This window comes from Mus caroli, chromosome 10 (assembly GCF_900094665.2).
Source record: "Mus caroli chromosome 10, CAROLI_EIJ_v1.1, whole genome shotgun sequence".
NCBI lineage: Eukaryota > Metazoa > Chordata > Mammalia > Rodentia > Muridae > Mus > Mus caroli.
Window position 1 is genome coordinate 101,147,995 of NC_034579.1, and position 124,772 is coordinate 101,272,766.

The 124,772-nt window shown below is 38.8% G+C and overlaps 1 protein-coding gene across 11 annotated transcripts; it reads left to right on the forward strand.

Annotated features, from left to right (window-relative positions):
- Window positions 1-9,128: 9,128 nt before the first annotated feature.
- Ppp1r12a (protein phosphatase 1 regulatory subunit 12A) lies at window positions 9,129-120,190 on the forward strand. 11 transcript variants are annotated; one of them, XM_029482711.1, is made up of 27 exons: window positions 9,129-9,676; window positions 45,341-45,471; window positions 60,502-60,620; window positions 70,039-70,198; window positions 73,207-73,351; window positions 79,293-79,367; window positions 79,965-80,053; window positions 80,461-80,618; window positions 82,400-82,524; window positions 88,577-88,690; window positions 89,055-89,270; window positions 90,714-90,808; window positions 91,634-91,738; window positions 92,553-92,720; window positions 93,121-93,291; window positions 99,709-99,799; window positions 100,842-101,042; window positions 101,233-101,404; window positions 102,296-102,417; window positions 104,452-104,517; window positions 107,271-107,287; window positions 108,502-108,637; window positions 109,193-109,297; window positions 112,063-112,110; window positions 114,433-114,483; window positions 115,974-116,142; window positions 117,413-117,495. In XM_029482711.1, the coding sequence occupies exons 1-26, from the start codon at window positions 9,440-9,442 to the stop codon at window positions 116,106-116,108; spliced, it is 3,252 nt and encodes a 1,083-aa protein (XP_029338571.1). In that variant the 5' UTR covers window positions 9,129-9,439; the 3' UTR covers window positions 116,109-116,142; window positions 117,413-117,495. The 11 variants fall into 11 exon arrangements, with proteins under 11 accessions (XP_029338571.1, XP_029338570.1, XP_029338575.1 ...); XM_029482710.1 differs by having other exon boundaries at window positions 115,974-116,146; window positions 117,413-117,485; XM_029482715.1 differs by lacking the exon at window positions 93,121-93,291 and having other exon boundaries at window positions 115,974-116,146; window positions 117,413-117,485.
- Window positions 120,191-124,772: the final 4,582 nt, after the last annotated feature.

Here is a 124,772-nt window from a genome sequence, read left to right on the forward strand (position 1 = left end):
TTGATAAAACTTTAAGTTAATCTTACTTATTTAGATTGAGTTGTTTCTTGTTTCTTACCTAACATTTGAGGGAAATGTCCATATTTTGAGTCATTCTGAAAAGACAATACCATGTATTCCTGAAGCCAGTGTAAGATTTGACTTATGAAAAAATGTTTAGAAGTAATTTGCTATATGAATAAATAAATAAATGGCCTAAACCTATCTTAATTAACACCTAAAGAATAGAAAGAGATGGGTTTTGATGCAAAAATGCAGAGTATTTGGCTACAAACAAAGCTAAGGGGAAAAACTTTTGGGCATTTGGAGCTTACTAGATGTCTTTTGCTCCCATCATAGAACCTGTCTCTGGACACTAGCAAAACTGAACATATTGGAAGAATTAGTAACTCCCAAAACAGTGTGTGTAGGTGGAGGGAGGGTAAAAAAAAAATCAAGCAGTAGAGACCCCAAGGTAGAAACTGATTTTGATAATGGTAGAAAAGACTCACTCCAGTTGTATTAGATAGAGGTATGTAATTTGTTTGCCTTTGTAGCCTGACATTTTGGGGCAATGTCCATGATTTCAGGGGTTTCGGAAGGACAATGGCACCCATTATTGATGCTCTTCTGGGCCAGCGATTCTTTCTTCACTTGGCCTTGAACTGTTATCCAGGCTGACGACTTTAGATTGGAGAAAGGGTTGGAAAGAAAGGTAAAGCGGCTGTTGTTTGCTGTTGGTAGCCACGATGGAAGGGCTAGCAAGCTTCATCTGCTACAGTGGAAACAGCAATCTGCAGGTGACCAAGTAGTGACAACAGACAGACAGACAGACAGACAGACAGACAGACAGACAGACAAAAAGAACCATGTTTATCAGTCTGAGCTGTGATCATTTACCTGAAGGCTTAGCTGGGGGTAGGCAATCTGCTTTTGAGGAGGCCCACACACTTGGAGGCTTTAGTGTCTCACCACTGTGGGCTTCTCTATCAAGCTGCCCGAGTGCCTTCACATGAGCCAGCAGAATCCTCCCAGGGACAATGATTCACCAACGTGATAGAGATCCAAGTCTGAGGTCAGTGGTGTTTGTTTCTTCATCTTGGAAGTAACAGATTATTATAGTCATTGTACCTATTGGTCACACAGAACAACGCAGAGACAAGATGAAGGCTTTGCTTAAAGCTGAAGACTAGAACGTCAGGAAGCTTTGGGGCTCTAGCGTCGGGGCTTTTGTCGTTGCTGTTTTCTGTTTGTTGTTGTTTTCTACCTTGGGCAGCACCGACAGTGATACCAGCAATGCCACTCTGAGTTTTCACACGAGGCGATCTGTGTGATATTATCCTCCCCACATTTTCTCCTGAGTATGGTTGGCTAGTTAGCAGCGTTCCCACTAACTCGGAAGCCAGTCATTATCCTTTACATAAATACTTTTGCCTATAAAAGTACAGTAAATAGAATTCAAAGTTGATGCCTAAAGTTCTTATTTCTGGTGTATATACCACACATAATCCTCTCCACCTGACCATAGGAGGGACTGTGAATGTAAAGGGTTCACAACAAAAAAGAAAGAATTTTGGTTGATACAATTAATGTTCCAAACCTGCTGATTCTTAGTTATTAAAAAATGTTTTCTTGGACCGAGGATGTACTCAGCGGTACAGAACTTGTCAAGCACGCATGAAGCCCTGGCTCCTATCTTGAGAACTAAAAAAAAAAAAAAAAAAAAAAAAAAAAAAAAAAAAAAAAAAAAAAAAAAAAGTAAAATATTTTGAATGGTGGGAGTGTAAAATGGTTTTGAGCAGAAAATAGTATGGTGACCTTTTACAAATTAAAGCTGGAATAGTCATATGATCCAGAAATCCCACTCCTGTGTGTATTATATACCAAAGAAGTGAGATCAGAGACTCAAATAGATATTTATACTCACAAGTATTTATAACAGTGGCTTAAATGTAGAAGCAATCTAACAATTATTAGTGGGTAAAAGAATAAAGTCAAACATGGTCCCTCCATACCCATACCCATACGCATACCCATACCCATACGCATACCCATACCCATACGCATACCCATATCCATAGGCAGGAGGAAATTCTGGCACATCCTATAATATGGAGACAATTGGAGACATTAGGCTAAGGGAAATAAACTGCTCAAAAAGGGCAGCTACTATGCGATTCTATTTATCAGGTACTCAGTAGTCAATCTCAGAGACAGAGAGTTATGGTTGCTTAGTACTGGAGGGAGGGGAATAGCATTCTATTCCGTGTACTGAGTTCCCACATGGCAAGGTGAGCGATGTCTGTGACCAGACGCTGGCAATGGATGCACCAAACGTTACTGAGCTCGCTGCGCTGCAGCTCAACAAGACACTTCAAAGTGGCTCGGGCGTGACTGGGTCGAGGAGGGAACTGTGTTATCACGACTGTCTAGAATGCACGAGGTCGTGCATAGCACCTCTACTGCCGCCAATGGATAAAGTTTCAGTGTACTAAAAGGGGAAGGGAGCTCCTCTCAAACGGACGTGAATTCACGAGGAAAGGCTCTTAAAAACTGAGACTGGATCCTTCCCGAAGCATTGTCTGGGAGGATAAACGTCATTCTGTTAGCTGTCTGATGGAGAAGGCCATACAACAAGGCCTTGGGAACAGCTTGTGGCTGACAGCCAGCAAGAAAATAGGGCTGCAGTTCTACAGGAAACAGAATACCAACAGTCAGTGGGCTTGGACCAAAGCTCCAGAGAGAATGCACTGGCATTCTCAGCATCCTGATTTCAGCCTCCTCTGATGCAGAGCAGAGGATGCTGATGATGTATCCTGCGCTCCTGGCACAGGGAAACTATGAGTTTAAATTTTGTGTACTGTTAAGTCCTTACCTCTGACGACATGTTTTACATGTATTTGCAATGAGAACCCCTTTTAGCTCATGTGCACGCTGGCCAAAGAAACCCGAGGAGCATCACTGGATTCTGTGCAAGCGGACATATACGCTATTAATAGAAAGGAGAAGTGGTGCCAGACAGGTGGGATTTAGAGAAACAAAAAGCAGATGTCTACTATGCGTTGCAGTGTGTATGTGTAGTGTGTGCATGGGTGTGCATGTGTATTAGAAGTTAATTTCTATGTATCCCCAACTCTCCCCCCAACCCGTGTCATAAGATACAGGTTTTATTGTTCTTTTTTTTTTTTAACTGATGGGAGATTAAGCCCAGATCCTGACAGTCTAAGCAAGTGTTATACTGCTCAGCTACACCTTCAGCCTACAATAGTACTATTTTTTGCTGTGATTTTGTGATAGGTACTCTTCCTAGGTACAATCCATGCTGCCCTAGAATTTATGGTCTTCCTGCCTCAGCCCCCCAAGTGCTAGAATTACAGGCATACTTTGCCATGTCTCCCAGCTTACGTGACAGTCCAGAGTCCTCAAATAGTTATGAGCAAATAATTTCTAATCATAAGTCACCATCATGCCTTAGCAGGGTGTTCCGAGTTCTCAGTTATTCATTATCTTTAAATTATGATGGGATGAGAGGAATAAATGTACCCTGTAAGTTTGCAAGAACCTTTGAGTCACTGAGTCCAGGCAAAGCATTTGGCTGTAGTACAAATGAGACAATCCAACAGGACATTTCTAATGTTCTAAGATTTTATCAGAATGGAGAAAAGAGCAAAGAAGAGGACGAGGGGGAGGAGGAGGAGAAGGAGGAGGAGGAGGGAGAGGAGGAAGAGGAGGAGGAGGAAGGGGGGAGGAGACACAGCTATCATCCATTAGCTTTCTGTGGGAATGTCAGTTACCATGCCAGACTTCCAAACAGAAAAAAGCAACACCCATTCAAGTATACAAGAATAATTGATGACTTTTCAGTCTTTGAGAGTTTTCTTTTAGAATAAGAGGGGTCATACTTTAAGCCTTATTAACAAATATCATATTCTCAGCTTATGCCAATGATTAATTTTACTAATAGCAAGCATGAGTCACTGTAAACATGCTTAACATGAAAGAAAAGAGTTCCATAAATAAATGTTTTCTCTATATTTTACCCAGGGCTGTCTACACACACACACACACACACACACACACACCAGGCTACTCTGCTTTGGATCCTGGATGACTTTCATTGCTGTGGATGCTGACACTGACTGCTCTTTTAATGCTTCTATGCGTGAGCCATGCCTCCTCCCCTCACATCTACCATCATGTTTGTGCTTAGCCGATCTCTACTCCAATGATTAGTTCCTTAGCATTACCTTCCCAAAGCCTTCCTGTAGAGCTACTCCTGTATCCTCCGAATTGCTTCTCAGCCTGTGGCCACAATAAAATGAAAACTGCTCCAGTCGGTGGCTGTCTGTAAAGTGGTTCATTTTCTATTGTTCTCTTCTGCAGTGTTAGCTTCTTACTGGTGGCTCTGTAGTGCATGGGACATTGCTTTGGACTCCTCAAATGTAAGCGTATGGGTGGCAGAGTACTTTATTTTATTCATTCCTGAATTCAGGAACCTAGAATTAAAGACAATGGGTCAATTACAATGGGCTGACCCTAATCCACCAAACTTTTGCTCTCTCTCTCTATATATAGATAGATAGATAGATAGATAGATAGATAGATAGATAGATAGATAGATAGATAGATAGATTTCAAGGGCTACCTGCTTTCTAATCCTGGCCGAATATATATATATATATATATATATATATATATATATAGCACTAGAATGTCTGGGAGTCTCAGGCTTTTACATCCCAGTCTCTCTGAAGAGAGCAATCTGTTTTGACCTGTAACGATCAGGAGGTACCTCCAGGTATAAACCGAATCTTTACAGTTCAAGAGACCCACAGACTTCTCTCTCATTTTAACTGGTCTACACAAGAAATTTTATTCTCCATGAAAACTTGCCCCCACCATGACAACCACCAAAGATGGCTTAGATAAAATCCCTCTGCTTGTTTTTTTTTTCTTCTTCTTCTCCGTCCTAACTAAAAATAACAACCCATAATATTTTGTAAGGCAAGGAAAACAAATTTAGAAAATGTTATTTTGATTGAAATCTAATAGCACACAAATGTATTTTCAATAGGTTTCTAACCATGTCATATGCTAATTGCAACCAGATTAATGGCCCCAACTTGTTATTAAATGGAAATTTGGAGATGGCCACATCAAGCTAAGAAGGAAATAGTTTTGAAAGCCACTTCTGCATTCTCCCCACAAAAGTGCCCAGAGGCAAGGAAGTAGAGTTGCTCTGTTTGAGTAAGAGAAGGGAGCAAACACAAGAAAACAAAACCCTGAACCTTTCCCTTTTCCTCCATGCTGTATCCTTAATCTTGAAAGACAGAAAGTAGTAGTGTTAATCACACCTACCAAAACTGAGACTAGTAAGTCTCCTTAAAGTAGATGCTGTGTTTGCTATCATTGCACGGTTTTGATCTTACCCTGGGAAATTTAGAAGCTTTTCCTGGGATTTAGTTAGAAGAATAGCTCAAGCCAGGCATAGAGGGTCACAACCTTCATCCTAGCACTTGGGAGGCACAGGCAGGTAGAACTCAGTGGATTAGAGGCCAGACTGGTCTACAGAGTGAGTCCCAAGATAGACAGAGCTACACAGTGAAATCCTGTCTCAAAACCAACTGTTAGTTGTGAAATGTGTTAGCTTTTCTCCCAGAGCACATAAGTATTTTTAGATAACTTTTTCTTCCAGTGGCTGCCTCAATACTCTGAATTGGGCAGGGATGCATGCTATGAAGTCCTTTCTATAACCTTCTCTAATCATCACTGTTATAAATGGTAGTTGAAGCCAGTTTTTCAAGGTACTGGGCAGACAGATACGTGGTGTAGGAAGTAATTTTAGCTAGATGCACCATTAAGTAACTGAATTCACAAGAATAAAGCTACTCTCATCAAGATCCTTTAGTCTTTCTAATTACTCTAATTACACAAATCTTAGCTTTATGCTAGCATATCCAACCCTTAATAATTTTTTTTTATTTATAAATTAAGAGGAAGTGTTGACTGTTGGAGCTCAAATTCTTGACAGGTGACCTCATTAGATTAATACAGTTTTTCATGGTCTTCTTTCATTTATGACTGCAGGAAATGTTTTCTACTTACCAGAGCAGCATGTTTCCTTTAAAATAATTCTATGTAAGTTCTAAGAAGATTAAATGAAGCATCAGTAGTACTTCTGGCTCTTGACTTTGGAAAGAAGTGGTAAGTGCACCGTGAGACCATTAATTACTGATCTCAAGGGCTACCTGCTTTCTAATCCTGGCCGAAAGACAGGCTGGAAGTCACCGGTGCCGGCGGGCGGCGCGTCACTGTCTTCTCAGGAGTGTACCTGCATTCTGATCCTCCTGGTGCTTACAGGTGTGGGGGAACGGGTGTAGTCGGTTCATGGAAATGGAAGTGACTACGTGTAGTGTGCTAAGGTTAGGCCTTTGGGATAAAGCCTGATGTGGCATAAACACTGAGGCCGGGCAGTGGTGGCGCACGCCTTTAATCCCAGCACTTGGGAGGCGGAGGCAGGTGGATTTCTGAGTTCGAGGCCTGCTTGGTCTACACAGTGAGTTCCAGGACAGCCAGGGGCATACAGAGAAACCCTGTCTTGAAGAAAACCTTGACCTGGAAAGTTAGAAGACAGCTAATCATCCTAGAGGAGTACAAGGCCTCTCTGGCTGAGGCGAGAGACTGACCTTGTTCAGAGGCAAGATTTGAGATGCCATGACCCAGAGCTACAGATGAGTCCAAAGCAAGCTCAGATGGTTCACTGTTGACTCTGGCCAATTCTTTCACTGGGACTAAATACTTTATACTAGCCCACTGTAAACATTTATTCAGGTTCTAAAACACACGTGCTTCCACCTTAAGAGTCCATCTGCCTTAAAGGAACTAAAATCCCCGCACTCTAACTTACATACAAGTCATTAGGAAATGGACATATTTGTATTTCTTCAACTTCGGCTTAGACCACTCAGTAATTAACATAATATAAAATGGTGGCTTTCTATATGTTCTAATAAAGTGTTGTGCTTATTTCTGAATGAACTATAGCTCTTTCATTATATATATATAGATATAGATATAGATATTATTCTAAAAAGACAGAGCTGGTACAGGTGGCAACAGGAAGAGCTGTCTGACCTTAACAGTTATGGAGAATAAAAAGCTAAATTCAAATGAAGTCTGGACAAGCTAACAGCCCAAGGTTTGAGGTTTCTATTTTTTTTTTAATTGATAGCTTTTGGGAATTGGAATTAACTATGTTTTATTAATGAACTATTGTCTTGTTTTTGTATTATTTTTATGTCCTGAAAGAAGTGCTTGGGTTAGAAATGGCATATCTCCCACTGCAGTCCTCTTACCCAAATGAAAATGTGAGATTCCAATGAATGTGTATTTCAAGAGCACTTTTAAGCGCAAATAAATAGACCAGAATGTTCTTGGAAAACAAGGAAAAGTCGGTTTTCTCTAGGTAGATAGGAGAGCTGATAAGGATATACTCAATTATTTTCTTTTATTGGGAGGGCCATATTCTGTGCATAGGGATTTTATAGTTTCACGTTAAGAAAGTTCATGACCCTGCTCCATGGTGGTGGCACACAGATTTAATCCCAGTTCTCAGGAGGCAGAGGTAGGCGAATTTCTGAGTTCGAAGTCTACAAAGTGGGTTCCAGGACAGCCAGGTCTACATGGAGAAACCGTATCTGGAAAAGAAAGAGAGGGAGGGAGGGAGGGGGAGAGATAGAAAGAAGAAAATTCAGTACCAAACACCACTGTTCTCATTGTTGTGCAGAGGTCTAATGGTATGATCCTCAACACATTTTATGAAGATATAGATGTATTTCATGTGTGGCACACTCGTTTTGTGTTTCAAGGAAGTAGTTTTATCTTAGCTTGGATTTTATTACTATTCCTAACATTGAAATTCAGAATATTCAGTTCTATAAGGTGGTTCCCCCAGCAGATTTTACTCAGTTATTCTAATCTACCAGAAAGACAACATGCTGAAGAGTAAGAAAATAACTTTTCACTGCTGTATCCCCAGCACTGGGAGGCGGTTAGGGGCAAGGCAACTATTTTCTTTGGGGGTGGGAGGCTCACAGTCTACAGGATTCCCAAAAAGGGCCAGTGGTAGGGTTTTATGACATTATAGATCTAAAGTGTACGGGACGGGAGAGTGTTTAGAAAAGGCAAAAGTAAAATCTCCTTATGATAATGTCCTTTGCAGCACAAGAATTTAAGAAATGGGCTGAAATAAATCGTATTTACTGTATTTTCAGAGCCTAGGAAGTCACGACTTTTTAGACATGTACTGGGTAAATATCAGTCGAAGTAACTGCCTTCATCCACATTCCTTTTGAATTCTAGACGCAGCCGGGTCTTTACTCCATAGAAAGCAATGGAGCTGAAACCGTAAATCCCTTAAAAGGTCAGGAGCAGTTAACAAGGCTGAACTAGCCCTCATGGGCAGTGCCACCCAGGCCGAAAAGCGATGAAGGAAGAAGAAATCAAAACAGGCTTAAAGACAAGGGAAAACAAAACAACAATACTGAGCAAGCCTAAGAGGAAAGATATTTCTGCAGTGGGTGTTAGCAGGAAGCCACCGCAATTAACCGCAGGTCACCATCCCCTGCCAGTAGGCGATCAGGGGTCACTGCCACCGGGGCCGTGGAGACGACTCCGACCCCACTTTTAAAACGCTCTCATCAGGATCGCCCGGGTTTCCCCCCAAGTTCCTCGGGAAGAGCAACCCCCACAAGCACCTAATGCACGACCCGTGTCCTCGCCATTCAAATCACGCAGCCAATAGGAAAACCCTCCGCCCCGGGCAGACGCCTCGCGCGGCCCGCCGAGCCCCGGAGGAGGCAGGCAGGTCAGCCCGGTCCCACCTCGCCGCCCGACCCGGCTGCCTCCAGAGCTCTCGGTCCCGCGGGACGGGACAACCTTCCTTCCCGGCCTCCTCCCTTCCAGGAGCGGCCCAGCCCCCGGCAGCCAGAGCCACACCCGCTTCCCTCCGGTAGCGCCCCCGCCAGCGCTCGGCCCCCGAGCTCTTCCTGGGCCGGGCCGAAGCCGAGGCCCAGGCCGAGGCGGGAGCGCGCATGCGCACTGGGCCGCAGGGCGCCTCCCCGGCCGCGATCTCGCGAAGTTACGCTCAGCCCGGCCGCGGCTGACGGACTGACGGGCGGGCGGCCGTGCCGGGGGCGGGAGGGCGTCTGTGGTAGGAAGAGAGGCCCGCTCGGCCGGGCTCGCCCCAGTGCTCTGTGGGATACTGGAAGTGTCGAGCGTCTCCTCCCCGGCTCGCGGCTCCGCTCCGCTCCGGCCCTGCTCTCTCTTTCTCTCTCTCTGTCGCCGACGCGGTCGCATACTCCCCCCGGCGGCGTCCCCTCGCCTCCTTCGCCGCCGCCGCCGCCGCCCCCTTCCCCCCCGCCCCAGCTCGCGATAAGAGGAGCCGGCGGCAGGAGAGGGGATGAAGATGGCGGACGCGAAGCAGAAGCGGAACGAGCAGCTGAAGCGCTGGATCGGCTCCGAGACGGACCTCGAGCCGCCCGTGGTGAAGCGCCAGAAGACCAAGGTGAAGTTCGACGATGGCGCCGTCTTCCTCGCCGCCTGCTCCAGCGGCGACACGGACGAGGTCCTCAAGCTGCTGCACCGCGGCGCCGACATCAATTACGCCAATGTGGACGGACTCACCGCCCTGCACCAGGTCTGTGTGCCCGGCGTCCCCTCACCCGGACCCCGGGGCCCGCTGTGGGTGCTCGTGCCCGGGGCCGGGGCTGAGGCCGGGGAGTGGCGGGAGACTCCCTGCTTGCGGGTGAGGGGGCGGCTCCGTCGCTGGAGGCTGGCTGGGGCGCGGGGCTCCGGGCCCCCCTCCAGAGCCGCTCGCCCGCAGTCTGTGCAGTTTGGGAGGGGGGGAGCCGGCTGATCTTCCTGGGCGCGGGGCAGAATGGACTGTGGTCCTCTTGGGGGGGCCCCCAGGGCCATTTGTGGACATGTGTCTATGTCTGGTAGTCTGGGTCAAGCCGAGCCGGAGAGTAATGGGTTGTGCGGAGGCCCGGTGTCAGTGATAGACCGTGGGGAGGGGAGGGTTGTTGAAAAAATCCACTAACAGGGACTCTTGGGGCAGATGGAGCCCACTGGCCCGGAGGTGGGCAATGGTGTTGGTGTACTTTTTTAGGACTTGATTACAAATGAGGATGATGATATTAGTGATCCCGAGCCCTTAAAGCCGGGTGCCCTGAGCGAACGATTTCCTGTTTTCTCTTTTATTACTCTTGGTCACTGGGGAGGGGAAAACGGGGTGTAATTAGCTAATCCGGAGTGGCTGAAAGAGAGGGGATTGGTAGTGTATCTGTTAAGGGAAGCCTTCCCGAGTTGGCTTGCCCACCTCGTAACTGGAGTCTATGGGTTCCTGTACTCGAAGTTGGTCGCAGTCACAGATCCCTGAGTCCTGGCTCCTGGAGTGTACACCGGGGCTAGGAAAGATGAGAATAAACACTGCACTCCTCAGAGACAGTTGCCAAACTTTATTGTTATTTTTTTTTTTAATTTCTTTTGGTGGTGGGGGGGAGGAGGGGGAGAGGAAAAAAAAAAAACCAAAGCTAATCACAATCTTTTCTCAAAATGGATGCTTTGTGCATGTTAAAGTTTTATAGTAGTCCGATTGGGATCTCTCAATGTTAGCCAAATAAGGAGAAACTATTGGCAATCCAGAGATAATGTTGCTTTGCCTTTAACAAGCCAAAAGCAACAGAACCCTTAGAGTTCTGCTTGAAAAGCAAGTTTTAAGTGCTGGTAATAGGTGCCATGACAGATTCTTTCTATTTTCATATTAAGAAACTTGGGAATTACTAGGAAATTTACAGTGAAAAAGACTTTTCCCACTCCCCTCAGACTCCTCTTGGTTGTGTGGGAGAGCATAGCTCTATTTTGAATAATAGTGTGGTTAAAAACAGAGGTTGAAACCTAAGGCTTCGCACTTTGTACCTAAACTTTATTATTTTGTGCCTGTTAACTTTATACCTTTTAAAAAGACATGGTATGGAGGCATTTTCCTTTTATTGCTTCCTGCTTTAATAAGTGATGACCATTTAAAGTTTTATTTAATCAAATTCACATATCAAGCTTGGCGTAGCCTTTGTTTACAAAGCTGACTGGAAGGGCTGAAGTGCCTGACAATCTGCACGACAGATCTGGAATTTAGAATGGCACCGAGGGAAAATATAGGGTGGTTCTCTAATGTAATGCAAAGTTCATTTGCTTACAGCTTAAGGCACATTATAAATCTAGATCTGGAAACATGGTTTTGAGGAGGAAATCACCTTCAGCATTAAAAATTTTTATCATATAACATTAAAAAATAATCTTCAAGTATTTTTTTCACATGTCCTTGGCAAGTTTAAGTGAGAAATTGATTCTGAGACACACTTAACTATATGTCAGAATAATTGGATAGTGGTTTATATCAGTATGTTTTCTAAAACTAAGTAGAAGTGTAAAGTTTCTTCCCTGTGGAGAATTATACTGGCTTAAGAGGAAGAAGACAATGTCTAATGTTTTTTTTAATGCTGCAGTACTAGTTTAGATAGTTGAAAAGACAAGAAATTGGCTTTTAGAGGCTTGTGTTTATCAGTTTTTACTTATTTAAAGAAGCCAGACTTAATGATATCTTCTTGATTAACTGAATTCAGTGGTTTAGTGAATGTAGGTATAGTCTCTATGACTGCATATTTTCCTTGAGTTGACAGGAGATGTTTCTAAGTTTATGCCATTTGTATACAAAAAGGTTTTTGTAAATAAAACCTTTTTATTTGCAATTGGTGTGGAGCATGTTCCTTAAATCAATGAAGCCAAAGTCCTTAAAAGATGAAGCATTGTGGGGCTGGAGAGATGGCTTAGTGGTCAAGAGCAGTGGCTGCCCTTGCAGAGGTCCTGCGTTTACTTCTCAGTACCCACATGGCAGCTCACAACTGTCTTGTAACTCCAGTTGCAGAGGATCCAATACCCTCAAAAACATACATGAAGGCAAAATACCAATGTATGTTAAGTAACTGATTTTTAAAAAGCAGCATTGAGCCGGGCAGTGATTGCGCATGCCTTTAATCCCAGCACTTAGGAGACAGAGGCCAGCCAGATCTACAGAGTGAGTACCAGTAGCCAGGTCTGTACAGAGAAACCCCGTCTCAGGAAAAAAAAAAACAAAACAAACAAACAAAGGCAGCATTGAAATGTTTGTGTTTTCTGTATTGCTCTCATTTTCTCATACTTGTTTTCCATTATGACTGTGAAGACAAGGACTTCACTTTGAGCAAATTAGGGACACACCAGTTAGTGAGATGTGAGAAATGGAACCCCTGTCCTCCTCTTCATGGGATCTTAAGCTTTTCAGAAGTCTCTCCAGTGACAATCAGCATTTGTCTTCTTTAGCTGACAGTAAAAAGACTGATTTGGTGACTGGTCCTTAAATATTTTAATACTGGCAAAAGATCATAAAATATCGAAAGTATTTTGCCAGTCTAATTTTTCTTTAGTCTGTTTACATATTCACTCACCTTTTGTTGAGGTAGAATAGCCTCTGGTTCACAGGACAAAAGCTTTGGTCCTTACTGTACTTAAAGGGTTGTTGGTTGGTTGAATGAGCGCTCACTGGAAGCTGTGAAACTACTTCCCAGCTTCTGCTCTTCATCCCTCCCACATAGAAATGCCATCCATGCAAACGGAGAGAAAGAAAGCAAACGTGGGTCTTGGTCTCCAGACTACTCTTCCTCTTCTTCCAGGTGTAGGATACCGCACCGCTCTCTGACTTTTCTAAACCTAAGGTCTTCCAAGTGTAGGATACCGCACCGCTCTCTGACTTTTCTAAACCTAAGGTCTGGAGGACAGTTTCAGTTTTGCTAGTTGGCAGTTACTCACCTGTAGACTTTTACTCATAGCATGTGGTTATGCCTGCATTTTAGCATGCTTTGTAAACACTGTCAAGATTTATAGGGTTATGGATAGAATGCCTTTGGCTGGTCCTTACTGGCATGCCTAAAATGCAAGAGTGGCATGTTGGAGTTTAGCTTTTTTATTTTAACCTTACAGCTTTAACTTTTTCCTCTGTGCCAATGGTTTTCAAGTCAATTTTCAGTTCCCATTCTTCTACAGCAACCAACTTACTAATTTAAAATGTATTATAGTGATATAATGTAATCTTTAGCTAAAAGTATATATCTTTAAGTAGTCATGTATGTGCAGATGTAGTCCCTGTGGCTATAGGTTAACAGCTTCTTTGTTTTCACAAAACATTTCTTTAAGGAATCTTTACTGTTCAGAAATTTTTTTGTAATTGTAACTGAGTTTCATAATCTTTTTTACCATCTATTAACTGTTTTTCTTGTCTTGAGAATGAATAGGATCTTTTCTATGTAATTGTAATATTCAGCTTTAGTTTTAAACCATCATGAATTTCACCCTAAAGTTCCAACTCAAACTCAGTAGAGATGCTGAGCACTGTCTTTTCATTGACCCTCTATTCTGTTAATAATGTTGTCGATGTTACGATGAAGTTAAGATTTCAGTTCCTTCACTCGCTATCCCTGTGAATGGATGTCCACTCAGTCGCCTGGCTTTTCTTCAGGACTACCTTTGTATTACTTCTTTTCTTTGCTGCTTTGATTATCAACCTGTTCCAAGCAGTTATATTTTTATCCTGGCATTATACTAACAATTTGTCTTTCCATCTTTCTATGTGCACGTATGCATGCATGTATGTTTCGGTCTGGGATGCATATGGATTTTAGAAAAATCTTAGCACTCCTGTGTTGTGCCTCTCCTCAGTGTAGGTTTAAAACTCCCCGTCATTAGCTTATGCTTCATAGCTGTGGAATTGGTGACGTTGGATCTAGATCTTTACTTTTCTATGTCTATGCTTTCAGTTGTTTCTTTCCCTCCACTAAAATACCCTTACTTTCTTTACCAGCTCAGTTTCCTGTAAGGTTCCATCCAACTGCCAACCACTTTGAACCTGTATAGCTGAAGTAGCAGAGACTCATGCGCTCCTCTGGGTTCTCAGTACTGCGTGTACTCATGCTCTGGCTGGCGTTGTTTAAAAACACTTCTAATAGTGTCTAGAAGCTCACTTTCCCAAACTAGAAGAATTAGGACCCTCCTTCCATATATTTATGTTTCCAGGGGATCCTGACTCACTAATATTTTTATTGAATTGTTTTATTTCCTTTTTATAAATAAGTTTCATGGTTATTTGTATACATATTTGAAGCCTGCACGTCCAGATATTTAGAATACTGGTCCAATATTATAGAACCTGTCTTTTTATGAAACAAATGAAAAACTTGGAAGTAGATGTTAAGTACATTTCTTTTAATTGGTAAAGTATTATTTAAAAGTCCTAAATCAACTTCTAGTTTTGGTTAAGTGGTAGAAAATGCATTCAGTTAACAACTTCATAAGAACCTGAGGTAGATTCTGTAGTGAAATCCAAGGTTAAATGGTCAGTGTTCTTTTGTAATTTTACAGTAATACCCCCCACCCCGTTTCCAACTAGACAGACTTGCAGATAAGCTTAATATTAAATCATTGTGCTCTTAAATACAAGTGGCATAAACTTGTAAGGGACCCTTTGAAAGCCTCTTTGTAAAATGTAGGAATAGTGTACTGTAGTTTTTCCTTAAGAAGCAAAGCATTAGAGACATCAAAAGCTGTTGATTTCGAGTTCCTTGTTGCAGAATAATTCAAGTGCTATATATGAGCAGTCTGTTTTAAACTGAATGCATTTTCAGTTTTTAACTTTTACCTCTTTTATTTTTGTCATTAGATGTTACAGTTTTAGGAGTACCTATTAGATTAGTTATAAAAGTATTAAACTTAGTGTTAAAAATGTACATGAAATTGTTTTTCTGTATACCTTTCCTTTAGAAAAGCTGTGATACTTCATGCTAATGGCTCATAGAACTTTTTATTGAAATCACCCAGAATCCATTTTTAAATTTATTAGACAAATCTCCAAGGCCACACTGGTCCCTTCCTTCACAGTAAATGGGTAGTGTAGCCATATATGGGGTGTGCTGCTCTGCAGAGCGCCTGCACTGCAATGCTTAGATAGATCGGCTTCCCTGCACTTGCTGGCCCCGTGCTTCCTGGCAGCACTTCTGTGGTCTGACTTTGAAGTGTCATAACCAAGACTGTCTTTCATGAGCTTTAGCTTCAGTGTGATTGCAAGCTGTGACTGAGCGTTTTCTCAGAGCCAGGTAGAAGCAGCACTGGGTCGCCCACAGGAAACGTGGGCCATCCTTCTCTTTCTGTGTTTCCCATGCTCTGGTCAGTAAGAGAAAACATGTTTCAAGATCTAAAGGGTTCTGAAGGAACAGCTTTTAGAAACCTTTATTAGGCATAAGGACATCTTATTCCTACTGTAGAGCGCTATTTCCTGGCACGTCCTAAAGGTGCTGCTTCGTTGCTTTGGAGTCTGTTTAAACATAGCCATCTTTTCTTATACCTTTCTTCTGAAAGTATCGCTTTCCATAATCACAGTGAATTACAGTGAATGGCAGTTATAAAGCAGTCTGCATGCAGAGCCCAAGCTTTAGCTTCGGTCCCAAGCCCACAGCCTTTTATGTAGTCCTAGCTGCCCTGGAGCTCACCATGTAGATAAGGCTGGCCTCAAACTCAGAGATTCTCCTGTTTCTGCCTCCTGGATGCTGCGAGTAAGGGCATGCCACTGTGCCTGGTACCCTAACTTAAGCCTGAAGAAGAAAAGCAATTTTAAATATTTCGGTGATTGTATTGATGATTACTATTTGAGGATTTTCCCTGTAAATCAGCTAAATGAAAAAGCACGAACAGATTTTTTTCTTAATCTATTTTTGTTTTAACTAATACTTGAGATCTTTTTATGATAATTAAAATCCAATAGTAATATGTTTAAATTATTCTAGAATTCAAAATTATCCTAAATTTTACGAAGTGCTAAGATTTTTTTCTGACCATTAAATAAAGCATACTTGATTTTGTTTTGTTTTGGTTTATTTACAAAGGAAACTACCACAAAAATACTCCTTTTTTTTTTCCAGAATATAAAATTTAGCTTTCATTTTTCTACTAGGGACAGTTTATATCACTACATTTGCTATGTATTTATTTACAGTGATTTTTTTTTTAAAGATTTATTTATTGATTATATGTAAGTACACTGTAGCTGTCTTCAGACACTCCAGAAGAGGGAGTCAGATCTCNTTACGGATGGTTGTGAGCCACCATGTGGTTGCTGGGATTTGAACTCCGGACCTTTGGAAGAGCAGTCGGGTGCTCTTATCCACTGAGCCATCTCACCAGCCCTATAGTGATTTTTATACCTAAGTGCACATTTGGTGCTTGGCTATAAACTATAGGAAGCTCATGTTTGAAATGTTAAAGAAGACGATCTCAGCTGGGCATGGACACAGGCCTATCTCTAACCTTAGCCCTCTAGGAGGCAGAGGCAGAGGCAGGTGGATCTTTGAGTTTCAGGACTACATAGTGAGGTCTTGGTTCAGAAGAACAAATAATCTCAACTTGTCAGCACTGTGCAGCATAAGTAATTCAATTTGTTTTGTGTACAGTGATCATTGATATTTGTAATCAGAGCAATCAAAATACTAATAATGTTATCTAAAGTGTTTTCTGAGCTGGTAAAATGAGCTTGTAAGTTGTTGATCATTCTTGACTCTAGTTGGGAGCCTCTTATTAATAAGAATATCAAGCTGTATTTTCCTTCCACGAGTTACAAAGTGTAACTGAGTTACAATTCTTGTCTTAATTTGAAAAAGATGAAAGGATTTTTTTCATTTTGATAAAAATGTAAAATGTGATTTACTTATGGCTCATAATTGATTCTCCTATTTATATGAATATATTTATCTCAGTCACTAAAAGAACAAAATCTGTATTTTTGTTTTGCTCCATCAGCACATTTAAAACAAGTAGTTTGATCATCTGGTAGCATTTCATAAAGTAATGGACGATTTTAACAACAGAAGGAGGTAGCATCAAAATAAAGGGCAGTTGAGATTCCCATGCCAGTCTATAAAATTATCAAGAATGACGACAGGTGCTTTTTGTGCTTTGGTGAAGGTACAGTTGCAGCTAAGGATGAGCAGATCCCATAACACTGCCCTTTCTCTTAATTTTTCTTTGTCTGAATTTTATTTCAGTAGGTGCAGTGTCTTAATTTAAAAAAAAAAAAGACTGAATATTGTAATTTTAACAGTAGAGTTCATAGAAAATGAACTGGTAAGTTGTGTTGACAACTATATCAAGATTTACAGCATTAAAAATGTATCAGAGGCAAGGTATAGTGACATACACCTTTAATCCCAGCACTTAGGAAGCAGAGGCAGGCCCAGCTCTGTGAGTTTGAGGGCCAGCCTGGTCTACATAGTGAGTTCCATTACAGTTGGAGCTACAGTGTGAGCTCTTGTCTAAAAAAAAGTATCAGAAAAGCATATACCAACAACTTATGTTTAGGTATCCATTATTACAGTGCAATATCTGTATTTACTTTAAGAGTGGAATATATCACTGATTACTAATACAAGTAGAATTTTGTCAAGTTTATGTAATCTATTTTAAAAATGAGTATCTTTTAACAAATCTTTTGTATTCATTTAGGAAAGGATTTCTTGGTAGCATAGCAATAAAAGTAATATATACATTATAGTGGTTCTAATTACAGAGTCTTTTCTGAATGTTTTCATTATGGATCCTCGTATGCCAGAATTTTCTGACCTCACTAGTATTTTGGGTGCTTATCTTTTCATTGTTGAGCTGGCTAGCCATAAAAAAGGCAGGCTTCGCTTCTGTATTACTGCCCTCAGTGCCTGCCTGACTCAAATGTTCTTTCATGGGTGGAGACATTCCACGTTGTCATGTGTCGTATAGGCATTTCTGAAATGACATTCACTAGAAACCATGCAAAGCAGTGAAAGCATTTCTCTCTCAGCTGTCACCTTTTTAATCTATTTACATGTGTTATGTGCTTGAGAAAGCGAGAGTCCGTGGACAGAGTCTTACCTAATAGAAAGCTTTAGCTTGACTATTACTTCATATTGACCTGATTGCTCTTTGGTTTAACACGGTCTCCTAAAAGAATTTAAGATTGCACAAACTGTTAACTTTCTGCAGTATTTGATAATAAAAGGAGATTGAATTTGATGAGGTGTGAATTTATGCCTTCTTAAAGTTTGGTAGCCATGTAGGAAAGTATTTCTTCACAAACTAATACACATGTATACATACACATTTACAAGTCACTTTTATGTTGAAATTACATATGCACACTCATATATCCTTCAAAATTGTTTTACAGGGAAGTATCTGTGCTTAGAAACATTTATGGAACTCATGGAGCATCAGTTCTAGAACATTTTTATGCATATCCTCTGTAGTGAAGCATAGTCACGAAAGTTACATTGTAAAATGTTGATCATTTGAAGTTGTATCTGCTGAATTAGATTGTGATAATAATGGTATCAGTAACTACATATTTTCTACAAAACTTATTTAAAAATTGCTATTGCTTGAGAATTTTATACATGCACATAAGGTGTTTTCATCAAATGCACCCCCCACCCTCCTCCCTGCTTCTCTCATCCTGCTATCCCTCCCAAGTTCATGTATTTTGTTTTTTAAATCCACCAAGCCCACTTAGTGCTGCCAGTATGCATGCAGGTATGGGGCCTCATCCCTAACAACAAACAAACAACCTGATCCTTTCTCCTCAAGCAGCTATCAGTTGTCGCCAGCTCTTAGCTACAAGTGGGACCTGGTGACCCCTCTCTAGCTTCCGTGAGTTCTTGTGGGCAACCGTCCTATCAGGTCATGAAAGCACTGCTTTCTCTCTTCTGAGCCTTGGGAGGAGGAAGTCTGATACAGATGTCCTACCATAGCCTCTTATCCCTGCACTTGACTAGTGGGTTTCTAGATTGATTGCCATCATTGCAAAACAAAGAGTTGAAGAGATAACAACTTAAGGAGTTGTTTAATTCTATTTCCATTTAGCAGGATAATAATATTGGGTTCTTCCCTGCAGCCTGTGACCTGATATCCATCCATGGATTCCTGGACCTGTTAGTGAAGCCAGGCATGCGTTCTGTCTTGAGGTGCAGACTACAAAGCTTATTTTAAATTAGAACAGGATCATAAAGAGACCCTCAGAGTTTATTTAACTCTTAGCACATTTTCCCCCCACTGGATGTAGATTGTTTCAGAATGTATAATGAATCTACTATACTCTCTTATCTGTGTCCTAGGTTTTCCATGCAACAAGTCACTATTGCACCTGACAGTTTGAATATTTGTGTATATATGTTTTTGTTCCTAAACAGAGTTTTGATGCTTGTGTACCCAGATTTGGATGCTGTATTTTCTTAACATTTTTAAACAGATGACATGTTTCTGTATCCTTCCAAAGTACACTGGGAAGTCTAAACAAAAATGTAGCTTCTGTCTTTTCCTTTAAAAAAGCCTATTACAACAATCTTTTCAGCCATCATTCTTCACATTAAAATGTCTAAGCTCACTGCATTTATCTTAGACATGAGAAGCTATAGGTAATTAAAACAGCATAGAAGAAAAATAGATGTTTAGTGCTAAACATTCAGTCTAGTAAACTCACATGAGTATGTGATTATCTACAAATGTGATCATCCTTAGTTTTTTGGTATATAACCAATTTTAAAAATTGCACATCTTTGTTAATCAGTGTTACTACACAGTTTACCTTTATTAGCTATATGAATCTGAATTTATTTTTCTAAATTGATGAACGTTTAATATCATTTCCACTTTTCATGGTATGGTATGAAAGAAAATACTATACTTTGTTCATCTTAGCTCTTATATTCATTGAATTGCTTCCAAAAAAGATGTTATCAAAGTTTTATGTTTTGCTCAAAATGCTATGTTGCTTTTGTACTTGTTTATAGAGGACACTTTTCAGTAAAGCTTCTAGCGTATGGACTGTGGAAAGCTGACCTTGACCAGACTGCTGCTGACACATCTGTAAAACCATGGGTGAGGTCATCCTCCATACGTCACCCATAGGAAAATTATGTTATTGTTTTATTACTCTGTGAATGTGTACAATTCATGGGGTTCACTCAGAAAAGTGGTTGGAAGAGACAGAAGAAAAGAATTGTTTCTTGCCCACTTTTCTTTTTTCTTTTTGGTGTGTGTGTATCCAAATGTAGGTGTAGAAGTCATAAAACAGCTCTGGGTGTCCGTGCTTGCCTTCCACTTTGTTTGAGGTGTCAACTCTTGTTTTTCTACTGACGTGCCAAGCTAACCTGGCCGGTGAGGTTCCAGGGATTCTCTTGTCTCTGCCTGCCAGATCCTCTTAGGAGCATTGGTATTTCAGAGGTTCATGTTACATATCTGGCTTTTATCTGGGTTCTGAGGACTCTGACTCAAACCTCACATTTGCATGGCAAGTGCCTTTACCCACAGCCACATGCCTGAGTCACCTCTTTCCATAGATTTAATTCTAGGGGACTGAGGAGATGGCTACTCTTCCAGAGCATTAGGGTGCAGTTCTCTGGACCTACATGGCAGTGCACAGCTGTCTGTAAATCCAGTCCCAGAGGTCAGTGCCCTCTTCTGACTTCTGCGGGTCCCAGGCCCACATGTGGAACTGATAATTAATTCACTTAAAAAGAGGTACATCATTTTTAAAAAGATTTAATTTGAAATACATGTTGTTAAAAATGTTAACATGATCTGCATTGGTATAATGCTGTTATCCATTTAAATTAGAAGGTAACTCCATGCAACAAATATTTCAATCATCTTGTATTTGACACTTTACTAATCTCTTATCCAGTGTCCAGTGTGCCTTTGATTGGCATTTGTTAACAAATGATAATAACTGAAAACATACAGGGTTAGATTTTTTTTTTTTTCAAAAAAGGACTTAGCCCAAAATTAAAAAAAAACAAACACCTATTTGAATGATAAATAATTTATTAATTTATATCTTAACCACTTTTGAACCTGTTTCCTCTGGTTTGTTCTCAGGGTTCTTGTTCATTTTCTTTCTGATCCACTTTTCTAATTAGGGATGAGTGTTTCTAAGACTATTTTGTCTATTTTTCTTGTTTCATTCATTGCTGTAGTTCCAACTATGTTCTGAAAATCTGTCCTTTTTTTCTTTCTTTCTTTCTTTCTTTCTTTCTTTCTTTCTTTCTTTCTTTCTTTCTTCTTTTTTTTTTTAATCATCAGTGACAGCCAGGGCAGGAACCTGGAAGCAGTAACTGAAACAGAAACCACGGAGAAATAACTGCTGCTTCTGACTTGCTCAGTCAGCTTTCTTACAGCACCCAGGACCACGTGCCCAGAGGTGACACCACCCACAATGCTTTGGGCCCTCCCACACTTACCATTGATTAAGAAAATGTACTACAGACTTGCCTATTGACCAGTCCTCTAGAGGCATTTCCTCAGTTAAGACTTCTTCCCAAATGCCACCAGCTCATGTTAAGTTGACATAAAACCTGCTAGCACAGTTCCAGACACTAGTAAGTGCTCAGAGATACATTTCTTTTTTCTTTTTTTTAAATAAAACAGATTCCAATAGTACTCTTATCTGTTCAGCCAAGTAGAAGTTGCTTAGGCTTCAGGAAAATGCAAGTCAAAACCACAGGGAGATACCCATTTCACAGCCTTTAGGATGGCTGTAATAAAGAAAGGACATGCTGCCTAGATAATGTAAGTTGGAACCCTGCTACACTGTTGGCAGGAATGTAAGCCATGTAGCCACTTTTTAATTATTAAATTTTTAATTTGTGTGTGTGAGAGAGAAAGAATGTGTGCAAAGACTGGAGCCGGTGTGAAGGACAGTAGTGGGGAGTCAGTCAGCTCTTGCCTACTGTGGTATGAGGGAATCAGACTCAAGTCATCAGGCTTGCATGGGTTCCCACTGAGCCATCTCAGCAGCCCAACTCTTGAAACAATCTCATTTCTGCATATGGCCTACGGTTCTGCACTACATATATATCTTTTGATTGCAAGCATGTCCACATAAAACCCTACCTGTCAGTATTTAGAGCAGTGGTACTCACAATAGCCAAAACATATAATACAAATCTTTATCAGCTAGTAAATGGATAAAGGGGTTTATTTTGTTACTACAATCAGAAGCCTATTCTTCAGCAATAAAGTGAATAGGATACTGGTAAATACTAAATAAATATCTAAAACTGCTGAATGAAAGAAACCAGTCATGAGAGACCACATACTGTAAGATTTCATTATGTTAAGTGTCCCCAGGAGACAGATATATATGTTATATGCATTATATCCAAGTAAACTTAGATTTTTAGAGCAGAAATTGTTTATTTACTACTAGAAATTGGAACATTGGCCGTCCCAAACCTTATGGTAACCTTGGCATTATTCAGTGTAGCTTTTATAGCAAGCAAGATGGTCAATGTTGCCTTTATAGCCTGCTGTCTGCTAGAGTGTATAGGCAAACATACAGGCAGTCTTAAGTCTCTCCGTTATGTCTAGTGACCTGAAGTGGTAGTTCTACAGTCTTGTGGAAGCATTTCCACACACTGACAAGCCCACACTAGAGTCAGGGACTTGGATGAGAGAGTCAGGGGTGGATGAGAGAGAGAGATGCTTGGGAGACTACCTCAGAGAATAGCATTTAAAGAGAAGCCTGGTGCTGAGCAGAAGTGTTGAAAGACTTTTATTTTTTACTGTATAAATGAGACAATCACATTTTTTTTTTCATTTAAAAAAATCGCCTTTGCTGCAGTGTAGACAGTGCACTGAGAAAAGGATAAGCCAGAGACAGGGGGATACAATTCAAAGCAGAGTAGTCTGCAAGAACTGACTTGCTGGCAAGCTTAGTAGCAGTTGGGTTAGAAAACAGATTAGCTAAAGATATAGTTAAGACAAGGAATTGGTGAGTACGAAAGCAGCAGAATAATGTGAAAGAGTGGAAGCAAAGACTTGTGTGCCGTGCATTCCCATGTGGCTTGCTTTGTAAAGGAAGGCTCCATGCCCTGTTACTGCTTAGCTAACAGAGCACTGTGCAAGAATGACTGATGGAGCATTGACTCTGGAAAGTGTTCAGAGGATGTGTGGCTTTTGTGCTAGTAGGGATGAGCAGCACTAATGATATGTTAAATTTGGATGGCGAGCAGGGAGTTGAACTAGTCTGTTCTGTGAGCTAAAATTTGATGACCAAATAAAACAGTGTATGAAGTTATAGAAAAAAACACAAGAATTCATATGCCTAAAATAAATTCTCTGTCTGCTCTCCTCTCCCCTCAAGTTTTCTTGTACATTTCAGTTTTGGGATATTTTATGATTGCTGGGAGGTGTCGGGGGCAGGTGTTCTGAGGGATGTGAGGAGTGACAGACAAGAGTGTGGAAGAGTAGTGAGTGGTTGGAGTGACCACACTACGTGAACCAGGAAGTAGTTGCCATGCATTGAATTCTAATATAATGTTTTCTCTTTTCCACTTATCTTGATGTTTAATCTTTGGGAGGTAGGTCTGTGTGTGTGTGTGTGTGTCTGTGTCTGTGTCTGTCTCATGTGTGAAATGAACTGATGATTTGTAAAGTATCCTTTCTCAAAATACTTAAGTATAAAAAGACTACTTAAAAAACTGTTATGCATATACAGCAGAGGACTGCCTGGTCTCTTCTCAGTAAGAGAAGACACATCAAACCCACAAAAGACTTGAGGCCCCAGGGAGTGTGGAGGTTTGGTGGGGTGGAGACATCTTCTTGGAGACGGGAGAGGAGGTATGGGATGAGGAACAGTTAGAGGGTGGACTGGGAAGGGAATAAAAACTGGACTGTAAAAAAAAGATTTAATAATAGTAGTAGTAGTAATGTGTTGTATTATACCATGTGGAGGCAAAGCATTTGTGTAGGACCAAATGTGGATATTATTTTAGCTGTTAACACTGACTAAAGTAGACATTTTTACAATTATGTCATCTCTGAGAGTTTTACAAGCAAAGTATTAAAATTCTGTTCAGACAAGGGGAAATACCTAAATGGCTACTTCTGGTAATATTTTAAGGGTTAAATATAGATACTTGGACACAGTTGGTGACTATCAGTTTGCAAGTTTGTTAAGGGGTTGGTGTTAAAGGGTACATGCTTATTTCTGTATTATATTTTTCACCCTTCTGTTTCATGAGGATAGGATTGGCAGTTTGATAGGCAAGATGGGTGAGCTTTGAAGGGTTTTTTTTTTTGTTGTTGTTGTTGTTTTGTTTTGTTTTTTTGAAACAAGGTTTCTCTGTATAGCCCTGGCTCTCCTGGAACTCACTTTGTAGACTAGGCTGGCCTAGTCTACAGAAATCTAGTCTCAGAAATCCCCTGCCTCTTTTTTTTTTTTTTTTTAAAGATGGAATTAATGTATATTTTGTTGCTATTGGATGATGAACTCAGAAAGTTCAAAGACAAGTTGATTACTAAAAAGGCAGATAATTTTCAGAGGATACTGGATTTAAAAGATATCATTTGATGGTAGCATTTTGGACAATACTAGCGGAAGAGATGTAGACAAAAGAAAAAGTCCGTAAAGCAGTTTTTATACAGTGAATGCTTTTGCTTTGCAAACTGTAAATATAAGAATTTGGTAATGAATATCCATTTTAAGAATTGATTAGGAAAATAGCCACAGGTCTCTAAAAACTATAAGTGACATTAAAGCTCAGCATAATGTGAATTGTTGGAAAACATTTTTGAATCTGCTAAAAGAAAATGCTTGTTGAGTTCAGGTCCTGAGTTCCCATCCTTAGAGCCTACAGAAGAAGCAGTAAAAGGCTCAGTGTGGCAGTGAGTGTCTGCAGCCCCAGCATGGGAGGTAGAGACAAGGGAAGCCCTGGAGTTACTAGTCAGCCAGGTTCCCAGAAACAATGGGGGTCTCAAAAATAAGGCAGAGAGCTATTAACTATTGAAGAAGACATTCTCTACCAACCTGTGTACACCACACACCCAGACTGTTGAAGAATAATGTTGACACTTACAAATTAGAAGAGGTATATGAGGCCCACCCCCTCTCCAAGTTAACTGAGTGGTTAGTGGTTGATGGGGCGAAGGATTGCCATTCTCTTTCTGGTGATTGCCTGTGCTTTAAGAGATAAGCCCCACTTATGCTCATGCGAGTAACCACTAATTAAACCCAAGGGGTTGCACTAAAGAAAGATAGAAAAATAGGGTGAAGGTCTCCGGAGAAGAAGGGTTTCAGCAAGAGGAGGGACTGACAGAGGGCAATAAAGGGTAAAAATGGCAAACTTCAATACATGTATTATAAAATTGCCAGGTAATTTTTAAAAGTTATAAATGAGAAGAAGAATAGGAAGAAGGCAATAGTATGACATTTGCATGTCCAGTGTGTACATTTCTTGTAGAAGACTGGTAAAACTCAAGTATCCATTGTGTCCCAGATCATTCTGGAGGAAATTGTACGAGTTCCTAGATGCGCTATTGAGTTTCTTTTCAACAAGTTTGTTGACCTTTTCAAAAAGACTGTGTGTGTGTGTGTGTGTGTATGTGTGGTGTGTGTGGTGTGCACTCGCATAGTGTATTTTTGGATATTAGAGGACAACTTGTTGGTTCTCTTTTTCCATTTTGTGAGTTCCCAGAGTGTAAGTTTCAGCTTCGGTGTAAGCGACTTGATCCACTGAGCCAAACCACTGGTCTGTCCTCTTCCTTTTTTGACAAGGTTTGTAAGTTCAAAGGAGAGAAATATTGCCAACTAAGTATGATTTCATACTAGAAGGACTTGGCTAAGTTCATATTGCCTTTGTTGTTAACATGCCATAGGTCTGTCACAGACTTCAGCCAGGACCAGATAGATGGTAGCTAGCACCTGGATAGCTCGCTGCCACTATGTTAGATTTTGATAGTTCTGTGTCAATGCAGACTCTGTGGTTTTCACTCTTGACCCTGTGTTAGCTAGCATTTTAATCAACACAGCTCAAGAACACCTAAAAGCCTGCAGAAGTGAGGTTTAAACAAGAAGATGAAAGATGATGGTATGTTGTAAAACTACATTTCCAAGTTGCCAAATGTAGGTTGAAATCATTGACAGACATGAGAAGCAAACATGTGCAGAGATAGGCTAACATTGGCTTTGCCTTTACTTAATTCCATCTTATTTTTTGAGGTACTCTTTCCTTAAACCCAGAACTCATTGCTTAACTAAACTGGATCACTAGTGAGCTCTGAGCACAGTCTTCATAGACAACTCATATAGGCCCTTTTCCTATCCTATGAAGTTTTCTTCTTAACAGCACCCATGATAAATACATTTAATAGTTTAAAAAGATATTCTTACCTTCTTGTATTGGCACGAATATGGCATTGAAAATGGTCTTAGTTCAGGTTGTCAAGTTTTTGATTATAGCAGGTTCTTAGATTCTTGAATGTGGAAATGAATAGCTGCATCTGTGTTCAATGTGTAACAGCTTCTTTTAGGCTTGTGTAAGGATTGTTTCATTATTGTGGTGGACAAAGTGAGGTACAGTTGTGAGTGCTGTGTTGCAGAGCTCAGAGGTGAACTTGGACATAGTGTTTAACACTTTTCTGGAGTTACTTTCAACTGTTTGAACCAGATCTATCACTTTCGTGCCTCTGGAATCTCCAGGGCTTAATTATAGGACAGTTGATAGGCCCAAGAGAATCTAGTTGGCCCGTTATTTCTTGAAACTGAAAAAGCCAGCTAGTTAAAGAGACTGCTGAAGGAACCAGAGGACTCAGAAGGCCCAGCTTTGCCTCTGCTGCTCTAGAACGTCTTACTTAGGACATTAGGTGGCACTGGGTAGGAAATAGGGATCTTCTTGGTTCACAGTTAATTTTTATAACATTAGCCCTTGCTCTCATTTCCTTAATGCTGGCACTCTATGGGCCTGTGAAAAATATTTTTCGATGCGTATATCATGAAGTATGTGAGTTTTAGCAAGAGCTCCTGTCTGACTTGGTTTCCAATGCATGGGCTTATATACCTGCTCTTCTGTTTGCTCTCATGGACTGTCAGGTTTTCCATTACTAAAAGCTTGTTTGTTTTTTTGGATAATCTGACTCCAAGTTTAGAACATCTACATTTTACGTGACTGAGGATGACAGGGAGATAAAAACAAAATCCAGCAAGAAAAGCAGTTCTGAGTTGCAGCAAAAAATAAAAAAAATTAAAAATTCATGTTTTTTTCTATTATTAACTGTTCTTTTCCTATTTTGGAATAAAGTGGAACTAAAGCCTAAACTAGGTAAGGTAGTGATTAAAGATGCTTATAGCAGTACAAGTAATATGCTCTTCAAAGATAGGAAATAATTAATTATGTAGCTTTAGCTGTTACTTGCTGGAAATAGAAGTGAATTTTCAGGAAAGGCAATTTTTTTAATCACTCTGAAGAGATATTGTTTAGAGGGAGCCTTTTATTGGAAAAACCAATCATGCGTTAGTATTGTAACTATTGTAAAAGCTATTCAGATTGTTTTATCTTTAGTTTATATTTATGAGCATTTTGCTTATATGTATGTCTGTGCAGCACGTGAGTATCTGGTACCTGCAGATGCTAGAAGAACTGGAGTCACAGACGCTTGTGAGCTGCCATGTGGGTGCTGGGAACCAAACCCAGTCTTCTGGAAGAGCAGCTGGTGCTCTTAGCCAGTGAGCATTTCTCCAGCCCTTTGGACATGTTTTTATGAAAAAATATCCTGTTCTTTCAGAAATTTACTGTAGCCAGTAGTAGTCTAGTTTCTTTTTAAGTTCACTCCATTAAAAATGCTGTGAAAGTTGTATCAAGCCATACAACTCTAAGTTATATTAGTCTTCCAGTATCTTAAAGAATAAATACTTTTATATACAGTAATAAAATGAGGTGAAGTGCATCCTTAGTAGGAATATATCATGGAGGAGGTGTGCTTATGCTCTCAGGCAAGTGCTTTATTTATCAATGCCTTTTTTTATCTTCTCCAAACAAAACAATATATGATTTAATTTTTGTTTTAATTCCGTGTGTGCACATGCACACAACACACAGACACACACATGGAGACACACACATGGAGACACACACACACACACGCGAACGCACAGCACATCAGATAAGCCTGTGGATGCCACACAAGGATGTTGGATACACTGTGGCTAGAGTTCCAGTCAGGTATGAGCCCACCTGACATGAGTATGGGGACTGAACTCAGGTCCTCTGGAAGGGAACAAACGTTCTTTTCCACTGAGCCATCTCTCCAGCACCTGATTTGATGTTACTGTTGGCTAAAAGCCTCTGGACATCTAAATCCCCCTCCTGCCCCCAACTTTGAAGGTAGCTCTAAAGTTCAATATTATTTTTTAGTTATGTTACTGTTGAAAAAAATTCTTCTAAAATTAAGGAAAGGATATGGCCTGATGTTAATGATCAAGGTAATTTTTTAAACTTTTTAAAACTGGATCTCAAATTTTTTACATATGTGTAAAAATATCTTATTTTATATAGCATACATGCATACATACATACATGTGAGTGTTTTTCCTATGTGTATATGTATGTGTACCATGTGCATGTTTGGTACTTGTGGAGGTCAGAAGAAGCCTCAGGTCCTCTGGAACTGGAGACAGAGATCTTTGTGAGACTCCATGTTGGTGCTGGGAATTGAACACATTTGCTGGATAAGAATGAGTAAACTCTCCAGTCCCCAGTTGGGAGTAATTTTACCAAAAGACTTTTAATTTTCTTTTGTATATATTTCTGGCAGGGACTTTTTTGTAGGTAACAGTCATACATCTGTATCCCTTCTTAGCCTGGCTGTTCATGTGTACAGATGTGCAGATCGATAGCCAGATGAGTAGAGAGACTACGAAGTTTTGGTAGGCAGGCAGCCCTGTACTGTGGCATATAATATCTATGATATTTAAGCCTATTTGGTATGGCCTTGCTCATTATTTAGAAATACTCACATTCTGTTAAAATTCAAAATATACTCACCCAGAAGCCATGTCCCTAAGGTGAATCATGAGAGGTTATGCAGATTCCTTCTGAAAACCATTTCTGAATCATGGGCAGGGACCTAATTCTCTTATCTATGAGAGATTTGTGAACATTATGCTTGGGCCTTTGAAAACTTTGTAAGACTATTATTCAGGATTTAAGTACACTGCCATCTGTTGACAGTGCATTTTTGAAATTGTGTATGTTTACTCAAATTGTAGTAAGCAGTTAGAGTCATCAATAACCAAAACAGACAAAAATCCTGGACATTCTTGTGTACACATATATTCTGTTTTCCTTATGCTTTTATAATATAGATAGATAGATAGATAGATATGACATGGCACCATTGTGAAAAATCAGAATGGGGAAAGGGATCAAAAAAGAATAAGATAAAATTACAAGGTAGTTGCTAAACCTTTATCATCTGTAGCCTTAGTTCATAGATATTTCTTACGGGAAACCCTACCCCCAGCTTACTCAGAAAGAGTAAAAACATTTTACTAAATATTTCAGTTCAACTGACAGTTTGCTTGATTTACAAAACTCTCTGCTGTAAATGGTGGAGGGAATGGCTAATGTGGTCTGTACGTAAGCAACAGCACACAGAGAGGCCTGAGAGGTGTACCACACACAGTGCCCACCTGCTGTGTCCACTGGAAGAGTATAACCTAGTCAGAAAGGTGAACATGACCACCCTCTGTCAGACATTGGTGAGTGGAGGGCAGGAAGAGCTCTGCAGATGAAGTTGTAAATTGGTACAGTGACTTTGGGAAAATGTCAGGGAGTTTCTTATGAGAGTCAATGTACATACACTATGCAGAATTCAAGTTTTTATATTTACCCAAGACAACAAGACATTAGGCTTATTTTAGGGATTTATTCTTCTTATTTTCTGTGCGTGTTTTGTGTGCCTGGTGCCAGTGGAATGCAGAGGAAGCCATCACCTACCACCTACTCATAAACATAAACATTCAGAAGCATTCTTCAGACATCTTTTTCTCTTAATTTCCACTTCGAAGTGTTTGTTTTACTAATTGAGGTTTGGGGAAGGAAAATATATGAACACAGTTGGTCAGGTGGGCAAATAAATGACCATTTAAGATCTGTGCATTTGCTTTTGTTAGGGAATATTGAAGAATAGATTTACTGTGATAGACAAAGAAGGCCAAGGGTGGCTTTAGTTAAAAATGTCATGTTTGTAGTGAGGAGGGTTGGTTCTTAGAATGATACCACCAGCTGACCCCTTTACAGGTAAAGTGATAACAAGGTTAATTTTCATTTGTATTTTGCTTAAAGCACGTGTACTAAATTTATGTTAGCATTATTTAAATAATATAATTTCAGCCAATTTTAAAGAGGTTTTTTTCAGAGATCCCTATTTTATTCATAATTGAAAAAAATCTGTTGTGGAGACTAAATTTGGGGTTCTTTAGCATGGTTTATAAAGTGAATTATAACTTCCCTCTTGCCTTCTCCTATATATTTACTTACTTCTTTCTAGTAATTTGCTATTTTTTCAACTCATGGTCATTTGACAATATTAAGTGTTCAGTACCTGACATACTGCTATTTTCTCCCCCCTTTAAGGAGTTCTGTTTTTTAACCTTTGCTATTTTATTTTTTAAGCTTTAAATTGTATTTCCTAGATGCCCCATTACTGCTTAAGCTGTTGCCAGTTTTCTAAGCTCCTGCTAAGAAATGTGGCAGTTGCCATATTAAAGATGGCTTTCCCTCCTTCCTGTTTATAACATCATTTACAATTTGTCTTTGTAAGTCTGTCATATAGTGCCTAAGGAAATGGTTGATGGCCAATAATTATTGAAAAGTTACACACGATAGAGCAGTGTGGTAAAGTAAAAAGAGGAAAAAAAGGAGCAAGCTGATTTTGGTATTTTAAAGAACTTTTCTGGGGAAAACATGCCTTATTAGAAGCAACATTAAAGAAAGAGAAGCGCTCAGCTCACCTGCACATGCTTATGCTTTTATGTCAGCGTGAAGAGCTGCATCTGATACTTTCTTGTGTATTAGAGCTAGCGTTGTTGAACTGTATACATAACTAACTTGTAAAATGGCCTTCTTTTACATCCCTTCTGTTTGTCCTCGTGTACGTGAAAGGTAAGTTACCTGTAGATTTGTAAGTAAGTTATAAATTAATAATGCAGTTATAAATAATGCAGTTACCGCGAAGGGTGTACATGCCTGTGATCCTAGCTCACGTGTGGCTGAGGCAGGAGGATGCTTAGTCTGGGCTGTAGAGGGGGAGAGGGAATAGTGGGAAGGTGTTGATTGTGTGAGTACTTCTCCCATAGGGCTTCTGATATCAGCTGGAAAGATAGCTTCATGTGGGTTTCTAAGTCCCGTTCTTGTAAAGAAAGGAAGGGTGACGACGTTTATTAGTTTTGGCTGTTTTTTTCTTTTGTTCCAGAAGTCCGTTTTTATATTCCTTGGTTATCTCCTTTAGATTTTATAGGCTGTAATTCCTCTAATAACTTTTCTTCCACGGTTGGAAATTTTATGATCTTAAATATAAAATTTTATATTTTAAAAAATTTTATATTATAAAAAGGGGGTGGGAAAGATTACTATAGAACTGAAAAAGAATTTTCACATTGTTTAGGCACAAGGACCTCACCCATACCTATGAACTGTTACTTAAGGCTCCATTTTTTTAAAAAAAAATGTTTGGTAAATTAAGAGCTATAAACTAGAATGGAAGGTCAATGCTAGGTAAACAGAGGAAACTGAACCTAATCTGTCCGTACTCGGCTTTATATATTCATTGTGAGCTTGTTTTGTTTGTTTGCTTGTTTTCAGTAACATTGCTGGGATCCGTAATAAAAAATCCGGGCTGTCTTGTGGTAATTCGCTCTTGTGGTAATTCGGTACCTATGTTCGTGTATTTTAAGACTTTCAAGTTTGCCTTTAACCCCCTGCTTTTTCTTCCTTGGGAATCCCAGAACCTTATATGGTCAAGACTCAGCTTTCAGACTTTCAGTAAAATGCAAGGCACCACTCCAAAAAGAAAAAAAAAAAAAAAAAAAAAAAAAAACACGCAGGCTGGCTTTTACTTTGTCTTCAGTGTTCTCTTCTTGGCTCCTTTATCACCACAGTAGCCGAGTTACTCAGAACCTCATGTGCTGTGTTAGAAGCCGTCTTTCTGGGGGAAGGAATTCCTTTTGTGGGAGTATTTTTATGCTAGAACACTAACATTAACAAATGGTCCATGGCATTGGTTATATCATTTGATTTAAAAAATAAAACCGCAAAGCAGTTTAGGTTCTCTTGTCACGTTGTAAAAGAGGGTATATTGTATCTGTGTGTCTCATACCTAGGAAATGTAGAAATTGTTGATGGTACAGTATTGACGATGCTGAAAAATGAAGTTGCTGCCTGGGAGTCTTTCTGTAGTGATTGATGCTGCTGCATTCTGAGTAGAGGACACATGAAAAGATGGCGAGCATGACTAAGTTCTCTGAGTGGCTCTCAGTATCACTCAGCTATACCATTAAGGCAAATTAATATTGTGAAATTCTTAGGATTAGTTCACAGTTCCATTTAGGAAAAGGGAAGCTATTCTCTCTCAGTTAAACTAAAGACTATAAATTAGCCCAGTCTATGGCAAGTCTATGACACACACAAATAGACATAGCAAGTCTATGACACACACAAATAGAATTTCCATGATCATGGTGCAAAGTAGCAAAGATTGCCAGCTTACACAGCTACTGGTAGAGCTGCAACATCATCCTGCAGGCTCCTCCTATTCAGTGTCTGATTAAAGTCCAATATACTCCAGAGACAACTAGTTGTCATTATCAGTATAGTGACAACTAAGGAAGGGCCCTTGATTTTGAGTGTTCATAGTATGGTAGAGGACGACAAGGGGGGAAGGGTAGAGAAAGCAGATACAAGTGAGTAAATCACTGTTGGTAGTGTTTTAGGACAGGGTGTTCATGTTACAGAAAACAGTCATTCAGTCCCAGGGGTAGAAGACGTTAAAGACAAATGCTGAGGTCTAACTGAGCAATTTAAAGGGTGTACTAGTGTCTTAACCATTAACCAGTGAAGTCCAAGAGTGTGTGCGTCCTTTGTCTTCCTCCAGAGATGCTGGCACGTTCTAACTAGTTCATTCTGAGGAAGGACCGAAAAGATTGGAATTCTTGGTAGCAGTTCTTTCTTTTTTTCCCTTCCTTCTTTGTAGTTGAACTTGTTTCTCTCTTGAACCTCCAGTTAGAGAGAGAATTACCTTAATCTCTCTCAGGAGCTCCTCCAGTCATCACACCTTGTTAAAAGGCGCTGCAGCACTGAGGACCAGGCTCTCACATGAACTCTTGAGGAAATACTCCAGCGACAGTCAAACCTTAGCAGAACCTAAGAACGTCTTTCTGTTGTGTTTCCAGCGCTAGCTTTGTTTTGTCTAAGAACTTTAGTTATTTTAGCAAAGTTTTATAATGCTTGCTTTCTAACAAAGAAACCTGTACATGTGTTAAAACTTTTAGTGGGAGAATTCTCCCCAACTAGGCAAACTATATTTGAATTTATGTAATCATTGAATTTGTAGTTAGATAAAATAACTTCTGTGTAGTCAGTGGTATGTAAAATTTGTATGCAAAGGTTTTTTTCCCCTCACGTTGAAATTTTTTATGACATTATAAAATTTTAATTCATTATTCTCTGATTCAGAGACTCAGAGTTGTCAGTAGTCGTTTACATTTACATTTACATTATAGTGATACAGATAAGTTTCTGAAAAATGAGGTTTTGGAATTCATTTGTAAGTGTTCTTATGTGTTGTAACCATTTTTCAGCATTGATCCAAATTCTGTGATTGATACTAAAATGCAACAGTAGTTACCATTAAATATTATCTATAATTGCTATCAGGAAACATTATCTTTCTACAGAAACATTTTGGTATGTTTTAATTAAAAAGTATGTATACCACACATTCTGTTTTAAACAAAAACGCATTTATTTTGCCAAAGACAATAAAGAATAAAGAAATAATTAAATCTTAGGTGTTATTTTCTTTATAACTTTTCTTTCCTCATTGTAGCAGGCCCAGGCTGGTTTTAGACTTGACATGTAACTAGGGATGACTTTGAGTGCCTGATCTTTCTGCTTCCATCTCCCAAATGATAGGATAACAGGCTATGTTCCCAGCCATGCCAAGTTCTTTATTACCAAACGAATTTCCTATAATAGTAAGAAGATATACTAAATAAACATTGTAACAGGATAAATTTTAACAATAAAGAGTTCTAAAGGGGTTCATTTGTCCTCCCAGAATATGAAGATACAGCTAGAAAAATGTCATGTATTAGGCAGACATCAGGTCCTCACCAGTTACTGAATCTGGCCAGGCCTTGGTCTTGGACTTCAGACTCAAGAACTCTCAGATATAGTTAGGCTTAGAATAGAATTGTACTAAATGCTAAGCAAATAATTCAAGGGAAATAAATCAGCAAAAACATAGGGTATATAGTTTTCCAGTTCATCTTTTGAATTTTTGAGACAGTCTTATATAGCCCAGGTTGACCTGAGACTCATTGTGTAGCCAGTGGTGTCTCTCTCATGCATCTCCCAAGCTGTGGGACCTAGGGTATGTGCCACTACACAAGCTTTTCATCATAGTTCTCTGTATGACGAATCATTGTAGCTCACTTGTTTTCTTCACCTTGAAGTTGCTGAAGAAAACAGAAACAGGGTGGAAGTCATTAGCCCTCTCGTATATATTACCCTAAAGCCTTCCTTCTTGTGACAGTTCCCACCACTTTGTGTGGTCTGCAGTTGGTCTAGCCATATCCTACTGTGTCATATTGGTATTCTTTCAGACATAACTTACATGTTTTATCTAGAGAGAGATAGATATAGACATATAGTATTTTGGTTTTATTTTTAACACTGGTTATAAACTTTACTCATGTTTATACTTATGATTTTCACTTGGTAATATGTCTGAATTTATTTTAAATTACTCCATAAATTAGTTCTTCATTGATGACAGATATGTTCTAGTTTGATGCTCAGTCAGTTGTGAGAAACGCTATGACCAAAAGCAACTTGGAGGAACAGGTTTATTTGCCTTACAGAGCAAGTCCGTGGTTGAAGGGGAATCCAAGGCAGGAACCAGGAGACGTGAACTGATCTAAAGTTCTTGGAGGAATGCTACTTACTGTCTTGCTCAGCTACTTTTTTTTCTTTGGTACATCCTACACCTAGGAATGGTCTATAATGCCCTCCCACCTCAATTAGCACCCAAGAAAATACCTACAGAGCATTTGAATGGCAGTAATTCCTCAACTGAGATTCTCTTCCCAGGTTTGTTTAGGTCTTTATCAAGATGACACAAGCTATGACAGTCTGTAAATTAACTATTTAAAGGTATTGAAACTTACCAGGTTTTCATGGGTAATTTTGTGGATGCCTGTTTTGCACATTTGTGAGCATGAACAAAATATGTTTCTAGAGTGAACTGCCCTGTCAAGGTAGGGCATATTCATTTGAAGTTTTCATAGACCACACTGTTCAGGGGTATTATTGTGCCTTGTGCTGCAACAACTGTTTAGTCAGTTGTATATCCTATTGGTTAGAGACACAGGTAGTAGAACCAGACTTGTGAGTTGCTAGTTATCAGCTCTTACATGATCATAATGATAATAGTTCTTAAATATTGGGTTGCTATGGGGATAAATTACTTATATCCTGAGAAGTACTTAGAACAGTTTCTAGTATATTCAGAAGTGCTGTAGAAAGGTTGGTGTTTATTTGGAAGGAAGGTTCAATAAAGAGTGGCATCAACTCTGCCACTAGGAAGCACTTAGCCTCCTTAAAGGCTTGATTTAGTTTTGTTTCCATTTTCTTTGTTTGCATAGAACACTACACTTGGTCTATTTATTTCCTTTTCTTTAAGATAATGCTTCTGATTCCTTTTGTTGTGGTTTTTATATGTATGATTATTGTGGGATACACATATGTCTGTACACCATGTATTGTCTAGTGCCCAAAGGGGTCCTAGAACTCTAATGGCAGCCAGTTGCGAGCTGCCATGTAAGTTCTGATATCAAACTTGGGTCCTCTGGAATAGCAGTCAGTGCTCTTAACCACTGAGTCATCCCTCCAGCCCCTGTTCTTACTTGTTTCTATTTTGAAGATGTTCAGTCTTTTCTAGACTGTGATACAATCTTGACTAAGTATGTTTTAAATATGCTGTTTATGCCTTGTCATCTGTTCCTCTCAATCAGTTACCACAGGTTTATAAATCCAGTGAGGATTTTCTTTTATAGATTTAAGAATTCCTTAAGGTGGAAATGCTGGGACCATTGTGAAAGATTTTGTTTCACCCTCACCGTGTGCCCCTAAATCTAGGTTAATATTTTAGTCCATATAATTTACAGTAGCTCTTTTTATTTTGCATTTGTTTCTTCCTGAGTTCAGAAATCTAGCCTGTGTTCTTCACCATTGGATTCCTAGCAGGCAACACTGTGTGGCCACAGTGGACACTTGATAACTGTTGAATTGGGGGGAAACCGTGCTTCCTATGGTTTGCTGAACATTGAAGAACATTTAGAAGCTATTAGATTAAAGATCTATGATTTACTTGTTTTGAAAGCTATAAGAACTTTCATGTTCTCAGTAAACAGAAGACATTTTTGAAAAACAGTTCAGTGATTTAAAGATGCTTGTTAGTTAATCATTTGGTATGTATTCAGACTTACGTTCATTTGTCAAATCTATGCCTAGAATTGAATCTCAATGCATAATTCTGGCTGTGTCAAGAATTGGAACCAGGGCTTAATGAATGCTAGGCCGAGTGTTCATTCTACCACTGAGTTGTATTCTCGGTTCTCTTTCTGAGACAGGCTTTTAAAGCTTGCTCACTCTGGTCTAAACACACTCTGTAGTTCCACCTTGGCCTTGATAGGACTTGTGTCACTAGACTGCATATTTTTCTATAGTCTGTTTTATTTTTCTTTTGATTGCTTGAGAATAAAATGGTAGACACTTTTATTTCCTCCCCTGAAACTAATGTTGTTTTCTCATTGGTAAGTTGACTTAGTGAATTCTTGTAGCTGAATTTGTAATCGTGAATACTAAAATCAGTTTCATCAAAGAAATGGCTACTTGTGGTTGCTTCCTGCCTTCTGCACAGTCCAGTAGTACTGAGACCCGGGGTAAGATCTGTTCTGTACCATCAGTTTGCTTTAACGCAGCTCTAATCACATTCTGACGTGTCTGTTATTTCTCATAAATTGCATAGTAGGTTTTGTGAATGTATGAAGCTATAGTAAAACAACATGTTTCAGATTTTCCGATAGTACTGAACATAATTTTATGTACATATTTACACACTAGGTCTTTAGTGCCTACTTATTAAGGAGGTTAGTGTTTTAGTGTGATTCACTTCTTGTGTTTATTATGTACTTTTGGACCGTCCTCTAAGTAGTAAGGAAAACAAGGAGAATGTGCCCTCTAGTGCTAGTCTTCAGCTCTACAAAATGCATGCTTTGACTTGTACAGAGTGCAAAATTAGAAAATTTATTAGTGAGAGAATAATTCTGAAATTTGATTCATTTCATAGTTCTAAGAATTTTAAGTTTCTGAAGAAATGGTGTTTCCTTGCTAATTCTCGAAATGAAATGAAAGTTTACCTATCTGAAAATTTAGCTTCAACTCCAGCTTTCTACATCTTTATCAATAAAGGGAAGAAAACTAGGTTGGATTTGAACATGTTTTAATCTTTGGATATTTGTTGCTTCCAGTGTTGAGGTATTCTTATTCAGATAGTACTGAGTGAATGTTTGAGCAGTGCCTAGATTACTTTTTTCATAGAAGCTTAGGTTTTGCTTTGTAAAGCGTTCTTATCAGTTTGTTTTTTTAAATAGTCTGTATTTGCCGTCTCTGGTTCCTTCCACTAACATATAGTGTCTTGTCTTTGACAGGCACTCCTGTGGTTTCTAGGGGATGTAAGCTGAACTTTCCCTTTTCTGAACAAGGGGTTTCTTTTGACTTCATCATTCTGGTGGCTGTTTGGGACTTACTGTCCTGATCATTGTATGGTGGCTGTCTGGCATTTAAAGGGCAGGGTTTTTACTCCATGCACCTCCTAAAGGGCTGGACAGAGGGAAGCTAAGGAACCTTAAGCTTTCAGCAGTGCAGAGCTCCCTTGCTTTCATAGTTAGATGGAGCGATGGCCTCTCTAGATTCCCATGCTGGCTCATTTGTCAATCCTTGGTGGAAGACCACGGTGCGTAGTACTGACGTAAGAACACTGCTTGGAGACCTTGTTGGCTAACTCACAGTTCCTCTTTTGAAATGTCTCACTGCACTTTAAAATGGAGTGAAACCGTGACTTGGACAGTGACATTTCAGTTCCTCTTGAACCAGGCTGTGTGTCACACGGGTGTGTGGACTGGTTCCTAGCATACCCCCAGACTACTGTTTCTATCAGTAGGGCTTTGTTCTTTATAAGACTCTTACAGAGTTTTTGTTTTCACATTGTCCTTTTACATGCCACTAACTGGTACTAATGATTAGGCATACACATTTTAATTATTGCTGGTAATTAAATTTTAATGCTAAATTGCTATAATTACGTTCATATGCAACTACTATTTTCCAGTTGCTTTGCTTTTTCCCTCATAATTTGCATGACTAAGCTTATAGGAGTCTGTTTGAAGGAGGCTTGGAATCTCTAAGGTGCTCTTAATGTACCACTTAAAACTTCCCCATCCCCTTAGAAATCATTCTTTTAGTGGTACTAAAAGAAATTTGACAGTTTTCCACTCTTTAATATCATTTTATAATTTAAAGATGGAAATGTTTTTATTGAATTAAAAAATATAAAAAATGAAAAATTTAACAGGAGGATTTAATATCTTAGTATATAGTGAAAAGGAATTTAACAGTATTAGAGTTTATTTCAAATACTGTTGTTTTTGTAATTGTGATTTTTACCTCATTAAACTATGTGGTTGCTAAACACATTGGTTTTGACCTATTTTAGCAATACAATTTAGTGATTATCAAAGTTAAACAGGTTCAATACAAAATTTGTCTTTAGAGCTTTGAGCTTTTTCTGTAGCCTCTTCATGTAACTCTGCTTTCAAACTTTCCAACTTTTCCCATGCACACATGTAAGACAGTGAGAGCAGAAATCACAGGTACGTGAGTTCGTTGCACTGCCTGGCTCTGGAATTAAAAGGGTGGTGATGTCTCCATAGCCACTCACTGTTGGTAATTACACTCACTGGGTGTGCAGTCAGTAAAAACTTACACGCCGTGTCTATTAAGATTTTGGAAATATATTTGATTCATTCTGTTTCTTACCTTGTATGGCTCAATAACTGACCAAATTTAGTAAAATATTTTAAGTCTGCAAGTCATGTGTCTCTTAATGTGCTGCATGTGTTAGCTCTTGGTTCTTCTAGCAACAATATTTTTATGAGAATGCCTTGGCAGTTTCTTATGTGTAGTTTTTAAATGCTCAGTGAACAATTTACACCCTGAATTTGAAGTGCAGATATAATACAAGTTTGTGATAATGCTTTTAGCATTACTTCTTGTTAAAACATTTTAACTTATGAATAGAATAAAAGAATAAACAGATTTTTAGCCTTAATTACTTTATATATTTATGCTGCTACTTTTTATATTGTATTGAGTTAAACATACACGTTTTAAAATGTCAGCACTTCATTTATTGTAGAATAGATATTTCCTGTGTGGTAGTTTTTTTTTTTTAAGTAGCCTTCATTAAATGGAGAAACTTTGAAAATAAATCTTTTTCCCCCGAAAAATATTTATAAGAAGGTGTTCACTGTACCTTTGCCGTATCTGCCTCAGATAATTGTTTGTTACATACAAGGATGTTACCCAGTTAGTTTTACTTTAAACTCAGCTGTATGGTCTCTCCTGTAGGAAAATGAGATTCTGTCCCAAATGGCTATTCTAGTTATAGAGAAGTTTATTGAGACATTTAGATTTTAGTTCAGGTTAATTTTAGTGTGTGATAGGTATTCATTTACAAGTTCTTTATGTTTATTTTAAAAATACTTTGCTTTACTAACTGAATAAAGCACGACAGATGTCTTTATTGTAAGTTGAATATGCTGATTGTAGTTTAGTCTCTCCTCTGCCTATGGTTTTTTGATTGCTTTTATTCTTCAGTTACTTCAAGTTCCATTATTTTAATTGTTTGTTCATTTATTTTAATTAAGACTAAATCATTTATTTCATTATTTTAAATTTTAAATTATTCCATTATTTTAAATAATTACCTCAGTTTAGGTAATTTCCTATCTGTTATTTTTAGCTCATTTTTATTGCCAAACCTAAAAGTTTGCAAACTAGATAGGTGTCCAGATATCTGAGCTCATAGATTCAGAATTAGGTATCCAGATAGGATTAATAAAATTATCATATTCCCCTTTAATCTGCACCTTGAAACTCTTAATTTTCATCCCCATGAGTGACTTTTCTTGCCCTGTAGTCTTAATTTTCATTAATCTTTATAGTTTTTGTTTTGTTTTTTATTGTTTTTTTTTTGTTCAAGGTTTCAACATAAGCCTTTAATTCCAGCATTTAAGGTATGTGGGCCCCTGAGTTTAGTCAGGCCTGCTTGGTCCACATAGGAAGTTTCAGACCAACCAGGCTACAAAGTGAGACCTGCTCCTTTTTCTTTTTTCTTTTCTTTTGTCTTTTTTGAAGTAACTTAAATTTTCTTAATTTAGTTGTACCCTTGTTATTTGCTGCTGCTGCATATACCTAGAATGAAAGGGTGAAGAGAGGTAGGGATATAGAGAGCCTTGTGTCTTTATACTGCTTCTGGTGATCATCTGAGATGCTGATGGGATTGTGTGTGACATGCCTGCTATAAAGCTCTATATTTTCCTTCTGCTTCTTGGCACTGTTAAATTGAGCCATTGTCACTGAAGGAGTATAGTGTATCCTTTTATAAAGAGTCATTTCTTATTTGATTGATTTATTTGTAAAACCATAATTGTGTTTGTATTATAAACATTTGTTAAGTGGATTCATATTTGGTATTGGTGATAATCAGAATGGAAATTAACAAAGGTTGAAAAAGTGAAGATTTTTTAGGAAAATGAATATTATGTTTAGAATATCTCCAGTAAGTCAACATGGGTCATTAGTTCTTTTCAAATAGCATTCTGTAAAGTACTTCCTAGCATGATAAAGTTTTCTATCACTTTATTTTAATAGCTGTGTCCTATATTTTACATAGCTGTGACCCTCAAATTTATAATTTTGCTACCTTTAACCAGTGCCCATAAAACAAAACAAAACAAAAACAAAAACCTCCACAAGTTTAAATTAATAATAACTGCTACAAAATATGTATGGTCTCTTGTGTTCAGAATATATTCTGAGCACTTTGGACCCCTACATGAAGTATTATATATTATTATATATAAAACAGAGAAGGGAGTCGTGGGTATATATGAATTTTAACATGATTGAGAATTTTAGTGCTATGTTAATGTCAGCCTCATCCTTTGACTTGAAGTATTACGATACCAGTGCCCCATACGATTGTGGATGGATGGGTGTAGGTGTGTGTTGAAATCAGAGGTTGAGGTCCAGTGCCATCTGTCTTCTCTGTTGCTCTCCTTCCTTGTAAGACAAGATCTCGGTGAGCTGCTCATTGTTCTCAGCCCCTGGGATCTTCCCGCCTCCACTTGCTCGGTAGTGTGATCCAGGTCCTGTGTGGTGGCTTCTCACATGAGTAAGGACGCAAGCTCAGGCTCACATGCTGGTGCAGCCGGCGTAAAATGGAGTAAAATGGTAGGGCAGGAATTTGTTACTTTTAAATGGAGACCAGAAAAGGTCCTATTAAAAAGCAGACATTTGCTGGTACTTGGAGCTCAGTGCCTAACCCTAACCCTAGCATGTGTAAGGCCTTGTAGTCGATTCCCATCCCCCACTAGAAAATCCTTGAAACTGATTTGTTGTAATTGCTTAGGAGCTGGAGAGATTGCTGAACAGTTAGGGATGCCTGCTGCTCTTGCATGGAACTAGAGTTTTCCATCACCCTTATTAGGCAGCTCTCACAGCTTATAATCCCAGCTCCAGGGCATCTGATGCTATTTTCTGGCCTCTGCAGGTATATACACAGAGAGTCGTACAGATACACACATGTATGAATGCATGCATGCACACATAATTACTTAATCAAAAATGGACATTTAAGGAAAGACTCACTTTTGAAGTGCCACATATTTGTGAAGTTCTCCCATATAGGACTAGCTCATTATATCTAATTATCAGTCATCCCCAAACTGGTTGCAAACTTGGACTTAGTATGTTAGTTACAGAGACTCATTCATGGTCCTCGAGTATCAACTTGGATTGATGAACTAAAAAGTTCTCCAAATTTCTGCTAAGTGCATCATATTTAACTGATCTGTCATTTTACATAAGTAGCACAACAAAATGACACTTAACTTAGTGGTTGTGATATAGGAGCACCGTTACAGTTACCGCCTATTAGAGGTGGTGCGTACCCAAGCCAGGAACCTGGGAATATGTAATGTTGTGTAATGATGCTCTCCACTGTCTGCATCAGCAGATAAAATCTCAAGAGATAAAATGTTAGATACCAGCATTAGGGACACTGAAACCCCATGATTCTGCTCAAAACGCAGTGGGAAAAATATTCATAGTGAATTATAGGGATATATATGCTTTTGTTGGTCATTTTGAGCACAAGGCAACTATGAAATTATTCTGATGTCAGCAATAATAAAGTTTACTTACAAACAGCATAGAAAAGAAGCACTTTGTGTTTTATCGGTTTCAGGTCTTTTTTTTTTTTTTTCTTTTCCCATTTCAGTCATTCTGCTGTTCTATTTTCAATCCCAGAAAATTGTTTCTTTTCCTAAGTATGAGCAGACACTGGTGAAGAACTGGCTAGAATCTCCCTTTGTAGTACTGGTTGGCTTTATTCGTGATCCTCTTATCTTTCTGTTCTCCAGTGTCAAGACTATAAGTACAGGTCATCTCATGCTGCTAAAAAGTCTTAAGTGTTTAAGGGACTTACTCTTAAATCTTTACTTGTACAAGTGTCTGCCTATATGTGTATATGTGTGTACCGTGTGTGGACCTGGTGCCTTCAGAGGCTGGAAGTTTCAGATGATGGTGAGCCTCAGTATGTGGGTACTAAAACTGAATCTGGCTTCTCAGTGAGAACAGCAGGAAAACTCTCAACCTCTGAGCCATCTCCAGCCCCTCTCCAGACTTCCTTCCTTACTCTTAAGACACTTTGAAGAGTCAGGGAGATTGTACTAATATTTGCAGACTCATATGTTAGAAATGAGGATTTAAAGTGTCAAACAAAACTATAATAGTTGTTTCCATTCTTCCGTTGAGGGACATCTATCTGGGTTGTTTCCGGTTTCTGGTTATTATGGATAAAGCTGCTATGAACATAGTTGAACAATTGTCTTTGTGGGATGGTAGAGCATCTTTTGGGTATATGCCCAGGAGTGGTATAGCTGGGTCTTCAGGTAGAACTAGTGTCAATTTTCTGAGAAACTACCAAATTGATTTCCAAAGTGGTTGTACAAGTTTGCACTCCCACCATCTTACGTGCTTCTTGACCTTTAGAGATTCCTCTGTTGAGAATTCTCTGTCTAGGTCTGTATGCCATTTCTTAATTGGATTGTCTAACTTCTTGAGTTATAGTTATAGTTTAGATAGGTAGATAGATAGATAGATAGATAGATGATAGATAGATAGATAGATAGATAGATAGATAGATAGATAGATAGATAGATATCTCCAAAATATATCAGATATAGGGTTGGTGAGGAGTTTTTCCCAATGTGTAGGCTGTTATTTTGTCCTGTTGCCAGTGTCCTTGCCTTACAGAAGCTTTTCAGTTTCATGAGGTCCCATTTATTAATTGTTGATCTTAGTGCTCAAGCTATTCTGTTCAGAAAGTTGTCTCTTGTACCAGTGAGTTTAAGTCTATTCCCCATTTTCTATTCTATTGGATTAATGCCTGAAGTGACCACTGTCTATGGCAAGGCAGGACTCCCAGTGGAAGGATGGGGACAGCAACCCACCCACAAAACCTTTGTCCCAGGATGTGCCCTTCCTGCAAGATGTACAGAACAGAGATGGAACAGAGGTGGAGGGAATGGCCAACCAATGACTGGCCCAGGTTGGGACCCATTCCATGGGCAAGAACCAATCTCTGACACTATTAATGGTACTCCATTATCCTTGTAGGCTGGAGCCTAGGGTGTGCCTGGGTGGGGTGGTACTTGTATGGCTAATTGATATTAATTAATTGATATTAATTGGTATTCATGAAGTGAAAGACTGATTATGTTAATTTTCAAAAAAGTGGATTGCTAGAAATCAAACTCACCATATACTCACTGTAGCTCATCATTTTGGTAAAGTAATTAATACTCATTAAAAAGTAGCGAGTTATCATTGGTATAAATTCTTCTTCTCCAGATACCTGTCCTGTCTGGAAAAGGACTTTAATCTGTACTTCTTATTTTACTCCATAGAATATTAGATAAACATGTATTCAGGAGTTGAGATTCTATATAATTTACATTTTTTACTGCCTTATTAAGGACAGTTATTATTAAGAGCAGCTTCAAAAATATACCACGAATCCTTACTGGTCAGTGTGATGCCTGTTACTAGAGGTAACTTGTTTTATTCACCACTGCCTTGGCTGGTGCCTATGGCACATCTGTTTTTATCACTATCACTTATGCATTTCCAAATGTAATTGTCAATAAAGTACAAGGAAGAGTAATATATTGATACTATTTTGAAGATATTTTTGTTAATTTCCTAAAAGGATCTTGGATCCCTACCCCCTTCCCTAATTTTCTAATAGGCCACTTTTTGGAAATCACTGCTGTAGCAACGATATTAATACAACTGCTTAGCTATGTTGCTTGTTAAGTATATTTGCCTTTTTGTTGTGGTTGAGCCAGGTGTTGAATTCACTGTGTAGATAAGGCTGGCCTCAGCCTTGTTGGCACCCACTTACCTTAATCTTCCCAATGCTAGGTCAACAGGTGTGTGCCAGCGTGTGTGGCTTGGTTGTGTTGTTCTGTGCCATTTTAGTGAATGATAGTAGTTTTCCTGGTTGGGTTCACATAAAGATTAGTCACCTGCAGTACTACTACTACATGTATTTAAGGAGGGACTCTTAAAATACAGTATCATTGTCTTGTTTGATGGCTGCACAATCATGATTGCTACAGATTACTTTATATAGAATATATTTAAAGATACATAAACAAGAATTTTATTCTATTGATGACAATCAGATTATTTATTCAAATTTTTTCTAGTCATGCTTTCTAATTTCTTTTCAGGCTTGCATTGATGACAATGTTGATATGGTGAAGTTTCTGGTAGAAAATGGAGCAAATATCAATCAACCTGACAATGAAGGCTGGATACCACTCCATGCAGCTGCTTCCTGTGGATATCTCGATATTGCAGAGTAAGCAAGTTCTGTGTTTCAGTTTTATGCTAATATTAAAAATAGATTCTATAAAACTCGTATTTAATGGCCAGGCACTGGTGGCACAAGCCATAATCCCAGCACTCAGGAGGCAGAGGCAGATGAATCTCTGAGTTCTGGTCTACAGAGGGAGTTCCAGAACAGCCAAGACTACACAGAGAAACACTGTCACAAAACAAAACCCAATCGTTGTTAATGATTAATCATATTACCTTAATTCTTGAAAATTCTTCCCAGAAAAGCAAACAAGTAATTCTTACACAGATATTGAATTGCTCACTGCTGTGGCCTTTTGAATTTTGTGTTAAAATCAGTAATGTAGCCGGGCGTGGTGGCGCACGCCTTTAATCCCAGCACTCGGGAGGCAGAGGCAGGTGGATTTCTGAGTTCGAGGCCAGCCTGGTCTACAAAGTGAGCTCCAGGACAGCCAGAGCTATAAAGAGAAACCCTGTCTCGAAAAACCAAAAAAAAACAAAAAAAAAAAAAAAAAAAAAAAAAAAAAAAAAAAAAAAATCAGTAATGTATACATTCTCCATATTTTCTTTTGAGATGGCTATAGTCTTGTTGAACTATGCAGGATTAGTATTTAACAGTCTGTGCACACCTATATAATCATGAAATATCAGAGGAAAGAAATAGTTCTTAACTGAGTTGTGTTGCTCTAGGGACTATAGAGAGAGTTATACATAATTCTCCAATTGGTTTTCTTAAGAGCATTTTCTGGAAGTATATATTAGAGAATATTTATTGAGAATGACTGTATTCCCAACTGCATTTTATGTATGAGTACAAACATTTAATGGGGGAATATAGACACATTGAATGTAGTTTCATTAAATTAGTTTTTATTACTATGTATGCTATTGTGCAATCTATTTCTTATATCAGATTATCAAATACTAGTTAGTATAACATAAGCATAATAAAATGAACACGAATTGTGATAGTAGAACATTTTATAATATGCTTTCATAAAAGTTATATAAAAAAGGAAAAAAGGAAAAGCCCAGTTACTGTTTGTACACCACGTTTGACAGCAGCTTTGGAACTACAGAACAAGAAGCTTCAGTTAAGGCTCAGCAGTTAATGGGCTGGAGAGATGGCTCAGCGGGTAAGAGCACTGACTGGAGGTCCTGAGTTCAAATCCCAGCAACCACATGGTGACTCACAACCATGCGTAATGAGATCTGTGCCCTCTTCTGGGGTGACTCAAGACAGCTACAGTGTACTTACATATAATAAATAAATCTTTAAAAAAGAAAAAAGAGGGGGCTATTGTAAATAACTTTTAGTAAACCTTCATTGTGTTATCTCCCTATACTTTCTGTTTTCTCCATGGATATGATACAGTGTAATAGCTAGGCCTAGAAGATCTATATGACTTCAACTTTGTGCTGTGTTTGCCACTAACTGCTCTGCATCTATTAGAGGCTTCAGTTTGTTTTAATCTATAAACTGAGGAGGCCCCGGGGGGCCCGGGGGGGGGGGGGTTGGGGGGGGGAGGCGGTGTTTGCATGTGTGTATATATATGTGGAGGACGGAGAACAACTTGTGGTGTTTATCAGATGCTTTCCACCATGGTTTTGAGGCATCTCACTGGTCTGGAAGTTGGTGAGTAGAGGTCGTGGTTGGCCACAGGGTGACGAGGATGACCCAACTCTATCCCAGTGCTCTCTATCCCCTAACTTGCCTTTGTAAACGTGAGTTTGGGGTCAGAATTATGAGTCAGGCACTACATTGAACTATCTCCTCAGTCAGTGCCACCCGAGAAGTTGTCTGCTGTTGCAAATACTGCCTGTCCAAAGTTACAGTACTGCTTCTTAAGGGCTTTTATGTCCTTACTTTTTTGTGCTTAGTACATCTACTAAGTCCCTCTGCTACTTAGATCAGCTCATAGAAAGATCCAATAACGTACGTTTGTTTGTTTGTTTGTTTTGAGACAGGGTTTCTCTATGGTAACAATGCTCTGGCTGGCCTGGACTCGCTCTTATAGACCAGGCTGGCCTTGAACTCACGGAGGTCTGCCTGCCTCTGCTTCCTAAGTGCTGGAATTAAAGGCATGCGCCACCATGCCTGGCATGCTGTTAATTTTTCTTCAAAAATCATGTAAAGGCTGGGTACTTAGGTGTTTAGTCAGCTGATATGGATCACAAGTGCTTCCTCGCCAATTGCTGCGAATTGTCATTTGGACACGCTCATTCTTCTAGTTTCAGCTTTCTCTTCTATAAGATGGAATTAATAAGACTGTTGCGAGGCTTAACTAGGGTGACCTGTTACACACAGTACATTATGGCACATAAGAAATCCGTGGCGTGTAGTATCTTTTGATAGTTATCTTTTTGTTTCCTCTGGTAAAATGAAACTCAACCTCTTTCTTCAAATGCCAGTTCTTGTGCTTTTTAAAATACAGCTTTTGAGACTGAAAAAGCAATAATAGTTCTATATAATTTCCTTGCATAGATTTGGTTGAGTCATAAACCTGCTGAGTCATTTGGTATGTTTTTAGTTACATGTAAAAGATTACCATAGTTCCAGCATTATGACTTATACAGCCACATCTTAAGAGCTTAGTTTAAAAAGGGTTAAGAATAAAAATTACCTTCCTCATATTTTACAGGAGTCACTTCTTTATGGCTAAAGAAGAATCCATTGTATGTATTAATTACATTCTTTGTCTATTCCTCTGTTGAGTGACACCTAGGTGGAGTCCATAACGTGGACTATTTAAATTGGCTACTGTAAACAGTACTACAATAAACATCGATGTGTCAGTATCATATTGATACATTGGTGTATTAGTTAGGGTTCTGTTGTTGTGATAAAACACTAAGTTGACCAAAAGCAAGGGCTTTTTCAGCTTACAAGTCTTGGGTCACAGTTCGTCATTTAGGAAACTAAAGGCAGGAACCTGGAGATAGGAACTGAAACAGGGGCAGTTCAGGAGTACTGCTCACTCTTAGCTTGTGCAGTCTGCTTTCCTACACAATCCAGGACCACCTGCCTGGGGTGGTGCTACCCACAATAGGCTGCACCCTCCCCATCATCTGCTAATTAAGAAAATGCTCCACTGGGATGCCTTCAGGCAGGCCAGTCTAATGAAAGCATTTTCTCAATTGAAGTTTCCTCTTTCTAGATACCCTAACTTGTGTCAAGTTAACATAAAACCAGCCAACACAGGTGACTTGTAGTTTTTGGTATAGCAGGGGTATGTGCTAGATCCATTTTGAGAGCTTAGTGGCTATGCTAGTTTACATTCTGAACAGCAGCATATCAGGGTTCTCTTTTGTCACATCCTCACCGTGATTTGCTGTTACTGTTTTCTTAATGACTGCCACCATCACTGGGATGAGATAGACTCTCACTGTGATTGTGATTTGCATTTCTCTGATGGCTAGTGAAAATGAACATTTTCAATGTTTCCCGGCCATTTATACTTCATCTTCTAGGAACTGTCTTCTGTTTTCACTAACCCATGTACTGATTGTTTGATTCTTGTATAGTTCTTTTTTAATCCTTGTGGTCTAGATATTAATTATGTCAACAATGAAAGCTAACAACTTTTTTCTCCTGTTACATAGGCTGTCGCTTGATGATTTCCTTTGCTACACACATGCTTTTGTAGTTTGATGGAATTCCATTTGTCAGTTGTTGGTATTATTTTATGAGAGATTAGGGTCCTATTCAGAAAATCTGAGCCTATTCCTATTTCTTAAGTGTTTTCTCTTTTACTTGGTCAGATCTTTGATCTCTGTGCATTTGATCTTTACACAGGGTAAGAAATCGGGATGCAATTTCATTCTGTTATATGTGTGGCTATACAATTTCACCATGGCCACTGTTTGTTGAAGAGGTTGTTTTCAATGTTTATGTTTTTGGAGTATTATTCAAAATCGGGTGGTTACATTTGGCTTGACTCTTCTATTCTACTGACCTCTCTGTCTGTTTTGTGCTGGTATACTCTGTAATATAATTGCAGTAGGGTATGCTAATACATTACTCCAGCATTTTGTTTTTGCTCAGCATTGCTTTGATGATCAAGCATTTTTGCTTGTATATGTATCTTAACAGTATTATTGTTACAATTATAAAGAATAACCCTGGAATTTTGATGAGTTGTGTATTATCTATAGGTTGTTTTGGTAGTATGTCCTTTTCTATAATAATACACTTGTCTTAGGGATTCTATGGCTGCAACAAAACACCATGACCAAAAAGCAAGCTGTGGAGGAAAGGGTTTACTCAACTTACACTTCCATATTGCTGTTCACCACCAAAGGTGAACACCAGGGCGGGCAGGAAGTCAAGCAGGGTAGAAACCTGTAGGTAGGAGCTGGTGCAGATGCCATGAAGAGATGTTGTTTACTGGCTTGCTCAGCCTGATTTCTTACAGAACCTAGGACCATCAGCCCAAGGATAGCACCACCCACAATAGATGGGTCTCCCTTCATCAGTCACTAATTGAGAAAATGCCTTATGTCTGGATCTTAGGGAGGCATTTTCTCAATTGAAGCTTCCTCCTTTCAGGTAACTCTAGTTTGTGTCAAGTTAACATAAGGCTAGGCAGCACGACATGTTTCTAGTTTATGAGCATGGTAGATCTCTCCATCTTCTGATGTCTGTCTGTTTTCTTCCTGACTGTTTTACAATTTCTGTTGTAGTATCCTTTCACTGCCTTCGGTAGGTTTGGTGAATTATGGTTAGAGTTTGTGTGTCTGACTGTTTTACAGTTGCTGTTGTGGAATCCTCTCACTGCCTTCAATAGGTCTAGTATATTACAGTTAGAGTTTTTGTTTGTTTGCTTGGGGTTATTTTTTGGAGGCAGTTATGAAGAAGTATTTTTTGCTTTCTTAAATATTTGCTATTGAAGTATAGTAATGCTGTTGGTCTTTTATGTTGACTTTTATATTTTGCTATCTTGCTGATAGTTTTTATCAAATCTAAGAGCCTTCTGGTGGAGTATTGGGTATCTCTTTAATTTTAGAACTGTGTCATCTTGATGTTTTCTACTTAGGCCTCATTTATTTCCTCTCTGTGGCTTACTATGCTCCCATATTGATTTTTTTATTGGATATTTTCTTTACTTACATTTCAAATGTTAGCCCCTTTCCCGGTTCCCCTCTCTCCTGGACACACCCTATCACATCCTCCTTCCCCTGCTTCTATGAGGGTGTTCCTCCATCCACCCACCCACCCACTCCCACCTCCCCGCCCTCGATTTCCCTACACTGGGGCATCAAGCCTTCATAGGACCAAGAACCTCTCCTCCAATTGATGTATGACAAGGTCATCCTCTGCTACATATGCAGCTGGAGCCATGGGTACTCCTTTGTGCATGGCTTAGTCCCTGGGAGCTCTGGGGAGTCTGGTTAGTTAATATTGTTGTTCTTCCTGTAGGGCTGCAAACCCCTCCAACTCCTTCAGTCCTTTTTCTAACTCCTCTATTGGGGACCCAATAGAGTGCTGGTGCTCAGTCCAATATTTGGCTGCGAATATCCACCTCTGTATATGTAAGGCTCTGGCAGGACCTCTCGGGAGACAGCCATATCAGGATCCTTTCAGCATGCACTTCTTAGCATCCAAAATAGTGTCTGGGTTTGGTAACTGAATATGGGTGAATCCCCAGGTGGGACAGCCTCTGGGTAACCTTTCCTTCAGTCTCTGCTCAACACTTGATCTCCATATTTGTTCCTGTGAGTATTTTGTTCTATTAAGGACCAACCAAGTCACCCACACTTTGGTCTTCCTTCTTCTTGAGCTTCATGTGGTCTGTGAATTGTATCCTGGATATTTGGAGCTTTTGAGCTAATATCCACTTATCAGTGAGCGTATACCATGAGTGTTCTTTTGCAATTGGGTTACCTCACTCAGGATTATATTATCTAGTTCTATCCCTTTACCTACGAATTTCATGAATTCATCGTTTTTAATAGCTGAGTAGTACTCCATTGTGTAAATGTACCACAGTTTCTGTATCCATTCCTCTGTTGAAGGACAGCATTTTTAACAAATAGTGCTGGTTCAACTGGTGGTCAGGATATAGAAAAATGCAAATCAACCCATTCCTATCTCCTTGTACAAACTCAAGTCCAAGTGGATCAAGGACCTCCACATAAAACCAAATACACTGAAACTAATAGAGGAGAAAGTGGGGAAGAGCCTCGAACATATGGGCACAGGAGAAATATTCCTGAATAGAATGCCAATGGCTTATGCTCTAAGATCAAGAAACAACAAATGGGACCTCATAATTTTGCAAAGGAGATTGTCAAGAGGACAAAAGGACAACCAACAGATTGGCAAAAGATCTTTACCATTCCTACATCTGACACCTCTGTCCGATATATACTGGATACTGGATATTAGAAGTTAGACTCCAGAGAACCAAATAACCCTATTAAAAATGGGGTACAGAGCTAAGCAAAGAAGGTGCACGCCTTTAATCCCAGCACTCGGGAGGCAGAGGCAGGCGGATTTCTGAGTTTGAGGCCAGACTGGTCTACAGAGTGAGTTCCAGGACAGCCTGGGCTATACAGAGAAACCCTGTCTAGAAAAAATAAACAAACAAACAAACAAATAAAGAATTCTCAACTGAGGAGTATCGGATGGCCTAGAAGCACCTAAAGAAATGTTCAGCATCCTTAGTCATCAGGGAAATGCAAATCAAAACAACCCTGAGATTCCACCTCACACCAGTCAGAATGGCTAAAACCAAGAACTCAGGTGACAGCAGATGCTGGCGAGGATATGGAGAAAGGGGAACACTCCTCCATTGCTGGTGGGATTGCAAGCTGGTACAACCACTCTGGGAAATCAGTTTGGCGGTTTCTCAGTTAATTGGGCACATTACTACGTAAGGACCCAGCTGTACCACTCCTGGGCATATACCCAGAAGATGCTCCAACTTATAATAAGGACACATGCTCCACTATGTTCATAGCAGCCTTATTTATAATTGACAGGAGCTGAGAAGAACCTATATTGATTTTTTAAACATAATGAGTGGTCCCATGAGAACCCTTCAGAAGGACTAAGTGTTTTTTCAAGTTAAGCAACTTTTGAAGTTCACACATTTGAACATATTTGATGTGCTGATGGCGGCCTCTTGTCAGTTGCCCTTAATTGGTTAGCAAATTATACCACAATTCTTGAAGAAGCCCTGTTGTTTTGTAATGTGTTCTGAGAGTATACATTACTACTGGATTGGTAGTTTCTCAGTTCATAATCAGTAGATGTGTTCATCTTTAGCCCTTTCTTCATTGCCAGGCATTGTGGGATCAAAATAACACATCATTCCTAATGAGCTTTGTCATGTATTACACATACATTAGACTGAGTGTCCACCACTAGTAACAGTGTCTCTTTTGGGTATTGTCTTTCTGTCTTTATGGTATTCTAATTGTGAATTCATTGAATGACTTTGTTTTGTTTTTGAGATAAATTTTATTATATCACCTAGGCTGGCTTAGTACTTGCTACATAGCCTGGAGTTTCCACCCTCAGCCTGTGTCCATGCACCCCTTTTCCAGCTGAAGTACTCCTTTGCTCATGGTGGTACTGTCAAGTAGATAGGGTACTTTTACATTATTTTTCGTTTTAATTTTATTATTTAAATAAAGTACCGAGTTCTAATATCAATGAGTATCCTACCACATAATTTCCTCCTATACACTATGGATATCCATTTATAATTTTTTTTCTTGATATCCTCTTCTATCCGTGAAAATAAGTAATCCTCCCTTTATGCATAAGTGACAGAATGTCACAAATTCTCCTCCACTCTCTACTTAAAAAGTGACAGTTAAAAGTTGTAGAAGATCGTTCAAGGTGTTTTGCACTGCAGAATACTACAGCAAACTATATCATCAAATGCCTTTTACTTGAGCAGGAATTTATGGAAGTAGCCAAGAATCCCGGGGAAAAAAGCCAGATTTCTGATACTCAACTTTCTAACCAGTTTGAAATAAAAAGTTTTCTAATTTATAGCAAAAAAAAAAAATTGTAGAAGTTGCTCATATTTAGATATAGAGTAGCTTGTTCTGTTGGTGTATACGGCCGTGTATGTCGCAGTTGTATCTGTCCCACTTAACTAGCCGGTGAATATCAGTTAGTTAGATAATTTTACCCTTAGCCTTGACACTTGCCTTTTTTTAACTCGTGAAAATATAGGGATTTCTGTGTTTATTTAAAAATACTTTGTGATTTAATGTTTTAGTTGTCTAGTTTCATTACTATATTCCTTTTTAAAGCTTCCGCTGTAAATGCTTAAGAAATGCTTTTCTCTTGAGTAGCCCTAAGTTTCTAGTATGAACAGTTTACCCTATATTATAGAAGAAGCTCCTTTCTCACTTGATCACTAAAGGCTTGGCTATGACTTTTAGATGTTTGTGGTGGTTCAGTTATGGCTTGGTTCTTTAGGACTTTAGAACTTTTATCCATAACATCTATGAAAATCTTAAGGATTTTTGTAGCCTCACCACCAAAGTATGTCCACTGTCTAACTACTTTTACCTCTTCCTGTTTCTCTAGTCCGGAGCACTGTTGCTGTCTCCTAGGTAGTACAGTTCCTGCCAAGCTGTATCTTTCTTTCATCTCTTTTGCTCAGTGTAGCAGGCAGGATGCTACACAATAGCTCTAGCTGGGGAACATTACTTATTCACTTCACACCCCGCTCGCTCACTGTGCCCCTCCTGCAATCAGTTTGCATCCCTCTCCCCTTTTCCTCAGTGCAGGTGAGGCCCCTGCATATCCCCCTCCCGAGGCTAGGTGCTTCCTCCCCACTGAGGCCAGACTAGGCAGCCCAGCTAGAAGAACATATTCCACATATAGGAAACAGCTTTTGGGATAGCCTCTGCACCAGTTGTTTGGGACCCACATGAAGACCAAGCTGCACATCAGCTACATGTATGCAGGGAATACCACCCTCTTATTCAGAGCCTTTAGTGCATTCATTCTGTGTTCAGTCAGGGTAGAAAGATAGTGACCTATAAGAGTATCTGTCTGCCATTCATCACTCACAACTTTCTGGCTCCATCTTTGGCCCCTTCTCTAGGCTCTTTTGTATCTATTATGGTCTCCTTGTTGAGCCTTTAGACCAGGTAGGCATTGTACTTTTTTGGTCTGCTTATTTCTTCTGTCTAAAAAATAATGCTATATTTAAACTTTTTAGTTTTAGTTTTAAAAATTATGCAATATATTTTAATCATGCTTTTCTCCCCTTACTCCTAGGACCTTCCCAGCTTCCTACAAAACCAACTGCATAATTTCATCTTTATGTTCTCTCTCTCTCAGCAAACACAAAAATTCACACAAAAGCAAAAATAAATAAGCAAAACACTAATAAGAAATGCTAAAGGGAAAAAGTCAATAAAAATGACATTAAAGTTTTTGTATATCATCCAACTACCTCAGGGCATGAGAGACATTCAAATCCTACATAGGTTTAATCCAGATGGAGTCATAGCCCTGAGGGGAAGTGAACATGGGGTCCCACCCCTAACCAAGAAGCCATGCAGTTGATTCCAGCTGGCAAAGGGAAAAATTCAGTTTTCTCCCATAAACTGTCACTTGTATATCAACCACACTCCAGGGCAAACCCCGTGCTCAGGTGGATTGCCAACTTATCAAAAGTTAGTTATATATTCTTAGCCAGTTAAAGCCTGTTTGTATTATGTAATTTAGTTGGGACAGTCCCAGATAGGTGAAACATGCATGAAATGAAATTATGCTATAGTAACTAAGTTGAATACTTGGGAAAGACCCAAAGGCAAGTCCTACTGCATCTTAAGGAGATGCTGGTGAAACAACTAGGAGATGTGAATTTAAAAAAAGACAAAACTAGATTATGTGTAGTGATTGCTTTGCTTGGTAATTTGAAATATCTGCCTTGAATGCATAGCTAAAGCATTACAGGTGTGCGGTTTTGAGGGTTTTTGTGGGGGTTGTTTTGGTTTTGTTTTTTGTTATTGTTGTTTTGTTTTGTTTAAGAAAAGCACCATATTAGAAACATGCAAAGAAAAGGTTTGATCTTCACTACAGGATGAGTAGATTTTTATAAATTATCTATTTGGTGTGGAAGGACATGTGGTTTTATAAATGTATTGTATCTTATGGTCCACTGTCGGTTGGGGGAGATTACCGTGTATATGCTGGTCTTGATTGTATCGATGTAAGGGCTGGTTGATGTTTGGACTTATGCTTTCTTAACGACACGAGATTATGGAAAGTATCAGGTACAGCATGCAGAGATTTCTATGCTGTATGAATTTGTCCTTCAGTAGGGTACATATTTAGTCCAATTTGTTAGGGATACTGTCTTGAACAGACTAGGGAGGAGGAACAATTAACTAGGGCAGGCCAGTGAGATTGGAAGTGATAAGGATGACTCACTGGCCCCTGATAGGAAAGTAGAAAGGAAACTCAGACGTGGTTGTCGTGATGATAGTAATGGCCAACATTTGCCCAGTGTTGACTGTGTGCCAGCCGTTTCCCTATTCTCAACGCTTTAACATAATTTCTGTTGGCTTTATCATCACATGAAAATGCATTCTCACTGTCCTATAGTTGCCTCGTTCACAGTCCCAAACCCCTGAAATTCCAAGGAAAATAAAAATCACAACTTTGGTATAGACCTTGGATATAATATAACATGGCCACAAATGGGGTAGCCTTTCCTCATTCCACATAATTGTACATTTGCTTTTTATAGAATATAAATACTATTGAGTTTGGTCATAGAATGTTGCCTCAAGTTTGTGAATATGTAACTTAATCTATATTATTTTCCTGAGCTATGAAGTTTAGATTCTGATGAATAATAATATCCTTGTATTAATAAAATTTACTTAATAAGTAAGGAAAACAAGTCAGAGAGAAGTCACATGTAGGAAGTGACAGCTAGTGTTTGAGTCAAGATAGTCTGGCTTTTCAAGTTTGCACTTAAAGCCAAAACAAGATTGTGCCTCCCTCTTGCCTTTATAATTGGGGGAAATAAGGTTAAGTTTATTTAGGTTTAGAAAGTTGATTTTGTTGATCTCCTTTGAGGTCCCAATGAGAGGTACAGTAGCAGTTGGAATAGAGTTTTATAATATACATACTGGGTTTCATCAAGTCTTATATGTCATCCTTGTAAGTAACTCAGTGTCTTCTTTGCTCATTGAAACAGTACATTTTAAACGTAGGTTTATTTTTATCTGAAAGGACTTTTCACTGTTGTTCTCTGTATGGAAGAGTGTTACAGCTTAGCTTGATCTTGTACATTGGCTCACTTTAGCTCTGCTAGGATTCAGCATTGATAATATCTACAAAAGTCTGTCTTAGGATACAGAGTTGGGATCACTATAGCTAACCCTGAAACTAACCAGAGACTTAGAGAGAGAGACTAATGAATGTCAAACAGGTATTAGAGTTGAGAACCAAACTCAAACTCTGTAAAACATAAAGAGTAGCACTTTCCTCTGCCCAGCCAACTTTTGAATCAGACATCAAAATTAATGCTCATTGTAAGTATTTATAGTTGTAAATGATAGCTCTAGTCTAGAATCCTGTATAGTTTTAGCGAGCGTGTTGAATGCGTGAATATATACCTCCTACCCTAGACTTTTTACTTAGCCTTGGGCCTACTGATTCTGGCAGCTGTGGAACTTGACTTTCACTAGTTTCATTAGTTTTCTTCCAGCATGTTTGTGTGCTTTGACTGTTTGGTTTTGATGGGAATTTTTGTTTCATAAAGCTCACTCTTCAAACACTTCAGTTATACCACTTTATTTTTAGTCTTTATGTCCTTTGAGTGACTTCTAACACTCCAACAGTAGCATTTTTAACATACATATTCTTATTTGTTTGATTGAAATTTGCCTAGCAAGTTGAGTTTCTTGCTATCTTGAAACAAAACACAGTTTCTCACTCTACCTTCGTATTTTTTGCTTTAGACTCATCTTTTTTCAATATTTAAGAAAACACTTTCTTAGTTTTCAGTTACATTCTTTAAAGATATGGAACTAAAAAAAAAGTACCTCAATTCAAATATAATCTCTTTATAGAATTTCCATTTAAAAAGTTTGGGATATATTTACTTTAAAAATATCAGGTACACTGACTGTCATGTTAAAAGATAAATATCAGAAAGCCTGTATAACAAAAAACTTTCCTCATCAATACTCAAAGCAACCAATATGGATCCTTCCTACATGTCCCTCTTAGGCATAGTTCCTGTTAACCACATGTACATAGTCTTCTCTTCTTTCTATGGCTGTTAATGTGTATACGTGTGATAAAGGTTTAAGAGGGCCAGGCAGTGGTGGTGCACGCCTTTAATCCCAGCACTTGGGAGGCAGAGGCAGGTGGATTTCTGAGTTCAAGGACAGCCAGGGCTATACAGAGAACCCTGTCTCAAAAAACCAAAAAAAAAAAAAAAAAAAAAGGTTTAAGAGGATGATTGGTCTTTTCAGTTACTCTAAGAAAATGTCTTTGGTCCCCATTTCTCTAGATACAGAGTTCACTACCTGACCTTGCATTCAGGTCCAAGTCTCTGAGTATAGCCATGCTAAAGTATTGCCTACGGGATTTGTGAATCAGTGATGAATTTTGTGTTTAGCCTTATGTCCATTGTCATAATACCTTCTTAGATATAATGCAAATGTTCTCAAAGTATGTAATTCAAAACCACTTCTAATTCCAATCATTTTGGATAAGGAATATTCAACTTATTCTTTAAATACCACATCATCCTAAGACTTAACACAGCTTCACGGTTTGTTGACATTGCTTATTTCTTTACGACAAGGTTTTGCTCTGTAGCCCAGACTAGCCAGAATTGACCATCTTCTTGCCTTAGCTTCCGAGATTACACTTAGTTTTACATTTCTATGTGTACTTAGTTTAACTCTTGTTACAATGAAATCTCTCTGAAAGTGTATCTTTATTGTTATTGCTGACATATATCAGAATAGTATAATTTTAAAATTATTGATGACCTTAAAAATACAAGGAAAATATGTAAATAGAGCATTTCACAGAAGGGTCAATACAAATGCCAACTTTCAGCCTCCTTTATAATTAGGAATAAATATCAAAACAAAGACAAGGGATTGTATCTCCATGTTGGCAATAGTGGGAAGATGGTAATATCAAGTGCCCATTCAAGAGCATGTTCATTAAAAGGGTAGTATTAAGTGGAGACACGATCTTACACTTAGAATAGTTTCATTAATTTTGTTTTACAGAAGTAGCTGTGTATAGATGTTTTCATACACATAGATACATAACAAAAGTACTGAAAGATTTTTGCATATTGTTGACAGTGGTTATATCTAGGGGAGGATGGTAAGGAACATGATAGTAGTGGAAGGTATAAGACGACTGGTTTTCCCCTCTCCCAACGTACACTTGTATTTTTTTTAAGGCTCCTGGCACTGCACCTGAGTAAATAGGACACTAACCTAGTATGCTCATGGCCCTAGCACATTATCAAAAAAACTTAGTGAGTATTTATTTATATGTAGTGAGAAACAATAAGTTAAATTAGTTGAAAACAGAAAAAAGGGCTATTTATATATGAAAAAAGCAAAAGTCTGCTGCAAGAAGAATGAGGTTGTGTAAGAAGGCAAGGGTGTAAAGCATTGGAGGACATTCATCCTTGCTAGTTGAGCTGTTCAGAATTTTAAGTTGGATGGTGACATGAGTGGAAATGATAAAGAATTCTAGGAAGTATGCATTTGATACAAGGAAAATAATAATCTTTTTACATCTAGATTCCTTTGGCAAGTTTAAGGACTCCTGTGTTTTCTATAAAATAAGTTTTTGTTGCATAAAATATACAGTTGTAAATATTAGAATCCATTTACCAAAATAATGGAAAACCAAGATTTATCCTAGTTATGTTTGTTTGTTCTAACATGTTAGGTGCCATTGTAGTGCTTATCTTGGTGACAGCTGTAAATTTCAAAATAGTAATTAGCCTTACATATATATTTTTCTTTTTTAAGACTAAAAAAATATTTATATGGGTATTTTCTTTGTTTTATATCTTTGTACTACATGAGTGGAGGCCAGAAGAGGTCACTGATTCCCCTAGAACTAGAGTTCCTATGGAGATGGGTGCTTGGGATTGAGCAAGCCTGGCTGCTCTGGAGAACAGATAGTGTTCTTAGCCTTGAGCCATCTCGCCAGCCATCAGTATTTATTTTATTTTAATCTTTTCTTTCACAGGGGTAGATACTAAGCTCTGGTACCCTTTAAGCCCAGAAGAGAGCATTAGCTCTCTTGGAGCTCCCTAGTTACATGGTTTTGAGATTCCTAAAATCGGAGCTAGGAACCAAACTCTAGTCCTCTATGAGAGCAGTACCAGCTCTTGACTAGCCAACTCTGTTCTTTTTCATTATTTTAATACAGTGTCTCATCTTAGCCCAAGCTGGCCTTGAACTTGCAGTGATCCTCTTTTCTTCACGTCCCTTAATTAGTCTGCATCAACTGACTTTTTATGAGCTTACTGAGTTCTACTCCAGATTATTATTTACTAACAGTAATTATTATTGCTTATTAATAAATATCAAACCTCTTCTTCATCATAGTTGAATATACTTCGAATTGTAGTAACTGGGTAGGTGAAGCTAGATTCATGGTTCAAGGTCAGTCATATAGTAAGACTCTCTCAAGGGAAAATGCCCAACAAAATAAAACCCACCCCCCATATGACTGATGACAGGAGCATGAAGCTCAGTTAGAAAAGCAGAACAAATGGGAAAGTGGAAGTCTCAGCGGAGGTGATGGTGAGCACTCCAATGGGTCTGTGCTGGGAAGGCTTTCTAATATTAAAACTTGACACTTTATTAGTAAAGCAAGTGTGTACTAAATTTAAGAAGTAGAAATTTTAAATTTCTGTGATAATTTTATACATTTAAAAATGTGTATATTTATTTTTGTCGCCGTTGCTGTCATGACATAAGAACTTTATTCATTGGATGCATGTTTCACTTCAGACATACTACTGTAACCAGCCTTTTCATTTTGCAGGTTTTTGATTGGTCAAGGAGCACATGTAGGAGCTGTCAACAGTGAAGGAGACACACCTTTAGATATTGCAGAGGAGGAGGCGATGGAAGAGCTACTTCAAAATGAGGTTAATCGGCAAGGTAATAAAAAAAGCAATATAAAGGGAATGCGTGCAGAACTATTTCAGAATATCATCCATGACATTTCTGGGAAAGGTATTTGTTGCCATTGCATGACAGTCATAATTAAATAAATTTTAGAGTTGTTTTAACAACTGTATGTATAAGATTCTACTTGAAAAAAAAGTAATTCCTCTCTCCATCTTTATTATAATCTTTTTAAAATGAGTGTATATCATAAAACATGGGCCATAGTAATATATAGAATAGCTTTAGAGTGGAGTAGCAGGTAAAAGGTCAGAATACATACCAGATAGATGTGTTGTCTTGTACATATGAACAAGATGGCTGTAAACACCTACTAATATAGGAGGGTTGCCCTGAGATATGATAGCAGGTAGAGAATGAGCCAGGATCTGGCAAGAGAGCATTCTTGGTGGAGGAAGCAAGGAGCACAGGGTGGGGAGGAGCCTGATACGTTCAAAGCTGCAGCAGACTAGCATGCTAATTTAGCACACCTGTTTGACATTCAGGTAGTTGAATATGTGAGTTTGGAGAGAGGTACAAGGGAGATACACAGTTAGAGGTATCTCTGTTGAAGGGAATGGTTGCTCATGGGTACAGAGCTGCCTCAGGTGTCATGAGGATTATCTATAGACTTGATTCTAGTAACAGTTACACCACTGGATTTTCTAAGAATACTGAACTGTATACAAAATGATGTGTCTCGTGATGGAAGGTTTAAAACACATATATAATACTGTAATTCTGCTTCTGGAAATAGGTCCAAAAACAAAAGAAAGTCCCTAAAGGTAAATGTGTGTGTCCCCATGTCTGTAGCAGCATTGTCCTTTAGCTTGACTGTGATTATGCCTCCATAAACGTGTATCTGTTAAAACTATCTCAGTCCTACACAAAATGTCTGCCTTGTGTCAGGTGTGCTTGAATTTAAAAATAATAATTTTAGTCCAAAAAGAGAACGGAAGTGCAGTCAGGGATAGAGTATTCACTTAGTATATCAAACATTCCAGGCTCTGTTCTCACCACTGCAAAACAAAAGACAGACCCATGTTCAAGAGAGAACTTTTGCTATGTGTGTTTTGCCACAATAAAACATTTACATTTTTTAAATTTAAAATAATGTATTTATAAAATTACTTTGTATGGTTTCCACATTTAGGCAATGCTCATTCAGGTTTTATCAAAACTGTTATACTAAAGTTAAATAATTGAGAAAAGATATGGGATGTTTTAAAGAGTTGGCTTATGCTGAAGTATGCTTCATCAGGAAGTAGAAGATAAAGATTATAAAGGAATAGAAACTAGGTAAGTCTCTGGAAATGGAATCTTCTTGGTCCTTAGAATAAGAGAAATTGTGTGACTACTGGATTATTGAAAATAAGGGACAGCCATTAAAACTGAGGAATATACCTGAAGTAAAGTACAAAGCAGTGCTTTCATAGCATGCCTTCTATAGGCAGTCCCATACACGTTGTCTTGAGTCCCCACACACTTACATCTCCTGCACTTCCCACCTTCTCGTCTTTTATTCCATTACCTTCCCCAGACTCCTTCCATAAATGCCTTTCTCCCTCCTGGAATGTCATGACCCATACCTGTACATACCACGCTTGTACACATGTAAAACTTAGGCTACGATCCACATAGGAGAGACACCATGTAGTATTTGCCCTTCTGAATCTGAGATATCTCAAAGCTTAATATAATTTCCAAATCTGCCTATTTTCCTGTAATTTTCTTAATTTTACTCCTCAGTAGAGCTAAATAAAATCCATATATATATATCCATATATATATATATGGATATATATATATATACATAAACACATACACCCCACATTTTCATTCTCTGTTTATCTGTTGAAGAGCATGTTAGGCTTATTTCATGTCTAAGGAAATAATTTAAAGACCGGGAGTAGAATCAGAGCCCAAAAGAAATAACATGCATTAGAAAACTAGTTATAAAACTTGACCTTGTGCTCTGTCCAATGGATGATTATGAGTATCCACTTCTGTATTTGCCAGGCACTGGCAAAGCCCCTCAGGAGACAGCTATATAAGGCTCCAGTCAGCAGGCTCTTGTTGGCATCTGCCATAGTGTCTGGGTTTAGTGGTTGTTTATGGGATGGATTCTCAGGTGGGGCAATCTCTGGATGGTCTTTCCTTCCATCTTTGCTCCAAACTTTGTCTCTGTAACTCCCTCCATGGGTATTTTGTTTTCCTTCTAAGAAGGATTGAAGTATTCTCACTTTGGTCTTCCTTCTTGAGTGTCATGTGTTTTGCAAATTGTATCTTGGGTATTCTGAGCTTCTGAGCTAATATCCACTTATCAGTGAGTGCATATCATGTGTGTTCTTTTGTGACTGGGTTACCTCACTCTGGATGATGCCCTCCAGGTCCATCCATTTGTCTAGGAATTTCATAAATTCATTGTTTTTAATAGCTGCGTAGTACTCCATTGTGTAAAAGTACCACATTTTCTGTATCCATTCCTCTGTTGAGGAACATCTGGGTTCTTTCCAGCTTCTGGATATTATAAATAAGGCAGCTCTGAACATAATGGAGCATGTGTCCTTATTACAAGTTGGGTCCCCAATGAAAGAGGTAGAGAAAGTGCCCAAGGAGCTGAAGGGGTTTGCAGCCCCATATGAGGAACAACAATATGAACTAACCAGTACCCTCAGAGCTCCTGGGACTAAACCACCAAGCAAAGAAAACACATGGAGAGACTTCTGGCTCCGCTGCATATATAGCAGAGGATGGCCTAGTTGTTCATCAGTGGGAGGAGAAGCCCTTGGTCTGGTGAAGGTTTTATGTCCCAGTACAGGGGAATGCCAGGGCCAGAAGTGGGAGTGGATGGGTTAGGGAGCAGGGAAGGGGATAGGGGATTTTCGGAGGGGAAACTAGGAAAGGGGATAACATTTGAAATGTAAGTAAAGAAAATATCTAATAAAAAATAGCCAGGCAGTGGTGGTGCATGCCTTTAATCCCTGCACTTGGGAGGCAGAGGCAGGTGGATTTCTGAGTTTGAGGACAGCCTGGTCTACAGAGTGAGTTCCAGGACAGCCAGGGCTACACGGAAAAACCCTGTCTCAAAAAACAAAAAAATAAAATTAAAAAAAAAAAGATTAAAAAATTGAAAAAACAAAAAAAAACAAAAACAAAAGCTGGAGCACACAGAAAGGCTGTAGGTGTCTGTGCTCTGCATGAGTATTTCCATCATGCGGTTTTCTCAAGCTGAGGAATTTGAATGAAGAGATGTGTAATAAATAACCTTTCTGGTTTGGTTTTGCTTTTTTGAGAGAAGGCCTCACTTTGTAGCCCAAATGGCCTCAGCTCACAGCCCTTCCTCTGACTCGTGAGTACTGGGATTATATGTGTGGGCTACAGTATGCAGCCAAGCAAAAATGACCTCATTGTCCATTTTGCCATGAGGAGAATTTAGATGGAAAACTGTTATTTTCAGCCAAACAGTGATAATTCTTTAAATAAAGTAAGTTTTTTCATGTTGGTGTTTGTTTAACATTTGTTAGCAGTTACTACAGACAACTGGTAACACTACTGACACTGCTAGTGGGCTCGGCAGTGGAACTGATGCTGGGACTATTATCAGTTTCCTTTGGCATCCACTAGGTTTGTAGTACGCTCCAGGACATGTAGGTAAAGGTGTGTGGTACCCTGATGGTACTGAGAGATGTCAGGGTTGGCTCTAGAGCTGGAAGATGTATGAGGAATTCTGGGAACAAGTCCTGAGATGGCAAAGGAAAGGAACAGCGAAGCTAACAATGGCCATGCAGAGCCATGAGCCCCTGCTGGTGCAGAAGTTGGCTGCAGAACGTTCTGCACATGCTCTCATTTCATCCTCACCTGCTCTGGGATGTTTGTTTATAGTTCCTGCTAACCCCATTGTACAGATGGGGAACTCAAGCTTAGTTGCTGGCCAAGGTGCAGGCAGAACTGATGGTGCTATAGGTGACTCAGCAGGTTAAAGTCCTCATCTGGAGAACCAGAGTCTGTTCCCTAACCCACCCCAGGCATCTCTGAGCTACGGTAACTGCAGCTGCTTCCATGGGTACATGTGCATGCACATGTGTGTGCACAGTTTACATTCTGCCATGGTGACATACTGTGTTTTATTTAGAATATATCCAAGAAAGTAATTTTTGGTGCACATTTTATTCTTACAATGGTAATACTATGTTTATATAAAATAACGATTCTAAAGAAACAAAATTATAGTGGAATCTTAGGTTTTAATAATGTCTAATAAAACACCTTAAACATACCTCTATCAGATAAACTTTCTTGAATTCTCTCTTCATGCCGCTAGTCTCTTGCCCTGTATCCCAAGCTGACCTAAAATTCAGCATTCTTCTCCCTCGGACTCTTGAGCAATGACATCATAGATGCACACCACCGTAACTTGCACAAATTACCTTGGTATCAGAATTCTTATACACAAAGCTTAAAGATATTAAATGTGTGGGGGGTACGTACGCGCATGCATATCCTCACGTGTAACACCTCAGGCACTGTCAATCATTTCTTTCTTTTAATTTTATTTTATTCTTTTTACTTACTTACTGCCAGTACTGTCAGTCATTTTTAAGGCAGGGTCTTTGGTTGACCTGAGCTGGCCAAAAAGGTTAGCTAGGCTGATTGGCTGTGAAGAACGAGGGACTCATTTGTCTCCGCCCTTCCAGCCTAGGATTACCGAGTACCACTTTAACAGCTGAACCTCTCCCTGGTCCCACCTCAAGTTGTTAGGTAGTTCTTGAACTTCTTATTGCTATAAGATGGGATCTTGTTATATAGCTCATGCTGGCCTGTATCTCACTTGGTATGTAGCCCAGTCTGGCGTTACATTCTTATACGTACGATCCTGTCTCACCCTCCAGAGTGTAGGCCTTGTGCCATCTTAATCTACTGTATTTGAATAGTAAATAATAGTGCTCAAGTAAATTGTCCTCAAAACTAGTAATGATTAAACACAGGCTAAAAGAATTTCTGCTTCATATTTCCTGTGATTTTGTTCTTTTTTCAGTGAAGTTTACAGATCGGATTGGTTTGTTTTGTTGGTTTGGTCAGTTGTTTTGTTCGTTGGTTGGTTGGTTGGTTGGTTGGTTGGTTGGGTCTGGTTTGTTTCGAGACAGGGTTTCTCTGTGTAGTCCTGACTGTCTTCAAATTTAGAGTGCCTCCAAACTACTGGGATTAAATATGTGCACCACCACCACCCAGCAAAGATCAGTTTTTTAATGTTAGCTATCTTATTCTGCTTGAGAGACTTGATTGCATTCTTGTGTAACTTCACTACCTTTAGCTTGCTGTGACCGCTGTTAGTCTAATCACTTTAATATATCCTATTAAATTTATCTTCTACTTGGACAGATGAGGGAAGAAGGACCAGTTACATAGATAAGATTTTGTTTCTCTTAACTGCTAAGGCAATAAAAGAAAAGCAGAATCAGGGTTTTAGAGCCGTTGCTTTTGCCAACTCCTTTGTGTTTATTCCTGGTCTAAAACCTGGCGAGTGGCTTTCAGAATAACCCTGTGAGTTAGGTGCTGTGGTTACCTCATGTCGTGAATCCGAAGTATAGCATACATTGCTTTCCCCTACAGCTAGTGAATCCCAGTTCAGTCTGGGTTCATTTCTAGTCCTTATTCTTTTGAACTGATAGCCAAAGAAAGTGTGGCTTTCCCAGCATCACTAGTCAGCTTGTCAAAGCTCTGAAATTTGCAAACAGGTCTCCTAACATAAGTTGCATGGCTTATTCATAGATTTGGTTTAAATGTTGATGACCTAAACATAAGTTACATTTAAAGTATTTTTTTAAGAATAAGGGAAGCGAGATCTGGACAGACTGCTCAGTGGTTAAGAAGAACACTGGATGTTCTTCCGGAGGCCTGCATTCAGTTCCCAGTATTCACGAGGTGGCTCCCAACTATCTGGAACCCCAGTTCTTAGGCTCCATCACCCTCTTCTGACTTCCATCGCCACCTACCACACAGGTGGTACACGTACAGACAATCAGGCACAGCACCCGCATACATAAAAACATAGGAAGGGTTTTTTTTTTTTTTTCCTGTCTTTCCTTAAGATATTGCATAAGGTTCCCTCCACAGCAGACCTTAAACTTGGATTGTTTTGGCAAGATTTGGAGGCAGAAGGGATGTTGAGTGAAAAATTGATTCACAGGGAGATGCAGCACACACATATCTACTCACTACAGAACGGAAGCCCCTGTCAGAGCAAAGTAAGAACTGCACAGTGGCCGGCCAGCCAGGTGAGCCAGTGAGCTTCTATTGGCCTGGCTAACAGGAGCATGGCTGAGGGGTTGCTAACAGGAGCAGGAATGACTCAAGGGCACTTTGTCACTGAGAAGCCCGTCCTAACAAGGGTGACAATTAAGAAAGCTGGATTTTGGGGGCAGTGTGCCCCCTGGACTTGCGTCTCACAACTTTTCAGTCTCTTCCCTCAGCAGCTGTTTGCCCCTGTAAAACTGGACAGGAATCTTGAGAATCATGCAAGTTTCTGCTGGTGACATTGTATCTCCTCAGCCTCCTGGATTCTCAATTCTGAGGAAATTGCTGAGGAACAAGGGAGTTACGATTTGTAAAGATAGCCATAGAGCCATAGAGTTCATTCAGAACACTAAATGAATCTGAATGCTTTGACTTAGTAAAAGAAGAGATTCTAAAAAGAGGTATATCCTGGGAAGTGGTCATTTCCTAGGCAAGCGAAATAAGGATCTGATTTGTGCAGGAGATAATCGCTTAGAGGGAGCACGGTACACCTGGGAACCTAGTTGGAGGCCAGATTGTTCACGCCGACTGAGGTAAAGGAGGGAGACTAGACATGAAGTAAAAATACAAGTCTAGACCTAAGGCTTTCATCTGCTACCTAACAGACATGTACCTGTGTCTCATAGGAGATAGTCACACACTGATACAGTTTAAGAGGAAATCATCAGATTTGGGCTATTTCAGTTTGGCAGTAGTGAGGTGTTGAAACAGAAGGAAGGAATGAGTTAACGATCAAAGTACAGTGTAAAGGGAGCTAGTGATAGAACTGTCAGACGACAGTCTAGGAGATGGCACCTCCGCGTCTGTTAACTAATGAATGGAGACTGGGCGTGCAGTAAAGGGACAGTGACTGCCAAGGAGCTGGATAAACAGTGACACTCTGGAAATGTAAGACAGGCAGCAAGCAGCAAGTTAGTTCCGGGCAGTTGGTCTGCTTTCCCCACTGAGCTTGAGGTGCACATGGCACAGTGTTGCACTACATTATTTCTTTTCATGGTTTTCTGTATCTCTAACTGGGTTTCTATTAAGAAGGACACTTGTGCATATAAAATTAACTTACAAAATGACTAAAATAGAACCAGGTCTTTCAAAATAAATCTCCCCCACGGCCATGATACTAACCTATCACTAGTTTAAAAGTAAAACCTACACTATTTTATTTGGCCCTAGCACCAATTAAAATAATTTCTTTCTTAAATATATTTTATTATTTTGTGTATGTGTGACATCTTTTTCTTCTGTATCTGAATTCAAATCTGTGTTCAAACTAAAAGCAGATTCTGTTGCTGTGCCATGAGGCAACCAGAATGAACCCTTCACTGCCTTTCCTCCTCCTCTCCCTCCTCCTCCTCCTCTTCCTCTTCCTCCTCCTCCCCCCCTAGTTAAATACCCTCTCCTGGTTGGAGTAGTAGCCTCCAGCCATTTCATACCTCCCCGGTTCAGCTTAAGTGAACTTGTAAATTAACATAGACTGGGTCATGCAGCTCACTGTCTTCATTATAGAAAGTTTGGCTTCCATCTGAACAGAGCCTCCTGAGTAGATTGCCACCCCAGAGGCCGAGTACTTTCTTCCCTTTTTTCCAAAGAGTGGTGTGGCATCCCTTGATTTACTTCTTGCTTTAATGTCATTTATTAGAGACTATTTCTTACCAGCTAATAAAACAGCTCCTCCTCATTAATCTCAGTCACCTTTGCCCTGTTGTAGTTTTCTTCACAGACAGAACATTTTCTGCCTTAGAAAAGCAGCTTCCACTCCTCGTAAAGCACCTGACCTATCATAATAGGCACTTAATACCTATCCGATTGGGAAGGAGGGAGGGTGGGGAGGTGGATGGCAAGATCACATCCGTACAGTGGGCACATAATAAGGACTGTGAGAAAGATCCTGGCTAAGGGGATGAAAGGCTTGTTATATTTTACTCATTTATTTATTCACTCACTCAGAAACTATTTTCTTACCAAGCTTGTTTAAGCTTATCTGAGCTTACCAAGTTTAAGCTTATTTCCTATATCCTACCAGATGGTAGAGGTACCAAATAAGGAAATATATCTACTTTTTATAAGCTCAGTCTTCTGGAATACAATAGCTTATAAATACATTGTAATATCTGTCATATATTAAATAACCATTAATTAAAACTTTAAGAAAACATAAGATCATTTAGGAGTTTCACCATTATCTTTAATAATTTAATTTCCCCCTCAAAGTATAGAGCTCTTTGAAAATTGTAAAGAGAAAATTCTATTCATTTTTGTATTTTTCCTGCTTTTATCACCTTAGCCAAGGACAGTACTTATAATACTTTGAAATGAAAGAATTTCTCTGTGACTTAGACAGTACTGATTGTATGAAGAAAATGCTATACTAAAAAAGAAAAGGTGTCTAGAGAGAAAGAGAAAGCAGTTTAGGGCCCGATGCATTCACGCGAGCAAGCGAGAATGTGTGTGTGTGTGTGTGTGTGTGTGTGTGTGTGTGTGTGTGTGTGATTTGATAAAATATATATGTTTGAGAATTATTTATATATAATTCTTCAAAACCTTTTTTTTTTTGACCATAGGATGCTGCACCTTGATAAGTGCTTAGAGCAATTAGAAGGCATAACCACACTTGATGTGGTATCATGCATTTAATCTCAGCATTTAAGATAACTCTTGATTCAAGGCCAGTGTGGTTTACAAAGCTAGGTACAGACTGTTAGAGGCTACACAGTGAGACCCTGTATCAAAAAACAAGCCATGCACTCCAGAGGTAGAGGCAGGCAGATTTCTGAGTTCAAGGACAGCCTGGTCTACAAAGTGAGTTCCAGGACAGCCAGGGCTATACAGAGAAACCCTGTCTCGAAAAACCAAAAAAAGAAAAAACTAAGCCATAACTAAAATAATATTGTGGATCAAATGCTAAATAATTGACTGAGAAGGCTAATGAAATATCTGTTGTATTTCACATTCCTTTATTAAACAAATAATCAGCAACTATTTTTTTTTAAAATCATGGTTTGTTAGGGTTTTTTTTAACATTAATTTTTTGGTAATCTTATTTCACTGTGTAGAACTGGGAAGAATATTCTCTAGTAAGGAAAACGAAAATAATGTTTATATGGCTTTTCCCCCAAAGGTGTTGATATAGAAGCGGCTCGGAAAGAGGAGGAGCGCGTAATGCTAAGAGACGCGAGGCAGTGGTTAAACAGCGGCCACATCAGTGACGTCCGGCATGCAAAGTCCGGGGGCACAGCACTCCACGTGGCGGCCGCCAAAGGCTATACAGAAGTGTTAAAGTACGTCCTACTTTTTACAGTTTCTATACTTCATTTTTCTTAATTTTGTTACTCCTTTTCTTAAAATATGTGCAGATACTATTTGGAAGACGATCTTGAATAGAATTGATTTGGCTTCTAAAGTTCTTTCTCAAATTTTGAATATTTCTGTTGTATGTTTTAGTTACAGTTTTCTCATAAGCTGGACTTAAGTGTCAACAAACCATTATATGTTACCTAACTGATAATTATTCAAGTCATTGGCAGCTCCCATATTGAGAATAAAAACAATACGTAAATCGTTTGCTTTTTTATTATAAAAACACTAGAAATCAAATTGCTAATACTATGATATTAAATTTTAATCCATAAACATCTGTGACTATATGACACTGTACAGTGATCAGCTAATTTCTTTGCAACAGAGTTCCTTTATGTTAGTGTGCACATGGGCACGCTTGTGCCTATATATGGGCCTTCCTCTCAATAGAAATAACTAAGGAACCCTTCCCAGATTGCCTGGCCATTTTAATTTCACCTTCAGTAATGCAGGTCTCTCTTAGTGGTAAAGTGCTTTAATTAGTCTTCTTATCCCTACCTATTTTTTTCTAGTCTAAAACTTTTCCATATTTTCCCAACTCCATTAACAAGTGATATGACTACAGTGACTTACCAACCAAATAACCATTATTCCTTACCTCAGCAGATCTACTTCTAGTAATTTTCTTACAGATATTCTTACACACATAAGAATAAAGGTGTATGCTACATAGTTTGTAATAAGAGGAGAATGACTTAATAAATCATGGTACACAATTTCCCTGGAAGACTCTGTAGCAATTAAAACATACGTGAGAAATTTTCTTTTATATTTTAGAAAGAGTGTTAGGATTATTATGAAATAACAATCAAGTGAAGAATAAGTATCATTTTTAAAAATTAGATTTGTAATGAAACATCTCATGGAATTATCAAAATCTCTAGTATCGTTAAGGTGGTAAAGTAAAGCTAATTATTGACGTTCATCCTGGGAAAAGGTCCTCCTGTATTCTGTGGGTCTCAGTATGTGTTTGTGTTCGCATGTGTTTGGTACTTGGACAAATAAACTGCGTAGAGTGGAGTCTTGCGCTTCCCCTCCCTGCCTCCCCTACACGGCTCCTTCCAGCTGACCTTGGTGCCCTTTCCTCCTCTTCAGCGTTGTAACTCCATAGACCTGCCTGCAGGACTGCAGCTTCTCACTCTCTTTCCATCGTAGATGCTCCTTGAGTGGAGGTGTTCTTCTTGTCCTTTCTTTCTTCTTTCTTTCATTTGGGTTTGTTTTCTTTCTTTTTTCCTAAGTGTCCTCATAGAACATGTAAAGAATGTGTTTGTTGAAGAAGATGTATACTCCTGCTTAAGTCTTCCCTCTACATATCCTCCCAAGTATGTGTTGCTCAGGAGATTAATATTATTAAAGTTCATAGTCCCTAATAAGGATATGTTTTTAGTATCTAATAGTCTAGTGCTATTTCTGCTCTATTAATAAAATCTCAGATCATGCATACAATAGTGGAGATCTGCTTTAATATAAATCTCTGGGTTTACATTTGTTAGCCTGTTCTTTAGATCATTGCTTTTAAATACTAGTCTGTAGATGGGTACCAGGCAATAGTATAAGCAGCGTATAGGATTATTATAAAGATTATTTTTGTACCAATATCCTGTGTATAAAAGTAGCTGGCATAGTGGTACATCCCTGCATTCCCTCCACTACAGAACTGAAGGCAGGGTCATCATTGGCTTGTCAGATATAGAAAGACAGTCTCAAAACCAACCAAATACATGTAGTTAGACAGAGCCTGAATGTACGGATTCAATAGTACTGTAGTTATGCTAGAGAATAGTTTTTATTAAAGCAAGTTCTTAGGATGGCTCTGTTACTAGGCTGGGTTTGTAAATAACTGCTGTGACTAGATATTATTAATAAGTAGGCTGATTTCTATGCCTCATGGTTTGGCTTGTTATACCGAGTCTGACTCTGTAACCCAGGCTGGCAGCAGTCATCCTGCCTCTGCCACATAAGTGCAGTGATTACAGATATGAGCATTCACACACAACCTTCACTTCTTAACAGTAAACACATAGAGCTGACTATATATTAGCTGTCACTACCACCTCCTGTAGGTAAGAAGACCTTCTCAAGTTCACCATCTTGGACAGTCAGGTAAAAGTGTTCCAGATTTCTGATGTAAAGCATCGTTTGCCTGTGTGTGGGCTGTGCTATGTGCAATTTATAGGTTCATTATGAGAACATAATTTTTGAGTGAAACAAAGGTTGGTGCCAGTATGCAGATAGAAGGGCATGCTGATTTATGTAACTTTGCATTGTATTAAAATTTATTCCTATTTTATAGCTTGTTAGTGATGTGGATATCTGCTTTCTACTGCTGCAAAATATATGACTCGATGCCCTTGAAAGACGTGTCTTGCTTTGTTTGTTTCTAACCGTCAGATTATCTGTTTCTTTTGAAATTTTTGATAGCAGATCATGAAGGTTCACAAGCTTCCATAAACCATTTCCTCCAGTGCAAAGTCACCAAGTCTTACAAAATACGCCTCTTGGATTCTGCTGTACTTCTAGGCCACATCTGGCCTGAGATGATATATTATCTGGACACCTAAAGATAGCTCTTGCAGTAAATAAGCTTTATATATACATTGATCCATTGTGCTTAAGCTTAAAACTGGGCTTTTCCATGAAAATTTTTACTTGCAAGTGATACTAACAAAAATTAATCAGTGTCATATCAAACTATAAGTTAGGATCATTAGGAATTAATTAAAACCTCCTTTTTGTGGCAATGACTCAAGAGTGTCTTCTGTAGATTACTTACCACTTGCCCGAGTTAATTCATTAAGAGGCGGAGGAATTGGAAGTCTCAAAAGAATTAAACTGCAAATTGTGGTTAAATTGCATGGTAGAAAGCTTCTGATGATGTTTGTTAATTTCGAGATTTTAATGATTATCTAATTCACTGTAATTTCTTTAGACTTTTAATACAGGCAGGCTATGATGTTAATATTAAAGATTATGATGGCTGGACACCTCTTCATGCTGCAGCTCATTGGGGTAAAGAAGAAGCATGTCGGATTTTAGTGGACAATCTGTGTGATATGGAGACGGTCAACAAAGTGGTAGGCCTTTTAAACGTACTTTCAACGCGGCCCGTGAGAGATGATAAATCATGGGATCTCTATCTACTGTCCGTCATTAACTCACTTACTAACTTTTAAGCTGTTTTATCTTCCATATGAGTTGTTTATGGTTCTGTTCTGGAGAAAACAGAGCAAAGCATTTGAGTTCTTGCATACCTACTATATTTTTAGATATACATAAGTTAAGAAAGTATGTGTGTCTAAATGCTTGCTGCCGTCTGTAGAAGCTAGAACAGTGTACCAGGGTGTTTCTGATAGTCTTTAGGGCTTGGACTTGTTGGTTGGTTGGTTGGTTGGTTTTGAGGCAGGGTCTCATACAAAGCTGACCTTACCTTCCATATGTAGCTAAGGTTTGTATTGATTCTCTTGCTTCCAGCTTCCAAGTACTGAAATGACAGGCTTTCAGGACCCCACCTGGCTGATGATAGATAGATACTCTTAGAGCCTGCACACAGACACAGTGATCAAGTGACAGTGGATAGTGAGACGAGATTATTGAGGTTCAGCGTTTATAAGAAAATTCAATGAGTAAATTATTTACTTTATGATCCATAATTGGATAAAGGAAATGAGGGAAGAAATACATGCTGTGCTATACATCATATTTCTATAGAATTAAGTTACCAAATTTTTTGGATCACTTTTCCCTTTCTAACAATATCCTTTTACCAGGAATGCTAGTTACTCTCCTACTCCATATTGGTAAACAGGTTTCACATACTCACAATTGAAAGCTTAAAGTATGTGTTCTGTCTGTTACCATCTGAACTCTGGCCTGCATTTCAGCTTTCCTCCAGTATCCTAACAGGCTACCTATTCACTCACATTGCTAGTGTTGATAATTGGTTTATTTAGTATTATTAGTGACTTTCAAAGAACACTAGAAGGGAGGGGTAGGAGCTTTTTTGATTTTTGTTTGTTTGTTTGTTTGTTTGTTTGTTTGTTTTGTTTTAATGGGTTGAAATAGTTTTCCAAAAAGAATATATAACTTCTGATTATGAACATACTTTCTTTCCCTGGCTGGATTGATGGTCTCCTTAGACATATTTAGTACATAATCTGTAGGAGAAAAATAATTTAATTTTGCCTTTGGCCTATATTTATTTTCTTCTTAGGTATAACTCATAATTATGCATTGGGATACAAGAAAATAAAATCATTTTATTTCATAACATTGAGTTTTCTTATTAGTATTAGAGCAGTTTCTTTAATCAGCATAAACTTGTATGTGGTTAATGGCTCTCTATACATGACTTTGAGATCACTGTGTCACGTGTTCTATCTTGTCCCACCCTCTCCGGATCTATTATTTAATGTTCCCCTCTCACCAGTTCCCCAGAGATTGTGTATGTACATTTAGGAATGTGCGCCGAGAAACTGAATGATTTTCTTAAAACCTCCCTGTAAGGGGTTTTCTTTAGTTTTCTGTTTCTCTACAGTGTTTATTTTTATCTGTACCAATATTTCTCTTATAAAATATCCAAACTCTTATCTAAAATAATTTATTTTAAAAAGGTAAGACATTAAAAACATTATAATAGACATAAGATAGAACTCTAAATGTTTTGTACTGTATTTAATCATAGTTTTAAAGTTTTTATTAAAGAATTCAATATTTACATAACTTTCCTTTGTGAGTTAACTGTCTTCTCTGTTTTTTCTTTTGGCTTAATTTTTTCTTATTAGATTTTCATTTTATTTTATATATATAAATTTTTTGCCTGCATATATGTATACATGTACACCACACACGTGCCTGGTGCCTGCACAGGTCAGAAAATGTCAGATCTTCTGGACTGGAGTTAGAGATGGTTGTGAGCCACCGTGTGGATGCTGGGAACAGAAGTCAGGGCCTCTGCAAGGCAACAGTACTTACTTTTTTTTTTTTTTAAGAGTTATTTATTTTATGTATGTGAGTACACTGTAGCTGTTCTTCAGACACACAGAAGAGGGCATCAGATTCCATTACAGATGGTTGTGAGCCACCATGCGGTTGCTGGGATTTGAACTCAGGACCTTCGCAAGAGCAGTCGGTGCTCTTAACCGCTGAGCCATCTCTCCAGCCCCCGCAACAGTACTATTAACTCCTGGGCCATCTTGCTAATCATTCTGCTTTATTTTTACTGATTGGACTTAAAAATAGCAAACACAGAAGTGGATGCTCACAGTCAGCTATTGGATGGATCACAGGGCCCCCAATGGAGAATCTAGAGAAAGTACCCAAGGAGCTAAAGGGATCTGCAACCCTATAGGTGGAACAACAATATGAACTAACCAGTACCCCGGAGCTCTTGTCTCTAGCTGCATATGTATCAAAAGATGGCCTAGTCGGCCATCACTGGAGAGAGAGGCCCATTGGTCATGCAAACTTTATATGCCTCAGTACAGGGGAACGCCAGGGCCAAGAAGTGGGAGTGGGTGGGGGGGGTGGTACGGGGGACTTTTGAGATAGCACTGGAAATGTAAATTAAGAAAATACCTAATTAAAAAAAAAATAGTATGTCATGGTGTATCTGTTTGTCTCCCCCTCCTCTACTTTAAATAGGGTTTCTACGTGGCTGTCCTAGAACTCAATGTGTAAACCAGGCTGGCCTTGAACTCATGGAGATCTGCCTGTCTCTGCTTCCCAAATCCTGGGACTAAAGGCATGTGACACCAATTCCAGAACCTTTTTCTTTTTGAGAAAATGTTTTCTCTAATAGCTCAAGACTATCTTCCACGCACTATGTGTCTAGGCTGACCTCTCTTCTACCATAGACTTTCTACTGCCAGAATTATAGAGGTGAACCCCCATACTTGGCATATCTTATATTTAGGTAGAAAAACTCATTTTGAGCCAATTGTGTAAGCCTACTATATGAATTTATCATGTTATTTCATTCTTTAGTTAGTGCCTTTTAAAGAATTCCCTTTATTTTCTATGCATGGGTGCTCTGCTGCATGTTTGTCTGTACATATGTATGCACAGAGTCCAAGGAGGCCCGAAGAAGTACTTGGAGTTTCTGGAACTGGAGCTGTAGCTAGTTGAGTCACCATGAGAGTTCTGAAATTTGAGCTTGTTTCCCATCAGAGCAGTCAGTGGTCTTAACCTCTGAGTCATCTCGACATGTCCCATTTGTTAGTACTCTTTTAACCAATCCTTTGAAAACAAAGTAAATGTTCTTAAAGCGCTATGAGTATTTCTGTGAATTAACTAACAGTCAGAAACATAGGTTAGGGCTCCACACATGCCAACATGCCTACACATGTTCAAACCATACACATTGATTTTTAAAAAAAATATATATAATATATGATATGTGGAAATAATATTAATATAGAAATGTATAAATTCTATAAAATCAATAAAAACTCCTGCATGGAAGTTGATCTTCTAAAAGTAAATAGAAATTTTTTCTCAACTTTTTAACTTGTTGGCAAACTATAAATTATCATTTTAGCTCTTAACATTGATTTTAAATATAAAAGCTTTTATTTTGCTTTGTTGGCTTATTAAAATAATTCTTTACAAGAATGTACCTATTATCTCTTCTTTAATATCAAGGATAATACTTTTCTTATTGGAATTTCTGTTAATGCACAATGATTAGAATATGTTATTAGCTTGATGCTGTGCAGGTTTAAGTGTTCCTGCCACTAATGAGCAGTGGTGTTTGTTTTCCATTGTGACCCTGCCTGACCTCATTGTTTCTTGCTATGAACTCAAATTAAAGGCTCCAGCAGTACAGACCTAGATCATATTCCCCGTTCTCTATCAGCTAGACACTCAGGCTGTCCATCTGAACACTGGGAATCATCATCAGTTTTGTACCAGCTGACTTCACTAGTACTTCCACCAAAGACTAAAAGAAGAATTAGGTCTGCAAAAGCAATTCATTTAAAACGGGTGAGAAAAAACTGCAGAGAGGGTGAATTAAGCCATGTTCTTGCTAGATCTGTGGCTTTGCTAATTTGTAGGTAGACTGAACTGATGTTCAAGCAGCTTGTTCTGTTCCTTTGCTTTGACACGAGCTCCTACTTTTCGGTCTCTCATCACCGAGTCCTTGGTTGTTTCCAGCTGCTCTACATGACTGAGCTGCTTTCCTGTGCTTGCATCCCAGTAGTGAAGCCAGAGGCCCGTGGGGATAGTTACAGTGTTCAGGGTCTCCTTCCACATCTTAGTGTCTTACAGATTGCGTGACAGTCGTGGTTATGTGATTGGTACCTGTGGCTGGGTGGTAGAGGTGTGCAGTTTACATGGGAAATTTTTCTCTGTGTATGGGCCACATTTTACTTGAGTTTTCATTCTCTATCAGCTGCTGTTTGCAAAGTAGAGTCATTAATGAAGGGAGAAAATGAAAAGAAAGGTTAGTAAGGGAACCCCGTTTCTAACTATTAAAAGAGAAATTCCTTGGTTATTAAAAGAACCCTTTCTTATTTTGCTTCAAAAATGTAATTACAATCCAAAAGTTCAGGGTGGTATTTTATTTGTACGAGTTGGTAAATTTTAAGGAGTAATTGAGTTATTTGACCCTAAGAGCATGATCTTGAGTCTGTAATAACATGATTTTAGATACAAGTTGCATTAAGTTAGAAGAGTTTCTAAAATTTTTGAATTGTACAAGGAATACAAAATTGAAAGTACATACTATGTTAAAATTTGGATCAGTTGTTTTATAACAGGATTTTTTTAACTCAATTTAATTCTTAGCTTTTAAGGCAGAAATGGGGAATTTTATTACCACAGGGAATAAAAGTAGACTGACAAATGTTCCTTTGAAGTAATTTTGAAACTGAGCATTGAGGTTGCTGCATATGCACACACACACTGCATGTACACCTTCATGTATCCATACATCTTTAGTCAAGTTTTAGAAGATAATCAAGTTAAAAGGTCTCAAATCCTAGAGTTACCACATTATTCCACTTTGAACGTGGGAGTAGCCCACAAACAGAATTGTTTTGTTCATGATGGGGCTTCATTTGCCTTTATTATTGTAATTTGTGTGTGCAGTTGAGTGCAGGTGCGCTTGGGTGTAGGCAGCAGATCCCTTAGAACTGGAGCTCTAGGCAGTCACCACTCTGCAGGAGCATCCTGCTCTTACTCGGCAGCAGTGCTTATGTTAGGCGGAAAGCCAAAGCAAATGATTTACATTAGCAAAATGAGCAGAGTCAGGGAATTGTGTTTTCCAGTAAAAGGGAGTGAAGTAGTCACACATGTCATGACAGAGATTAATCTCACAGCATGTGAGGTAAAAGAAGCCTATCCCAAAGAGTATCTAGCAGAGAGTTGTTCAGTTTGATCCATGTAAAGTGATCAACATACAGATAGATACAAGGTGGGTTAGGAGGAATGGGAAGATGGTACAAGAAGGATCTGCTTATTCTTTTGAGGATGGTGAAATTTTACTTCTAAATTGTAGCAAGGGAGTTGCAGCTGTTAATATTCTCAAAACAATGCACTCATTCTGGTCCTAAAGTATATGGAAGGTATTCTCACATGCGTTTCTCATGTGTCCTTGGAGTCCTGTATAGTCTATCATTTTTAACTTCCATCAAACATGATTCTCGGGGCTGGAGAGATACCTTAAGTCAGTGAAGTGCTTGCCTTGCTAGTCTTATGATCCAAGTTTAATTCCCTGAACTCATATAAAAGCTGAGTGTGGCAGCCTGTGCTTTTATTTCCAGAGCTGGGGCGCAGAGGCAAGTGGATCTGTTGGGTTCACTGGCCTAGCCTAGCTTACTTGGTGAGTTCCAGGCCTACGAGAGACCAGGTCTGTTAGATAGAGCACACTCATACACATGCATATATACCTACACAAACAGCACTGTGTGAGTGTACGCACACTTACCTAGATAGCTGTGTAATTAGTAAGAATTGTTGATGTCATTTTATGGTATATTGACTTTTTACTGTTGCTACTTCTCATTTCCTGTCTAGGGCCAAACAGCCTTTGATGTAGCAGATGAAGACATTTTGGGATATCTAGAAGAGTTGCAAAAAAAACAAACTCTGGTATGTTTAACTGCTAAGAATACTTATATTAATGAATTCTCTATAGCTTTGAATTTCAAGCATTTGCGGTGTTCTGATGTTTCTTACTTCTTACCTTCATAATCAAATGAAATGACAGTGGGCTTGAATGTGGGCTGCTGCTGGTGGTCGCTCATAATATTGATTGCCTATTTCTCTGTCTTGCTTTCTAAAAATCTGAGTATTTATAACATGTTTTTCTAATTTCCTAAGACAACATGCTTAGTGGTGTTATAGTAAGCTGAGTTTATAATAGCAGGCCCAAACATATAAGGAACTTCATAACTAGGAAACTGATTCTACATAAGTTCCTGGCAACACCCACCTTATGTAGACAGTGGGCCCTGACTTCTTTGTGAACTGAAGTTAGACGAGTTAACCTTCTCTTTTTATTGGTTGGTTAGAATTACTGGGTTGTGGTGTTGTTTACAAATTGCCAAGTGTTTTTCAAGCTTTTCCTTTGCAGCCAAAATTTAGATCTTTTTATAATGCCACTTTTTAAAACTCTGTTCTCCTTGTACTTTGTACTTTGCTACTTCATGCCACCCTTCCTGTTTCTTTACATAATTGTGGATAAAGCTCCATAGTGAGAAGCGGGATAAGAAATCTCCACTGATCGAGTCCACAGCAAATATGGAAAACAATCAACCACAGAAGGCTTTTAAAAAGTGAGTAAAGTGGACACGCAAACTTTATATGCCCCAGTACAGGGGAACGCCAGGGCCAAAAAGTGGGAATGGGTGGGTAGGGGAGCGGGGGGGAGTTATGGGGGACTTTTGGGATAGCATTGGAAATTTAATTGAGGAAAATACCTAATAAAAATATTTTAAAAAAATGAGTAAAGTAGGAAAGGCCAGGACTGGGAATGGGAGTGGGTGAGTTGGAGAGCAGGGGAAGGGGGGAGGGGATAGGGGGGTTTTCCGAGGGGAAACTAGGAAAGGGGATAACATTTGAAATGTAAATAAAGAAAATATCTAATTAAATAAAGAAGAAAAAAGTGAGTAAATTATAAGCAGGTTTCCTCACTGTTATGAACGGGTTAATGCTTTTGAACCTTTCATGTTTGAAATCGCAGCAAGGAAACGTTGATTATTGAGACAGAGAAAAATGCATCTCGCATCGAGTCTCTGGAGCAAGAGAAGGCTGATGAGGAGGAAGAAGGCAAGAAGGACGAGTCGAGCTGTTCCAGCGAGGAGGACGAGGAGGACGATTCAGAATCAGAGGCAGAAACGGGTGAGATAGGAAGGGTGCATTGATTGTAATTGTACTGAGCTTGTAGTTGGGAATAAGATAAGAATAGACTTCGGGTTTAAGCTTTGGTGTAGGTTTGCTTCATAATACCTGTTGCGTCTCTATCGGTAACCTGTAAATTTGTTGCTGAGGACTTGTCAGGAGACTGGGGCTCCTCTGCTTCTTGCCATGGTGTGTTTAGACTTGAAGAAGGTGCAGAGGCTTTTCAGAATGTTCTGGGACTCCTATAGGATGGTGCAGATAGTTTCCGGGTTTCCCCTCAGCTCAAGACCACATCTTCTGATTACTGTGATTCACTAGCCTAGAAGGCTGGCTCTGTAAACTTCCCACATTTTCCCTAAGATGGTCAAGGAGAGGAGGAGAGGGCTGCTGAGACAAGCCTTTCCTGAGAGGCTATGGAGTAATTTGTTTGTTTTAAGACAGTTGAAGATACTGCAAAGTATATAAAACAATAAAAACTCATATTCTAAGACTTCAGATGTAATAGTTCTTGAAGCTCAACCATACTTCAAATTTTTCTTTTAATAAAATATGAAGATATTGTATACAGTTTTCTTTAACATGTATCTTAGCTTTCCTTTCCTTCCTTCCAAAGAGGCAATTATGAGGGTTTAAAGTAGACGTTCAGTTTGTGTATACTCCTTCGGTGTACTCAAGTACTATGTAGCACCTGTACTGTGGGACAGGAGTCCTAGAATTGATATAGTTACTTACCAAGCTGGATGGTTGCATGTGAGTTCATCGTGTGTCCTAGAAGGACACTCAATGCAGTTAAGATAGTTGATACTTCCCTTCAGTGATTGAGTTCCTCGGTGCCTACAATAGTGCTGGAAATAGACGGACAGTGGGGTTTGTTTTTTTTTTTAATGACAACCCTATTAGTTGAGTAGGTTATTTCTAGAAAGATGAAATTGTTCATATTTAACTTTAAGTTTCTTAGAAGCAAGAAAGTCATATTCTCTGGAACACTTAGCCATATTGACATGACCGTAAGTTAATTGTTGTCAAAAGTATTTTTTAGGTTTCTTGAAATAATGGTCTTCAGTAATAGTTACTTACTCAGTACTTAGAAAATTCATAGCTATTGTAGGGTTTTTATTAATATTGCTAAGCATTCAAAGTTGAAATGTGAGTTAAATTTTCATCCTCTAGTTTATAGAAGTTAGGTTCTATCTGTACCTTTTATTCTCAAATGGGTTTTGGGTTTTGTTTTGTTTTTAAGGTTATTAAAAGTTTAGCATACATAGGCAGATTTCTAAAAACTCTTTTAAAACCTACTGCTTGGGCTGGAGAGATAACTCAGCAGATCCCAGCACGCGGGAGGCAGAGGCAGGCGGGTTTCCGAGTTCGAGGCCAGCCTGGTCTACAGAGTGAGTTCCAGGACAGCCAGGGCTACACAGAGAAACCCTGTCTCGAAAAAAAAACCAAAAAACAAAAAACCAAACAACAACAACAAAAGGATTTAGAGCTCCACGGCCCATAGGAGAAAAGCCAGGCAGACATGGTGGGTACTTAGGATACCAGTCTTCAGGAGACAGAGGCAGATTCCTGGGGCAAACTAGCTAGCTAGAGGAACTAGAGTTGGTAGGCTTCAGATTTGCTGAGAAATTTCCATGGTTTTGGCTTTGGGCCTCTACATATGTGAACATATACTCAAACAAATAATTATTTTAAAAAAAATCTATTTACAAAAAGTAATAAGAGCCACAGAAGCCAAAATCCTGTAGGATCTCACCTGATAACTTTGGTTTTGTTTTGAATAGATAAGACAAAGCCCATGGCTTCTGTAAGCAATGCTCATACTTCCAGCACTCAGGCAGCCCCTGCAGCTGTTACAACACCTACTCTGTCTTCCAACCAGGGGACCCCTACATCACCTGTTAAAAAGGTAAGCCGACATTCTAGTGTTAAACATACGTGTGCTTTGCTTAAGTGCCATTTGTACTCCCTGAATAAAATAGTTCTCAATGTTTATAGTTGTTATCAAAACATACCATATTTTTCTGCTCTTAATTTGTAATTTCCTCTGAGCCATGGTATAGTGACTTTTTTTGCCTTTTACAATTGATAGTAAGTTGATATTATAATGAATAGTTAATAAGTGTTAGTTATTAAAGTATGGCAGGAAATCAAAAAAGCTTTATAATATTTAAATTGGTGGTTGTGGTAGTTTTTATTTCCATTAGGCTTTTATTTTGAGAAATTTAAGTTTTATATTCTTTGTCTCTTTTAACTAGAAGTGTATACTGATAATTTCTCACCCCAGAAAGTACAGCATAGAAAGTCAGTGGAGGCCTACAAGTCAAGGGAAAACAAGAATCTAGATTTTTTCCCCCCATCTCATACAAGGTGCCTGACATGCCTCTATCAGACCAGTAAAATCGTGTTAGAATGCCAGCCCTCTCCCTGGGTTAGTTGTTCTCACTTTGGGCAAATTAATTGTCTTTCCTACCAAACAGAACAAAGATAGAGTTACTATTGTACAATTTGGTTGAGAGATAGAGCACAGCAGGCTTGAAGGGAATCCCAGTGCTGCGCTGCTCTCTCTCAAGCGCAGTGATGAAGAGCTTTTTGCTTTGCTTTTCTTAACCTTCCAGTCTCTTCACAAAGGTTTCTCCTCTGTGGCCTGACTTACCTTTAGTGAGCTCACTTGTGCCTCTCTGAATATACAGGTATTGTTTTTCTCCAGAACATGTAAAGCTGTATTGCGGTCGCCATTAAACCTCCTGACTGTGTCCATGTGTATCTCCTAGGTACAAATGCGTTATCCCTCCTTCCGTGGTAAAGCAGTGGTGCTTAGGAGAGTTAACTTTGATATAGTGCATACTGTATAATCTACAGAATAGTAATTTAATCTGTGCTAATTAATATATATGTGTGTGCGCAGGTCTTCCAGATTGTGCTTCAAATAGTATCCGACGTGGTGCTGGTGGTTGTATCTCTGTTGCACATCTAGCAGTGTTTAGATCGAAGGGATTTGAGATTGGACTTTTTTTCTGGCTGTCCTGGAACTCACTTTGTAGACCAGGCTGGCCTCGAACTCGGAAATCCCCCTGCCTCTGCCTCCCAAGTGTTGGGATTAAAGGAGTGAGCCACCATGCCCAGCTTTAATCCCCACTGTGTTTCTACGCAGTATTGTCATATGCAAGTTGGTTAAAATGTGGTTTTAATTTTTTAATTGTAACTATAGGAGATTTTTTAAACCTGTAGAGTCAGTATAACTCTCTCCTAAAACTCTGAGGTATGGAGCTATAACTCAGTAATAGAGTATTTGTCCAGAAGTCATGAAACCCTGCATTCAATCCCCTACACTAGCAAAAAAATAAAGCTCAACCTAAGAAAACACTAGGAGTGGGGTGGGGTGGGATGTGGAACAGTCAGAGGAATAAAAGTCTGGACTATTAAAAGAAAAGTTTAAAGAATGAGAGAGAGAGAGAGAGAGAGAGAGAGAGAGAGAGAGAGAGAGAGAGAGACCGACCTAAGGAGGAAAAATAGAAATTTTCAATGCTAGAAATCCATGGATGTCACTGGTGCATAGTTTGGACATCAGAAAGCTTCTGACCTGAGTTACCTTCTTCACTCTTCTAGACCTCTTATTCTCATGACTGTAATCACATATGCTTGATAGGAAATGCTCTCACAGTGTTGCAGCGTTTTGAAGACTGTTGTCACGTTATAACCACTACTAGGAAAGTTTATCTGATCTATATTTATATTCTATTTTACTTCTAAAACTGTCATGTACTCTTTCCGAGAATACTAAATTTGTGTCTCTTTCATTTAGCTTTTGATTTATTGTCTATTAAGATCCTAGGTTTATTTCAAGTTCTCATAAGCCCTTGCTAATGTCTGGGCAAGAAACCAGCTCTCTCTTTGGTAATTTGACTCAGCAATCCCTTTCATAAAGATGAAAAAATTTGGCAGTAGACTTCTTGTGTTCTGTTATCTTCTTCTCAAGCATAGCCTTAGACTTAGATCACTTCTCAGCTGATATTTAGTCACTAGCTGAGAGTAATTTGCATCTGTATTACCTGGATGGAATAATAATATTACTCCTGTAAAGAAAAAAGCTTAATCCAAATCTTAGTCATGAGTCTGTAATTAAACTGAACTAAACATACACATCTACTTCTATAATTTATATATTTAGAAAATCTCTGTTCTCAGATTTCAACCATCATGTGACTTCTTTGAAGATCATTCTTTGAATTCAAATTCTTAAGATTTTATAACCAATTATGTCAAAACTAAAGACATTAGGTACTCAAAATCTGAATTATTTTTGCTGATAGAACAGTCTTACAGTATGATATGCTTACGTGTATATGTATATATATATATATATGTATATGTATACATATCAATATTTAGACTTCGTAACACTTTTAATTTAGCACTTAGTGTTTTTTCTATAAACATGAAGAGAGATTTAGCAAATTCAGATTTACTTATGAGTGAGTTTACAAGTACATCTTAAAGATTTTTCAGCAGAGTTCTAATTTAGGTTTTATATCAGTACTCAGTTTTTAATACTAACACAGTTATCTTAGGCTGTCCAGCCTTGTGTGTCAGAGCCCAGACTATTAATTTGGGTGCACTCACTCCAAGGACTAGATCCCAGATGGACGCACATAACACAGCATTGCATGTCACTTCTATTCTTTTAGTATACAAGGTTAATTTAGCTAAAGATAGATGTGTTCAGTTTGCTTGCCTTAAGTTATAAACCCAAACTAAAAGAGAAAAAGCCTGTGAGTAATGCCCAGCTGATAATCTGTGGGCATCTTAGGATGGAAACCATCAGCTTGGTCTAGGACTGTAGCCTAGTAACAGAGCTCTTCCCAGTGTGCATGATGCTCAGTATTTCTCTCTCTCTCTCTCTCTCTCTCTCTCTCTCTCACACACACACACACACACACACACACACACACACACACACACACACTCTGAAGGTAAACAACAACAAAAATTCAGCTTGATTTTAGACCTTAAATCGTTAGTTAACAATAAATTGGGACTTTCTCTAGTTAAAGTAAGTATTGTTAGGATTCCAACAACTCACAGTTTCAAGTAAGTGTGAATTATATTTGTCTCCTAGCTAGTAAAAATTCAGAATTTTCTCAGAATCGGTTATTCTGGCTCACTGACTACTTAGTTTGCTGAGCAAAACAGTAGTTATATGAAGACTGATTTAGGCTGTGGGTTATATACCATCCACCATATGTAGAAAGCTACATATGTAAAGGTGAGGAAATTACATTCGGTTTTAAGTCATGAAACGAGAGCATTTGAAATCAATTAAGGGGTGACTAGCCAGCACCTTGCTACCAAGTTTGCATAACTTGACAAGAGAAACAGTGAGTATGCAGGCATGGTATCTACTAGGGAGAGGAAGTTTAGTGTCATGGCACATATATATAGAATAAATCAGAAAATGGGGGTAAATGATGGAATGCCTTCATTTCTAGAGTAATAATTTATAAATTATTCCTTGTAAGAAATCCCAGTAAATGTGCGAACAGTGCTGCGAGAGTTCATTCTCTATGTAAGGCTGCTCTGGCGGTTCCTGTGTGAGTACGGGTGATGGGGATGAGATCCTGACGAAATACTGCCCACAACGATAGGTATACGAATAGAGATAAGAGATACAGCCTTGAGCTTTAAAAACACAGAAGGACATTGAGAGACACGGTCCCAGACTTATCAATAAAAGAGAATGTCAAAAGAACATTAGTATGACTGCAAATTTTTAAACACACGGGACATTGAAGAAACAACATTAGCACTACTACTAGTAATAGAGAACTGATAAAGTTTATAAGGCAAAGTATGTGATTGATACATGTTAAGTTTAAGGTCCAAATGCAATTGTAAGTAGTCTGATCTATAGGTAAATAAAATAAAAGTCTAGGGCTAGCAAGATGACTCAGTGCATAGATAGATAGATAGATAGATAGATAGATAGATAGATAGATAGATAGACAGACTGATTGACTTTAAGGCTAGTAATTTAAGGGTTGGGTTAGAGTAGAGAGTAGGAAATTTTAGAATAAGTTTAATAAATTTAATATTTAGCTTGAAAGAGAAAACTAATTTCAATCCTTGGCAGAAAAACAAAGGTAGCCCATCTACCTGGGAGTAGACTCTTGGAGTAGTTGAATTGAAAGAGTAGGCGAAGGCAGGTTGTTAGCCAGAAAAAAAAAAAAAAAAAAACACCAGACGTGGTCTGAAGACTAAGAAAGTGATGATATGGTGTCCTGTTATAAAAGCAAAAGAAGAAAATGTGCAAGTAGAGGATTACAGTTAAGTATTCAGTACATTTCTCCATGTACCAATCAAATGAAAGGTACTTTTACATATCTGGACCAGGTCTTGGATCTAAATCCTTGATGTATAAAATGGGAGGTTATCAAAAATGTGAGTTAATCAGCTGCTAAAATATAGTGATGTCATTTTTAAAATTGATATTACTGCTCTGGTTGAGTCAAGTCTAAAAGAGCAATAGTAGCATTTCTTTTTTGTGCTTGTAGTGTTGTTATATTGAGATAACTCATACAGAGTTATGAGAATTTAGCTTAGAGATAGACAGGAGCAGGCATCTCTTACATGCTGGCCTATGTTATACACGTAAATGGTATCTGCTGTCTGTTTGCTTAGTCACAGTGGAAAAACCTTTCAGTTTGCAGGAGATGCAGTTGGAGCAGGAATTCACAAAATATGCCTATTTTTAAATAGCAAACAAGCAGAGAATGTTTTTAACATCTTTAAATACTTGGGAAAATACATAATATGCTACTTTCTGACACATTCAGATTTCATTGCCCCTAAATAAACTTCTATTAGAGCATAAGCATGCTCATTCACATATGATCAATGTTTTACAAAGCCCAGAGTGTAGCCATGGTGTGCATGCGTGTTGCCAAAATGCATAGATAGCTACTTGTGGTCAGACATAATAGCACACACTCTGATGATCCAGCAGTAGAGAGGCAGAGACAGGATTGTGCACTGGGACGTGTACTAGCTACTCCAGTAAGATTACAGTATACCTTATGTAGAATTCTTGTTACTTTGTTTGACATCCTGAAATAATTCCAGATGCATTTGGGGTCATGTGAACTAAGTAGACTCTTGATGGAAATGATTACAAGCTACCGGAAATATTGTAAAAAAGTGGTCCCTAGCATCATGGTACTATCACTAAAGGTCTGCTAACCTACAGTTTGAGCAGATTTTGACCATGCATGCAAAAGTATTTTCTTTTTAATTAACAATACCTTGTTATATTTAGTTGATATAGTCTCCTCTCTGTGCATTGAGCATTAAAATTCTTGAACTGAAAAGGTGAAGTTGGCCGGGCGTGGTGGCGCACGCCTTTAATCCCAGCACTCGGGAGNAAAAAAAAAAAAAAAAAAAAAAGGAAAAGGTGAAGTTGATAAAGTAAATTATTTAATGATAATAACTAGTATATTTTAAGCATGATAACCAATATATTGGTGAAAACCCTGAGAAGTAGAATAATTATGCATAAAATATGTTGTAACTAAAATTACAGATTAATATTTATTAGGAAGAATAAACAGTAAATTTAAAGTTAAAATATTTTAAAATACTACTAAATTAAGTTTACTTAGAAAATTAAATTTTCACCTACGGTGTGTAAATCACTGAAAACAAAGTCCATATGTAGTAATTTTTCACTCATGTGCTATACTGCTCTGTGTGCCATTAACTGGGTAAGAATTTTCTTTATTAGATTCTTCCCAATTACCTCTTGAGGAAACTAGGGCCATCACACTCTTACTGAATGTTCGTTTATTATAAAGTTGAAATATAGGAAAAAAGTGTGGTTGATTTTTTTTTTTTTCTTTTCACCTCCCTTTTCTGTCTTCATACTTTCAATCTGTATCTCTTGCCCTTCTTATTTTAATTGGCTTTAGTTTGATCTCATTGCTTCTCTCATGCCCGTGGAGTCAGTAGATCCTGCATCATGGAGGCAGGGCTTGCGCAAAACTGGCATTGTACTGGTGCCCAGTAAGGGTGAAAAATCCATGGTGAGGCACTTCTATGTGCAAGAGTGCAAGTTTCTGGGTTACGACATAACAAGCTTCATGAGTGTGGGTTACAAAGATGCATGGGTCAAGTCCTTACAGTGTGCTCATTGTTCTCTGTATCTGCATCATCATTTCTGTGTGATATGAAGTGTGTAGTGTGTGTTTATAAAGCTAACCTCTAGAAAGGCTATCTATTTACTCTCTAAGGTTTAGATTTTTGCCTTACGACATTAACCTTAGTAAATGTGTTTTCTCCCGAAACTATCACTTAAAATTTTAGACATTATCGGTAAATAATTATTTCTAAATTAAGGAATAATTGGTTTTAGTAACTTGTTTTTGTCTTTTATGAAATAAAAACCAGTTTCCAACATCGACTACAAAAATTTCTCCCAAAGAAGAAGAAAGAAAAGATGAGTCTCCTGCATCCTGGAGGTTAGGACTTAGAAAGACTGGCAGTTATGGTGCCCTGGCTGAAATCACTGCATCTAAAGAAGCCCAGAAGGAGAAAGACACTGCAGGGGTGATACGATCAGCTTCAAGTCCGAGACTCTCATCCTCTTTGGATAATAAAGAAAAGGTAATAGAGAGATGTCCTAGGAAGCACCATTAGCTCTTGGGTATCCGCTTAACTCACCGACTCGAGAATGTAGAATGGTCCTTCCTGTCTTGTGAGTGCCTGGAAGAGCAGTTATGCTTGCATAAAACAAGAAATTTGAGGAGATGCTAAGCTTTTAAAACTTGTTGATATTTGTTTAGATTGATATATTTGATACATGTATGTATGGAAGTGCACCGCATGAGTGTTTTGCCTGTGTGTATGGAAGTGCACCGCATGAGTGTTTTGCCTGTGTGTATGGAAGTGCACCGCATGAGTGTTTGCCTGTGTGTATGGAAGTGCACCGCATGAGTGTTTGCCTGTGTGTATGGAAGTGCACCGCATGAGTGTTTTGCCTGTGTGTATGGAAGTGCACCGCATGAGTGCCTGGCACTCACAGAAGTCAGAAGATGTTGCATTTCCTGGGACTGGAGTGACAGATGGTTGTAGGCCCACTGTGTGGGTGCTAAGAACCAAATCCAGTTCCTCTGCAAGAGCATCGAATGTTTTTAACCACCGAGCCATCTCTCCAGCCCTCCAAATCGTGATTTTTGAGTAGAATGTTCTAGGGAATGAATAGGTTTATTTTATTTATTATTGAGTAAGTTTCCCGGAGTTAAGGAACGCAATTTTTTTTTTAGCATGTAAGCATGATCAAGTTAAATTCAATTATTATTTGCAATTGCCAGGCTACCTTTTTTATCTTATACAAGTATGTCTTAATGAGTTTTAACTATATTTAACTATATTTTGAAAGAGAGAGTTTATAATGCACCAACAGGTACAACCAAAATTGCTCTCTTACTGAATTGCATATGACTGGACTACTTAAGTTTTTTCAATACAGTTTTCTTTCTCTTGAATGTTACCTTGTATTAGACATTCTACTATGAGGTTTCTTTCCCACTCACTTTAATGCTTTGCTTTCTTATAGCTTTATTGCCAAGTATATTGGCAGTGTGGAAGTGTCACTTCACTAACACTACATACTCTCAGCCACATGTCGCAGTAATACAATTTCGATAATGTCTGTTTAGAATACCTTAATATTTGAGAGCATGGATTGTCAGAGTTGTAAGTGGCTCCTTGTTGAACTGTATTTGAACTTTATGTCTTCAACAGAAATAAATGGATTTTAACTTACTACATTAGCTTTATACAAACCTTAGAAAAAGTCATTAATAAAGGATTTTTCTTCCTTTCCTGAAGTAGGTGATTTTCTAACTTTAGCCTAGGGGGCAGGAAAGGGAGCTGGCGGAGCTGAGCTGTTGTTCATTGCTTTGGAGGACCTCACTGATTTGTATGAGTACTGAAGTTCAGGATCTAAACTAGGAAAGGACTGCACAGTCACAGACGTGGACGTCATTTAAAACCTCTTCATGTTTTCATCGCACCTTTTGTCATTCATGACTTTCCTGTTGTCAGGAGAAAGATAACAAAGGAACGAGACTTGCATATGTCACCCCTACAATCCCGAGACGACTAGCCAGTACGTCTGACATTGAAGAGAAGGAGAACAGGTGAGTGCAGTGTGGCAGCTGTGTGCATCCCCGCAGAGTCTGCAGTGTTAGCATTGGTGTTAGATGTGAGGACTGTAAGCATGGGGGCGGGCTTTCAGGAAGAGAGAGGGCTGTCCGGTACCAGCAGAACACCAGGTGTACAGTCCTGCGGGACAAGAGCATGCAGGCTTAGTATGTTCCTGAGTGGCAAGGAAAGCAAAAGCAGAGGACACACAGATGGGTTCAGACACGTACACTCAGGAGACAGGAGCAGGGGCATCTCTCAGGGTTCTCCAACAGCCAGGGCCACACAGAGAAACCCTCTCTTGAAGAAAAAAAAAAAAAAACGAGAGGCGGGGAGAAGGGAGGGGAGGGGAGGGTGGAAGGAAAAGGGAAACACTGCATGATCACTATCAGGGTTTTGGGGTATTTTTGGTTTTGTTTTGTTTTGTTTTAATTAATTTCTTATTTTTTACTCTTAAGTGTTAAAGAACTTTTTATTTGTAGTCATGCTTTAGTGTCTAATTATGTATCTTCATTTTTTTCAGCTAACATTTTATATATTGTATAGGTTCTCAACATATTTTTGTCATTTTATAATATATCTATATGCCTACATATCTGTCTTATGCTGTAAATCACAGTATTTTGTCTTATAAATAATATGCTTCTAAATGCTTTTATTTAGGGTTATATACTGACTCCTAGAACTAAAATTCCTCCCACTTTTTGGTAACTCTCCTGAAGTTCCCTATGGGGTTTTCCTTAATACATCTACCCTTTTTCACCTTTCATAACCTTCTTCTGAAATTACCTACCAGAATCTGAAGGCTGTTGTCTCCACAGAGAGTCTTCAAGTTTGCGAACAAGTAGTTCTTACACAAGAAGAAAATGGGAAGATGATCTTAAAAAGAATAGTTCGATCAATGAAGGATCCACTTACCATAGAAGGTATGATGGACTTTATACGTGGCTTCTTTCTCTATGGCCTTATAAAAATAGCCGCTGATTTAATATCAGTTATGCAAATCTTTTTAAAATATTACATCTTTTTTGTGTGCTAAATTTAATTTAGAGACACAGTAAATATAAAGATGGTGTGGATTTACTCTAACTTATCCTCTGCATAGATGTTTAATTAAACTTGGAATATTATGAAATGTCTTTTAGCACTTTTAATGGAACTTCTTATGATTGACTAAATTGTCTGAAATGGGATATTGTCATAATTGATTTACCTATTGTCTATGATCTGGAACATTTGTTTGGACTGCAACTCAGCTATGAAGGCATAGAATCTTGATGCTGATATAGTGGAGACTAGGACACTTCTACTTCTGTGTGGAAAGCAAGAGTAAGAGATGAACACATACACAGAGACCACGGGTCGCTCCTGAGGAGTTAACCCATTGCAAAAAACTTTTCTTCGGAGTGGCCATATGCCTTATTTCCCTTGAATGAATCCACTCTACATTTTTCTTAGAACCAGCCTGGCATGACCATTTTTGGTCTAGCGTATTCTGAAAATGTTCAGTGTTGACTGTTATTGAAGGCTTTGGGACGAGGAGGCATAAAATTCTACACCATCAAATCAGTAAAATTAATCTATACTCTAGCAACTGTAGGTCCAACTCTTGGTGCTGGAGCTGGTGGTGTGATGAGGAGCAGAGTTTGTTTTCTACTGTGTGCAGCTGTGTGATAGTGAGAGAGTGAATGCAGCGTCCACATACAGCACAGCCTACATAGAAGTGCCTCTTTCCTTTAGTTGCTCCTTTGGTAGAAGACAAGACGATTTGATTAGTTGTAGTGTCCCAAGCACCACATCAACACCAACAGTCACCTCTGCAGCGGGGCTTCAGAGAAGCCTCCCTCCCAGCACAAGCACTGCTGCAAAGACTGCCCCGGGTTCTTCCTCCGCAGGCACACAGAGCAGGTGAGTCACAGAGACAGTCTGTGTTCAGGTCTACTGTGTGCTTATGTGCGTGCATGCATCGTTGTGTAGACAAATGTGGGCTCTGGATTTTTTTATTTACCGTGTCAAAATTGTTTTTAAAAATTGGTTCCAAAAAAAACCAAAAATCAAAAAAACAAAACAAAAAAAAAAAAAACCAAGCAATTATGCATGTCTGGGGAAAAAATATTAAGGTCTTAAATCATATTGCTTAAAATAAAAATTTATTTCTTTGGCAGCTCTGCATGAGCTGTTTGATTACTAATCTTGTGTTTTTAAAAAATCCATCCCTGTGGTCACCTGTTTTCAGCTTGTAGAAATGGCTTTCGTTGTTTAGCTGTTTTCCTTTTCTCTTTTTGTGTTGCTGCTTGTGATGCTATAGTACCTCAAATCGTTTGTGGGCTGAGGATAGTGCTGAGAGAGAAAAGGACAGTGCTCCCTCCGCAGTGACCATGCCTGTGGCTCCAACTGTTGTAAATGCTGCAGCTCCTTCCACCACCACCCTGACTACAACTACTGCTGGCACTGTTTCCGAGGTCAGGGAGAGACGCAGGTGTGTACAGGTCCTCTCAGTACTAGTTTCTGCTGATATGCTTAGCCAGTTTCTGGTATTTTGTGTTCTTTGCTTGTTTGTTTGTTATTCTTGGAAATGTGATATGTATTAGTAATTACTTTTCTGTTTCTGTGCTAAAATACTATGACCAAGGCGTTTTATAGAAGAAGGGGGTGGGCCAGAGAGATGGCTGGCTCAGCAGTTAACTCAGGACCTTCCAGAGGTCCTGAGTTCAATTCCCAGCAACCACATGGTGGCTCACAACCATCTATACAGTGTGCTCACATACAAAAAAAAATAAATAATTCTTTTTTAACAAAAGAATAAGGGGATTTTGCTTATAGCTTCATAGCGTTAGAGTCCATAAATGTCTGGGTAAAGGCGGCAGGCAGCTGTGGCTAGACAGGGATTCTGAGAGCTCCTCACATCTTGAACTGCAGTACAAGAAGGAGGAAGAGCTAGGAATGGCAGGGTCTTTAATATCTCAGAGCCCATCACCAATGGCATACTTCCTCCAACAAGGGCAGACTTGCAAAGCCCCCTCACGCAGCTCTCCCAACTGGGAACTGAGTGTTAAAATATGTGACCCTAAGAGGCATTCTCATTCAAACCACCACAATGACCAATCATCTTAATAGGCTAATAAATGAAATGTTATGTATTGACTCCAGCCTAGGGAAATGGGCACAGCTAGCAGTTATTAGCAATTAGGCGTTTTAGTCATCTCTGAAAGAATTGATGTCTGGGTCAATCAAAGGCAAAGCCAGACAACTGCCTTCCTTGATGTTAGTATCTTAGTGTTATTTGAAAGTGTGTGTGTGTGTGTGTGTGTGTGTGTGTGTGTGTGAGAGAGAGAGAGAGAGAGAGAGAGAGAGAGAGAGAGAGAGAGAGCACATGTGTTGTGAAGACTTGGGAGAAAATTATTACAACATACCAAGATTAATTGTTCTTGTTACAGAGGAAATAGATGTATTTTAAACAGTTTTGTGTTTAATTTTCATTATAAGATTTATGGGTTTAGCCGTGTAGCTTAGTGGTAAAGCCATTGCTTCAGGTATCGGTCCCAGGTTCACTCTTTTGTCTTCCCCTGTCTTCCCAGTTCTTTCCCCCTCCAGCTCCTTTCGTCCTTCCTTTTGCTTCCTTCCTCTTTTTCTTCACTCGGGGTCAAACAAGGAGCTTCTGTCTACCATTGAGTTACACTGGAGACACTTTTATCTTTTTTGTTTAGTTTTGTTTTTGTTTTTCAAGACAGGGTTTCTCTGTATAGCCCTGGCTGTCCTGAAACTCACTTTGTAGACCAGGCTGGCCTCGAACTCAGAAATCTGCCTGCCTCTGCCTCCCGAGTGCTGGGATTAAAGGTGTGCGCCACCACGCCCGGCCCGAGACACTTGTATCTTAATTACTTATAAATCAGCATTTGGAAAGAAAGGCCCAGACTCTGTTATTCCATGCTTTTAATTTAAACAAAAGTCTCAGTGACAGCATGTAATGAATATCCCCTCAGAATCAGCAATTATTTTAGAATCAAATATGATTCTCTCCTCCCGTCTTTCCTCCCCCGTCAGAGCTAGGCTCAAAACCAGTGCCTTGTGTATTCCGTGACAGCTGTAGTACTCAAACTGATTCTTACGTCAGGTTTATTGATTGCATTTAAGAAGATAATTGAGGAGGGTATGGCTTTTAAAAATTAGTCTTAATTTTAGTGGAGGATATTAAAGATTAAAAAATAATCTTTGGGCTGGAGAGATAGCTCAGTGGTTAAGAGCACCGACTGCTCTTCAGAAGATCCTGAGTTCAAATCCCAGTGATCACATGGTGGCTCACAACCAACAGTAAAAAGATCTGACTCCCTCTTCTGGGGTGTCTGAAGACAGCTACAGTGTACATACATATAATAAATAAATAAATCCTTAAAAATGAATAAGTAAATAAATAATCTTTATTACATGCAACAAAGATTATTTTAGTGGCATAAGAAACAAAATGTTTATCTTTTTTTTCTGTTAAAACTGAAAACCGTCTTTATTACTTAAACACTATCACAGTTCTGCCTTTCTTTTTGTTGTTGTTGTTGTTGTTGTTGTTGTTGTTGTTGTTGTTTTTCAAGACAGGGTTTCTCTGTATAGCCCTGGCTGTCCTGGAACTCAGTTCTGCCTTTCAGAAAGAGCTTTAAAAGGGTCATCTTAGTGTACCACCATCGTTACTAGGGTGGAATCAGCAGTTAAAGACATGGAAGTAAAGCCAGGTTCCTTCATAGAAAATTTACAGAGCCTACTACACTCTGGCTTTCCAGGTTTTTTCATTTGGTTTTCAGACCCTTCGTCTAGTTCCCACGTTTTCTGCTGCCTGGCTGTCCTGTCTGCCTTCAATCTCTTCCTAGATTTCTTATCTGTCTCTGGGTGTTGGCAGTAGTTACCCCTTGGCTGTCACCGTCTGTATGGTGACAGACAAAGACCCACCGACATCATCTGCATCAGCGGGAGAGGTCTGGAGAGGTGCACAGATGATTAACACCGTGTTGACCACTGGCTTAAGTCCTGTATTTCCTGTGCCATTCTCGCAGGGGTTTGTAAGAGTCAGCAGACATAACAGTTCCCTCACTGTGTGTGTCTGCTGTGCTGTCGTCTCCTGGACGCAGAGCTGCTGATTTCTCCACTTTCTTTACTCTTGCCTGTGCTTAAATCCCATTCCCAGGGTGGGGCCTTGCCCAGCTGTGGGCTGGGGAAGGTGCATCTGGCCACTCTCACAGAAATTACAGGACATAATAGCAGTCTCATATTAGCCTTGTACCCTGAACCTCTCTTTGCTGTAAACTCCTAGGTATTATATTTCTGAGACACCTTCCTACTGAAGGCTGGCTTGGAAGTGAGTCTACTGAAGGCCTTCCATGGTTGTGTCTTTTTACCTTGTTTCTGTTTCATATTTCTAGAGAGTCTGTCCTGTTTCAGTAATACCTAAAGTAATTTTAGTGGCTGGACTTTCTTCCACATGAAATAGTTAGCTGGAAATTTTTATAAATTGTTTGCTTTTTCTGGTTATCTTTTCATTAAATTCTACCAGAGAATCTGAAATATATATTATTTATTTGTCTTAAAATATATACACAGTGGCAAAAATATATAGTGAGCAGGGTTAGGAGTTTGGCTTAGTGATAGAAGGAATACTTGCTGGCAGGTGTGCAGTCCTAAGGTTGGTAATCAGTGCTAGGGGAAAAAAAGATAATAAATTGTGACTGAAAAAATTTCTTTTTTTCTACTATTAAGATCTAATGAAGTTATGTAGCACACTGTTCAGTTGCCTTAGTTGATCAGGATTGTATCAAATTCCTCCTTTCTTTTTAGTTAAAAATTCCAAGGCCTTAATTTTTTATTAATTTATTTGTGGGTGGGTGGGGTGTAGTATATCTGTGGTGTTTGTAGATGCATGCATACTTGTGCACATACACCTTTCTGCATGCTTTCTTAACAGTTTTTCTGTGAACACACTGTCTTCCAAGATCTGCCTCTCTCAACTCTTAATGCTGGAGTTGTAAGCATGTGTAGCCACGTCCAGCTTTTATGTGGGAGCCAAGGATTTGAACCCTGGCCCTCATGCTTACACACCAAGTTTTCTAATCCATAAGTCATCTTTCAGCCCTCTGATAAATGTTTGTTTAACGGTAGAGAAAAACTACCGTCAGATGGTAGACTATAATAGCAGATGGTTTCAGAGAAAGGGCTTGTTATTTACCATCATTTGAAATGCACAGGAGCCCCTTACAAATAATACTGTCTTTGCATGGAACCATTGCTTTATATAGTTATTCTCTTCCATTGTCTTTTTATATTCCTCCAGCACCCAGGAGGCTGAGACAGAAAAGCCACAAGATTAAGGCCAGTCTGGACTTAAATAGTGATTTCCAAGCCAGTCTGGACTACATAGAAAAATTCTATTAAAAGAAAACAAAACAGAAATATATTTTCTCTGAAAGAAAAAAAGCTAAGTGTGAAATAAGAAGGCTGTTACTCAGTTTTTTAAATATAGAGTATGGTTGATGAATTAAAATACCATTATAAGTAAATCTGTTTCAATTAATAAATAAAACTTTGTAGAATAAATCATTAGAAAAATCTTTAATTAAAACAAAAACATTGAATTGATTAAAAGGCCATGGTTTTATACTAATTGGAAACAGATATTGCATATAAAATTAAAGTGCACAGATTTTACAAGTCATTCAGCTGGTAGTTTATCTCCTTAACAAACAGTTATGAGAAATTAACATTCATGGAAATTTGGAAGTGAAATTAAAAAATAATCCAGGCTTATGCAATAAAAGGTGAGTTTGTGAATTTAGGTCTAAACTAGTCTTTTGGTGAGATTTGGTAAGAAAGTATTCTGTAGGGGCTGGAGAAATGGCTCAGCTGTTAAGCGCACTGGCTGTTCTTCCAGAAGACCCAGATTCAATTCCTAGCACCCACGTGACAGTTCACACTTGTCTGTAACTCCAGTTCCAGGGCTTTTTGACACCCTCACACAGACATACATATAGACAAAACACCAATGAACATAAGCTAAAAAATAGAAACTAAAAGATATATTTTTTTTAAATACTTGAGTTAAAGAAGGGCTATCCTGCAGATAGACATGTGCTGCTATGACAGAGTTTTAACAACATCATGGTAAAAAGCTACCAAGAATATGGCGGCTAAGAGGACATAAAACAAGAAACAGTTACATCTTTCTGATCAAGATGTGATACTCAGCCAGATGAAGATGCCCAGTATTTCTTGAAACCAGGCTTTCTCCAAATGACTCAAACTTGTGTCAGGATGACATAAAACAAGCTTGCACAAAGACCATAAAAACAGCTTAAGTCAAATTAATTGCTGTGGTACAATTTTGCCCTTCTATAAATTTGCTCACTGTCCCAAAAAAGTGACCATACTTGACCTGTCCTGATTGACTTGCTCTCAGTTGCTGTAATCACAGAAGCAACAAGAAAGCAGTCTTCTCACCCTAACCCTAGTTCAAACTAAGTTCCCTAACTGCCGAGACTGAAAGCCCCTGTAAGAAAGAAATTTGTCATCTGCCAGTACTTATCTGAGAAAACAGATGCTAAGAACAATTAATCATATATTCTAGTCTTAGCAGACTTCAGAAACAATCAGAAATATGGACAGTAATCAATACATTCCCAATGTTTGAAAGGAATTGAGGCCCTCTAAAGGATTTAAGGGGAAACCCACTGCAGAGGGAGTGTGAATCTGCACTACTAGATTCTCTGAGTTTAAAGGGCTCGTAGAAGAGAGACAAACAGCATAAAACTCACAGCTGACTGCAGAGCTTGTTAAAGAACAGTGACTAACACAAGCTGACGTGAGCAGGACAGCTGACAGAGCCTCTCTAAAGAGGAGCATTCAAGTAAAGAAAACTGGCCTTGGAGAGCATGGCGGAGACAAGTCATTTAACACTGCTACAGCAAAGCAAAACAGGCCAAAATGGATATCGTAAGGGATTTGGAGTCAGGTTTGTGAAGGAAGATGTACATAAAAATATTTTAGTTATAGATAGAAAAGATAAAACCTTCACTCCCAGTTTTTGTTTGTTTGTTTTTTGGTTTGGTTTGGTTTGGTTCGGTTGTTTGAAACAGGCTCTCTCTGCATAGCCCTGTAGACCAGGCTGGTCTCAAACACACAGAGAAATGCTTCCTTCTGCCTCGCAGGAGCTGGGATTAAGAACATGGGCCACCACATGTCCAGCCCTCCTTTCCTTTTTTATATAATAAAAAATAACAGAACTTGGCTCGTTAAGTGGGCAGCGCTAGTAGTGGACTTGTGGGCCACTAGAGAAGTAACGTGGAATGAGGTGATTCTTAGAGGTTGGAGTCATCCTCTCTGTTCCTGTGAATTGGTTCTGTGCCAGTGAAGTGCTTATATCTCTTATCTCTTTTAATGGAGTAAAACATAATCTTCAGTCCTCTCATTGCTTCTTTAAAATTAAGACCATTAAATATAGAAAGGGAGAAATCAGCATGCTATACTAAGTATAACTGGTTCCTGTTCAGAAAGAAATGAGATGAAAAGCTTACTCAGTGGTTGGGAGCACTTATTCTTCTTGCAGGCCCAATTGCAGTTCCCAACACCCACATGGTGGTTCATAGCCCTCCCAGAGGGACCCAATGGTCATGTGAGCATCAGGCAGGCAAGTAGTATAGACGTACATATAGATAATTCACCTGTATACATAAAATAAAAATTGAATGAAAATGGTCATAATTGCATTAGTGAGTTTCAAAGCCAGGTACAAACATTTTCTGAAGATTCTTTTTTAACCCATTAAACACTGTGCTTGTTTGTTTTAATCACAAACATTGATAAGTATTTCTACTCATAAATATTGACTCTCCAACTAACAATTTTTTATTTATTACTGTAGGTCATACCTCACTCCTGTTAGGGACGAAGAGTCTGAATCCCAAAGAAAAGCAAGATCTAGACAAGCAAGACAGTCTAGACGGTCAACACAGGTATATCTAATGTGTACAATATAGAGAGCATATACATACTTAATAAGTGGGTTTTTCATTTTCACTCTGGGGGAAAAATCAGAAGAGATAAGGATGATGTAGTAATCCTCTTACAGCTTTTGTGTATAGACTTTAGGTATCACATTACAGCTAATCAGTATCCTTTGTCTCTTTGAATGTTGTTTTTTTAATCCCCTATTCCTAATTTGGTTTTTGGCACAGAACATATTCATAAGTGTTAGCATGTATTATAAGGTTTCCCTTTTTTTTTTTTTTTTGGTTTTCTAGACAAGGTTTCTGTGTAGCTCTGGCTCTACTGGAACTCACTCTCACTCTGTAGACCAGACTGGCCTCAAACTCAAAGATCCCCCTGCCTCTGCCTCCCAAGTGCCGGGATTAAAGATATGTGCCGCTGCCACCCAGCCATATGGTACCTTGTGATTATTAAAGTCTTATGAATGTGTAGTGATGATGGAGAAGAGGCCTAGTGCTCAGTATAGAAAACAGCAGATGGGGGTGTAAGAAGAGTGAAGAGTGTCTCTCTGGCTAGTGACTGTCTCGCTTCCTACTGGTCATTGTGATTATGAATGGCTGCCTTTCCTCCTCCTCAGAGCTCGGTAGCACGGGCTCAGCTGTTTGGACTTGGCCTGTAAAATGGTGTGGTTGCTGGGTCCTAAGCTACTTCCCATCCAGCCTGTTCTGAGGAGTCCAACCTGAACACTGAAGATTGTGTCAGACCTCAAGTTAACATGCGAGAATGAATGCATATAGTATATTATATAAATTCTCTAGATTGACTCTCCCTCTTCTAAATTAGATACATGTATTGAGGTTTTCCACCTCTTACTGTTTTCTTAGGTTTTGAATCCAGATTCTTACCTACAATTATAACTTCCCCAATTCCTATCGTTATTGTGATTTCATAAAATGAATGTGAGTCGCTATGTGAAAATAACATTCATATTTGATGGATCAACTTGTAAAGTGTTCTTTTTAAATGACCACTAATAGGTATCACAATGTATGCCTTTTTTGAGTGCAGGGGGTAACACTGACTGATCTTCAGGAAGCTGAAAAAACAATAGGAAGAAGTCGTTCTACGAGAACCAGAGAACAAGAAAATGAAGAGAAAGAAAAAGAAGAAAAGGAAAAGCAAGATAAAGAGAAACAAGAAGAAAAGAAGGAATCAGAAGCATCTAGAGAAGATGAATATAAACAAAAGTATTCAAGAACATACGATGAGGTAATGGTCTGCTTGGCTCTTAGCGTTCTCACAGTGCTGAGATGTATGGCCTCGTAAGCACTGTGACGTGCATGAGAGGCGTAGGCTGGAGTCTGACAGCTTTGGCATGATGAGAACGATATTGTTCTTTTGCAATCAGTTTGTGTTTTATGTGTCTTTAATATTTCAAATGGGTTTTGATGCTTCCCAGACTTACACACGTTACAGACCTGTGTCAACTTCAAGTTCAAGTGCTCCGTCGTCCTCCTCACTCTCTACTCTAGGAAGCACACTCTATGCCTCAAGTCAGCTCAACAGGCCAAACAGTCTTGTAGGTATTACCTCTGCCTACTCCCGGGGATTAGCCAAAGAAAACGAGAGAGGTAAGAAACCACCTTTTCTTTCCAGTAATCCTGGGAGCCGGTCTCCCTAATTAGTAGTGCAGCTGAAGTCCATCGTAAGCTGATGTACTGAGCAGAAACAGTGTGCAGTCATTAGTGTTCTGTACCTGTCTGCATTGCTAGCACATTCAAAGTCCTAATAATCCTGTAGTGCAGAGGCCATATACAGATAAGAAACGGACATCTTAAGACTAACATGTTTATATTGATTTGCATTTAATGAAAGATAACTTTTCAGAAGAAAGCATCTGCCCTTAGGATAGAAGTGAAGTGCTAGAAGACATGGTGGAGGCTGCAGGCTGCAACAGGGCTAATGCCACATGTCCCATTGTGTGCTTCCGTGTGCTTTCTCCTCTAGCACGGGAGTGCTGCGAGTAACTTGTTAACACACAATAATGACGAGCCTGCCTGCCCATCAGCCATTTTCTACACAACAAATATGTCTCTACGGATGGTTTATTTTGGACAGCAAGAATGTAGAGATAATTTGTTCTCATGATCATTAAACGTGTGTTTGTCATAATGGGAGATTAAAATGCAAGTTTATACCAAATATACATTTAGGAGTACTGATGGGGGCAAACATTATTTTAATTAAAGAAATCTAAGCTTTACAAAAGAGGCTAACAAAATTAGAGCACTATTTATTTTGTACATGCTAGGCGGGGGTATATGTGTGTGTGTAAGTGCGATGACACACCTGCAGAGGTCGGAAGATGCCTTATCTGTCCTTCTGCTGTGTGGTCCCCGGCCTGGCAGCATTCTGTTTACCCACTGAACCATCTAGCCGGCTCTAGAGCTGTTTTGACAGATGCTTGTAAAAACATTTTCAGGATAAATTGCAATCATGCTGTTTGTGTAATCCATAAATAGAGGGTGAGAAAAAAGAAGAGGAGAAAGAAGGGGAAGATAAGTCACAGCCTAAATCCATCAGAGAACGACGGCGACCCAGAGAAAAACGACGATCTACTGGAGTCTCCTTCTGGACACAAGATGTGAGGCCCTCTTAGAAACCCTACCCTCCCAGAAGTACTTGCTCATAGTTCCCTACATTGCTGAGAGGAGGTGGTTTAAATCAGCAGTCTATTGAGTTTTTAATGCTTTATAAACATAGTCACCAAGTAGCTAGATTTTGTGTGTGTGGTGTGTATGTGTGTATTTACTCCCTGAATCAGAAATTCTATTCCAATTTTGGAATAATTATAATGGCTATTGGTTATGGTATACACATTATTTTAAAATGCTAATAGACCCTTCAAAGAAAGATGCTTTCCATGTTGTACATTTAATCTTATTTTTATATTATAAGTGTACATAAAAGAACCTGGTTTTTTTTTTTTTTTTCAAACAATGCAAGATTACAGTAGTCCTGTGAAAAGAAAAATTTTCAACCTAGGGTTATTGGCCTCACTTGCCCAGCAGGTGCAAAGTTGTAGGCTTAATTCCCAGTACCACAAGTAAATAAATTTCTTTTTCTAGATCTCAGATTATAACCCTAATATTGCTATTTATTAGCAAATGGAATAATGTGGGGTGGCACTGTTAATGTGAAAATATTTATCTTTTATATAACAGTTTTAAGGGAACAAAATTATTTTTATAGTTTTTTGTTTTTTTTTTTTTTTTTTTGGTTTTTCGAGACAGGGTTTCTCTGTGTAGCCCTGGCTGTCCTGGAACTCACTTTGTAGACCAGGCTGGCCTCGAACTCAGAAATCCGCCTGCCTCTGCCTCCCGAGTGCTGGGATTAAAGGCGTGCGCCACCACGCCCGGCTTTATTTTTATAGTTTTAAATGTAGCCTCTTGGTAGTTTTTCTAATTTTTAGTAACTTATTTGCCAAGGATTACATTATACATTCTAGGCAAATAAATGCTTTGTTATTAATAGATGTAGAGTCTCAATCCAAAAATGAAGTTTATCTAGAAACATAATTAGTAAGTGTAGTTTCATGACAGCATAAAAATGGCAGTACAAAGTCATATTTTCTCTCAGTTTTCATCATTCTTATTTTCAAACTTAAGGGCATTTGAGTATACAACTGTATTATGTTTTTGAAGTACACCTATGCTGTTATATCTAGCAGTACATTTCTTTTAAATGCTATAAAAAATGTTCCTCTGTAAACTGTATACATTCCTCCACTGAAGGTCACCCAGTTGAACTAACCCGCACATCTCCATAGGCTGCTCTTGCACTTAACAAAGTCTACCTTTGTGGCTGGGGAGCTATAACACTACACTAGGACAATAATCAAGGATGTATGTGGCTGGTTTTGATTTTTTGTTTTTGCTTTTAGAATCATAAAACCAGAAATAAAGGTTTAGGAAATTATACACATTTATCCTAAAGTAACCTTATATCAAAAGTGTAACTTGCAGCTTCCAAAGTACAGGCAGAAACTCTTAAAAGTAGATTAAAAAATTTTTAAAACAACAAAGTTTTGAAAGCTGGGAGATAATGATGCCTAAGTGAGAATGAATGGTAAGGAGCCAACAGGGAAAAAAGCAAATTGGTTTGTTTCCTTTAAAACTTCTAATTTGGGCTGGAGAGATGGCTCAGCGGTTAAGACTGCTCTTCCAAAGGTCCCGAGTTCAAATCCCAGAAACCACATGGTGGTTCACAACCATCTGTAATGAGATCTGATGCCCTGTTCTGGTGTGTATGAAAACAGCTACAGTGAACTTACGTATAAAATAAATCTTTGGACAGGAGCGAGCAGAGGTCCTGCGTTCAATTCCAAGCAACCACATGATGGCTCACAACCATCTGTACAGCTGTAGTGTACCCACATACATAAAATAAATAAATAAATCTTTTTAAAAAATTAAGCTTCTGATTTAAAATAGATTTAAAGGTTTTAATATAGAAAGGTTTGAACACACCTAAAAGCTTCATGGTATAATTTTTTACAGAATCATTTTCAATTCCAAAAGTTAAAAAAAAAAAAACTTTCAGTGTGTCTGTTTTGCTTTTTGTTGTTGTTGTTTTTCGAGTGTTTGTTTTTGTAACACAATCTGACAATGTGCTTTAGAGTGATGAAAATGAGCAAGAGCGGCAGTCAGACACTGAGGACGGCTCAAGCAAAAGAGAGACGCAGGTGAGCAGCTGGCGTGCGTGTGTGTGTGTGTGTGTGTGTGTGTGTGTGTGTGTGTGTGTGCGTGCGAGCGAGCATTGCCTTAGGCTCTTGAGAGTATGAAGCAGTGTAAACTAGCAGCTCTTTGCCTGGCCCAGGTGACTGAATGGACATTGCTTCTAGACCCAAGTATACTTATTTTGACCCAGAAGGTTGTTTTGCTCCTTAGGCAAGCAAGTAGACAGCCAGCACATTGAGAAAGTTAGTACTGAGGAGAGAAGTGGAACAGAGGGACTCACTTGCCACGGTGGCCTGATGGCCTGACCTTGATCCATAAAACCCAAAGGGTGGGAGAAGAGAGCCCCACCACTACCACACACACATAAAGCAGCAGCATTGGTATCAAATTTTAATTTAAAAATACATATCAGAGGTTAAGACTGCTGCTCTTCCAGAGGTCCTGAGTTCAAATCCCAGCAACCACATGGGAGCTCACAACCATGGGCTCTCCTGCCCTCTTCTGGTGTGTTTGGAGACAGCAACAGAGTACTATTATATAATATATGCATACATCTTTTTTTTTTTTTTAAGATTTATTTATTTATTATATGTAAGTACACTGTAGCTGTCTTCAGACACTCCAGAAGAGGGCACCAGATCTCGTTACGGATGGTTGTGAGCCACCATGTGGTTGCTGGGATTTGAACTCTGGACCTTCGGAAGAGCAGTCGGGTGCTCTTACCCACTGAGCCCTCTCACCAGCCCGCATACATCTTTTTTAAAGAAAAAAATGTTGAGGTTTTTAAGCTTATTATTTCCACTTCTAGATATTTATTCCCAAGGTTGTAAATGAAATATATAAAGATAACTTTATAGAAAATACATTGCAACATTGCTTGTAAAAATAAAACATTGAAAATAGAGAAAGTCAATGCATATGCAAAGGTTCCTATGATTTTCCTGGCAATTTGATGTACAGAATCATTACCGGTTATTGTCTAGGGACTGGGGGAGTGGACGGGAGGCACAGAAGATTACACACTGTAGCTATTTATGTCAACTGATTTCTCAAAAAGGTAGAAAGGATATTTTTATTTTGGAGAAAGTTTAAATAGGGACTAAGGTCATGCTACATGAAGTAAGCAAGACAGAGAAAAATATAATTGTGGTTGCGCAGTCTAACGAAGTCCAACTCGAGAAATAGAAACTCAGCTGGTGCTCTCCAGGGCGGGTGGAGCAGGGGGAGAGGTGGTTGTGTGTGTGCTGAATCTCACGGCATTGCGAACATACGTAATACTAGTATTCTACATCATTTAAATAATTTAAAATTTTATGGAGTTTGGAAGTTACAATTTAGCTTAAAAAATAATTAATGGTAACACCATGATTCTTAAAGACCTAGAATTCGAGTGGTTCCTGATTGCTAGTCTCAGTCAGCAAAACTCGTAATGAATGTGGCACGCGCATCCGTTAGTTGTCTGCATTTTATAGAATTTAATATCTTTACATTTTAAGGTTTTTTTAAAGATGTTAAATTTTTTTAGAAACTGAAGAGTTAAGTCAATAAAATAAAAATATAAGTACTGAAAGCAAGGGCAAGATTAATTTTGCAAAGGAAATTTGAACCGACTTTAGTAAACCATTTTTAGTCTGAAAAAATTAAACATTTCTGGGGGAACATAGTAATTTTAGAACTTGTAGAAATTACAAATATTGAAACTCAAGAGTTTTAACAAACCAATTCTGAATGGTTATTTTATGGAAAATTATACATTAAGTGATAAAGGGAGGAAGCTAACCCCCCCCCCCCAAAAAAAAAAAACCCTACATTCATCTCTTTCTTAGTTAGGATTCCTGTTGCTTCAGTGAAACACCATGACCAAAAAGCTAGTTGGGGAGGAAAGGGTTACAGTTGCACAACACTGTTCATGATTGAAGGAAGTCAGGAAGGACAGATGCTGAAGCAGAGAAGGAGCTGATACAGAGGTCATGGAGGGATGCTGCTTCCTAGCTTGCTCCCCCAGGCTTGCCCAGTCTACTTTCTTATAGGACGCAGAACTACCAGCCCAGGGATGACACCACCCACAGTGGACTGTACCCTCCCTCCTTGATGAATAATTGAGGAAATGCCTTACAGCTGGATCTCATGGAGGCATCTCCTCACCTGATGAGGCTCCTTCCTCTCTGATGATCCAGCTTGTGTCAAGTTGACATGACAAAAAAAAAAGTACAATCCCAATTATTTATCTTAGCAATCATTTCTTGATAGGAAGATAGGAACTTCAGTGATACGTGCTGAAAATAGTCATATTTAATATAAAGCTAGGTGTTTAGAATGTCAAATAGTGTATATATACTATTCTATAGAGAACATAGCCATTTGACTGCCTCATAGTAATGTCTTTAAAAATAAGAATGAATCAAGTGCTTGCCTCAAAGTGTCACAAAGTAAACGTGTACTGATGTCACCTTCTCCTGATTATAAGCAATGCATAGTTCTTAGTCCTTTTAGTTTCCTGTTTAAACAGTAAGTACACTCTACAGAAATGTTTCCAAATGTGATTGTATTGTTTTAAACATGCAAAAATATAAAGTGAGTCTGTGTTCTAAAGTTTCCCTAAAAGTGAGCATACTAAAAGAAAGCATGCATAATGAGTGAGTTTAATAGTGTGAACATCATTGTTACCTTCCTTAGGTGTTCATATAAATCTCAGTTAACAGTTTAATGAAAAAATAAAGTTTAATATGCTTTTTTGGTTTTGTTTTTTACTTTCTAGACGGATTCTGTTTCCAGGTATGTTTAATCTTTTTTCCTGTTTTTTTTTTTTTCTCTCATTTTTACTGTTGATAAAAGAATATGTTGCTGGATGCTTATTGATTTTGTAGATTTATAGCATTAAATGGGCAGTATAAATCTGAAAAATCATAGATGGCCTAGGCTGGCAAGATGGCTCAGCAGCTGAAGTGCTTGCTACCAAGCCTAACGAGCTGAATCAATTCCACACGGTGGAAAGGGGGACCAACTCTCTCAAGTTGTCTTCTGCCTGTGCATGTATGCAGTTGTGGCATGTGCACACACACACACACAAAAGAGCAATTTTTGAAAATACACAATTTTTTAAAAATTAAGTATGATGACCTAATCACTGTTATTAGTTTTCTGTGTTAAGGGGTATCACTTTTAATTCATTGGTCATTATAATAAGTTACTGTGAAGAAAGAATGTTCCCAAATCAGTGTTCCTTTTTCTTAGGCTTTTCCATTTTTCTTATTTCAACATTAACCATCTCACTATTAACATCAGAAACTGATAAAAACCCACACCTGGCCAGAAATATATTGAATTAAGTACTCAACATCCTCTCCTTAAAAGGAAATGGCTAAGTGAAGGTATTTTCACATCATCTAGCTCACAGTCACTCTAGCCTTGATTATAATCTTGACCCATTTCCCTTGCCCACAGCTGGTGACCAAAGGCCTTGAGAGACCGAGAATAAGTTTTATGTACTGATGATTCTTTGAACTGAAATATAAAGCAGTAGCACTTATCAGAAAAGGTATCTGAGCCAAACAACAAAGGAATTCACAGTTCTGATAGCACACTTCCTTTTTAAGATAAACCCATTATTAACACTTAGAAAATTCATTGATTATTTCATCAAATCTAAGATGTCACTAATTTTAAACATTACTATATACCACCAAAAAAGGAAAGGTGTTGCCAGTTAGACCATAGTGAATCATGGTATAAATTGTTATAGCATGATAAAATATGAAAATGTCATTTAAAACTTTAAATAATTTAGCATAATATGAAAAGGTTTGACTTTTATTTATTGAAAGCAAGAATAACTTCCCATTTATTATATATCACAAATTGATAATAGCTTACAGAGACTATTACTTATCACCTGGGAATATCAAGGATATGGATACATAATCAATGTGTACTAACATAATTTGTGGAAGACTATAATGAAGTCTCTGTTTTCAACTCAACTTTTGAAGGTATGACAGCAGTTCCACATCATCAAGTGATCGGTATGATTCCTTGCTGGGTCGCTCTGCTTCATACAGTTACTTAGAAGACAGAAAACCTTACAGTAGCAGGCTAGAAAAGGATGACTCAACTGACTTCAAAAAGGTGTGTGGGTTATTTAGTTTGTGTTTTGTACATTGTGTTTGTGTATGCTATTTATATTTTAACAGTAGTCTGAAAAACTTACTTATAAAGAAATCAATATTTTGAAATAACTTATTTTTTATTAGTTTCTAACAGCTAATAGTAGGTAACATATAAATAGCCATGTCTTAGAGAGAGGAAAAAAAAAATACCCATGGCTTTATATTTGTTGTGTCTGTCTTGCTGGAATGAGCTGAAAAGGGCCATTCAGAAGGACGAAGTATGAGTCTATGTACACACTTCCTTTGTTTCATTATTTTTTTTCATTTGATGTTTTGTTTGTTGTTTAGACACAGTCTTCCTATTTATTGTTGTTTAGACACAGTCTTCCTATTTATTGGCCTCAAACTTGCAAGTTACTTCTAAGCAATTTGTATATATTTAAATAATTATAATATGTTGTCAGTATATTCTTTATAGTAAACATCTACATTAATTTTCTATTTTAATATTGTAGTCATTGAGGTCTCTTTAGTATAACAACAAAAGTAATCTGTTCTTCATTAATTTTTCTAGCTTTATGAACAAATTTTAGCTGAAAATGAAAAGCTAAAAGCACAGCTACATGATACAAATATGGAACTAACGGATCTAAAGTTGCAGTTAGAAAAGGCTACCCAGGTTTGTACCTTTTTCTCCAGATAACAGGGTGACTTAATATACCTAAAAGCTTTACATCTAATTTATGTGTAATATTAGTTCTGAATATATTTGTTATTTATAATGCTTTATTTAGGAATAAAAGGGAATCAACATAATTAACAGTTAGCTGATTTCTGGAATATAAAAATACAGAAGTAATGTCATATAGAAAGAATTCAAAAGTTTTTTGTGATGCAGAAAATCGAACCCTAAAGACACTTAAGTGTTCTCTGTCAGAGCTGCATACATCTGCAACCTCCCATATTTCTTCATAATAATTAGTATGTGAGGCTGAAGAGATGGCTCAGTAGGTAAAAGCACTGGCTACTCTTCCAGAGGACTCAGGTTTGGGTTCCAATAGCTATGTTAGAGGTTCTCAACCTGTGGGTTGCAACCACTTTGGAGGGGCTTCAAATAACCCTTTCACAGGGGTCACCTACAGCCATTAGAAAACATAGATATTTACATTTCAATTCATAACAGTAGCAAATTACAGTTGTGAAGTAACAACAAAAGTAATTTTATGTTTGGGGGTCACCACATGGGGAACTGTTATATATCAGAGGGTCACAGCATTTGGAACACTCAGAAATACTAATCTACATGGTGGTTCACAGTGGTCTCTGACTCCAGTCCATGAGATCTGATGTGCTCTTCTGATCCCACAGGAGCTTTGGGCACAGACGTTCGTGTGCAGAAAACACCCATATATGTACAGCTTTTTTCAGAATTGTAAAGAATGTGTGCTATAAAGAGTTCCCGTTGTTCAAGTAAAGGTGATCTGAGCTCGTCAGTTAAGGAAATTTCCTGCTAATCTAGGAATCCAAATTCAGTTCCTAATCCTGAAGTGTCTCACACACAGTTCAGCTCATGCCCATCTGTGAATACCAGATGATAGCCTCTTCTGACCTCTGAAGGAGCTCAGTCCCACCCTTCTTTCTGTGTGTCTCCTTCTCCCTCACCCTCTCTCTTCTCCCCCCTCTCTCCCATTAGAAAGCTCTTCTATGTAGTCATGCCTGAGAATGTCTACTCTTTTCTGACTTCTTTCTGTGGAGCAGCTTGGAGATGACAAAGCTCAGATTTTTGAGCCTAGAAACGTGGACTTATTTCCCAGGTCTTTTCCCATGAGCACTGCATCTGAGACGTGATCGTTTACCTCTTCCTCCTTTCCTCATCACTTTAAAGAGACAAGAAAACAAAACATTTACCAAAGAATAACACGGGGCTACATATTTTATTTCTTGAAGACTTTTGTAGAAGTCTGTATGTTAAAGGCTCTAAGGACTGCTTTAATTCTTAAGAAAACAAACTTGTAAAGCAGTTATTAGATTCCAACTTGAAAGAATTCATCTAAAATTGTCTATTCATCTCTGAATTATACTGCAAGCTTCTTTTTTACCCAGTTTTTATTTCGTAAAGTTCATTTTCTATATTGAACTCTTGTTGCGGTGTCTTTCCCCCCTTGTTTCTAACAACTGCTGTCTTAAAAAACAATTGTCTAGCCAGGCGGTGGTGGCACACGCCTTTAGTCCCAGCACTCGGGAGGCAGAGGCAGGCGGATTTCTGAGTTTGAGGCCAGCCTGGTCTACAGAGTGAATTCCAGGACAGCCAGGTCTACACAGAGAAACCGTGTCTCGAAAAAAAAAAAAAAAAAGCAGTTGTCTGCACACAACAGATGCTGTGCTAAATTCCAGAGTCATTTAAAACCTGCAGTCTTTTGAGACGGTTTATTGTGAAGATAAACAGAAAGGAAGACAGAAAGCAGTAGCACGCTTCATAGTATGGTGCTGAAATAACTCAAATGCCCTTCATTCAGGCTGCATAAGTACCAGGCCTTTGAGCATATAGCAGGCACACATTGTTTTAATTCTAGGGATTTGGTCCTGTTTTCTCAGTAAAGTTACCACCCCTGTTTACCTGGACTGATGACGCTCTCTCTGTTGCATGGTGAATCCACTGAGCTGGGTTTTCACTGCTGACCTTGCTTACCTCTCTCTGTTCCTCCTTTTCTGTGTGGCCTTTTGTCATCTTAATTTTTCTGGTCAGTTTAATTCTGATTAATCCTATTTCTTACTCAAACTCTGTAGAAGAGGAAAATCGATAATAGTTTTCATGCCGTCTGGACCTGCTTGGTAAAATAACTAGCTGGACACAGTCTTCTGCATAGTTTAGGTCCCGAGCTGATAGAAAATGCCTGAGAGCTGGGGGGGTAGGGGGGGTGCTTGCAGGTATTGAAGATGTAGCTCAGTAGTGCAAAGTGTGTTCAAGTCTGCCTCTGAAAGAAAAGAAAGGTGGTGCTCTGCAGTCGTGGATACATACAGATTTCTGATTCTGGAGTCAGAGAGGCAAATCTCGGAGTGACCGGCTGAGGCATTGTCATCCAGCCTGCTAATCAGCCGCCCTTACTGGGGGCTGGAGTCTGGTCATTCAGATGTGCTGCTCCTGATGGATTAGGAAGGCGGGAAGCCTGCGCGGGAAGGCTGGGATACTTGTCATGCCCTTGAAGGTGCTCCTCCTCACACTCTGTAAAATGACCATCTGATCGTAAACGTCACTTTTATCATTTCAGCACATACCCTTTTTAAATTTTTATTTCTTAATTAAATTTGCCTATTATACCACCTGAATATGTATTATGCCACCTGAAAACTGTTATTTTTTTTTACAACATCTCAGTGGAGAGTTACATTGTATCCCTCATCTTTATTACATGTTCATCTGTTTTCTTAATTTCTTTATTACAGAGACAAGAACGATATGCAGACAGGTCACAATTGGAGATGGAAAAAAGGGTAAGTGCCCATCTTCCTGAATTAGTAGTGTTTGGATGAGCGGCAGTAGATTTGGTTTTGTTTCTGAGGATGGTAGTTGGGTATTCCAAACAAGAGGAAATGCTGATAGAGGAAATCCTTATATCCCTTTCTTTGTTCTACAATATTTTGGTTGGTTGTGATCTGCACTTGTACTTCTCTCCGTTGTTATCATTGCTCGGAGTCCAGACATGACCGTAGCAATAGTCTGAAACGTGATCCAGATGTTGAAAGGAACCTATATAATGCAGCACATGTGAGTGGCAGCTAGGCTTACAGGTGTAGAAGAACAAGGTGTATCACAGGAACCGTGATGTGCATTCTGTAAGTCAAAGAATAAGTAGCAGAAGCAGTTGATGGGGAAGCATTGTCCTTCCCCAACATTTTTATTTAATTACCAGCTTGACTTTTCACACAAAAAAAAATACTAAAATGGTACAGAATAAAATAAAATATACTACATTCAACGTCTGTGGTATTTATTGAATTGTTCTGTACAGTAGTTCGCCTTTTATTATAATTTTAACAAAGTTTATAAATAGTATTTAGACGCCTTTTTAAAGATTGATGTAGCTAGTAGTTGCTAAAAGTTCAGAATCATGTATTTTATTAAATTTAATATTATTGGATATTGTTTGTATTGCTGTATATCTACTTATATGTAACAATGAATTTTATCCCTAAAACATATAGAGTGACTAAGATCAGTTCTTCTACCTGTATAAATAGTTAATGTAGAAAATATTGTGAAATAGAATAAAACAACACTTTTTAAAGAGTATTTTTTACAAAGTCAATGATTATTATACAAATTTAAGCACAAGAAAGAAGTAAACGCATCAGTGATATTGTCGAGTATACGAAATTGCTAATTTAGTGCCTGTCGTTGGGATACACACACATTTTTATTCTGCTCTTCTCACCTGACCTTGTTTCTGCTTGTCAAATGCAGATAAATTACAGAGTAGCTCATGTACTCCTGTTTAGAAGGCCTTGGTGGTTACAGTTTAATTAGCATGCAGATTAATGTTAGAAGTGGCCAACATGTATTTGATGTCCTCCACATGTAAGGCAGATTCGATGCTAAGCGGTTTACATGTATGGTTTTTCCTTTAACTATTAGCAGTTTCCTTGAGCTAGTAGGCTAGGCAATTGGAAAGAGTGTTCCAGTGTTACCCTATAATTGATTTAAAACCTTAAATATACCTAGTAAAATTGAGGTTTGTTGGAGTATTGCTTATCAGTCCAGACAAGATATATATATATAAATATTTATGGGTTTTGTATATACACACACATATTTTACAAAGTTGTAAGGATCAAATATAAAGCTATTTTGCTGGTGTTTTGAGAAGGACAGTGGTTTATGTGAATTTGTCACTGTTATGTTCTTAGCTAGAAGGTCTTTAATAAAGTAACACGTGCTCTAAACACATTGACATTTATAATAAGTGTACGACATTACTAAATATTAACATTAATTGTTAATCTGGGAAAGAATGTCATTGAGATAGTTTCAGTGTTGTTAAACTAAATGTAAATGGTTTGTATCTGAAAGGTGACCGGCAAGAGTCATTATCTTCTGGGCGGTATGACCTGACCAGTTTTACAGTTCATCCATGACTGCTGCTTGCTTCCGCTTAACACTTTACCAATGCTTCTCATATAAGGGAAAATAAAACAGGACACTGCAATAATACATTGTGTGTTGGCTTTGCCTGCCACTCTTTGAAATGAATTTAAAATAAATGTTGTAGTTGCTGTCCTATATTCACCGCATTAATGCTGCACACTGTATCAACCTCTATGACTAAATCTGTATAGCTGTAGAGTAAACTGAATAACTAACTCACAGTAAACATTGTGAGCAGAGGAGATGAGTTTCTCTGAGATCGTTTGTAAGTGTAAAGCGCACATAGTTTAGGCACGGTTGCTTCTTGCTCCTCTGCTCCTGACACTGTAGTGTAAGTGCATCTTTGTGTGTGTGTGTTCTTTTCTATATAGTCTTCAGCCTTGATATTGGCTTACTCTATCCCTAAGTTTATCTGAACTAGAAAGACAAGCATTTGAATATGTTGTATAACACCCTACTAGAAAGACAGAGCGTTAATGAAAGCCTGTGGGAAGTAATTTCAAAGATCTGCAGCTCATTCCCCAGTTCTGGAAAGCTCCTACACAGCACCAGCATCACATCTCTTATTCACTGCTCTTGATTTTATGTTTAATGCTCAAGTGTCACCATGTCACAGTACACAAGACAGTGTGAGTATAATTGAGTAATTACTGGTCTCTTCATTGCTCTAGGAACGAAGAGCTCTAGAAAGAAGAATATCTGAAATGGAAGAAGAGCTCAAAGTAAGTAAGCCGTGCTGTGAAGCGCTGCTAGCCTCCTGGTCATGGTCTCCATTCTGACGGTCACTTGTGAATTCTCTAGGTCAGGTTTCTCTTCCTAAGCCCAGCTCTTAATAATCTACAAGAGGAGTTAAAACTTAAAACACTTTTGTTACATTTCCCACTTATTTGTTTATGTGTTATGTTTATATGCGTATGGATGTGCACGCTATGTGTGAGTGTTGAGTCAGAGGAAGGAGTCGGTCTTCCCCTTCCACCATATAGGTCCTGGGCATTGAACTCAGGCCATCCGGTGTGAAGCAAACCCTTTACCCCCTGAGCCATCTTGCCAGTGCAAGATGTAATTTTGCCAGTGTAATCGTGTAATTTATATTAATTTTTTCACAATTTTATACCTGTATATAATTCATTCTGGTTATGATCATCCCCCACCTTCTTTCTGCTTTTTTCTCTACAAACTCCCTTAACATTCATGTCTGTTATGTCATCTCATCTCCTGAAACTAGCCAGCGCCATCTGTGTGATGACAGTGGGTTTGCTTGGGTTGGGTTTGGTTTGGTTTAGTTTGGTTTTTAAAGGCAGTGCCTCACTATATAGATCTTGCTGGCCTTGAACTCACAGAGATCCTCCTTTGTCTGCCTCCCAAGTACTGAGATTAAAGGTGGGAGTCACTTCATCCTGTGACCATGGGTTTGGAATTACTAACCAATTTGTATGATGCTTCTAATATCCAGGTATAAAAAACTTAAATAGTTACAGGATGTAAGGTTGATTAGCGCTGCACATTTCCTTTTGTAGTTCAATATTTCTTTGAGGGTAAACCATAGAGGGGGACAAGAAAAGATAAAAATTTCCTTTAAAAAGAAACCTTTAAAAAAAGATACTGAGGCTGGGAATATAACTCAGTTGTAGAGGACCAGCCAGCCCTAGAGGGTCATTCGGTCTTCGGGGTTAAAGTAAAATAATGATCTGAGAGTGACAGACAGGAGAATCAAACTCTCACCTCTGGTTGTGAGTTTTGGGTTTTTTTTTTTTTAATGTTGAACAGTGCAGAGGGATAAAAAGGTGTGGTTAATTGATTAACTGTTATCACTTTGTGTGTGTGTCTGTGTGTGTGTGTGTGTGTGTGTGTACATATATAACATGTCACATAATTAATAGTATAAGATAATGATACCCTTATCAGCACCTCAGAATTATGCTTATAAAATTAGAATTTCAAATTTTAAACATTTCACTGAATTAGTTTGTAATTAGACCATTATTTTTAATTAGCTTTGAAAAGTAGAAGCAAGTCTCTTGTATTTTGATATATATTGCCTAGCTTGATGTGGAATTTTAGCAGTAAATTATTTACTGTTCTAAATGTGTTGGAGTATTCCTTTAAATTTTCATTTTTTTAGTTCATTTCCTATGATTCTATCTGTTCTTATTGTACCTTTGAGTATTTCCTTATTTTTTATTCTTATTTCTTTATGTTCTGATTCCTGCAGAGCCTGCACCAAATAAACCAAATTGAGCCTCTGAGGGAGCTAAATGAGAGGCTGCTGGCTGAGAATAGGGCCTTGACCAGAGTGGTAGCCAAGCGCTCAGGGTTCTGTAGGCATCTGCAGCCTGTGAGCCTGTAATTCATAGTCTCATCATTGCTCCTTGGTAGACCAGGCGGGTGTGTCTGTTAGTAAGCGTGTTTTCGTAAAAGCTCACAACTACAAATTAATACATGTGTCTAGAACTATCACATACATAACTGTTTAACTATGCATGGCTTCTCAGAACATTAAAATTATCACTAATTGTATATCGCAACTGATAACCCACAGTAAAATTAGGGACTGGGTTAGGAGTGAAGACTTCTCTGACCTTTTGTAAAGCCCACTCAGGTTTCCTTCGCTTCAAACATAATTTAGATCTATCTAGTATTTATTGTCTTTTATGAAATACAAAGTAACATCCAAATTAACCTGAAGATTGGGCCAACTATGTCTGCCTTTGAAAATAGTGTCATTTGTGCTCAGTTCATCCTGTCTTCACTGTCCGTTAGAGTCCCACTGGCAGCCTCAAGGCTCTGGATTACCCCTGGACACTGAGCTCAGGAAGAACTATGTGTGGCTCTCTGTGGGGGTCACTCTACAAAAAAAAAAAAAAAAAAAAAAAAAATATAAATCCCTGCTTGTGGACGTTGTACATCGTGGTGCGCACTAGGCTCCGCACCACGATGTACAACGAAAAAAAAAAAAATCTTAATATCCAAAATAAAAACTATTTCATTTCCTAGTCAATCTGCCAAAGTGCATCGTTTCAGTTGCCCTCAGTAGAAAGTTAATGTAGTTTCTAACATCACCCTCGCCTTCAATTTGTCTGTCAGCAAGAGAATATTGAATTGGTTTTTTTAAATATATACTACTCTATATACGTTGATGATTTCCATTTAATGCTTGCCTTTCTTTGATCAGACACTATTAGGCCATCAGACTTGGGTCCTGTAGATGAGTTCTTTAAGAAATGTTATTAAATTCAGAAGGAGTCCTCTGGCTTTTGTAGTTAACCTGGGGTTTTTGTTTAGTGGTAGTGTTATCTGGCTTAGGTGTTGACAAGAGCTAGGGAAGTAACTCACAATATGATTCTGTCCTAACAACAGGCCTCATTTCACGGCTGCTCTAATACAACATGCTTGTGAGTCATAAAATCCAGTAGTCTAGTGAATTCAAGTGAATAATTTTGAGAGATAAACTTTCATCCCATCATTTATCAAACTAATTAGCTTATAAGCAGTGTTCTCTCCTTCTGGTATATGTTTTAGGCATTAGAAACACATTAACTGACAAAGCTTGGTCATGTGTTTTGTGGTGACTTTGTGACATTTGTGCAGAAGCTCGCTTTGCCCTTTGTACTGAAATGGAACTCTTCCCTTGTATTGTTTGTCTCCTCATAGATGTTACCAGACTTAAAGGCAGACAACCAGAGGCTAAAGGATGAAAATGGGGCCTTGATCAGAGTTATAAGCAAACTTTCCAAGTAGGACAGGAGGCAGAGAAGCAAAGCAGCAGGACTTGCACGCTCCCCAGTGGACCACAGTGGCAGTCACTGGACGCCGGAGGAAAGAACTCTCGGAGACTGTCATTTTCCGACATCCTGCCAAACGCCCTTTTATCTAGGAGTTTTGTTTCGTTTAATTTTTCTGCCCACCCCGTTGGTTGTCAAGACCATTGTTTCATGTTAAAGCAGCTGCTGAGAAGATTTTTTTTCAATGACTGAGAAAACTTGTTTACAGCTCCAGCAAATAAAGAAAGTGTTCAAGGCCAGATATGCCTCAGATATTTAACCCGTAAGCCTTAGTTGTACATAAATACTTTTGTGTCAACAAAAACTTCCAGCTCTCACAGAAGACAGTTAGTCAACAGGTTTTTTGTTGTTTGGTTTTTTTTCTTTTTTCTTTTTGATGTGCCACAGTTTCTAGTTTCTCGATATTTAAATTGTTTGCTTTCCATCTGAGTTTGGGTTTGTATTTTTTTTTTTCCTTCTAACTCTTCATGTGTCAGAGTCTCTTTATGTTCACAGCCTTCTCATTTACAGAAAACTTGGCTCTTCTGAGCGTCTTGTCACGTGTTAGGCTGACGTGTTGTCTCCCACCTGGAATTGAATTGCGGTGGGGCACTTGCTGTCACTGTTTGTGCAATACGCATTTATTTCTTACATGAGTGCTTTAACGTCCATTGAAATTTGATCTTTCCAGTCCTATCTTCTGCCCTCATCTGTCACTTTTTGTTTTTTATTGTAGTATAAGATGCTAGATGCTGTACTCTTCACATTCATTTTAGCAGGTACTGAGTGACGCTGTATATATAAATAAGTGTATTGTTTTGATTTTTAGACCACCACATGGCATGCTTGACTATTTTCTTAATTCAGATGTCTGCAGTGCACAGTGGGCTACTCCATAAAGGTCTTTAGAGCAGAGCTCGCTCACAGTGGGGCAGGAGGACCTGAAAGATCCTGCGTTTTATGGGACCTCCCCTTCCAAGCTTTTCTACTGTAAACTGCTTTGCTTTTTTTTTTTTTTTCCATTCGGTAGTAGTCAGACCTGATTACAAAGTTGCATAAGAGAATCGCTTCACATTTCACACGCCTATATTTATCTGAGTGCCGTCTGAAACTGTTGTGCTAGCCACAGTAGTGCTAGGAGATCCTTTGCAGACTTAAATCTGTGAGTGGTGTTAAGTGCACTGTTATTGCCATGTGAGGGGACATCAACTCTGATCCCACCACCATGTTCAGACCGTTTTTATACATTTCAGTGGCCTTTTTTTAAGGAAAAAACTAAGCAAAATGAAGTCCATAATGAAAGTGGCTTTTATTTGGACAAATAACTTTTATATTTTCATCAAACCATGCAAAAAAAATATATATATTACATCTTCCTGGCACATAACTGTCTCCTTAACCATTGAACAGTTCAGCCATTTGAATAAATTGTACATTTAAAGCGTATAGTAGCTGACTGTATTATTGAGTGTATTGTGTACTATATTAAATGTGAATTTGTACCCCTCCATTTTAAAAGGTCATTGTGTTCTACTGCCTATTTTAGATTACTCTGGGGATGGGAAAGGGTGTTTTGGTAAGTAGAATTTAAGTCCTCTCTCTTGATTGGTTTTGTGAAGATATAAGGTTATACTCTTACTACCAAGCTCAGGATTCTTTTAAAGGTACAAGGATAGGTGTGAGGATTTATTTTTGGTTATATTTGAACTGTATGAATGGTGGGTCTGAAAACAGAGTATTTCACGGTCTAATGAGGAGGTAAAATATGCGGCTAATTGATCAGTTTGAGTGACTGCAACGTGTTCTGGGTGCACAACAGTTAGGCATGCTGTGGTTTGTATTTGTGAAGTTGGATGCCTGTGAAGAATGAGTAAATACATGTTTCTAATATTTTAGTGTTTTGTATTTAGGTTATTTATTCTTTGTATCTAAAATTGAACAGCTACTGTGCTATATTGACTTTATCGGTAGTACTGAGCAGACCTTGTTTCTGCATGAAACTAGTTGCAAAACCCACTATTTTGGAAATAAAAATGTATTTTGACATATACAAATAAAATGAATAAAACTATTTTAAATGTGTGAACTTTTAATGAAAACAGTTTAAATCTTGTTCTGAGATATTTAAATTCTGCATGGGTATTTTTTCACTAAATGCTTTACATGGATAACAGTTTGAATAATTTTTGAAATTGTAATATTGTGATAATTTGCACAGCAATGTACATGCTCATCTGTAAATGCGAACTTAACTGCCATATTTATGCAATCTGTGTACCAATTTGGACAAATGTTTATGTATTTTACATAAAGCTGTCTGTATGCAGAATCTGAGAGCTAGTTTTTTTATGCCAAGTGGATAAAAATAATGGTAATTAAGATTCAAGATAGTTGCTTTGTAGCATGAGATTCCATTTCCATAAACATTTGCAGTGTTTAAAAACTAAACTTCTGGTTTTTTCCTTAGCTGTAGACTCAGGCATAAGAACATACACAAAGATACCATTCCACTGAAATTTTAAATCCTTTCCAGTACCATTATTTTCCATCTTAGGTTTGCCGAGGGTTCAGTCCACCAGCACAGCTCTAGGTGGCTGAGTTGCACTTTTAACTTCTTATGTGGGCCTTTGGGCAGGTACCTAAAGTAAACCATGTTCTTTTCTCTGGATTTCCAGTACTTTGTGTATTTTTGTTCACAGCATTGTCTGGGTTGCTCTTGTTTTTAAAATGAAGAAAAACATTTCAGATACGACTGTCTTGAAAGCCAAGGAAAGGGAAGAGAGAATCTGCAGATGCATCTCAGAGAAGATGCCCGTGAAGAGGGATGTGGGGGTTGCTCATCACTAGGCTTCCTTTACCTAAAACTATTTCCACTGCCGGGCCTGGAAGCACAAGCTAAACAGCTGAACAGTAGAGGCTGGAAGGTCCATTGAGTGTTCAAGGTTTTTCTTAGCTACACAGCAGGCCTGAAGCCAGGCTAGACGACAGGAGGCCCTGTCTCAAATAAGCAAGAGAGAAAATACATTGAATTGCCATTTAGTCTTCTTGGCTTAACCTGAAACAGCCAGGCTTCTGATGCCTGCATGCACTGAAGCTGCTACAAGAGAAAATGTGCAGAAAGCCAGATTCTTCGCTTTGCTTTGCTTTGCTTTGCTTTCATTTTAACTTTTATTCTTTTCTCATAAATTGAAACTGACATAAACTGACAGTCAGTTTCCCCTCTCTCCATTTCTCCCAGTCTCTCCCTCTTCCCTTCTCCCCAAGGTCAGCTCCTCTTCTGTTTCCCTTCCAAAAAGAAAAAAGGAGTAGACCTCCCAGGGATATCCACTGCGCAGGCCTGACAGTAAGACTAGGTACATATCCTCATCAAGGCTTGGTGAAGCAGCCCAGTAAGAGGAAAGATTTCCACATTGGAAATATCACAGAATACCAAGCCACACAACCGTCACATATATGCAGAGGACCTAGCTCAGACCCATACAGGATCTTGTGTTTTTCATTTTGGTCTCTCTGAGTCCTTAGGAGCCCTGCTTAGTTGATTCTGTGGGCTGCGTTATCATGGTGTCCATGACCAATCTGGTTCCCACAGCCCTCCCTCCCCTCTGTGGAGTCTCCCTGGCTCCTCCTTGTGTTTGGTTGTGAAGGTCCATCTTTCCTAAAGGCCACATAGCTCTGTGGACTTTCTTTGACCGTATATGTAGCACACAAAGCAAATGCTTGGAGCAGGTATTAACTGTCCACCAGTCCTGTCTTCCCATAGAAAACTTATTACAAAGGTGAAAGATGGCTGATAGTTTTCTGTGACTCTGTCTTCTGCTATATGTTTCCTGAATACAGATGTGCAGCAGGGATAACATACATATAAGTAATACTGTGCAGAAATACTAGGATTAGAATGACATATTACTTATTTTCTTCCAGTATCACCATACTAAATCTATTGTTTGGTTTTGGAAAGCATCTCTGCCTAATTTCCATGTAAATGACAGTGTCTTTTCTCGAGTAAATAATACATGTTACATTGCTATTTTGTGCCTGCAAGATAACCAGATTACAGAGTACTAAAACTGTGTGTGTGTGTATGTGTGTGTGTGTGTGTGTGTGTGTGAACCCAAAGTCCAGAAGGGCTAAATTTTATTTCTGTAATGTGATAACCTATAGCATTTGAGTGGTGGATTTATGTGTGCAGTACTCAAACAGCTAGTTGATTCCTTGATGCGGATTCTGACTGTGGCCAAAAGTAAATAATGCTTGTAAAAGATTTCATATTCCTGTGTCGGGGGAAAAAAAAAAGGATTCTTGATTTTTTGGGGGGTTTTTTGTTTTTGTTTTGGGTTTTTTTGTTTTGTTTTGTTTTGTTTTTCGAGACAGGGTTTCTCTGTGTAGCCCTGGCTGTCCTGGAACTCACTCTGTAGACCAGGCTGACCTCAAACTCAAAATCCGCCTGCCACTGCCTCCCGAGTGCTGGGATTAAAGGCATGTGCCACCATGCCCGGCAAGATTCTTTTTGTTTTCATAGTCTTCCAAGAGAATTTTTTTCCAGCTGTCAGTTGAAGCTGACGTTATTCCATGGGAAGAGGGGCAATTTTGATAGTCGAGGTATGTTTTCTTGTCAGTGACCATGTGTGTAGAATGCCAAATATATAAAAAGAAAAATGGCATTTCTATAAGCTCATGGGAGACACACATACACATAGTAGGACTCAAAACCAGCCTCCCTGAGGCTGTGTTAGACAACATCAGGACCTTTGGCCTACTTTGTCATGGTTCTTGGACTATGATCAGATCTTTCCTGATCAGATTGTACCTAGCCCATAGTTTTTAATAAATGTGTTGTACTTGGGCTCTAGCTTAGTTATAGTGCGCCTGGAAGGATGTGTATTAACCTAATTTTAAGTGTATTACTACCCTGTCCAGCAATGAAAAGAACTACTGTGATAACTCTATAGTCCAGGTTAGTGCTTTAATGTCCCTCAGTGGTTAGAATGTGGACCAGCGAGATGTTCAGAGGGTAAAGTGCCTCACAGGCAGGAACACCTGAGTTCTATCTTAAGAACCCACGTAAAAGGCCAAATATGGTGCCACTTGGTAGCTCAGAGCTTGAGAGGGGAAGACAGGGAAAAGGGAGAGCCCTGGGGCTTACTGGCCCGCCCATCTAGCCTAATCGGTTAGCTTCAGGCCTCAAAGAAGGCACTTGACATTTTGGGGGGTGACACTTAAGGTGGTCATCTGACCACACACAGGCATTGCACACACATGAATACACATGTACTTAAAAGTTTTTACAACTTTAGCCCTGTGTTTATAATTTCTAAAATTAAAGCAGTTTAAGCAGGTCAAATTTGAACTAAACTTTAAAAGCTATAAAACACAAGACTTAAAGGAGCTGGCTTGCAAACCTTTGACATAATGGATTTTAGAATTGAGTCATCTCTACATGCAGATCCTAGCTTCCCTTGAGAAACGTCAGTGTTAGATATCTTGTAGTATTAGGAGGTTTGATACAACTCTTTCTGACTGGAATACATTGGGAGGGAATTTTGAGATAATACACCATGAATATCTGTTTTGTTCTGAGACTGGTAAGAGAAAGATGGCAAGAGGCGGGTTTCAGAGAACTTCCTTGAGCACCATTGCAGAGAAGTGGAGAGAGTCCCTGTAACCATGTTACCACATCTGACCCAAAGGATTCCAAGGACACCAACCTGACCAGTGAGGTTTTGTATGAGCCCCAGTAGTAGTTTTCTATGTTCCATACCCTTGACTCTTTTTAAGGTGGTTTCATTATTTTTTCTAGGACTTGAATCTCAATATTTAGCACAGTGCCTTGATTAGATTTTTTAAAAAGGAAGTGGCTTAGTTTGACCCCTGATCCCATGGTGGAAGAAAATCCAGAAGCACAAACACACAGGGTGGTGACAAAATGTTCTAAGGAAATAGTGAAGGTAAATAATTCAGTTATGTATGTTTTGTGGGAGAAAAAAATCTTGGCTGGCCTGTGTGGATGTCTGTGTATTCGTGAGCCAATCAAGGACTTCCCATGCACTAAATGCTTTGTCCCTGAGCTACACCCTCTGCAGTGGCATCTAGAGTTTGAAAAAATGATGTTAAATGTATATGTAACAAGCTGTTCAATTAAAACTGCCGGCTGGGAGTATAACTCAATAGTAGAATGCCGGCCTAGCACGTACAACACCCCAGATTCTGTCACCCAAACTGCAAAGCATAAATAAAAATAAGTGCGTCCTGCAGACTTTGTTTCAGCCATTCAATAATTTCTTGTTACTACTTACAAGCCAAGCACTCGCCTGAGTGATGAGGATACATCCAAGACTAAATGGGAAACAGGAAGATTGGGAAGCACATGGGTTTTTAGAAGTATGGTTAACTTCGGAAGTAAACGGCCCAATAAGAGGTTTTGTAATTGATGGGGAAAGTAGAGAAGAGCCTTGCCGAGAATATGACTAGAATTAAAACTGCAAGGGATTTAATTCAAATTAAACTGTTCTGGTTTCAGGGAGAAAAGCCATTTCCAGCAGAGAAATCACAAACTAAGGCGTTAAGATGAGCTGATGGTTGGGGTTGCAGTCTAAGAGGAGTGATCTCAGAGGAGTGATCATTGGACTCAGAGAGGCAGTAAGAGTGGATAGCAGCTTCCCACCCAGACATGGACTACATAATAGGCTGTGCTTGCCCTGCAGTCATGTCTGTTTCCTCAGAAAGCCTTCACTATATACATTTGTGAATTTGCTGATGGGAGAGCTTGCTTGCTTGCTTGCTTGCTTGCTTGCTTGCTTGCTTGCTTGCTTGCTTGCTTGCTTGCTTGCTTGGCTTGCTTGCTTGCTTGCTTGCTTGCTTGCTTGCTTGCTTGCTTGCTTGCTTTGCTTGCTTTGCTTGCTAGCTTGCTTGCTTGCTTGCTGGCTTGCTTGCTTGCTTGGTTTGGTTTGGTTTGGTTTGGCTTTTTTTGAGACAAGGTTTCTCTGTGTAGCTCTGGCTGTACCTGAGTTCACTCTAGACCAGGCTGGCCTTGAACTCAGATCCACCTGCCTCCTCCTTCCGAGTGCTGGGATTAAAAGTGTGGGCCACCGCTGCCCAGTGAGGTTCTTAATATATAAATGTAAAGATGTTTTTAATAAGATTGTTGAGTTACATTGCCGGGCGTGGTGGCGCACGCCTTTAATCCCAGCACTCGGGAGGCAGAGGCAGGCGGATTTCTGAGTTCGAGGCCAGCCTGGTCTACAAAGTGAGTG

Coding starts and splice junctions, on each gene's coding strand:
- Ppp1r12a (XM_029482711.1), top strand. CDS start 9,440: ATGAAGATGGCGGACGCGAAGCAGAAGCGGAACGAGCAGCTGAAGCGC. Junction 92,721..93,120: donor TCCGCAGGCACACAGAGCAG/GTGAGTCACAGA, acceptor GTGATGCTATAG/TACCTCAAATCGTTTGTGGG. Junction 102,418..104,451: donor TCTCCTTCTGGACACAAGAT/GTGAGGCCCTCT, acceptor AATGTGCTTTAG/AGTGATGAAAATGAGCAAGA.